Source organism: Folsomia candida, unplaced genomic scaffold, assembly GCF_002217175.1.
Source record: "Folsomia candida strain VU population unplaced genomic scaffold, ASM221717v1 Fcan01_Sc006, whole genome shotgun sequence".
Lineage (NCBI taxonomy): Eukaryota > Metazoa > Arthropoda > Collembola > Entomobryomorpha > Isotomidae > Folsomia > Folsomia candida.
Window position 1 is genome coordinate 4,137,298 of NW_019091198.1, and position 114,389 is coordinate 4,251,686.

General features: G+C 39.9%; 3 protein-coding genes across 18 annotated transcripts; 1 reads left to right on the forward strand and 2 right to left on the reverse strand.

Annotated features, from left to right (window-relative positions):
- Positions 1–5,301: 5,301 nt before the first annotated feature.
- Positions 5,302–59,325, reverse strand: LOC110851553 (ELAV-like protein 3). Of its 15 annotated transcripts, none has more exons than XM_035853362.1 (8): positions 58,709–59,325; positions 30,976–31,150; positions 30,451–30,872; positions 30,218–30,360; positions 21,337–21,496; positions 15,665–15,938; positions 12,344–12,388; positions 5,302–11,711 (listed from the first exon to the last, which is right to left on the reverse strand). In XM_035853362.1, the coding sequence occupies exons 3-8, from the start codon at positions 30,707–30,709 to the stop codon at positions 11,387–11,389; spliced, it is 1,206 nt and encodes a 401-aa protein (XP_035709255.1). In that variant the 5' UTR covers positions 30,710–30,872; positions 30,976–31,150; positions 58,709–59,325; the 3' UTR covers positions 5,302–11,386. The 15 variants fall into 15 exon arrangements, with proteins under 15 accessions (XP_035709255.1, XP_035709256.1, XP_035709263.1 ...); XM_035853363.1 differs by lacking the exon at positions 58,709–59,325 and adding an exon at positions 38,349–39,440; XM_035853370.1 differs by lacking the exon at positions 58,709–59,325 and adding an exon at positions 37,999–39,440 and having other exon boundaries at positions 15,692–15,938; positions 21,343–21,496; positions 30,218–30,321.
- A 6,726-nt stretch (positions 59,326–66,051) lies between these two features.
- On the forward strand, positions 66,052–111,556 carry LOC118436044. Its single transcript, XM_035853001.1, has 12 exons — positions 66,052–66,112; positions 81,466–81,588; positions 84,988–85,112; positions 86,986–87,080; positions 92,400–92,610; positions 102,990–103,125; positions 103,186–103,300; positions 103,365–103,476; positions 103,560–103,651; positions 108,037–108,147; positions 109,267–109,379; positions 109,448–111,556. The coding sequence occupies exons 1-12, from the start codon at positions 66,106–66,108 to the stop codon at positions 110,893–110,895; spliced, it is 2,688 nt and encodes an 895-aa protein (XP_035708894.1). The 5' UTR covers positions 66,052–66,105; the 3' UTR covers positions 110,896–111,556.
- LOC110851405 (ficolin-1-A) lies at positions 93,460–95,283 on the reverse strand. Of its 2 annotated transcripts, none has more exons than XM_022099172.2 (6): positions 95,039–95,283; positions 94,732–94,877; positions 94,411–94,668; positions 94,156–94,323; positions 93,946–94,079; positions 93,460–93,871 (listed from the first exon to the last, which is right to left on the reverse strand). In XM_022099172.2, the coding sequence occupies exons 1-6, from the start codon at positions 95,215–95,217 to the stop codon at positions 93,728–93,730; spliced, it is 1,029 nt and encodes a 342-aa protein (XP_021954864.1). In that variant the 5' UTR covers positions 95,218–95,283; the 3' UTR covers positions 93,460–93,727. The 2 variants fall into 2 exon arrangements, with proteins under 2 accessions (XP_021954864.1, XP_021954866.1); XM_022099174.2 differs by having other exon boundaries at positions 95,057–95,282.
- Positions 111,557–114,389: the final 2,833 nt, after the last annotated feature.

A 114,389-nucleotide genomic window follows, 5' to 3' on the forward strand; every position in this document is an offset into this window, starting at 1 on the left:
TCAAAATATTGTTACGAAAATAGTAGCTGAAAGTCGACAGTAAGGATGCAAAAATCTTAAAAATATCGGACATGACTTTCTACCCGTTATTATTTGTTGGTTAGTGAGCAGAACGAAATGATTTCTTCATCCCGCACTGGAAAACATGTTAAAAAGGCAGATCGCCATTAAACTCCAAAACCGCAAAATACGAGTGATTTCAATTCCACCGAGTGAGAGGGAGGAGGCAGCTGGGTGATATGACTCAAAACAGGCCGAGATACTAAAATCCGAACGTGAACAATTCATTTTCCAGACATATCAGCAGAATAAAGGCTGCATGGCGAGCTGTGGAGAATTCAGAAATCGTTTTGTCATTAGCAAGTCGACTCTACTTACTCGGAAACTAAACAACAAGAATTACGTTCAAGGGGCTCGATTCAAACTAACGCAAGAAGAAGGGCAGAAAACCAAACACGTATTTTATTCCCTCCCTTGATCCAACAAAACCAAAGTACATCTCCAGTTCAGCAAACCTGACCAGAAGGCGTAGGTGAAGTGTTCCTTCCATTAATTACTCTGCTATTCTGCTCAAGGGTTTCATCTTCCCTGAAATTTTCGTCTTAATTGAAAATAAACATACGAATTGGTGGGCAAAGGGCAACCAGTCGTGTTCTGTCGTAGCAGCATTTTTTTTCTACTTTAGCCCACTAACTTATTATCTAAATTTATCCCAAATTTATAGCCCGCATCGATTTTTCGCCGTGCAAATCGTGCTGGTCATGCCCACACTAATGGAAACAAATCGAGATGGGGTCATAATGCAGGGGACTAAACACCCAATGAAATGACAATCATAGTTCTGCCTTCTTACTCTCGAGTCCATGCAATTCCTTTAAGTTTCAACTCAACGCTTGGTTTGGCAATGGCCACCTGATACTTTGGAACTTGCCCTAATTTGCAGCAACAAAACCACGACCGGCTTGTCTGACAAAGTTTCTCTTCTCCAAGTTCCAAAGTTGAAATTCCTTTCTTTCACCAGGGTTGCTCAAATTGTTGTGATCATTTTACTGTAATTTGAGCCTCTCACTGTAAACGAAGATGCTGGTGACCATGAATCATGGGAGGTCCCGCAAATGTAACCACAAACAAAACTAACAAACTACTGAACTGTGAAGTAATTCAAATAAAACCAGAACTGTGAAGTTAACTGAATCAATACATATTAATCTACGGTATTAAAATGAAGTTTGCCTCTTAATGCATCGTTCTGTCCTCTGACGTAAACAATATGAGGCCAGACTGGACAAAATATGAGTTAGAGTACTTTCACTCTGTGTAATATTTGCATGAAATTTGCTTTAGTGCTTGACGTGTATATTTGCAGAAAGGATTGTATCAAGCATGGCAAATTGTGAAATAATTTGAGAATTTGCAAATTTTCGTTCCGTCAAAAGCCAGAAAATGCGAATTTATAAGTGCATGTCTACCATTCCACTGTTATTAGCATAAAATATGCTAGTTAAGTACCTTGTGCTTGTTAACAACCCTTGATTTTGTCGTCAACTAATTATACATTTAATTTGCATTAATTTAATAGTTCAGAGAAATTACAAAGAAAATCCGTCATCCTCATTTCTCCGTCATTGTCAGAGGAACAAAGTCAAAATGTGGAGTACGCAGTTGAAAAGTGAAAAGTGCAAGTGTTTCATATATTGGAAGCTATACTGTCACAGGCGTAGGCGATATCCACACATTTCAACGATTTAAAAGTTTGACTTGTTCGTAATTTGGGCAACTGGCAGGATTTGCTACTGTCTCGTCGGCCGTACAGGTTGTGTGCCAATCTCATCAAAAGTTCCAGCGGGGGTCCGTTTCTCCTTCCTTCAATTTTCCGGCTCCACTTTTCATCCCACTTCGACTTTCATTTCATCTGACTCCACAAAATACTGCTCCAATCTCACATTACCACCAATCACTACCACCACCACCTTCCAAGTCAACTTTCACCGGTCGTAGGTACAGGCAGCTCGCAAATAATGTGTCTCTTGCACCTCTGGACATAAGTATTGAGTCGTGATTGGCAAGAAGGTGTTGAGACCAGTTGTGTATTACGTGGATATAATACGCTGGCCAACGCTGAAAGAGCTGAAAGAACAACAACAAGGCCCCGTCATTCAGGGCAGCTCTCACTTTCCGCTGGAGCTAATCGATAATTAAATTAGTAGGCCTGAAGCCTATCCTTTCCGTCAGCTAAAGGTTTCTCAAATTTTATCTGACCTTTGATTTTCCATGCAATGCAAACATGCAAAGCTGGCTCAACGGAGGAGTGAATGTGAACATGAAAGCAGGTTCCTGCCCAAATAGCGAATGATTATATGAGTTTTGTTAAATGGATGGTTCTATTTTTGCACAAACAATCTCCCCAAAAGTAGCGGAGGGTATATACGTCGTCAAGTATGGCAGAGTCTAGAAAATCAGAGTGTTATTAGAGGACGAGAGCGCAATCAGGAACCAGACTCGCGATCAGTCAACCGAGCACATTCTTGTCACGATACTTTTAATCCGTCTGTTTAGTTGGCAAGTTTGGGGTAAAGTGGAGCATAAAACTTGCTCCTTTCACGTTCCGCATAGCTAAAAATTATAGACCTCTGCCTCTTATCCATGCATGATGAAGTATTTACGTGACAAGCGTCAAGTAATCAATGCACATGCAGTCAAATCGAGTGTCACATTTTGAACTGCAGAGGCGGAGGATGATCCGTAAAATTGTAATAATAATAATGATTTCAGGAATCTCGAGCACGTCATCGTCTGACGTTATCATTTTTCAAATGGTGGTATTTTGGCACACTGGCGGACATTTAGATAAACCTGCAAACATTAATTTCAATACAGATGAAGCACACCGAGTTCTGGTGCACTTTCGCAGGTGAGTGAAAGTACGTAAGCGAGATTTCTGTGCCAAAATGCCTCCGCCCAAGTGACAACACTCACATCGGGCTGTAAATTTATCTTCACCATTGACCCACATCCATGTACGGCACCTCCTTCCTTCATCCCACCAGCAGCCCCACGAGCAGCAAAAGTAGATGTACAGTCGTCTTTCATCTTCCTCTCTTGGGGCATATTTTGCTGATTTGTAGCTTGTTTTTTTAAATTGGATTTATGTATAAGCTTTCCTCCTGAATGGTTTGTATAATCCAAATTCTTTGGTCGGCGTGGTTAAATGAGCAGGGCTGAGAATAATTGAGCAATTCGCATCTAGTAAATTACTTACCTCGTTGTTTTCCACGAACCTCATCAATAAATGAATTTGCAGGGTTTTGCAATGTAAAAAATGGCAATATTCAACTCGCCGTTGTACATAAAAACTTAAAGAGCCAACAGTGTAGCTAATATCTCTTTTATTTTGGTTCCTTTTCCAGTAAAATTGTTGTGGAATGTACATATTTTGAACTAACGGTTTGACTTAAGTAATAGATTTTGTATGTATGTATTACAACAACAACACTCGCTAAATGTGTATACGGTTTATCATTTATCTACGACACATTGAATGTTTGCTTGTAAATATAGTAAGTAAATGACTCCAACAACAAAGTGTTCGACGGGGTGTAGTGCTATAATTTTACGAAGATTATATGTGTCCACCAACGCAATGAGTATTTAATTCACGTCAATTTCACGAGTCCACGATTTGGGCATGCTATTCATTCACTTGCTAAAAGTCTTTTGTCTTTCGTTCTCGAATAATAAATAAAATGCAAAATGAACGGAACTCAAAATATGAAAAGAAAAATAAGAGACACAACAGAAGGAAATTATTTTGACCAAAACAAGTATTATTATTATTCACTAGTATGAATATATATATATATAAATAAATATATATCGGTATATTTGGATGCTGAAAAAAATCATAAAATAATAAATTAAAAGTTTAATAGTGAAATAAAATAATAAAAATTACAAATCAAATTTTAATAACGATGTAAATATGTAGTAGCACTTTTAAAACAGCTTTCATTGGTTCAATGTATGTTCAAAGATTATGAATTAATTTTTAAAGTAATTAAAATGTATATGATTTAGAGATGTGTGTGACTTACACGTAATAAATAATTACCCATTAAGGATTAAAAGTTTTGCCCTAATTACGTACTTCTATCTATGCCTGTCTGTATGTAGATATTTCCTTTCGATATAAATATTTGTTTAATTTTTATGAAATGTGATAAAATTAAATTAGTTTTGAATCACCATAAAATTAAAATTAGTAAAGTATTCAAAAATTAATGCGAACAATACAAATTAAGTGAACGATTAAATTAGTAAGTTGTGAATACTGAAATCGAGGATTAAAAATTATCGTTATCACCATTTTAACTTGTTCTGCGAATTAAGATAGTTACAAATTTAGGACTGCTGCGTCATTCAATCCATATTTATGTATGTGCAGTTATCAATTTTAGAAGTAAGTAAATGTATTATTTTTAAGTACATACCTCGGATCTGTCGTCCTGATAAATAACATTTTTTTCTTACTCCATTGCACGTCATCACCGTTGCAGGAATTGTTTGAAGTGGCGTTAAATTAATTATCCCAAGTTAAAAGAAAGTCAAAAACAATTGGGTGTATGCAGCAGGGAACTGATACAAACTTTCAGTTGCCCAATCATTTTTTTGTCGCTGTTTCCCATTTCCTGTTAATTATGCGTCATTGACACAAAAGCCCTTTGGTCGTAAAAACGTTGTTTTCTTTATGCTACGTAATGTAATAGATATTAATATAACTTTTTTGTGGCTAATTTTAGTTCCCCTAAAAATCACACTGAAAATACATACTACCACTTAATACTCTTCATCAGACCAGTAAATAATCATCATGTTTCTGCCATCGCGCAAATAAGTATATGCATTTCAATCATTTCCTTGTGTGTGTTTGTGGGTTCTAAAAACTTTCTACTTTCACTTTATGCATGTATTTAGTAGTCAGTCAGAAACTTCACAAAATTTCCAACAGGATGATGAAATATGCCAGAGGGAAAATAATATGAGCAGTGCAAGAAGGAAATTTATGCTTCTCTTTTCATACCACAGTTTACGTAGAATCAGATTATTTTACCCACCACGAGATACATTATGCAAGCTCATGCAGATGCACACACGGGTAGAAAATTGGCCAATCTGCGCAACGAATTAATCGGTGAAGTAGAGGATTGTGCTAATAATCTAGATATGGATTATGTATGCTTCAATCCATCATCAGCATAGTAGAAAAAAGCACAAAAGCTCAATTAAAACCCACACAAAAACTTGTTAATTTTCACATTTTTTGATTTTAATGCCGTTAATTTTATAAATTACAATTTCAGATTTAGGTAAAAATCATGCTTTCTTTTATTGTAGCCTTAGCTTCATATCCCATCGATAGAGTCTCGTCTGTTTGTATTTGGTGATGGATTGTTTCACTCGGTTTGGAATTAGAAGATGATAAATTTATCATTGGGATAAAGCCTCATTTTTTAGAGAATATTATTCTTCTGTCTGTCATATTTTATTATTTGCCTGCAGATTTCTAACAAGGATTGAGTCCGACGCACTATTAAATCTATTTTAGCAGCAACAATTAGTAGTAAAAGGCCTACTCTGAATGGTGAAATTTAAATTGTTCTTTGAAAACAAGCACAAAGAGAACATGTCAACGATTTGTAGTTGAGTATACAATTATCAGCTAATATGTATGACTCCAATCTAGTCAAGTAAGTAATTCAAATTTACACCAAAAAGCGGCTCCTCAACAACAACAACAACTACAATCAACAAACTTATCGTTTTAATTAGCAAAATAGTAAACTATTATTTACTTCTAGGAAACTACCGCTGCGGAAAAACAGTAGCTTCGAATATCTGGAGAGTTTAGAAAAGGGAAGTTGTTTACGACTCACAAAAGTAAAGCTGGAAGGTAGCAACTCGGGGAATATGCTACGATCTATTAAGAATAATAGTTTGTAAACTCGTCGCCCAGACAAAGAAGAACATTTCTGAGGGAATTATTCGAATATATAACGACCGCAATAAGTAGTATTGCCACACATATACATAAATATAGAGTAGTAGTTCACTAGTAATGATAATATTAATAATGATTAATGAGTATAACCTGTGTGTCAATGTCCAGATCCAGAGGGTTTTTTTGAGACGAGGTAGGTTGAGTAGTACAGATGGATTATTTGTTATATTGAAAATGTGAAAACATGGAAATTAAATCGGAGTTGGTCGGGTGAGAAATAAGTAAAAACCACGCAAAAAATAAGTCAACACATAAACCAAGTTCAACAGATAGCAGTATTTTAATTCAATGACAGTGACGGATTAATTATAATTATAAAATCAAGAAATTAACAATCTGAAATTTCGTATTTAATAAATCAAACCAATATTAATAATTCCAATCAATCAAAGCACAAAGACAAATTTGAAATCAATAGTAACAACAAAGGTTAGATAACACACCAAAGAATCCGGAAAATAAATCCTTCATAAAATTGTTGGGTAATGAGAGATTAAAGCTAAACAGAGAGTGTATTTGTGACTATAATCAACACCAATTAATTAGATACGTAAGTAATTAATTACACCACTTAACAGCAAAAACTAATATGCCAACAATTGCGCACAATGGTTAAACACAGATCTACTCACAATAATGATAGGATAGGAGAGAAAAAGAGAGAGAGAGAGAGAGAGACGCTCACATATTAACAACTTTTTACGGAATCTAATGAGACATTATTTTTCCAGAGTTGTCCACGACCATGTTGTCTGTGTATTAAGTATGTTCTGCTTTTTTTAAACAATGGAGAGTCTGTCGTGTCAGTGTCATCATCCGATTGCATTTTTTTCGTCATATTTAAATACTACCAGAAAAGTGCTTGACTTTCTCAACATTTTTTTGTATGGTTAACTCTTAAACAAGAATTATTATTTTTTGAACCTAGCTAAAAGTGAAGTTATCATAAGTAATTAAATTGATGATATAATAATGTAACGAGACCTGACTCAAGAACTAACTAACTAAAGGGAGACGACATACATATACATTTAGTAACACGTGGCCTCTTCATATCCTTTTGACTTTCACTAACTCACTCTCCCACCTACTTTGTCTGCTTAGTAAAGTATGTATCCATTTGACCAACAACAGCGGCGTAAATATATCAATGTACTTGTATGCAACAACAACAACGCTACGAAGAAGAGACGCACACAGAGTTCAAATGTCCACATATGCATAATTTAAAAGAGAGAAAGAGAGAGAGAGAGAGAGGAACAACAACTTTTTGGAGGAGGAATGGAAATTGCTGAGAAATATTATACCTTGATTATGTAATCACTACTGACTGTGCGGCGTAAGTGTACGTAGATACGTAAGTAAGTGCATTATTACGGAGGAGAGAAAGAGGTGGAGAGAAATTGAAGAGCTCTACTCATTTTTTAATAATATAGCCACGGGGTAGACCAACTTTTGAGAATTCAGCAGCCATCATCATCACCATCTTTCAATTGGAAATATGTTTCCCACACACAGCAACGCAATCCAGTATTGAATATAACTTTTTGTGAAAAGTTTTTTTTTATGCTGTCAAATTTTTTTCTCGTGGATTTATATAATCGTCATTCACCTCTTCAAATAGATCTAAATTTACGATATTCTAAAAGTACTTCTCCTGTAATTTCTTATTTCTTGCAAAAATACAAATGCTAGCTGTTGGCAAAGAGTCTTTGTGAAACTTTTTTAGGAGATATTATTATATTCGTGTCCAGACCTGAACTACATTCATCATCTTCATCGTTACCCATGCACAACAACGGTCCTCGCCTATATTTAACCCCATCGCCCTTGAGTTTTGATTGCTCTTTTGCTATATAATTGCTGATTTTATAGAATCATATGTATGTACATTTCATATAAAATGTATCCCGGGCTGCTAAGTAAGTAGTTGCTTTAGTTGATTTTAATAATTTCCTCCTAATTTAATTAACTGCCTCGAAATGAGGTTGAATTTAAGTAAATAAGAACCCGATTTTTTTCTTATAGATTTTTTAACACCGAGCTGCATATACATATTTATGTAAGTAGTACGATTCTCAACAAGCACAACAATAATTTATACTTTGTATGTACGGCTATATGTAGAGCTGGAATCGGTAATTAGATTTATATTCTCTCTTTTTCAGTCTGTCATTTCAGGAGTCTGTCTGACGGCCGATTGATTACTGATTTTATATTTTTCAACAACTTTTGTCCTATGCCAGTGATTAGAAATTGAAGGTGGCTGTGGTACATTGTAACGGTTGTGGTGTGATGGTGCATGTTGTTGTTTTATGACAAATCATCCCAGTCATCATCATATTTTTGAAGTAATGAGTGAACGAATGTATGTACGAACGAACAAAGAAATGACAATCTCGCATCACTTCCCTGCAGGCATTTCTACACAATTATGTACATAAACAGTGTGTCTCATGTGATGGATAACTCCAATTTTTTGAAAGTATCCCTCTCATATTATTCGTCAACTTCCCCGCAGGAAAATGGAACCAATTTCCCCTCAGAGCAGCAGAGCGATATGTTTTAGTTGCAGTTAGGAGATCATATATCGAGTATCGTGGTTGCCTTTCACTGAATCACTTTGTTTTAAACTAATACTTTCTCTCTCTTGAAATTTAATAACACCGAGTCGTCACATTCTTGGAAAATAAATTGCAGAAAAAGTGGTGAGGTAAAACAGCTCTTTCGAGGAGTTTGTAATGTCCTGAGAGAGAGTTTTCAAAATAAGAGGAGGATTCAGAGAACATGTTTTTTTGGAAATAGAATGTCGCGAACCTGTGCATATACTGACTAGAATTTGCGTAATAGATTCTCATATCCTTCTTACCTGTGGTATCGAGGCTTAACATACATTAATCTGACTTACCTATATCAACGTTTAAAAGTAGTACTCGTACATAAGTATTAGTAGTAGACGTAGTAGTGGTACCTTCTTGGATCTAATTTCAGTTCAGATGATGCTCCTCAGGGTAATTGGTTCCATGCTCCGGATAAGCAACGCGTACGTGTACGTACACAAAGCATGCCTGTCGCATCATCCCGGTTTAGGACAATAATGTTTTGATTTGAAAATCAAAATGATGAAAATGTGACTCTGAGCCTGAGCTGTAAAATGCATATCGTGGTTGTCCAAGTTGTCATGTCATTTTTTAAATCCAGTTTGTGGTATTATTTTTGTTATGGGTGAATATGAAGCAATAAGACGATGACTGCACCCACAAATAAGTAAGACGGATGCAACAACACACGCACGCACAGAGGTTTAGAGGTTAAAAAGACAGACGCAACACTTTTGCTTGGGATGGGGAACAATAAATGAGAGGTGTGCTTGGTTACTACATAGGTAACGTGTTAATATATATAGCTATAGCTTTATTAAACTTAAGTTTGTGACTGTGTTAAGATATCAAGAAGGTAAATATTAATGGTAAACATCAACAATCAATCAACACCAAGACTCAAAGGTATAACACTGAAATACGAATATTACTAAATGACACTGAGAGACTGAGTGTGACTTGTTTCGTTAACTGTGACTGAGAGACTTTGCAACTAAAGCTATAAACACGAACAACTAACACTGCTCAATAACTTTCACGTTTTAGTATCCACTTATTACAATAAAAGTCAAAAATTTTAGCGACTCTTCTTCAATCCTCTCTCCGTCCCAGGTGGGAGAATAACAAGTTTATCTATTTCGTAGGACCAGCAGCAGCAGGAGCTTTGTATAAATTATGGTGTAATTTAATTGCATAATGCTTAATAATTATGCACATGATGTTAAAAGCAGCAAGAACAATATGCATGCCTTTGACGATGTACATACGACCATAAGAGTTATTTTGTCTTAAACTTTGCCCTGTCTGCTTTCCTTCCTCGTCGTCGTCTAAACTATTATTTTTGTGTGTGTAAGGATGAGCGGAGGAGGAGAGAGTTCGCAATTAATAAGGGTTAATCATAATGTACAAGAGAGTGAAGGATGGTGGTGACAACTCTCAGCAATCCCTTGTAAATAGCAGCAGATGATGATGGTCAATTAAGAAACTAGTCAAGAGGGTAACCTAATATGTATGATGACAAATAAACTAGATAACAGGGTGCGTATGTGCACCTCTGTGTGTGTAATAATAATGCAATAATTTAAGATAACCAACTTTAATAACAATTAAGTCAACACTATTATGAAGAAGAAGACTCCATATCCTCATATGGAGATAAACTAACTGACTCACGCGGACGAACCAACTATATTTATCGAAGAACTAATCCAGCAATTATTATTTCAACAAAACTGAAGCATATTAATTAAGTATCAAAGAGAGATGGAGAGTTTCGAATGTTTATCTTTTTTCTTTTCATTATTCCTTCGCTATCTGTCCCCTCGTTTTCTCAGAGAGAGAGAGAAAGTGAGAGGGGTGTGTTTTTTGTATGACGACGTGTCGACGAGGTTGTTTCGTGGTAGTAGATATACTTTTAGTATTTATGAGATGGTGCCAGTAGTTCAATCAATCAATATTCACCCATTTTCACCTCATTTTCATCCCATTTCATAAGAAATTGTCTCTTTCCATATCTCGTAAATCTTATCTAACTATAACCTGTAATAATTAATTCGAAACTACTAAATTGTAATCTGTTTAATGTCCAAAAACTTTAAAACTTTAAATGTTTTCAAAACTTGGAAATCTTAGCAATCTAAGTTGCTAAAACGTCTCAAGTTGTAACTAATAATATGTAATAAGTATGTAATAATTAATTAATTATGAAGTAACACTATAATATGAGTTGTAATTAATTAAGTAGTTTCTTTCTTTGTTTTGTTTAGTTTGTTTGGTGTCGGACTAGAATGATCTCTCTGACTCGAATTATGTTCTTTCCTGTTTGTGACTGAATAAAAACCTCGCAATATAATAACCGACCGACTGACCTCTTTTCAAATGACGGACACACAGTCTCCGCGTGCTAGTTTTTATAATAATGAATTTATGCTAATATGAAGTAATAAGTACTGTAGACATTAAAATATTACGTAAAAATCCCTCTGTCGCTCCTTCAACTCCAGACCAGGACCAGACGAATGAATATCAATCAAGTGATGACGGGGGTGGTTTTGTGGGAGGTTCGGTGGGCGTGGGGCAACGGGCTGAATGAGTAGGAGGAGTTGTAGTAGTGTAGCAGAAGTAACAACTGATAATGAGATGATAACTTTTGGTATTGTTTAGTATGTAGTGGTTGTTGTTTCATTGTTCTTGTTTTTTTCAGTATGTTGTTTTTTGGGAGAAAGTGAATTTACGCAGTTTTGGTCTTATTAGTCTTGAAAGAGACCTGAAGAACGCGGTTTCCAAGGGTGTACCCATTCAAGGATTGGATCGCCACTACTGCCTCGTCATAGTTGGTCATGGTCACGAAACCGAAGCCTTTGCACTTGTTCGTCTGTAAATCTCGAATCACTTTCACGCTCTGAACTGCGCCAAAGGGTCCAAACAACTGCCACAGCACGTTTTCTTCCGTTTCCGGTGCCAAGTTGTAGACAAATATGCACCAGCCCGCACCGTTCATTGCGTTTCCCGGAATGACTGTGTTGGCAAGCAGGTCACCTGCCAGCGGTGAGTACCTGTGGGGTTCAAAAATAAGGTCGAGACTTAAAACAACTTGATTCCCACATGTTTTCTATTGGACATTTAAGCCCTGCCGAGTTCTTGTTTTTTTGTGAGTGAAAAAAGACACACACAGTGTTTATACATATTTTGCACATTTGCAATTTTGCATAATTATTATTAATATTATCCTGAAACACACTTCTACTCACTACCGGTTGCATATGAATCTCATCCGTGCTTATTGTTGTGGGGTCTCTCCAATAATTACATCGTGTTATTATATACCCACCCACACCTGCAGATTGTGGTAAATCCAACCAAAGTCAACACGTACATTTATGCAGATTTGAGACATTTCCGTATATTTCTCCCTTTCAGTTATTCTTTGGCCGCGTCTCTCGACTTAAATTTAAGTAGTCAGCGAAAACATACCATACTAAAAAAAGAAAGCGAGTAATAATAACTGATATGTAACTAATTTTGAAAAAACCATGAGCAAATATTTGAACAGTAGAAAGGGAGAATAATAATAGAAAATAGGAAATGACCAAAATCAATACTTTATCATAAAAAGCCAAGGAAGGGTTGAGTGTTACTCAGGTTTGTACAAACAGGTGGGAAATAAACAGAAAGATTAGATACTGACCTCTGCAACCCTTTGTTTACGGCCATCATACTGGCCTTGCCAGTGCTAAAATCAAACAGAGAGAAAGCGAGGTAAGAACCGAAATTGGAACAATCAATAAGATGATAATAATAATAATAATAACAATAATAATAATAAGTAATAATAATCAGTCAATAAATACATATCCAAGAGCGGAGTCATTATAAAAAGTATTTAATTATGATAATAACAGATGCGTGGAAAATAAGTAAAGGTATCAAATTCATAAATTTGTAGCGCAGGCGATAAGAAGAGTACCCAAGCAGCCAAGCAAACATTTAGGCTTAAATATGTAGCATTGCAGACACGAATAATCAATTTTTTTTACAGAATCTGGCAATATAAAAAAAAATAAGAAAACGATGACAATGCTGTAAAGAATAAGTTGTAAGAATGAGGCAGCAAATAGGAAGGCTAAATGTAGAAAGAAGAGATTAGGACGACGAGCCATTACGATATAAAGGTGACAAAGCAACACTTCTGCGCTATGTGTCACTGATGAGGAAAATCACTAGTGTCAATTACCATGACACAAAAATGACAAAAGGTTGCTGATGCAGCAACCGATGGAGAAAGCACAAAATTTTCTCCTTGGTCACACACACACACACACAGGAAAGAAGGGAAACTACGCTAGTTTATACTCGTCTCGTCACGTCAATATCTCTCAAAGGTCGTCCTGTTTCCTAGTCTATTTCTCCTTTTTTGATTGAGCAAAAGGCTGCAGGCATTTTAGGCTTATATTCCTCCTCAGATTGAGTAAAGTCAGAGTAGAGATGCGAGACAAGGATTATTCTGTACGTATCACGACGACGACGATGTATGTGTGCCGACTAATTAGTTGTGACAACATCGAGTGCATGCAATTTCTTTTGACATTTTCGTCTCAATGTAGACACTTCCTAGACTACAATTAGTCTGTCCCCATATCAAAAGAGATACATGTCTAGGCATACTCACATATCAGATTTCTTAAGGTTGTAGTTAATTGAGAATGTCGCAAGTATATGCTTGTCACCAATTCATCAAATGATTCAAAGCCTTCAAATTCCACGAGTGGTGAGGGACGTGCGAGGGAAGAAAAATGTTTTGCTTTGTTCTTCCCATTATTGATGGATTGGGGGAAAGTGAAGCGTTAAAACAACTACAAATGTTGAGACGAGTTGAAAAATGTGCCTCAATCTGCCAAACATTTCTCTTTTATTTTCTATTTCTGGTGTTTGGAATGCCAAACAGATCGGATCCCTCTGTATTCACGGTGACAAGGAACGAAAATGCTGCATGCAGCATGCATACATATTCATGTACATGACCGTGTCTCGTTCCCCATCAAATAAAATTAACCTAAACTTGGGATTATAAGACACACTTTGGGATTTTACGTAGGCCCAAGATGATGAAGAACAGCATTGAGAAAGAAACCTTCTCGGTGGTGGTGCTGTGCTGAATTGGAGCTGAATGATTAATTTGGAATCCGTGGTGTGACAGATCTATGTATCACGAAAGGACAAGTGGTATACGAGACAGTAAAGGAGGAGACTCTTTTTCGTTCTATGTAAAAGAGGGCATGTTACGAGTAATGCAACTTCGCTGCTGCTCGGATTATCTGTTCATCTCTTGGGGAAATTATGCAAACCCTATTTACTGCAGTCTGGACCAATTATGGGGCCTAATTTGAACTCGAGAAGAAGAGTTGTATCCTCCGAGAAAAGAAACTATCTCACTTTGTTTAATACTGCAATTCTGGTAAATTATTTGTTGAGCTGAGGTTCTGAACTGTGAAATGAATGCCAGAATGAATTTAAATTCCAAATGATCACAATAAAGTTGAGCTTAACTGCCAGATAGATTTAAATCTGCCACATTCATCTGCCATTAAACTAAACTGGTTACCCGAATCAGTCTCCTCCGATATACGCGAAAGAGGTATACGTACATAACTCCCGATAAGTTTTATGTGTAGTCTCTTCGTGTCAGCACTCCATCGTTTTCTGCATTCGCCTCTTTTTTTGTCTGCCAGTCGTATATACACATATGCACATATAGGTATCCGCATAAGCAAAAAGCAACGAAATACATACATACATTCAACTTTGAATACACATTTTTGCAACTTTTTGCCCGAGTGAAGTAATGCAACCACGGTTGGCCACTTTTTGTGCCACTTATTTCAGGACAATTAACCACGTTACCTCACTGGAGATGACTCATTACTGCTTTGTTTTGAGGATAATTGAAGAATAATAAACCGAAGCAGAGGTATGAGAGTGATTTCAGATGGATGGATGGATGGATGGACGGTGCGTCGTTAAAAAATGGTACATAACAACTAATAATTAGTAATAATTGATAATAATATAATAATAAATGCAGAATAAATATAAAAAAGGCGGAGCTATTGTTGCCCCCAACTCAGTCAGTACAGAAAAATCGATACGAACGACTCTTTGCTTGACTCGTTTGGAGAAAGGCTCTTAAAAGATTTGAAGGAAGAAGAGAACGAGAAATTAAATAAGACAGGTAAGACGAGGAGGAGACCAAGCCATGAGAACTCACAGAGAAAGCAGGCGAGATGGATGACGGAGATCTCGAGTGAGTTGAAAGAAAGGAGAGGAAGAAGTAAAAGTAGGACCATGCGGCTGATGGGAGGAAAGTGGTCTACACTCATTACACAAGGGGACTCCTCAAGGTAAAGTTTAATTAAAGGAGGAGAAGAAACTCAAATTCAAAGTCAAAGTAATGAAGGGTGAAAAATTAGAAATTAGAAAAACTCATTACGGCTTTTCCAAGATATTATGTATAACCTCGCTCTCTTCTCGGGGAGGGCTCTCACAAATCACGTCCACTCACCCCGAGTAGTCTCCCCCGCAATCTGAATATCGTATTGTATTGGACTCGAGGAAGGAGAAAGTACAAGTAAGTAAGCAGGGCTTTAATAAGAGTAATAAGGGCGAGAAAGGAGCAAAAGGTTTTTTTTCAGCTCACAAATTAAAAGGAAACAAAAAATGATAACGAGACTCGTACAAATACTGTATGCCTGCCTGCCTGCCTGCCTGGTAGTGGTGGTGGTGGTTGTTGGCTGGTTGGTATTTCTACATATTTTTGTGCTACATACAACCACGATTAAAGAAAAGTGTGGAGGGAAGAGAGGTAAGGGAAAAAAGGATGACGATGAAGATGAGAGTCAAAATTTATAAAAAACGGAAATAATTTTTTTGCACATTATTTTTTTTGGGGGGGATTTTCATATTAAATTGTCGTTGATGGCACCAACTGAGATGAGCTGCAGCAGTAGCTCACCTGGAAAGTGGAGAAAGAGGAATGTACCGCAGTCGGCCTGTGGCGTGGTGAATGGGGCCGCCGAACCGTCGCGCCGCGGCAGCTGCAGCCTGCGGAGCCGCCAAGTACGCTGCCAGTGGGGGAAGCGCCTTTGTATTGTTGCTGGGGTTGTTTGCAAATTTGACCGTCACAGGTTCAGTTGACCCCTTTGGAATGGTTCCGTTCAGCTCCTGGATTGCTCGCTCGGCTTCCACGCGTTGGTCAAACCGGATGAAACCCACCCCTTTCGACAAACCTGGGTCAGAAAAAAATCATTAAGTTGCAACTCTCACTTGGTGGAGGGGAGTATAACATGGCCAATAAGTAGTTGGTCTTACATTATTTATTTTACTATCTTCCATCTTCCATAAATGATAAGATGGACAATTGATCCCCCCAAAGCAAACAAAGTGACACCACCACGGCACCGACCGACAAATGATTGGTACAATATGGGGAGAACAAAAAAATTAATTGGCATGCATTCTTCAAAAAGTTTATTATATAATCATAACACTAATTAATATATGTATGTATAAGAGTTTCAAGTTGTATGCAGAGTTGGGCGCGACGCTTTGCACTCTTTCCCTAATTAGTGCATTGTGCTGCTACATATGTATATGAACGCATAGGCGCTACCTATACGAATATAGGTAGTCATCGCCATTATCATTCTGAAGAATCGTTTGACTTTTGCAAATGAACACGACTGCAGACATGTTATCAGGAAACATCAGCGCATTCCTTTCCAAAGTTCTCACATCTCCCAGAGTTTCATCCACTGCTGCGTGGAACCTCAAGGAGAGAAGAAATGAGGTTGATTAGAATAAGGAAATTAGAATTAAACCCCAAAGTTTCAACTTTCCATGAAGTAACTACTCTTCCGCACCCATGAACTCAGTATGCCAAAGATAACTCTGGATTATTGAACTCCGCCGAAGGAACAGGATGGGTCCCGGCACGCAGAAAAGTTGCACTTTCTCCGCCACTCTGTGAAAATTATGTGACTTTTCATTGTCCATTCCCAAGCCATCTAACACGTCCCTTCCCTCTCCTCTCACCCTCACTGTCTTTCCCATCATCTCGTCGTCCTCCTCTCCTCCTCCCGGTGTGCCATCACTTTGGGTTACGAGAGAAAGCAAGGTGACACGTACTTTCTCCTCTGACACGTATTTATTAATTTATTTCTTTCCGTTCCATACCTTCAGTCGTCGTCCCCCTAATCCGCATGAGACGCTAGCAGCCCAAACCAATTTCAAACTTTGCATGCCTTCCCTACAACATGTCCTCCGGACGAACGCTGCAGACAGACGAGAGAGAGAAAAGAGAGACAAGGAAGAAATTGGGTATGGCCAAAACAAGGACGAAATGAAGGAAGAATCTGATATTTTTCATCTCGTAGATCACTTTCAGCTGGTCGTAAACAGTCAATCAAATCAGCGTTTGCATTTCTAGCTGACTCTTCTGTCTAGTCAGACACTGTAAATAAAAGATGGAAACAGGTGCTGGGTAGGTTGGGCGCTTGGGTGAATCCAATCCAACAAAGCAGAGGAGCAGCCTCATGTCAACTAGCCACCATCCGCCACATACTCAATATTTAGTGGCGAGTATTTGAAAGATTTAAGATTCAAAGGGAACAGACTTCAAAGCGGATTTCATTCAATATTGGAAGCTGAGTGGACATGGCTGCTCTTTCGCATCGACCGACTCATGTTTGACATGGAAGGTGTCCATGTCATCAGAATTTGACATCTTGCTCCACCAGGCAGCTTACCATCACCACCACCTCCACCACGCCACCGTGTGATTGTCTGTCTGTAAATGTCCGTCTCGGATTTCGATTTTGCCGATCTGCACTCCCACCGACAACGGACGTGATCTTCTTCGACACACACACACATACACACACATGGAACTGATCGCTCTGCCCAGAAATGAATCGATATCTTTAGCCGATCTCAACCATTCTTTGCATCAAATATCACAGCTAGCTCTTTTTCTTTCCAGCAGTGGAACATACTTCGTTAGTATGGCCAGTGGACCTTGTAACACTCCAAACTCCTCAAATACGTACGTACGTACGTATTATATGCTCACCACGATTGCTAGATGCTGCCCATTCCTTGGACGGATTTTGATTTTTTTGACCAGACCAGAGTTGTGCGGATTAGAGTCCACTTTCCCATATTCCAACACTATGACGTTCTCCCGAGGAGTCGAGGACACGAAGAACGTCTATCCAGCCAAGTCCTCATTTCCACCCACCCATCAAGCTACCACATCTTCTTGGCAATACTTGGCCTGGATTCTCTTTAGTTGGCGTCACTCTTTTTTTATTTTCTCTCATCTGGTCGTCGATGCAATTTCGCCCAACCGGGGATCTCGACGCTATGAGTGAAGGGATTGTGCAGTTGTTGTGCAATCTCAAAACTGTCTTCGAAAGAAACTACTCAATCAATGCAAATCTCCTTCGCCTTCTGCATTACACAAGGGAAAGTTTGTTGCAATTTTTATTTGCTTTCTCTCTCTCTCTCTTTTTCCCTGCTCCCTCCATTCTGCTCATCTGCTCGCTTTATTTATCTGCAAGAATTTCAGTTAAGCCCTATTTTGTTTCAGGCACGAGGCTGAATTTCCCATCTGATTAGGAGACCTACCTCCTCCCAATTTTCCCAGTAATTTAATCACTTTGCTCTTTTGTAAGGGGAAATAATCACGTAGTAAGTGCTTGCTTGGTGAATGTTTCAGTTGATAGGAATCTCGATTTGGGTCCAGTCCGACCCTCTCTGATATTTGGACAGATGGGGCAGCTACTATTCACTCGAGAGGAAGAATTTGATCGGATCTCCATGTTCTGTACTTGTGCACAGCATGTAACTCCAACAGTCATCATACAGAGAGACTTTCCGTCCGTACATATACGCGTGGTTGTTGATGGTGGTTATTAGACAGAAAAAGTTGAAGTACAGGACGTAAAGAAAATTCCAGAGGTTCCAGTGCTTTCTCCAGCTACCAGCATCACCCACTACGACTAATACTCTGCTGCTGCTGGCCATCGCTATATGGGCATCAGGATCACTCACTCACTTTCAAGTCGGATCCTTGGACGCTGTTTTTCTCCGTGTTTATCTCTTCTTCCTATGCCACCACGAATCCTATCCCTCCTCCTCCTCCTCCCTCCCATGTAACTTTTATAAGTTTTATTACATTCTGAACAACGTGGCCTAGCTTGTACATGCATATACGCGAATGGCAACATCCACGGCTCTCTCTTTCTCTCTCTCCTACTTTTGTTGAGTCCTCCTAAATCACCCACATTTGGCACAATTCCACCTCCGACTCCCCACTCGCTTCTTGAAACCTCTGGGTTTGCTGCCTTACTTCTCCCAACGACTAAACTGTATTTGTATATCTCTTTAAATGAGGCATGTTTCGTCCTCTTGTCCTCTAAAAAAGGTCCGGCGATACTCATTCACACACAACGCACTCTTCCTATCGCCAATAAATTACTCCACCAGCTCGGGTAGAATAATATGAGACGAGACGAATGTGCATGTGTGTTTGTGTAGGTGGTTGTCGTAGGAAGATGGTTTTCCTCTCTCTCTCAGACGGTAGGCTACCTGGTCGGATTTATCGTTCAGTTCTCGAGGGAAACTCTCTAAACAGTTTTCGACACGATCTCTGGTTGCTGCTTTCATTTACGACGACAAGATATCATCTGCCCATGTTATTTATGAATACTTTCTTCGCTATGGTTAACAGCCGTCGGTAGCTGTGTGTTACTCTCCTCCTGGCTCATGTTTGTATACGCTGGCATGAATACACTGCATTTTATTGCGGAACATGGCATTACATTTAGAATTGCATTTTGTTGGTATTAAATGCCACGCCACCCATCCGTTCCGTCTTCCCCGTCGACTTTTTGAGCGTTTCACTCAGAAATCGTTCAGCTACATATATCCACATGCGACGTGTACGAGTACGAGAAATGGAGAAGGGCAGGCAGGCGAAGCAGTCAAAAACCCAAATGTTTGCAATTCCTCTTACATTCGTTTCTGTCGTAGTTACCATTTTCTGTTTGCAATTTTATCCTGATGCATTTTTTACAATCACATGTTTTTGCTATAAAGTTTGATAAATTTTGTAGCTCAATCTCTTTAGATGGAAGGGAGCAACTGCTCCTGTGCTCGCTCGATTGCATGTGCACTTTGACAAAATAAGTAAATTGTTTGCCACTCAATGTGTAAATCTTTCCTTCCTATTCCTTTGAGAAGGAGAGCAATTTCGAGTTTAATTGGTGTACTGCATCCCAATCATAAGCCGTGATTATGTGGTAAGTGTTTGTTACCACAGTTGAAAGGCATCAATTTTATTTACTTTTCGCCAGTCGAATCATTCCTAAAAGCTCAAGTAAACGCTGTGTATCATGAAATTGGTCATAATAACGCACAAACTACTTGCCTATAAAATACACACATACACTGGGCAACTCGGCTGAATAAACAGAGTGCCACCAATTTACGGAGGGTATAAAGAAGGACCACGATGCAGAAACTCTTGACAACATCAGCAGCTATCAGACATAAAATTGTTTCGTGCCTATGCACCGTGTGACATTAGCAGTTTACATTTTCAGCTCGGAAAACATTGCAGTTTCGTTGTTTTTGCAAGTTTCTTCCTTTACGAAGCCGAAGAAGAGGGTGAGAGAAGAGAGAGAGGAAGCACTCCCATGCATAATGCTCACTCGTTTCAAATTGCTATTGAGCAATCCAGCGAAACGCAACTGTCACACAGTCACATTCCGTCATGCTAAAGTTGTCATCTCAACGTTAACTGACGACCGAACGAAAAACTACTAAAGTCATATTGTCCCTGATCTATTCTAGAAGTGATCATCTGCTTACGAACGGCGTCTTATTCGCCTTGTGGAGATATACATACGGCCGTATGCCCAGCAATGATGCCTCCTTCATTACACACGCGTAGCGAAAGAAATAAAACCCAGCAGGGTTATTCTGAACTCTGAACAAATATAAATAGCTAACTAACAGTATTATTATTATGCACTGGGAGCAGCTTTGAATGGTTTTTTGAACTCGTTGTATTTTATAATTGGAACGGGTGAGCATGGGGAATATAGAGTTTCATCCAAAGAAAACACGTTCCAAAATATGAAACAAAACAGTGATTTGTCGGTGTTAAATTTGCTGTGTATTTTTGAAAGTGTTGACACTTTGTATGCTTATGAGGTTTGGCCATATGTAGTTGAGGTGATTTTGATAAGTTGAGGCGCTTACTCGTACCCGTGATGTCATTTTATGCAATGGTTACAAAAATAAAATGAATACAAAAATAAAATGATTACATAAAATGATTGCATAGCATTGCCATAAATTCATAATTTACAGCTTTCACCGGCTAACTGCTTGGAACAGAAAATAAGGAAGAAATAAAAATGAAATTAAAGGATTGTCCACTTTTGCGACGCTTTGTCAGAGACAATCCTGTCTGGATTGATGAAAATGATGGATGTGATGTAGATTTCGAAGACAGCGACGATGAGTAAAAATGGTACGAGGAAGCGCGCTCAACTTATCTTTTTATATGTTTATCTTTACGGGGAAGGATGGTTTATTATATAATGAATAAAACTTAACTGTTACCCGTGATGTTATCGCAAAGAATTCTGGAGGTGATGATGCGTCCAAAGGGGTTGAATAGAGATTCCAATTCTTGCTGAGTCAAATTTTTGGGTAGCCCACTCACATATAAATTTGCTCCTTTTATCGCCTCACTACTCGGTCTCGCGTAGGAAACCTAGAAATTTACAAAAGTTGTAAATTAGTGACAAATTCAGAACATTCCAGGTTTGCTCTCATTATAAATTAATCAACAGAGGACTTTTGAATTTACGAGCAAACAAAGTATCTCCTGGTTCGCACCAGTGATCTCTTTGTCTTTCATCTCTCACAAATTCATCAAACCATTGGACAGCAAATGCTTAGTTGTTACCGCTCATGGTGCTCTGCTATGCGGCTATAATCAAGCGCTTTCAAAGCCGATTGTCTTGTCGTATTATTTTGTCCAAATCACAAATCAAACCACCTCGACAACCTCCCTCTCATCATCAACCAACATTACCTATTTACTACGTAGGGAAAGAACCAGGAAGGCTGCGAAATCTTTGAAATCCACTGTCGTCACATGCTCATAAGGAAGAATGCATATTTAGAATATGTAGAAATAGAATGCGAAGGTGGTTGGTTGGTTGGTTGGTTGGTGTGTAAATTTGTACATCATTTTACACAAAGCACAATATTTCAGAGTGCACGGAAGTGAATTGTGATTTGTGGATAAGAGAGAAGAACAAGAACCAAAAGCCACCACAGAAGAGCAGAAGCAGCAGAAGCAGTATAAAACAGTCAGCCAGTCAACCACGAAGTCGTCAGAGTCAGTCAACAAGACATAGTGAAAAGTAAATCCGAGATCCGAGGGCAAGCAAGACCAAACAAAAGTTGAGCCTTACTCTCTCTTATTATGGGAAAATAAAAGTGGATGGAAAATGGAATAAAAATAAACCTTGTGTATCTATCCTGTACATCCCGCAGTTCGTAGTATCGCCTATTTTGTATGACAATCCAAGAAATTCAGGCAGCAGAGGAGGAGAAGAAGAAGCATTGAAAGAATCCAATGGCTGCTGAGAATTCTCAAGAGTCATCATTCTCAAACAGTCTCTTCGACTCCAACAAATCCTCATTCAAACAACTCCCTTCTTCACTCAATCCCCCAATTTTTGAATTTTCACAATCCCCTTAAATCCTCTCAACTTTCACAATTTTTTGTTTCTCCACTCATCCGAGCTCTTACTTTCCCTCACTTTTCCTCTCCTAGAACAACTTGCTGCTGTTGCCAAGAAACGTGGTCACAACAGCAACAGCTCAAAATATTGAAAGCAATAATTAACCCTTTGCCTATGGACGGCGTATGTAGGTGCCAATCTCCTTATACGCACTCGTAGTATTTAGTTTTGTCGAGAAGGCTTAAAGGCACGAGGGGAAAATAAATCTTTAACGTGTCACCTCCCATCACACCACCCCTTTGCACATACATATCCTCGTTAATCACTGGTCTGCTCCAAACCAGTGGAGAAAGCTCGTGTGAATTTATATAGTCAAAATGTCGACTTTATTCCGTCTGTCATATTTGCACTCTGGCCTCAAGTGTTTTAGCACCGTCAATCTATGAGATTTCCTAAGGTGACAAAGAAGATGGAATAAAAAGTCACTTTTCCCCCAGTCAAGTCCCCCAATTTATTACAAGATCGAGTCCAATAAGATATAAAACGGAATATGCACTACTGCATAAGGCATGGTTTCAATTCCCTACATACATACATTTCTCCTATCTTCTATACTTTACTGTTTTAGTTATTGAACGAAATTGCGGAAGTTGAAGTTTTTTTCGTCTCTTTCGCCTCTCTCGTTTGGCGTCCATAAAAGAAAACAATTTTGTTCAGCCACTCATACAAATCCGGGCAGGAATAAAGCACGTTTAAATTCCAACTGTCGTTTGACAAGCTTAAGCCAGCCAATGTCAAATGAATAACGTCATTGGAAATTTTACTTGTCATTCACACAATTTGTGTGAACATTGCGCCGTTCCACCTTCTCATTCAGCTTGGAATCGTTCAGTTAGACACGCGTCTGACTAAAATAGAAAATGGGAAAAATACGACCCAAAAAGAAGAAGAAGAAGAACAGTCAATACAATACACACGCTACGACCTCACTTGCTCCTCTATGCGAGTACCCCACTCGGCCCGATTTGGTGTACAAAAGTAACTTTCTCTCGTGTTTTCCCCTCCGTCTGTTCGACTGACTGAATGGGTTTTAAGGTGAAAGTACATATGCCCCTGCAATACAGGAAGTTTACTGGAGAATAAATAAATTGATTCCAACTTATCCTTCTTGTGAAGCAAAGTAATGTTGGAAACTCCAGTAAAGTTTTCCGAATGTGTAGTCTAACTGTATCGAGTTAACAAAATTACACCAAATGTTTTCAAAGGAGCAAACACGTTGCGACATTTATGTCGCCTGTGTGACAAATAATAGTAAAGTTGAGATTCAAAAGAATGGGACGCACACATACATACATAAAAGATTTGGCCCCATTGTTTTTCTTAAGGATGAGACAAAATTTGATATTGTATTTACAAGGTGTAAATTGAGTAGAAGAATAAAGCGAGAAATAACTTAATGAAATTTCAAATCACACTTAAAAAAATGAGAAAAACTCGTTAACCGTGATCGAACAGAGATAGAGCCAGATGGCGAAAATTCAATTTCTGCTGCCTCAATACAGAAAGGATTTATTCCTACTTGTCTGAATATGTAAAAGAAATTCAAGGTCCCAAAGAGATCAATTTGAGAAAACTGAGATATCTAGAAAGTCATGGAGGAAAGATTTGCATAAAACAACTCGTTTCATTAATATTAGCTTGAACGTGGATTTGTTGAGAAACCGTGTCCAATATATGTACATACATACATCTCCGTTATAAAGACACACGTGTCGCGGCCTTTCTCTCACGAGAAGACACCCCTTGGCCAAGTTGAAGAGGCAGCCGTGTATTAAGTCTCATCGGGAAATAGACGTCGTTTCGATTGAAGGCGCAATAGTAGAATTTTCACTTGTGGATCTTGACTTATTACGACGCAGCGAGTGGAAGAAGAAGTGGAGACGAAAATAAGAGCTGCTTTCCTTCCAGAGAGCGTGGAGCGTGGAGATGAGAGAGGAAAGTCATGTACCGAAAGGTACGACATTTCCTTCGTCTAATGCATAATTAACATGATGCGAACTACGACTACGACTCTCTCCTTCGGAACAAAGAGAGAAAGAAAAGATGATAAAAAGTCGGCAAGCTGGTCGTATTTATGTCATCCTAGGAAAAGTCTTTCGTCTCTCTGCTCTTTCTTTATTACACAACTTACGTAAAGTGCGCTCACCCAAAAGTCTTTTCGTTTAAAAAAAATAATGCACTCGCTTCTTAAAACTTTTGACCTTTTAATTTCGTCTTTGTCTCACTCTAATTTTTTATATCGTAATAAATTATATTTATTTCGATATATTATTCATAGAGGGGAAAATGTACTTAAGGTTTTAGTGTGGTGATATTGAGTCCGGATAAGGTTTCATCTCTCTCTCTAGGTAGCAAAAAATGGTAAGAGTTGTCTTGTTCAATCGTTAGATCGAGTTCGATATATTTCATGTTTTATTGTACATTTGATTTGATGTTTCTTGTTTTTTCTGTGGTGGTCGTTGGCAGTAGTGCAATGGACGGTCGGTGGTGGTGTGACGGAAGAGTGAAAGGGAGCTACATCCACACTTCCTTCCATTACTTTCCCACCCAGCCAGCCAGCCAGCTACCCACCACCCACCCATCAAGAAAGCAGAAACCCAAGACCCAGGAGCAGAGACTGGCTCAAAAATCGGAAGGGAAAGTCAACCGGCTTCTGAGAGAGAAGCAGTGGTAATGGGATGGATGTTGGAGAGAATATGAAATACATAACTGTCTGCCCTCCTGTCACATATTTATCATGTGGGGTAAGTAATGGTACATTTTATATGCGGCATTATAATATGACCAGCCAGGAGGAGCGGTACGTATGAAAGTCTCCTCTCTCTCCGTGTGTGTGCTGTTTAACTTAACAACAGATTTATCGCAGTGGATCGGATGGCTGAGGAGAGAGGAAGGAGATCATTTCAGTCTCTTCTCTCTCTTTGCTCGTTCATTCTCATTTCCCCCATTATTGCATGCTTCGATTGCACGATGCGTCCGTACTTTGGCTCCTCCACACGCTTTTTATGGGATCAAGCTATACCAGAATGCCTCCGTCTGTTCACAACCGTCTTGGGGTCACGTGATGTCAAATACTTGAAAATATTGTGGTACATAAACGCTTCACGTCAAATCAGCAATTCCAAGTGCACATTACACTCTAATCTTCCCCGTTGTAACTATTGCTTGCGGAGAAATGTTTACCAACACGGTTTACTCTAAGCATTTGTCATCCCTTATCCGAAATCAGTGGCACGACAAATCAGTGAGCTGGAACGTAACAATATTGTTGGACGGCTTTGTCACAGTAAAATTTGGGGAATGCATGGTTCGACACGATGTAATTCTCTACTGCGAGAAATCTTTATTGCAAAAGGTGTTCGAGGAAGTGTAATATTGTGGAAATTTAGTGCGCAAAAAGAAATTCAGAATTGATAAGACTAAAAATATATCCTTCGTACGACGTTCGATAATTCGATTACGAATTATTCGATTCGAAGTATAAAGTATTAATACTACGCCCACGACAGTAACATTTTGCATTAACGAGTGAGAAAAGTTAACTCATTTTGTCAGCAGAGAAGAAGAACTTGCGTTGAACACAATGCGTTGATTTATTCGCATCGAAAAAGGACCAGCATAGAATCCACCATGACTTGAGACGTAGTAGAATAAATAAAGGAATAATGACGGTTGTGGCGTGAATGAGCTGAAGGCAGAATCATTTGTCCCAATGCAAAGCATCTCCCGAGAAAAAAAGAAGCAGTTGACACAACTCAACAAACTAACTCGACAAACCAGCCAGGGGCAATGTGAACAGAACTAGAAAGGCGACGATGACGACCCCCTTTTCATTTTTCCTGTCGGTTTTCCCACCCCACCATTACCAATCCCCCTTTGACAGAAACTTGCTTCGTATAGTTTGGTCGAGTTAAGAGGAGCACAATTTTGCCCCATTCTTGCTCCCTGACTTGGTAAACAATAGCAAATAGGGAATAGAAATCATGTCTTTTTTATCAAGCAAAAAAAATTGATTATTCATGCAATGTTTGCAACTGACAAATCCAAACAAGTTATAACTTTCTCTCCGCACGGAATTCCAATTCTTCGCGTGGCGCAATGCAGACAGAACAATTAAGTTTGGCTGAAAATTCGTAATTTCTCGTTATCTCTGCAACATTAGATAGACAAATTGCGGGCTGTGTTAGGTCTAATTGTCTCGGACTTGTTCAGCAAGTAGGCAATATTCACTTAAAAGGGTCCACCACCAAGAAGGACGCTTATCTCATTTCGGTGTTGTGCCCCATCACTCATTCACTTCCATCTATTATGTAACTCGCTGTACGTATGGCACACACAGAGCTTTGGCACGACATCCTTTATACCAAGGCGGCATGAAGCTATGGTATATTCAGCTATCTAATAAGTGTAGAATATTATTTGCCAGGAGGAAGACGGCGAGCAGTGAGGAAGAAAGAAAACAAAATAAAACTCGTCGTCCAGCCCTCCCGACTCTTTTTCGCGTGTTGTTCCCGTTATGTGAACTTAAGTGAGCGGTTGACAGTGGCAAATTAAACAAACATTCCTTTTTGCTACGCATCTCAAAAACTGCACTCTTTTGTCTGCTCCTACTTGGAGACAATAGTACATGTTCAATGGCGAAGAAGAATGCAATCGGGAGGAGGGTAACTAACTAAATACATGGAGCCCAACTTGTGTGAGGCGAATAACAATACTATGTGTCTCACGTTGCATACATATGCAGCACGGAATGAGCAATTAAGCTTAGTTTCGGTTTTTTAAAGTGTCAACCAGCCAGTAAATCCGTCCATGGTGGGGTAACGGAGGAAGGATGACGATGATATGTGTCAGATAAAGATAAAGAAGAAAGAGTGAGCGAGGTTGATTTGGCTCAGTTTTCACTCGGCTTTTTGAGAGAACAAAAGACGAGGAGGGAATGAGAGAAGACTTATTGTGTCCCATACATCTTCTCATTAGGAGCACAACTTATTTGTACTTGGGTTTGTGAGTTTTCTCACTCACAGCTACAGCTAATTTATTGCTTTGATCCGCCTAAAAACTTTTGCTGGGACGGGACAGACGACTCTGACGAGGACGAATATTTGTTGTGCTTTCTCTGCTCCACAGCCAAATTTTAAATCAATAATGTTCCCAGTTTTTTTTTTACAAAGTTTTCCAGATATTGGAGGCGAACTCGTACATAAGTATGAATAAGAGTGGGCTGTATTTGTTGTGGTGTGCATATAAGTAATAGCAGTTGACATTGTTGACGTGGACAAAGGCAATATGCAATAATTCTTGGCGACTTGAATTCTCCTCCTCCTCCTCCTCCTCGTCACTCAACTTTGGTGATGTATTTATATGTATGTACATATTTACGTACGTATGGTTGCGACTCTGTATGTGCAATAATAATATTCTTTTAATTGCAACCATGACATGGTAATAAATAAATATTATGCGATGCTCTATTTGATGATATGTTGTTCTTCTCGTGGGGAAGAGACTGGGAGAAAGCTGGATGAAAAGGAGCGAGCTAAATAAAATAAATCAATATCAATACCAAGTAACAGCCCACGCCAACGCTAAATAAAAGATGAAAAAATCCTCTCTGAAAAATATAGATTTCCAAAGGAGGCTGTTGCTACTCCCAGTTCTAAATTCTAGTTGGATGAGACATAGCGCTGAATCCAGGATTTATTCGCAGATTCTTCGCTCCAGACTAGGAAGTCATGAATCTTTCAACATTTCAACGTTTTAACATTGATCTGTATCGAAATCGAAGAATCTAATGGGAAACTGAGCGAAAGAAAAAGACGACAACTTCGCTTCGGTCCGTGGTCCGTACATACATGGAATGAGCACCTTCTTAAGAAGAGTGCATGCGAGAGTGGGTATCCATCTCCTCGTCAGTCCTGCGCTACTAACCAGCCGAACACGGCTTGTTCCTTGTATGTTTTTCGCTTTGTGAAAGCTGTGGAAACGCCAACAACAACGCCATCAGCGGTGGTTGGTGCCCCCGCGTAAGAAGGAATGCATTACATTGTATTGTTGTGCGAAATGTTTGTTTGTTGTTAACCTCTTTCTCTCTCTCTTTCTCTCTCTCTTTCTCTCTCTCTTTCTCTCTCTCTTTCTCTCTCTCTCTCTCCGAGACTGGAGGATGAAACAGTTGCACTTAAGTCAGAGATAAGTGAGGGGAGAATAAATGGGATGGATGAAGGGGCAAAAAATGCATCTGCTCCTTCGTCCTCAATTCCGGAATTTATCCAACAACACCATCACCACGACGAGTGCTTTGTAGATCTACTCGCTCGCCTAAAGTAAGAATATTGTATTGTGTCCCGTGCCTCCCAGTTTTCTGGTATGTTGTTGTGAGTGAAGAGAAGAAGACTGGTAAAAAAAGCGGAGAAAATTCTTGCTCCGTCTACACAATCCACCAAATTGTTCACAAACTCGAGCCAAAACACACTTGTTCCGAAAATTCATAATGTTTCCAGTTTTTTTAAGTTTAAGTTGTGTCCTGACTGTATGTATGTAACAATAAATGTGACAGAACTAATGTTTACTCTTATTACGTGTTTCCATTATTTTTATGAATCATTTTCATGAGTCCTTAATGTCACTTTTTGCGTGGGTGATTGGCAACGGTTTTTCCCATCAGTGGTGACTTTAAGTATTTAGATGGAGTGGAATATGTAGTGAAAACGTATAAAAATGCTAATAGGTACATGCATGTCTTAAGCGTATAGAACTTTTAGATGATGATTCATTCCCACAAATGTGCATTATAATCCTTATTAAAAGTTCGTTATTCTATCCAATGAATGCAAACAAGGGCATTAAGCTCTTAATGGGTGCAGTACCAGCACAAATTAGCGAATGACCTTTAACAATTCACACTCTGACAATCCCCAGCTGGGTTAAGTTTGGTTGACTCTCAACTGAGCAATTAAAAGAATATTAATGTCGCTACATGGAAGGAAACGGAATGCAGAATGTCGATTCTGCTTAGCACTCAGGCAGTTTTATGTATGTGAGTAAGTACACGGCATCTATTTCTAAATTTTTATAGGGACCGTTGCTCCTCCAGTCGAGTCGTTGTCAGTGTGGAGGAAAAGTAATGTTTGTCCGTTAATTCATACATGCCTATGGCTCGATCAGATCCATATTCAGTCATTACTACTACTACAATAGTACTTTTACCCGACTTTTCCTACGGCTAATCCCAAGCATGACATCAGCATGTTGGTGCTATTCAAACACATCGCCAATAATCGATAATTTTCCCCTTAAGGTAAATATTCGATGAAAGGGTGGAGAATTTAATGTTATGTAGCAGCTTAACTTAAATATTCACACTTCTTGAGGCCATTTGAAATTTTGTATTTGTGATTAGATACCTGAAACTGACAGGCTATGGTAATGTAGCTTCGGCAGTTTCGTTTGTTTAGCCGACATTAAATAATAACTCTGATGATGGCACTTGCAAGTAGTCAAGAAGCCACTCATTACCAGCCAATGATTTGATTATCCTGGTCTAGACTAACTGCGGAATAAGCGTAGGAAACTAAAATTCCGAAAGTACACGTTTGTACTAAAATGTAAAATTAAGGCTTTACGAGGACAAAAAACTGAGCAACTCGTATACGAGAAAAAAAGATGAAGCAAGAAAAACGAACCTTTATTGTCTTGTTTTGTAGTCGGAGGCCGTTCAGAGTGTTGATGGCTTTTTCAGCATCCTCTGCCCGATGATAATTGACAAATCCGTAGCCCAAACTTTGGCCTGAAACGATAGATGCATCTTGATTACTTCCGGAGTTATCTTAAAACAAAAAAAAATATTGGAGCAAAAGTGAAATAATCAAAACAAAACAATGTAATGAATGCTTTTAGGTTTGTATGTTTAACTTACCAGTGATCTTGTCTCGAATGAGTTTGCACGACTCGACCTCTCCAATTGAGGAGAAGAGGGATCGGATCTCTTCCTGTGTCATGGTTTGGGGCAGGTAGTTGACAATCAGGTTGGTCTTGCTCTCCTCCAGACCATTGTTACTCCCATTGTTGGGAGACCCTGCGGAACCCGACATGTTCATCCCGCAGCTTACATTGACCCCATGGATTGACCCATTTGCCTGAGGCGGTGTTGTCGTCACGTCCATCCCGTTCTGCATACTTTCACCCTCTTGCAGCTTAATTTTTGCTTCTTTTTCTAGTAACTGCTCACGCTCAACAAATTTGGAAATTTGGCGCAGGTCCAAAGTTCCACAACGTACGTAGGACAATCTCGTTTGTTTTCTTAAATATGATCAAGTATCTTTCTCGCTTTGTAGTAGTCTGCAAGGGAAAAAAAAGGGGAAATTAAGATAATAAGTTATTGTCCGCAACATTCAGGGCTCATTATTTTCATAAAATACGTTACATTCTACGTCTCACTCACCTTTCTTAAAGTATCTTCTTATCGTATTCTTCTTCTTCTGCGTACATAAATAAGACTTCTTCAAGTAGAAATCCTCTGGTTGCAAGTCCAGGCACAAGCACTCAAGATTTGGAGAAACCAAGCTGCGAACACCCGTTCAACTCAGGCTCATTTATAACCACGTCCACACTTAAATCTGAAAAGGATAAATACAATACTTCCGTTAATACTTTGGTGCACACAACGTTCATTCATTTTCGGTAGGATATTTCTCGCTTTTTTACAACAAAGAACCATTATGAGTGCAAATTCGGACCATCCATTTCTTAAAATAAAAGTTGATGCACCATTAATCATACCGTGTGCAGCAGTATTTACACGATAAATTTATTGTAAGCAACTTTTTAACAACAATTTGTGTTGTACGAGTGCATGTACACTTTCAAGTCAAGAAACCCAGCAGCAGCAGCAGCTTGTCGTCTTAAACCGTCCATACACATCGACCGACAAGAAGTGGTGGTCATAAACATTTCAACACGGCAATTGCTCGAGAAATGATTTAGTCTGTTCTTCCTATCTCCCGTTGATTACATAATTTAGCACTTTCCGATAGCGGAGAGGAGCCGAGCGTATGAGCGTGGTGATGATGTGACGAAGCCAAGAACAAGAGGGAGGAGGTAAGTAGTCAACTCACAGTCCTAAAATTAAATGTCTCATGAACGCAGGAAGTTGGATTTTCGTTCAAATTTTTAGCAACCAAAAGTGATTGCATCTTCTTACTTTATGAACTCTGCGAGCCTCTCTGCCACCATGAAGGAAGATGAAATGGCAGAATGGGGAAGTGAGGTTATAAGTTGGAGGATGATATTATTAGCATATAATTTATGGCTCTGTGCATTCATTTTAATAGGAAACAGGAGAGAATAAGTAAGTAAGTGGTGGAGTGGCAAAGTGGGGGCTGCTTGCAGAGCCAAGTAAAGAGGCAAATTATGCTGAATGACGACGTTAACGTTGGTGATCCACTACAGATCGCATCCGAGAATCAGCTCTCACAAAAGTTCACCAAGTAGAGAAACAACTTTCGTCGTCTTGAGTCATCAAGGATGCCATATCAAAAAGTGCAGTTTCACTACTCACACTTTCTCTGGATGTGTGTATAGATAAATCGCAACGGTTTGAGCATGTATCTTCCTTCCTCTCTCATTCTCACGATATGATGATATGCATTTCTAGGAGGCCTGAGTTTGAATGATGTACATATTTGTTTAAACCGAATCTGTCTCCCTTCACCATTTCCATCCATTCTAAAGTCATTTAACGCTACACAACCGAATTTCGGATTTCCTGCTGTACCAACGCCATTCCCCTCCTGTTCCACCACTGTCTATCCGGCTGTCTGTCCATGCATGCACCGAATATCTTTATTCATTCGATGTCTAATTTTGCAGATTGGATCGCCTCATCCGACCAATCTGTATCTCTCTCTTTCCAAAAGAGTTTTTCTTAGTCAGTCAGCGTCTCTACACATGTTTAGTCAAATCCCAACTGGATCAGATTTTAGATATTAATAGCTTTTGCTCTGATTTCTTACTTCTAAACTTGGATTTCTAATACTTGATTTATTAGCAAAAGTCGCATTTGTTTCCAATTCCTCCCTCTTCCCATTCCATTCCATAATTATATGCATGCAGATTCCCTCTGACACGCGCACTCATAAATAGCGACTACCACTATCTACTACCCTCGCCATATGTGCATAAATATGGTAAGACAGGTAAAAGCAGGAACAGTTATTAAAAAATAGCACACCTCCCAAATTTTTACTACGCCAATATTTTAAAACAATCCGACAGACGCGGGCTGTTTGTTGTTCCATGCATTAAACTCATCCGTCGCAAGTGCCGACTTAAGTATGTAGGTTGAGAAATTGCAATGAAATGCCACATCGTCTTGAAAAGTAGCCCTTTACTCAGTTTTGCAGGAATGAGGAGAGTAAAATAAAGTAAGCGGATGCGATGTGATGGTGGAATAAAATCTTCCGATGAAATTCCCTAAAGAGCGACTGACTTTTCGCAAAGATTGATGGAATCCAACGCAAAGAGGCTGGAAAACGGGGGCATTCTTCCCTCAAAGTAGCACTACTACTCACTGCTCCTCCTCGTAATGTAATGCACGGCAAGACAGCCAGGGAGAGGAAACAAGTACACGCCTGCTGTCTCGATCTACATCTATTATGCATAGGCTTTCTCCAGATTCACCCTTCGATCGGAAACAAGGAGGTAAAGAGTTAGTTGCTTTTGTTTCGGAGGAGGGATGAGAGGAAAGTGCGACCAGTGTGTGCATACGATTTATGACATGAAACGAAACTGGGCACAATTAAATTTATTAAATGCTGCTGCTCCTTCCCACTAAAGAATTCTGGACGTCAGCTTGGTCAGTTAGGGTAACGACTCGAGATGAACTTTTCATTAAATCTTTGTCCATTAGAGCCCTTTCATGGCCCCACTTTAAAAGGCTGATATTCTAACATTCCAAATGCAAACCTTCGTCTTTACAAATGCTATTTCAAATAATCACACAACATTTTTCCATGAAATCTAAGGTCACTTAAAAATTAGTTCAAGTTTGGCAATAAGTAAGTGATCCTAGTATGTTATACATACTTAGCGTGACCAAATCCTTCATTACTCTTAATATATGCTCTTTATGTGTTGAGGACGAGTTGAAGTCTGAATTATGCACGTAATAAAATAAAAGACGATTCCAGCAGCGTTTGAACGGTTTTTGAAGCGTAGCAAGATTCAGCAAAGTCGAATAAGTAAGTTATCCTAGCGGTGGTGATGGTGAAACTATTGTTCAACTACTAACATTAACGGTTAAATCCTCAATTTCGTTTCATCTCATCTCATTAAATGAAATTTAGAGTTGGAATGGATGATCGTCCAGAAACTTTGAAGATAGTAAAATATGTCTAAAATTGCTCCTCGCATTCACATTGGATTTCTCTCATCCTCACTTTTATCAATGATATTTAGATTGTAAAAAGGAATTTAGAAATCCTGCCCCAAAATGCCCAAAAGACCCGTTTCTTTCGCTTTGTGCCTCTGGCAGCCATCCCCACTGCTGAATTGTCATTATTATACATACAAGGGCTCTTGTTCCTGGTTCCTGCTCAGCCACCGAAATGGGGAAGAGAATGCCCATGAGATATAGACAACGAGCCATTCTGCGGGTACTGGGCTTCTACTCCCCGCTACGGGAGCTCATGGTCTTATCCATGATGATTATTTTAATTCCGCTTCAGTCCCAATTGTGTTGTAAAGGAGGAGCAGGGCAGTAAAATGCAGTGAAAAAGTGAATCACGTATGTGCACACTGTGATGAGTCCAAACCAGGACGAGCTACGGAGCAGCTATCTTATTCAGTAGAGCTATAATTGGTTGATTGGTACGACATGGTTGTGAACTTTTTCGAGAGGAAAGAGCAAGAACAATATGGGGACAACGTTGACCTAAAACCAGGACGAAAGCAAGATCCACTCTTAATGAAACGCACTTTATTACTTACTTGTAGTCTATGGTAGAGTATTACAGTCTTTGGAAAATCACAGTGTTGCAACAGCAAAACATGAGCGTAAATGTCTCAAAGAGGTATTTCTTCGTAATTTGTAGTAATTTCAGAAGTCTGACTAGATTTCATAACCAAATGCTTCCAAAAAAGAAAGGAATGAGTACGAAATGCAGGACTAGATTTATATTCTCCTCAACTCAAAGGAACTCAGCTGAAACGTGAACAGAAAAATTGTAAACTGGATAAACTGAGCAAACTGATCAAAATGAATGTAAACTTGAAATTGAGGAGAACTCGGGAATGTGACGACCAAGAGTAACGAAACACCAAACTAAACTGAAGCCTTTTATCAGGGCTTTAACATCATTTCCACCCTCCAGTCCGGGATCCGGGCTCGATCCATTCCAATATTTACCAATTATTTCATACAACCAAAAACCCACCACTGCTCCTGGCACTGGTGACGACGACCCTTGAGAGGGACTACACAGCCCTTGCTATACGATGTGTATAGTGGGAACAATGCGTATGTACATGGATCAAAACCACTCCGACCAACCCGAGTAGCCCTCCTACTCATTATGTTCTCAGAGCACAATGTGCAGTCGTTGTGGCTGTTCATGAATTCAGAAAGGAATTAAGTATGCCAACCTTATGAGTGAAAGTTATCATAAGAACTGCAATGTGAACATTTGCAGATAGTTTGCATATTTGCCAAAATTGCGACAAAAGTGTATACGTCACAGCTAACTTAAGTTCCTTCGAAATTGCAAAACGCACAAAATCCATGTACACCCCAAGCCCCGATATAAACCAACAACGGACAAATGCCTCCTCGTGGAAATAAGGCGACCGGGTAGTAGGAAGGACTTTGGGGTTCATGACATAACGAGAAGAGCCGCTGCCAATGCCCTCGCTCTCTCTCTCTTCCCATATTAATAATCCTGAATTCAAGGCATGCCCTTTAGAAGAGCAAGTACGAGAGTATAAGTGAGTTCATGTGTTATAAATTTATGTAGGGACGGATGAAAAATGGAAAATATCTGGCCATTGTCTACTTCATTTTTGATTGGGAATGTGTGAGCTACCCCATTTAAGTATGTACCATTTGCGACCAGATGGAAGAACACAAGGCGCAAACATAGTCATCCTTATTGCCCTACCCATGTCACCCACCTTCCACACTTTTCTCAATTCTTCACCGTCGAAAGAAATCTGCAATCTTCAATCACAAACTTTCCAAATTGTAGGACAAATTGTGAGACGTTGTAACAACTTTGTCTACCCACCCGCATCCTTGTTTTATGTTTTCACTCAACTCGAGAACTTTTGGACGTGGACAAATAAGTGGTGAATCGCGTCCTACAGAAGGAATTGTTTCGTCTACTTCGTGATGAGAATTTAAATGCAGGGAGAGGCGGCCAACATGCAGAGTGCTTCGTTACGATAGGACGACGACTACTTTTTCTCCGCTGGGCTCAGTCGCATTTCATTATTATTTTGGTGTACTGCGTGGAATTGAAAGTCATTGTGATGATAAGGGACATGGTTTCGAGGAACTGTGTGTAACTTAACGAGTTCGAGTAACAATCAAGAGACAAAATATACGGAAATATATGTGAATCGATGCTAAAAGTACCTATTGCAACTCCTTTTCTGTAGTTTTGGCCATTTAAATAATGAAATTGTTTAGTAACAAATACCCCCACGTAGTGTGGACACTGCGACTCGTACTCGAAACAAATGACGCATCAGAATTAAAACTTGATTTGTATCTCGGTCTAAATCTCATAATTCCTTATTTTTTATTCTCTGTCCGATAAAAGCGAAAGATTAAAGTGCAGTCGTGCCAGACAAGCAGACGGGCCTTTTTTAAAGGGGTCTCCTGCCTCCCAGCTTCCGTTCATTCAACCCAAACAGTCTCCAACCCTTCCTTCTTTCTCTCTCCTTGGGGAGACTCGTGCAGTAGTGGTGCTAAATCCGAGGGATAATAATAAAGGGTAAAATTCGAGTCTCCCATTAGCTCCGGTCCAGCTTAATTTTAAAACGGTGCGTCTACCTACGTACGTACGTACGGATAGCCATACATAATGCAGCGTGGAGAAAAAGCGAGCACGAATCGAGGTGATGGAGAAAGAAAGTGTTCATCACGAGTGGAATAGTGATGTAATAGATGATGTTGCAGAGGGAACATTATTAAGCTTCGCCTCGGTTTATTAGGAAACCCTTCACCCTTCAATTACCATCCAGCTACGTACACACATGATTTCATAGATTTGCTCCCTACACATTTTTTTACTCGCTTACTCCCGATTTCTCCACGCATCCATCCACCTTTTTGTTTCTCGATATGAGTGCGAGTATTAAACATCCAGTTGCAATACATCTGCTGCTTCTGCTGCTGGCGACTAGTTTATTGAAGACAAGACGATGTTGTATTACTTGGAAACTGCTTCACGCCGTTTCTCGTTTCATATTCTGTAGCTGTGCAACAAAATGTGTGGATCATGTGCAAAAAACTGGAGCATGAAGTCGACTGAGAAACTGCACCACCGAGAAAGAACGCATCATCATAGAAATATCTATCTATTCGTTGGATGGCTGGCAACGGGCAACCTTTGGGCAAGGAACAGCTGATGGAAACGACAGATGTGATGTAGGATGGATAACCATCCAACTCTGCTCTCTCTCCTTCTACACGTGCCTTCCTTTTCTAAACGGTTCAAACCTTTTAAACCTTTAACCATAACATCAGCACCAGAGCAGCAGAGTAACGTGGCTCACTAAAAACTCACCGTTACGTAAGCAAGCATGCTCCTGCTCTGAGCACAGCTTAACTAAACTGCATATCGCATAAAAGTGTAAACCATTATCTTCAACAAACTCTTATGGACTCATCTAACCGTGCACAAGATTCGACTCGTGTTCTCTCCAAAAGATGAAATGAATGCATATCGTCTGCATTCAAAGCTTGGGGAGATGATCGATATAAATATAAATATTCGCATCCTTCACCAACAACCGACATGATATGATGCAGGAGAGGAAAGTTTATGGTTCTTTGAGAGAATTCGGGTTTAGTTCTTCATTTGGTACCAAACCACACACCGCACCGGCAAGCAAGTAAGCAACGCCGTGTTTCACCCGACTCGCCAAATATCTCTCTCTTGCCATCACCATTCCCCCATCTTCAACTTCGGATACATAAACTTGAGCCTAAATATATCTGAACTGGTGGTGAATAGACATCAAACCATATCGGAGACGTGTTTAATAACCAATGCGCCCTCCTGTTTCTCAAATGCAACATTTTGAGACAAATAATAATCTCTAGAATTTCATGCGAGATCGTTTAAAATCCGATTAAATCATAAAAAGACTTGATCCTTCAAGTGTATGTACACATCGTCATCAAAGAAGTATAAAATTGCTGAAAGGTTGTCCTTAAAATTTACATATTTCCTCGCCCGCTTACCAACTTTAGTAAGATCCGAAAACCTTTGTGTATGTAGGGTTTGTATAGTCACTGAAAACTTCACTCTTCTTATCTCTGTTTTGTTTTGCTCACTTAAGATATCAAATTTCAAAGGTAAACTTGGAAGCTTATGAGCACAATTGGCAAAGACAATTGGCAGCTAAACAGAGTTCTTGGTTGGTTGGTTGAGTTGACAGTCAGTCAGTCAGAACTTGAGACTCGTTCACTGATTAGAATTTACTCAACCAGTCACTACTACCAAAAGACTGGATTTTGGTGGAGAGAAAGAGAAGAGCTTGTTTTGTTCTAGGGAATATTTTGAACAGTAAATTTCTCGAAAATTAATTCACCTGTTCAAACCACACATAGAATCAACTGGTAGGGTAATTCAAGAGCCTGTGAGTTGTTGTCAGAGTGTATGTATTTATATTTAGTTACAGCAAAGTAAACTAGTAGAGTTATGGATGGATTGGGGCGAGTTGACACTTGTTAACACTTGAACAACGGCTTGTTCACCTTAAAAACTGTCCGTCCGGCGGAGGAGAAAACTTTGTAGAAATTTTCCGGAACACTTTTAAAAAGTAGTTTAAAAAATGTATCACTTGCACTCTAGTCGTGTAATGTAATCTCCTACGGCGATGTTGGCTCCAGTTTCTCTCATAAACTATGAACGGGATGCGAATAAGTAATTACAGTGAGGAAAATTGTAGTAGCAGTAGTAGTAGCAAAGAGGTACAACGAATTTTGTTTCGCTTTTTTTTGTCAGTCTGTAAATGCCATGTGCCTTATTATTCTGTTGTTGAGGTTGTTTCTTATATAAAATTAGCAAATAACAATTCCCTTCATGTCAAACAACCAGCGCGTGCTGAGAGGATGATGTTGAGAAAACGCCGGCTTTCTTCTGCTTCTTCTCTACTTTCTTTCTTTACAGCTCCTCTGTTTCAAAACTTTGGCATTTCTCGTATCAACAATGAATGTGGTTATGGAACACGCAGTCAGAGCTGTTTTTTTGTCACTCTCTCGTATTTTAAAATTTTCCTTGCTTTTTGTGAAAATGGAAATATGAAATTTCTTCCGTCCAAATCTCTCTTTTTTGTATGCAAACTCGTCTGACTCTTTTGCCAAGAAGTTGAGATTTTCTGTATTTTTCTCAAGAGAGACTGGAATAGTTGGCGTGTGTTTATGTGTGTGTGTGTGGGAGTGGATATTATTGGTTGGTCTGGGTGGACTACAACGGAATGAATGAAGGAGGACAGAAGAGGAAGAGTGAATAAGTAGACGAGACTTAATCGGATGTGACCGATGGAACAGAAGTCACAACTCACAAGTACAAAGTACAAGTGCAAACTATAGAATTATAGTAAGAGGAGACTAAGAAAAAAGTGATAATTTCGCTCCACGGTCACCAGTCAGCACCACGGACTTCCCACTACTGAGCCCAGCTCCTCCGGTCCACCCGCTAATCTTCGCCCGACGCTGCACACGCTCACTCCGCCGCCACCGCCGCCGCTTCCTCCTTAAGACACAGACTCTCATGCCATGCTTACGTCCATCCATGCACCATGCCGAGCTGCTACCCGGGCATCACACCGACCCTCACCGACTCCAAAAACCTCCTTCAAGATTTCCCTTCTCACTCACAATTCGCAACTGAAACAAGGAGCATCATCCCCACACCAGCAGAACGCTGGCGATACCAGGAGTTTCTCTCTCCTTGGTGGTGGGTGGGCGGTCGAGTGACTTTTGGCGTTTACATACCTGACCCTTTGGGCCTTCAGCCGCCTTTCGAGGGGGGTGAAAGTGGGATAATTTGCACATTTTTTTTCAGACGGTCTGAATTGTAAATTTGCGAGACTATAAATCCCCCAGTTTGGCGAGTCTAAACTTTTGCAAAAATTTGTATGAAAAATCTATTGAATTCATACGAGATAAAGGAGAGAAAAGGAGAGAGATCAGATAGGCATGGATACATTTCCGGGTTTCTAGTTATCACACCTTTCAGCAATAATAATGAGAGTAGGAGAAGCGAGTACAATGCCAACTACATGGTTCTGATTATACCTTTTCTGTAGCAAACCGTGACGAAAAGAAAGTCATGAAAGGTGAGGATATGACTTTTTTCTCATCCGAGAGTTGTAACTTGTTCACAAGAAATCCTGTCTGTATTCATTCCAGTCAACGTGTAATAAGGGAGCGAGGGATCGCATCCCATTTGCTTAATTCGGAATATAGACAGGTAATAATGATAGGACGAAGAGTGCTGCGAGGTTGAATGAAGGCCAGAAAAACGGATTCGAATTTATTCCACACAAAGTTCGGCTCAAACCCTGCTCCCGATGTTCCTTGCTCATAACAAGCAATGCTATTCTTTAGAACTCTTTAGCATAATTCCATCATATTTAGCTACCGTTTCTCTCTAAGGAGCTTTCCCACAAAGGCTGAAGAGAAGGAGGAGGGAGAAGACGGAGAGAAAATAAGATAGCTACGCGGGACCACAAGACATTTCATCATTGGGCTCATTTCCCAGCCAAACTTTCTCTCCTACAGACTTGGCTCTTCTCATGCCAAGCAGATTTTCCCAGTCGTTGCATGGCCCACTGAGATTGGAGACTAAAATTTGAATGGGAATCACAGCCAAGTCAAGCTTAGGCAGAGACTCTGCGAGAAAACCAACGGGTATAGAACACTTATTAAGGAATTATTGAGCCTGCTGCATACATAACTCTACCCTTTCCGTGTTATGGCGAAACCTAACAAAATTTGGGACATGGTAGAGAGAGTCAAAAGTGAAAGTGAGAAGTATGGTCGTGATCACAATAATGTCATGTTGATGTTCTTCTTGTCCGAGTGAAAAGAAAGTCAACCAGAGATCTTGGCATCTTTAAATAAAATATTATCATACAATGCGACAAATGTTATCTGTTTTCCCCATCCTTTACAGAGTTCGACTTGAACCTTATCAATTTCATTCAATCATTCGCTCCAGACATCAAAGGCGCAGAATGTACAGATTAAATTCCCCGTTTGGCCCAAGTACAATAAGGACTGAGAAGAAGAAGGAGGTGAGGGCGACGAGAAGGGGAAACGCTGCTGCTGCTGCTGTTGCTTTGGAGGTTTTGCTCGTGGTAGCGGAAATGTCCATGTCTTTGTCGATAACAGACCAATGCAATATATATTCCGGCCGTTCCGTCGTCCCATCATAAGACAAGAACAGTCCATAAATCATGTAATTAAACACCAAGCTTGTGGTTTTCAGTCGGAGAAAATAAACGGATTGGAGATACAGCCTTCACAATTAGTCAGCCTGCTCCCATGCTACGTTCCTTACCTACGCATACATATATTATGATTTGTATCATCTGCGCGACCCCAACACTTGTGTACGTATTTACATTTTACCTTATAATAAATCATATATTTTTATACGTTGGACTTATTTACGCTTAACAAATTTGCGACGTGTTGTTCCGTATCCATACATATTTCAAAATACGGGAGCATTATTTGTCTTTACTGACAAACGACGGAGACAAAATCATTAAACAGTCGATGAATCATCCTCCTCCAGCAGCAGGAACTTATTAATCTGGTCTGTTCTTTCTCTCGCTTCTCCAGCAGAGCAAAATAATAATGGGCTAGTTTGTTATTATTTCGGTGAGTGGTGTATCGGAGTAGTCACACAGTGGGGACTGGTATATGAGGAAAGTGCAATGCAGCTGGAAGAGTGTAGAAGTGGTGGTGATGGAAGATTGGTTCTTTATTCCACTCCATCAATCATCATTCCATTTCAAATTTTCAATACCCACTTTGCCAAAAAATTCATCTCCTTCATCAACACTCTTCGTCACGGAGGCAGCCAAACCATGGCGTGCTCAACCGAGGCGTCATGCCCTGCTAGCGACCAACTTGCCTTTGTTTCTCCTCTTCATTCCACATTCCGAGGAGCCACCAATCTATCATCCGACTAATGCATCCCTCTCTCTCTCGCTGCTCATCAGCAGTGAACTTTAATTGTCTGAGTGTGCGTTTCTAGATTTGATGTTGTTTTTAATAATGACGCCTTTAATGCTGGATTTGCAATGCATTCTCCTCAGTCTTTTTGTACCGTAGATGCATGTGCATGTGCCTGCATGCCATCTCATCATGCGAATCACACCATTTCACATAACCAGAGCTATGAGCAGGGTAGTGTAATGTAAATGTCCTTTGTAATGTCAACACATTGCATAACAAGGTGGGAAACACATACTCATTTGAATATATGTGTTGCATGGATGTACATATGCAAAGGGGGGAGATGAGTTTTTGTGTAGAGAGTGAGCCGGAGAAGATAAGCCACTGTCATGCCAAGCCAAGAAGACCAAGAGATGTGTTCAGCACAAATATTTGTTCGTTGTTGGAAGAAATGTGTCTTCTGATGTTGCTTGTGTCATCGGAATGCAATAAGAATTTAGAAGATGGGCCAAAATTGGCACACGCGCTGACACTTTCCTTCTTTCTAAAGTGGATTGAACACTTTGTATTTAAACGCTGATGGTGGTTTCTCGTTAATATTAGTCGCTAAAATGTGTACCACACCGGTAATAAATAAATCCTGGGTTTTTTAATTGTGTCAACTTGTACAGATTGAAGATTGCATAAATTCCTGAGACAAATATGGGGAGAGAGAAATTGCATACACTTGCCCCCAACCAGTTTATTCTTGTTTGCACCTCTAATTTTATCTTGTCTACGGATTTTTAAACATATTGGCTTCTTTAGTGTATTTATTAGCACAATGCTCTCATAAATATGTGAATATGCCATGTCTAAGGATCTGTAGCCATGAAATTGCTCACTCGTTTAATGCTGCATTATCTTGCAGCATTAATATACACATGTACGCACGTAAGAATGGGGTGGTAATATTCAAGAGGGAAAATATAACTGTTATTGTGTGGAAACATGCGGCCGTCGAAGAAAGAAAGAAAGGATATGAAGACAGGTGTGAAATGTCTCGATTTGAGCAAAGAGGAAGATACTCACTCGCTATTTTCCAGTCTCTGATTATACGACCAATTTCCTCCCATCAAAAACAGTGTGAATTCGATTTCTCAATTCGTGACTTTTAATTTCCTCCCCTCACATCACTATCAGACATCACCAACAGACCAATACCTAATTATTCTTCCCATCGGAAAATACACACGATTCACAATAGTATCATCTCTCACATTTTATGGGCAGAGTACTTCGAAAAATGACCCGAATCTACCCAGCTCAGCAACAAAAAGAGTGAGGTTTTTCGTTCAGGAGAGGACATCAAGGGATTGGAATTTACTTTTAAAATATTCATATTTCGCAGGATTTGATTTTAAATTGGAGCCCGCACTCGGTTTTTCGAACGAAATCAAATGTCAAAAAGTGAAGCCCGTGTAAAAGTGGTTTTGCGGCCGTGTTGATGTGAGGGTGGGTGGTTGGGTTGGGGAGAAAGAATCATTTTGAGATGAAGGAAAGTTGTTGCCTTGTCTAAATAGCGTAATATTGCTGACAATGCGATGGTGTGAAGTGTAACCCCCCGATTTGGTTGAAATTTTGAAATTAAGTGGTCCATGTCAATACAACCAACGTTTCTTGAGGCAGTTTGTGCGATGGTCAGAATTTGGCAAAATATTTGAGGTCAAAGTTGAAAAACGGGCGGTTTTTACCAGGCGGAGGAAGCAAACTCAACTTCCATTCTCTTCCCGTGCCAAAAATTACACATTTTTCAACTTTACCCTCAAATATTTTGCCAAATTCTGACCATCGCACAAACCGCCTGAAGAAACGTTGGTTGTATTGACATGGACCACTTATTTTCAAAATTTCAACCAAATCGGAGGGTTACACTTTACACCATCGCATTGTGAGTCTTGAGAAGTGATATCATCCATCTCGCCGGCACAAGACGAAGAAAGAAATTGAAGGAGGATGTTCGTTCCTTCCTTGGTTCGTAGTGATGATGGTGGTTTTGGTTGATGGTGGAGAGAGTCCATTAGGTAAATTACTTTTTTAATCTCGCTACAACTCAAAACAGTCGTGCAGACCCCGAGAGTGAGAACAAATCAACCATCAATCTATCACCACACACACCACAGACAAGTGAGTCACAGGGAATAGTGCGGAACCAATGTGCACACAAACTTTCGCAAAAAATAAAAAATTCTTCCCCTTTTTTTAATATGTAAGAGAACATTTATCATTTAGTTTAGAGTTTTAAGATTTTACTATCCCCACATTTTGGAAAAAATATTTTGTGTCACACACATTTGATAATTACAATCTTTGTATATAATTGAATATGAGCTCTATTAATTGTATTGAATGTTTATAAAGAGATGTAAAAATTAGGAAATAATTTTCTATGCTGAAAGTATTAATTTGTTTATGCACGATATTTGTAGCAAACCATTCACTTTTACTTGTTCAACTCGACACAAAGGAGCATCCTTTCAATTTACTGATTCTCATGTTCCCAATTTCCATCCAATTCCAGGTAACCTTCCCCTTTTCACTCAAAAAGAAATCAATTGTTGGGAATAGGATGGCATATCCATAGCGGCGTTTAACCAGCGAATCCTTTGATCCAGTCTGATCCTCCATTTATTATTTGACTTTGTTTCGTCCTCGTGGACGAAATTTGTGTCAAATATTAATTCTATGGCATTGGTGAAACGGGTAAAAATCTACTTTCTCTGGTATCGCATGCAATACCGGTTGTAAAGAAAGATAAGATTGAATGGGTAAAGAAAGTCCGGATCCGGATGTGATAGAATGACTCCTTTCCCGTCGACGTTGGTACAAGTGCAATGTTACTTCCGCTGTGCCATACATTAAATAGTCAAGTGATAAATAGTAATACCTTTGTAGCAGCAGAGTGAATATATCGGTAGTTTTAGCCTCCTTCCGGGAATCTCCACCACAACGTGGAGATGAACATAGTCGTGCAATGAAATGAAATCCATACGATATAGAAATGCGGAGAGGAGGAGAGAGTACTCGTATTCCTTGGAGGAATGGCAATACAAGATGCACGCGCCTTCATTGTTTGCGGATTCAATGATGATCTCCAATATGAAGGCATGACTCAGCAAGTTGTGTAAGCAGACTTGTGTAAATTTTGAAGTGTTTCAAGGACCACCATCGACCTGACACTGACCTCCACTCAGTTATCCTGTATTGTCTTTCGATTCCCCATCTCCTGCTCTTTTGTGTTATCATGTTGGTGTGGTCGCTCTTTATCCTGACCACGTAACCTCCACTCAATTCGGAATTGAATGGCCCGGGATCTTCCGAGATTGGAGATTGAAGAAGAAGAAGAAGAGCGACTTGGAATGGAATTTCCGCACTCGAGGAAATGAACCGACAATAAGCCCCTCATCTCATCATCCCATCTCATCAAATCAGGCTGAGCCCACTCTATTCTATCCCATATTCTATCCTTTACTCGTCTCTTTCTCTCCCTGTCGCCCTGCACCAACAACGAAACCAAACAACGTCTTGGCTGGGGAAGAAGAAATTCCTCTTCTTATTTGTGATTGGGAAAGTGATCAAATCCAGATCTTCTGTAGCGTGCTGGCATCAATGTAATGCGACCGGGTTGGTTTGTTGGTGGTGTGCAAATCTCTTTGCACGCTTTCCCACTGTCACCTCTCCCATTCCGTTAAGCAAAACTTTCCCTCATCCTGATGAATGTGTGTGGAGTGGAATAATGCGATACTCCTGCAACCAATTTTTTCCTCCTCTCGATCCACAACCCCATTTTAAGATCTCGACCTTGCGGTACTTTTCAATAAATAAGAGTCTGGAATGGAATCAGGGAGATTGACAGAAAAAGTGGTGGTCGTGAATGCATCGCTATCAACCCTTTGGGAAAGGAAGGAGGAAACAGCGAGCGGTTTCCACATCATCGTTTCCAATTTAAAAAATAAAATCAGTACAAAGGCTTTTGCTGCGGTTGGTTTTTTTGAAGTGTAATTTCTACTCCTTGGTATAAACAATCTTTAGTCTTTTTTTCCTGCTAAGATTTAATACAAGTATCGCTTCCCCCACGTAAACATCAATATTTATAACAGAATACATTGAGATGATTATAGGCTGCAGCTTGTTTATAAATATCTATACCCCATGTTTTGCGCAGAGATAAATCCAAGGAGAAAAATTGTATATTGAAATTTCAATTTAATTTAGCTGAGGTTGCCGTCTGAAATTGAACTCTTACCTTTCTAAATTATTTTCGAATCCAATAAAAAAGTTGAGTTTACTCAAACGTGGTGGGTGGAGAAGGTGCACTAACTTACACGATGCTATTTTGAGAAAACACTGCGTACGTACGACGTACATCGTGCTCTTTGGTGAGTGCATACCTTTCGGATTAAATAACTGCTGCTGGGCTTTACGGTGGCGTCATATGCAAAATTGTAATATTACACTGTGATGTGATGGGAATATTCAATATGGAAATTCCCGGAAGCGTCTTTGATGTCTGATTCCTTCCTTCGTCAGGTTTGTTGGATTGGAATTCCTCAAAGCACTATGCATCAGACCCACAACGTCAACCTTTATTATTGCTCTAACAAAACTCACTCACTACTTTTGTGTGTAGCCTACTTTTACTATAATTCAACACTTCGTTTTAAAAGAGCTGCAGCAAAGTTTACGTTTTCCTTAATACCAAATTTAATATGTCCTTCTTAACATCTGATTGAGGAAGCACTAAGTAATGCACAAGAAGATTTCCAACCAACTCGGGCATCGCATCGCATCTGTGTAGTGAGCGTCCTTAATCAAATTAGGAGAGTTTCACCAGCCTCGTGTCCTGAGAAAATGATTGCCGAGATGCGAGACGACACACAAGTGCTCGAGCGACGGAGATATTTTTTTTACTTTCTCTCAACATGCAGCTGCTCCCTCGGCCAAAATAGGATACACAAACCGAGTTAGCTTGACCTGGTGAACCGGCAGCCATGCCCCTTTTAAAAAAGTTTTGTCGTGTTGTCCTTCTCGTTAATACTTTTGGAAGTGTTATCATCTTGCCGTATAAGGAAGTATACCGACCTGTGTGGACGGATGTAGCTGGACGTTTTTCTTAACCTAAATACTAAGTGTCTATCTAACTATGGGACCAATCAGCTCCGCAGTTAGCGCCGCAGTCAGCAGAAATATTTAGGAAGGACATCAAAGTTCATCAAGTATATGAATATGAAGTTGATAGTAAAAGGATCGATTTTATTTTAAAAGCTCCCGTCGAGCTGCTTCTGCTCATGAAATCGATGATTTAACTACTCAACTATTAATGGTTTTGTACCGCATGCTCGAAGCTATTGTTGCTACTGCACTCGTGTTTCTACTACTTTTTGTACATACGCCACACACACTCATACATATCACCACCAGCTAAATACGTACATATGTATGGATGACAAACTGCAAGGGCGAGCTTGTTGTTTACGTGTCTCGAATCGATAAGCGCTGGACTATCTCAGGATATGGTGGAAACTTGATACATTCGAGGCAGAAATTAGCAAGGAACTAAAAATATTTCATATTTTCTGCCTTGTTTTACTAAATGTTAACAACCATGTATGTGTCAATGCACCGAACGTAGGTTTTCCTAATGCGTATATTAGAAGAGTATGACACTGGATATAACTTACTTATGTTCATGGAGCAGAGTGAACCAATTTATTTTTTATGCTTTTAATCGACATTCGAATCACAAGTAGGCAGGCACCCACCCTTCCAGTCGGTAAGAGCAGCATTTACCCAATCGAAATTTTTTCTACTTCAACGATGTCACCTGGCTGGATGTGTAATAAATTAGGTGCATGCGCGCACCATATGCGATTAAGTTTCTGGGTATCTATTTTTTAATTGCATTCCCATGTAGTACCCAAGTGCATTTGTGAAGCGAGGAGTCAGATGCGTACAAAAAAATAAGAAAACTGGTAGTGCAATTGCATGGTATTGCATACGTAGAATGGCTCCGGTATTCATCCAAGTGCATGAACCGAACTGAAAGGCCCCGGCAGCAGTCACCCATTATTAGCTCGCCTGCCTGCCCGTCGTTGTCGATTAATAGCGAGCTTTTTGGTGATTTTTGTTTGTCTGCAGTCAGTGGACTAAATCATCACAAATATAATCACTTAATGCAGTTGGTGACTACTACAACATTTCGGTAATACCGGAGTGAGTAATCATTTCACCTCTGAATCAGTATGTAATTATGTATTTGGAAATTCCCCATAACTATATTTATCCTGCTCGTGTGCATTAAAGCCTCCCAAAAATAACTTAATATCATTTTTTAAATGTCTAAATCGAGTAGATATTTACTTGAGAAATTTTAAATCATATTATTCCTCAAACAATCTCGTGCAACGTTAACTATTAAAAATTTAAGGTATTCAACAGCGATTCCTGCCCAGTGATGGCTATCATCATGCCCTGCACATATGTACACATCGATTAAGTGTGTATGACTTTATCGCTTAGAAGGGTCTATTTCGTGAACAGTCACTCGTCAGCATATCAGAGTGTCGTGCCATTGAAATGTCGATGAACTTGCATGCCTTGCAACTAACTAACGCTTGCAGACTCGTCCCTTCGAAGTGAGGGGAGCACGAATGCCATGCAATTTTTCATAATGGGAGCCGTACCTTTGATTCAGGATGGGAAGGTATTCAGTAAAATTGCTTCGCATGCACGCAACCAGGGTCATGCCGACGGGATTCAACAAAGATTAAAAATTAAAATTCCGTTGGACTCGCAGCAGCAGCAGCAGGCCAGACCAAATGCCAGCCCTAAAAACCGAAAGGTGGATGGATGGTCGGAGAGAAAGAACTATAAAAAGATTTGATTGTGATGCATGCGAAATGTAAATCCGGTTTGGATGCAGCTGCCACTCGTCCTTTCATCTGTTTTGAAAATCGGACTGTTATAAAAATGTGTGTGTATCATATCTTTCAAATCTTTGTTGATAAAATCAACGCATGATTACACAAAGCCATTATTTTTCCACTCCTGCAATATCTGATTGCATGGTTGAAGCATATATTTAACTATGCAGTTTTGCTACTCGTAATGACTGAAGAATTTTGTTGACCATATTTTTCAAGATATAACACCAACAAAGCATTTAACTCTTCCACGCCACCGTTTCTTTCATCCTTTAGTTTGAAATAGTTGTAGTTTAAAATTGAATCCTTGTTGACTTTGACGGATGAGTTTAATTTTGTACGAAGGAATGAAAATGGAACTGAATTTCAATTTGTAGGGACTTTTAGAACATGGAACTTGACTCGACTCGCTGTGCTACCTGTCAGTGATTGCGAACATGATTTGATTGAGTTATCCAATGGCTACAAAGCGCAGTGGGAGGAGGAGGAGGAGGATTGAATGGTCAGTCATGATGATTGAACTGTGAGCTTCAAAATTTAATTGAATCCGACTGAATGGAGGCATAAAAGTGAAAAGTGTGGCCTGCTCTCGGACTGCAATGGACTTTCCGTGTTTTCAACATTTACAATTTTGAGCCGAGATTGATCATTCACATTGTGACTCTCAAGTAAATACATAAGTACAACGAAATCCTATATAATGCTCATCTGGGCGCTAATCCGTCTAAAAGCAATTCAAAGTTGTTTGGCAGGTTTATAACGATTTCTGATGTACTTGGATAATGGTCATTTAACTGCGCAGTATCAAATTTTAACCTCCAACTGGGTAATTTGATGATGGAAATGGCAATTTCGCCATGGGGGAAACTTTGTAGGCTTAGTTTCTAACGTTACTTTCAGTATTAATGGTTTTAATGCATATTTAAAAACAACATTTTAATAAGTCCACCCAAGTTTTGGCAACTCTCCATAATTAAAACCAATTAAATTTTAAATCTACCCGTCAAGTTGAAATTACGTCAAAACCTGACATAGTAAATTGATGCAAGTTGCCAAACTTTTAAAGAGCAGAGCGAACAAAATTTGCTAGACGGTGGAATTGACACCCTGAAAATACTCAACCCGAACATGACACCCTTTCATATTTACGCACCAAGTACATAGTTAGCATAGCCTTAAAAGTACGGATTGATACTGCATAACTGATTTGTTTGCGATCTGCTCTAGGATACAGAAGTAACATGCAGTTTGTTACGCGTTTGTTTATGGAAAGGTCTGTCTGTTTCTTATGCTCGTATTGCTTTGATGAAGCAGAGGGAGCAGAGGAAGGAAGTGAAATCTCTCAAAATCTGGAGTCAGGAAGTGCAAACAAACTCAATCAAGCCTAACCTCAAGTCTACATACAGGCGAATGCTTGTCTCGTCTTGCAATCCTGCCCAACTTTCACATCCCGTCACTGCACAGCTCCTCGCTCTCCGTTCGTATAATCAACACAAGTTTGGACGAAAATTGTTCAAATATTATGTACTTGGTAGTAAAAGTAGTAAAACAACAACTTTTCGCTCTTGTATTTTCACGAGGACGACGACCAAGTAAATCGAGGGCTGTTACATGTATCTACTTGGATTGACTAGGTCGGGCCATGTAATATTCACTCGTAGTAAGGATGCAGGGCAGGTGAGATAAAGCATAACACAAAGCGGCAGGGATATACATACGTGCAGAATAATCCTCGCTATTAACATCCTCGGAAGTAGTTTCGAAGTAACAAAGTAGTTTACGAGCTCATAAACGAACTGATTAGCTCTACATTTATTCGATAAAAGTGGCACATTTTTAACCTTTATCAAATCAAAATTGAGACCCCATCAAGTAGGAATTTACTACTTTCCCCCCGAAATAGGAACAGTAGAGAAGTCGACTCATATTTTATATTGCTTTTGCTTTATATCCCATCCGCCTGGTAAAAGAGGAAGAAAGTGTTGAGAAGAATGAATGTCTGAAGAGAAGCCAAGTCAACCAGGGCAAGATGCTCTCATGCAGGTTCGATCCCGTATAACAAACATCATAATATATACGAACTTACGTACGTAAATGCATATCAGTCTCTCTCTCTCTCTCTCAACTGCAAAGAAATGTATGCACCATAAAATTCACTTATGAAAGAAATAAATGAAGAGGAGAAGAGAGGGGCGCATAAAATAAAAATTGTGTAGAGTATAAGACAACATTTTCTGCATTATCTCACAGCCTGTGGTACCCGTTGCTTTATGTGCTCTTCCAGTAATGAAAAAGCAGAGTGGATTTATTTCCTGTGAAATTGAAAATGTGTGGTTTATGGGCCAACTGCCAACTGGAGGCGAAGATGTTATGTCTGACAACTGGTAATTGCACCTCACTTATTTTGACACTCTTCATTGTTCCATCACTTTTCTCCACTCCGCGGGATTACATGGCTCCTCTGCTGGATTGCGAACGTGTGCTCTCCACGCGCATTTTCACCAAGTTTACGGCACATATGCACATATGCCGTCATATTAATCATCTCATGGTGGAAAATCAAAGTACTCGTTCAGATCCAATTCGTACTTAAGCCTATTTTGGAATGGGCACTTGAACTTGTCAAGGATTTTAAAGTCAAATACTTAATATTTAAAGTGATACATGGTGGAATCCTGTGTTGACTCGGAAATAGAATAGTTTGCGCACTTATGAGAACCAAGTGTTTCCGTTTCCGTTCAACTCCCACGCTCTCGTTTTCGATTCTCCATTAAACGATTTCAAGAACGATGAGTGAACAGGAGCAGGATAAACATAATGAGACAAAGAGTAAAAGAGTCGGAGGAACAAACGAAATTTGACCAAAATTTGACCCGAATTCCGGATTATTCATCCTATTTAAACAGCAATACGTTTTGTGCAAGACAAGCTTACTTTGTTGTAATCTCAGCAACCTCATCCAATTACCAAGAGTGAATACCAACCCACCCCACCAGGAGAGATCCACACGATTGCAACCAATTACGCCAACCCCACACGATTGCCAAAAATCTCAACCCCACTGGATTACTGCTACCTATAATCTCGCACGATTGGAAAGCAACCTCGCTCAACCATACCGAATAATTGACAATCAATTCTAATTTGTCCAACCTTAAGCCTCCAGTCGTTTGATTATATTATGTAAAAGTACCTTCGTTGACCTGCGATTTTTTTCTCGTTATTTTTTGTTCTTAACGGAGATCCCAAGTTTAATTTACTACGTTGCTTAACTAAATAAGAGACATTGTCTGTGATAAGACGAGATTTGTTGACCAAAGAATCACCAGTAAGTTGGGACAAGATATCATGTTGACTATTTAAGAACAAATCTATTAATTGACTTTTGTCTTGTTTAATGGGAGATGGAACATGAAGAGGAGAATGAACAAGTCACTATACTGAATATGTTCAATTATTACGTAAATATGCTCCATATATTGTTGCATTAATACATCATCACAACGTACAAAGCATAATGCGACCTAATTAACGATCCAACTTATGACTATCATTTGTTTAATAAGGTTTTATGAACTTATTTTCCTGGCATTTCGCTATAATTGAAATAAGAAGCTGGGGGCGAGCGTTTTTAAAATTTGGTTGCAGAACGTTCATCTTTTCTGGTAGTTCTACGTACGTCTGTATATTTGGGAGAGAGAGTGAGTGCATACTTGGCTGGCCTCGGTTGGAGCAGGGTATTAAACAAGGAACCCATTAAGGATGAAAATGCAGAGGCTTCAGTAGGATTTGGCTAAATCCCTGTGCAATGTATCTTCTTTCGAGATTCGACAAGGACAACTGGAAGGAGGGAGCAGTCGTGGGATGCGATGGAGGAGCAGCAGATTCTGATTTTTTCAACATTTATCCCCATTTCCACTGATGGCGGCGTTGGCAGTGGAGTGAAATTATTTTCATTTTCTCCATGAACTCTTTTTATGTACATTGTGCCCTAAGTGTCGCATTACTTTACTATTTTTGGCAGTAATGTTCTTATCATCATCATCATCACCATCTCGTTAAAACACTGGCTTTCAAAATTGAAATGAACACTCTCAAGTAGTAATGTTTGCTTTGAAAGAGATTATAATTTGGCACGAAATGAAGTCAAAAATTGTCAATTTGATTCCTTTGATAAAATGTGAGGATAACGGAAAGCTGAAAACCAACACCAATGTACCACCAGCAGTGGAAGGATCCGAGCTATTAATTAATGAAATGTGTGGTCTGAGCTCCCTAATTACTAATCACTCTTTCCTTTTATTCCCAACCAACCAGCCAGGATCGTAGTCACTCGCCCGACTAAAAGTTTGTATCCGCCTCCCTCGTGACATCCGACTCGGTGTTTTCTTTAATTACTAAACTAATGCGAGTGAAATTAACTAATGCCAACTCAGCAGTTGACATGTTCGACCCAATATTCAAACACTGCCGTTCGCTTGGTAAGCAAAAGTTGGTGAGATTCTCGTGAAAAATATTATTCCCAATTTATCCCCTTCGAGTGTTTAGTGAGCAGATCGCATTGAAATTCACAATACAACGTGCTAGCATTTGGATATGTTTAAACAAAAATTGGCATCTCTGCACCAACCGAAGTAAATATTTTCCCTCAAACGCGACATTTTTCTTCCCACTTTCTCCTTCCCTCAGAAGAAGAAAAAAACTAGAGGACTCAGTTTTGGTCTCCAGCTTGCCAATTTATCCGTATTTCAAATTTCATCCGAGTGCGTCATCCCAGTTTTTCTGTGCCATTAATTCCCCTCGTTAGTGGCTGCTCGTGTGAATCCAGTTATTTAATAAAGTTGGCAAGAAAACAACCACCAGGGATGAATTAATGAATAAATGAACTTCCTCCTCTGCCAACCATCCACTCTCCCCACCCTTTCTCTCTCCTTTCACTCTCTCTCTCTCCACAAACACACACACAACAAACAATGTTCCTTTGTCGCCTGCATTCACAAACGAAGAGATGATAATATGGGCAGACAACATGATGCCAGATATGCATCCATCCATCCACCTGCGTACAGGTTGCTCCTATGCTTTACTATTGTTCAAACAATGCAAGATTATGGAGGATGGATGAATGTATCCTCTTAATAATAAATCGACATTGTTAGTAGCTTTCCCCTCTCAAATTTGGAAATTTACCAGATCAAAATTTAAATGCATGGGGGCTTTATAAATGGATCCATCCTCCAGCAGTAGTAACAGAGTAAACTGAAATATTGCAATCCTATTATTGTTATTATTATTATTTGGAGGAAGAGAAGAAGAAAGCTACTATCAGTTGGCCGTATTTAGTCTTGTTATTTGTCCCCACATTTTTTTTCCTAATAATGTTTTGATTAAATACCTACCCCAATCAACTCCCTCTCCCTCTCTGCCTTCCCCATAAGTAATGTCGTTATCTCTGCTCTTGGCCAATGGAGGAGAAAATACGGCTCTTGCAGAGAAAGTGATGACGACGCGAGGCAGTTGAGTTGATGAGATGATTCTGCTGCTGCTGCTGACATTTCCTCACGTACAAACACACACAAGTCTAACCTACCTTGAGCCTTTAGTCTGAATTTGCTCAATAGCATTTGTCATAGGGTTTACTCATTACAAACAAACCTCACTCGAAAATAACCTTCTTCCGATATATGTGCACGCAACACATGCACAGTTTCCTTTAGAGATAGCAAATAGATTCCCCTCGTCCTTTGGATCTGAAGGTTAGTTGGTCTCGTGGTTGGTTGGGTTGGTCTAGTGTGACGAGAAGGGAAATTTGGAGGAAATGTAATAAAATGAAGACCTGCTTCTCATTAGCTCCACTAGTCCAAAATGTTCATCATCTCGTAGGACATACGTATATACGTACTGTAAAAGGGAAGCTTTTTGTCTCTCTGTGTAGCAAGTTTTCTATCATTTCATCCACTTGGTACTGATACTATTTATTACTCAATGTATCACTTTTTGGATTCAGTTACCGGGTTCAAGTGGCTGCAAACTAAACTATTACGACATCGCTTTTAATTAGCGGTGACTGTCTGCAGTGTTGACGTTGAAGAAGCGTCCTAAACGCTCCAAAGTTTAAATTGCGTAAGGCCATACAACAACAACAAAGTGGAAAAGTAGTTCAATAAGTTGTTGAAAAGTTTTAGAAATGCTTTTAGCTCAAGCTTTATTCTTACTGAAGAATCACGAAATAACTGCTTGGTTTTTTTTTACTTCCTATAGTTGTGGAAACTATGCAGGTATGTATGCAAACTGTGAGTTAGCCAACCAAAATTCAACCGCTATACTACGCACACCGCCTTGTTTTTAATTTTTCATTTCATGAATTTATATAAGTACGACTAACCAAACTCGCTTTCTCGATTTTCACTTCCACTCGGACGAATTTATTCAAGCTTCAAACACTTTATTGTTACGTTCCGCTGGAAGGATAAATTTTTAATCTGCTTTGTCGAACCATGTTTATACTCGACATGGATTACGTGGAGAGAAAGTAGGTATGTGGATATGCGTATAAAATATGTGTTCATTGTGGATGTGGTGGATTATGTTGCCAAAATCAGGTGTATGTACTTATGTCTAATAATAACATGCTATCAGGATTACATCTGTTGCCCCCTTTCTTGTTTACTCTTCCAATTCAGCCTACAATTTAATAAATGTTTTCCGAATTCTGGGAAACTATATTATTTCCTTTCAATCCATCCAAAATACTGTTGATCTCAATCCATGCATGTCCAACTTGAGTGACGGTGGATATTTACAAAGACGTGTTTCAAACATTGACAGACAAAAAGAACTCTTGAATTTGAGTCGATCTACCTTCTCTTTGAAACTTCCATCAGAACTTCAATTCCGCCCTTCTTCCCCGATCGTTGTCGAATCTCCTCTGTTAAAAATTCAAGACTTGGGCTGGAATAAACAAAGGAACACGTCAGAAATAGGGACGGAGGAGGAAACAAAATAAAGTGTTTTGAAGTTTGAGTCAATGTGTGGAACAGGCAAGTGAAGCGTCACGAACAACCAAAGTCTCTTTTTATTTCGCGGAGTGCATCTTTTTCCATTTGGACAGAGTTACATATTCCTTTTCCACCAGATATGAAGGAAGAAGAAGGGACCAGCAGCCTTGGGTTGGCATCAGCCAACCTCTTATTCCTCACTGGGGCTCTCTTTCCCTCCGTTTTTGGATTACTTACATCATCTTGGAAACCATCTTCGTTTTCTGCTTCAAGAAACGGTTCACAAATTCCAGTTTCGGTTAGTTGTTTGTCATAAACAAATAGTAAATATATCCGTATCCCCTAAATTCGCCCCATATAACATATTTACAAAATACCCCACTTGTACATGAATACAGGTAAATACATGAATACGCTTCAGACATAATTGCCTCTAATTCTAGACCAATATTTGATTGTCAGAGAGGAGAAAGCTTTTACAAATTGTGTCACTGACCACTGTCATTGTCAGGGAATGAAAACATGTAAATGCAATAACAATTATTACTGCATACACTAAAGTTTACTCACTTGTCAGGAGTGGTTGTCTCGTAGGATGGAGGCCTAGTACACCGGCCGGAGGACCGACTTTTCCCATCCTTTCTCCTACACGTATACGTACGTACTTGCCGTACATAAAAAGCTACTTGGCTCAAACGAAGCCTGGTGGAAGGGAAGAAGAAGAATGGAAAGCAACTCTGCCATCGGTGGTGTGGGGATGGTTCGAGGAAATCGATCCGCCTCCAACAGCTCCTTTCCCACAAAACTATACACATACTGCTTGAATTTGGTGCACCACAGCAGCAGCACGACCACTTTTCTCCTATGGAATACATACCTCTAGCCCATCTGCGAGTCGTATTTATGCAACGCGAAAATTAAATATAGCGAGTAATCACATTAAAGTGTAAGAAATGCTTGGGTGCGCTAAAATGAGAAAAGTAAACTTGGTGATTAAATCTGCGTGGGAGTCTGTATCACTCGAGATTTCTCAAGTCATTCCCATTACATTATTGTGGAAGCAGCAACTGTTGGACAGAATTCGATTCAAGTTTTGGCCAGTGAGTATAATTGGAACGTGTAGGCTGAGTGGTCACCACCGCTCGGTGAGCTTGGGCCGACATGTAATTCTAAGTGAAGCGTGGGAAGCCAGATAGATATGTATGTATGAGCTCCACCTTACATACAGATACATCCATACATATGTACATACAAGGATGGGAAGCCGGTATATACATAGAACTGGGCAACACCATGGATGACTGAAGAAGCTACGCTTATATAGATGGCTACTTACATAAGCAAGTTTCTCGTCGGTCGTACGACCGGCAACTTAAAAAGCATGAGGATTGTCTCCCCATAGAGTTTTGTTTCCCCTTCCAGTTAGAGAGATTGGTATTTCATGGGGCAACACTCCTGACACGACACTACCACCATTTCGTCATCATTATCACCCACTGACTACTCATTCCGACAACATTCTTGACCACACATGCCTTTCCTTCCTTATTAAATTGTAGATTATCCCGAGACATTATTTTCTCTCTGGCCTCTCTTTCCCGACTCGTTTCTGAAGGAGCCACCTCCTGCCAATTATGTTAAGCCCTCAATAAATAAGTGACCACAAATATCTGAGACTGATCCCGAGTCTGGAGATAAATTAGGTTTCAAACCACCATGAGTAAGCATGTTTTGTGGTCAGGATCGAAGTAGTGGAGATGCTGTATTTACTGGTGGTGGTGGGTTTGCTGCTTCGCTTTCTCTTTAGCAGAGGAGGCGGAAGGAATGAACGGATTGACCGTATAAAGTACCACCATCGCTTTCAAATTCATACAGCCCAATGGTAAGCTCTTTAGGATTTGCTTTCTTTGCTTTAGGAGGATTTGGTCGGAGGGAGAATTGGAGCGGATGACTATTTATTGAGTGGGTAAAATGCCAATGCCAATTTCCAATGCCAGAACACCACCACCACCACTGCCACGTACGTACCTACCACCATACCATCATCCATGGTAATGCTGCACTAGACCATTCGAGAAAGTAGTAGTAGTAGTAGCAGCACTGCGAGAAAGTTCACATACAGAGAGTTATGCTTTTAGATTGAGAGAGAATAGTGGGATTTGGGCTGGTTGGTGGTGGTGGTGGAGCTGTGAATGAGTAAGGCAAACTCTGTATGCATGCATACATTTTATATAGTCGCATGACAAAGTAGGAGTCGAATGTATGGTGGTATATACGTCGTGGTGGTGGAGGAGAAGGTTAAAGTGAAGCGTTAACCCTTAATCCCAATACTTTCTACGAAACTCTCGGCTACTTCCAAATTTTCCTCAAGCACATAACTGCTATTTTCAAGTTTGGGATGTGTAATCATTGCATCAGATGATATAATGAGTGCTGGATATGAGTGGATGTGAAGAGAGAGAGGGAGAAAGCGTACTTTGTAATATGGAAAGTCAGCCTGGGGAATATTTTGTTTTTCCATATCGATTACAGGCCGAAAAGAATTTTATGTGGTGAATCGGTTTACTAAAAAATGAAAACTTGCCTTATTTCTTGCACAAAAACTGTTTAAGATTATAGTTCATGACATGTGTGCTGCTTTCATGACGTGTACAGTATAGATAATAATAAAAGTATTATGTACCGCTTTCACTTATGAATGCTTTGGTATAATTACATATTTAATGCACGTGGACCTGCTTAATTTGCTGGTTCTTTAAAATAGTGCAGAAATTAATACAAATTTGAACAGCTTACCTCTGAAGAGCGGGTAGATGTTACTTATTAGCCATATAAAAAAGCTGTCTTCAAACTCCCAGGTTGATATCAAAGTTCCAAAAATAGTTCAAGCTTATTATTCTCTCTTATTTTTCTGATTTGTATTTTTCGTCTTACAAAGTAGTAGCAGTATTTATGTATAGTTTCGTTATATATTTCATACACAAAAAACTCCAAAGTTTGTGCTTGATAAGAAACAAGATCCGTGGAGTTAAATTTAACTAAAACGACGAGGCTTTCTTGCCTGTGGTAAATCAACGCAGTTTGAAATTTGAAATTTAAATTGCGAATTTCAACGGTATAATTTAATCGTGTGTCTGTAAATTGCAACTTTACAGCGCGTGACTTTAATTTATCCTTTTGCAGAGAATGCCCAAGGGCCAAGGGCCTTAATAATTTTGTATATTTTTTTATTAACTGTGACGACTGTACCTTCGTTCGGTCAACGTTAAAAACGTTGTATAACAGAAGTGAAAGAGGAATTAATTGAATTGAAATAAGGATAAAAATATAGAAGAGCAACTTAATACGAAATTAGTGAATACCGAGCGACAACGACCCTCTACAAACGGATAAGAGAACACAACTAAAGTCGGGAAACAAAGCCTGAACTATAGTGCTGTCGATGGACTCAATCTGTCCTGCTGCTGCTGAATTCGGGGGAAAGTTGAATATTCCCAGGGCATCAAGCACACATTTTGCTCGAAAGTCTGGCCTATCTAACCACTACAATTTCGGTTTTCAGCCATCGCTTCTTTTTACGAGCTTTTTTACCTCACGCGACCAAATTCTAGACGGAGAAAGTAATGCGGACTTTTACATTTTCATGGAAAATAGGCCTCTGCTTAAAAAACAGTGCATTATTTTTGATCGAGTCTCATCTTCACATTGCATTTGGATAGCCTCTCACTACAAAATATTAATTTTCTACCGCATTTTCCTCAATACCGGCAAACCGTTCCACGACGGGGACTACTTGACAGTGCTAATTTTACCCCTGTGCAGTCAGTAAATTGTTACTTGTGTGTATTTGTGGGGGAAAAATGCAATTTTTGTTTCCACCGAGGTTAACCTAACTTTCTCCGGGTCTAGCTGAGGATGCGGAGGAGTGACGGGAAAAGCAGCCGTGAGCCGGTTTTCTCCGACTTGCGTGGAAATTCAGCTCGGAGGAGCCGGATACTGGAGAGAGAAAATGGGAGCGGAAAGTTCAAATTCCTTCGTCGCTCTTGGACCATGCTTTCTCCAGGGAGCAAATTAATGTGGGACGGTGGTGGTGTTTCTGCTGAGCACGCTATGCCGCCGCACGCTAGTATAAATATAGTAAAACCGGGGTTGTGCATGGATTTGAATACACCTGGAATTTGTTTCTTCTTTTCTGCCGCATTAAAATAAACAATACTTTCTCCAATCAAGGTTTTATGAGTGCCATTCCGTTTCCTGACAGACACATAACATTTGTAGTTTTTCAAAATTTTATTGACACAGAGAGAGAGAGAAGCAGGTAACATCTGGAGGACTAACTCGGTTTTATAGCTCATTCATTTTTGGCCTCTATGTTCAGCCGGAGTATCTCTACATAATATTTCTTCATTTGAGAGTGCACATATTTAGTCGCAGTAGCCGTAATGGAGAGAGGAGAGAAAAGTAAGCTGGTGTAGCGGTCGGTGGTGGTGGTGGTGGTGTGGAATTCTGGAAAATCGATACGCTTATCAAGCAGTACATCATTTCATATGATTACCTTCCCTTTCTCTTTTCTGTTGGGAAAACAAAGTCAAAAGTGCACTGCTGCTACTAATGCTAATATCTATCCAATCTGGGCTTTCTCTCTCCTTCGTCAGCCTGCATGTGTATGTATGAAGCAGGGAAATGTGTTCTGCTGCTCCTTTGATGTCTCATCTCGTGATACGTTTTCTTCTCTCCTCTTCGTCTTCTTCTTCTTCTTCTTCTTCCTTCTTTCTATGTGCATACGCTTAAAAGTTGAAAGGTGAACTTAATCCGGCTGCACGTACTTTTCCTCTCTCTTTCTCTCTCCTCTGTCACTAAACCTTCCTCCACTTACAAATTCTGCCTTTGTGTGTGCTCACATATCATCATCATCATCAATACGGAGGGAGCAAGGTACATGCATCTTGGGTTGAATCTACATCTTGGAAAATATATCATGCGTATGTATGTACTTTCTTCAAAGGATGGCTTAGCATTTATTAAAAAAACTTGTTAAATTAAGGGCAGCAAGGATGGAGAAGAAAGCCGTCTAATTGCATGAAAAAAACGCCAACATTCCACACCAGCTCTTCGAGACGAATTTATATTAAAAACGTTCGAATAAGTCCTTTGCGTATGATGGATAACGAATTTTTCTCTCGTCGATCCTGCTGCCTGAAGAAGTGAGGCTGGAAAGGAAGCACAATGCCAATACGAGAAATATTTTTATGCACGACAAATGGATTCCCTTGCCGGACAAAGGAAATTAATCGACTTGGAATTTGTGTGGAAAGAGAAAATCGACCAAACAGTGACAACTTTTCAGAATGGTAAAGTTGGTGACGACTAAAATCATAAATATTGTTGATTATTCTTTTTTATCCAGTTTCTTATCTGCCCATTTTTACATGGTGAATAAGTTGAGACTGGAAATATGTATGTATGCATAAAGTAGAAATATGTCTGAATAGATGACAGACTCGATTAGATTTTGTCCTATCTCGTTAATTTATTTACCAAAAGTCAAGGAAGGAATGTCGAATAATCACATTACGTACGTACACGTTTGTCAGTGGATATATTCATCAAGTTCTTTTAGCGAATTGGGCCTCGGAAAAAAACTTTCACACCACTCAAACCATTATTAATGTTCCCAGTTAGTAATAATTGTGATAAGTTTTTTCCTCGACTTCAATACATTAATCAATCATCATTACGTAGGAGTTTTTATAGGGCCGAGAAAGAAAGTGGTAGCATAACACACACAGTTTAGAGATTGGGTAACCTTTCATGCTATTATTTTTAAGATCAAAAGTAGAATAAAATGTAATTTTCTTTGCAACAGCCTTTATCACATTTCAGGTCTGAGAGAACGAGAATTGCTGCCTTCTGCGACGCTTTGATGAATATGCAGACGTATTGGCAGTGCTAAATTTATGCATTAGTGTGTCCAAAGGTGGAAATTAATCCAGATAATGCCAAACACGCAATTCTGATGTGATGCAATTATTACTGCTGCATGAAACCTGGGTTCGTGGATAATTTTGCATGGACAAGGACACGAAGAATGCCCAACCGTACTTCTCCCGCTCCCGTTGAGAAACTCAATCTATATTGATTAAATTAAACTTGTAATTTGATCCTTTGTAATCTTTCCCATTCTTGAAAGTCACATTTTGTGTTTCGGGTCGAGTTGGGGTTAAAGCTCATTAGGCCAACATAAATAAATCGGATCGGGTTTCTTAAGCTTATTTAGGTAGAGATCTTGTTAATAATGCCCACAGGTTTTTCTTTATGTAGGGCTGGACCTACAATTATACTACTTACACAAAGTTAGTTAACTAAGCTAATTGTAAAGTATTTGCTGTGTTAATTTATTTGTAAAGTTGTGTATTCTAACGGTAAATTAAACCAGAAACAATTAACGAAATATTTTAATAAAGAGCAGAGTCTGGATATATCATTAAATTAAATCAATTATTTAAGATGAAAGTAAATTAAGCTTTAATTACTGATTTTAAATTCTGGAACTACAAATTATTCATTTTATGCTGTCGAAACCTGACGCGTAATTACATAGATAGCATTATTTGCACTCTATGACCATCTTTAATCCAATTCAACCTGCCTCCAAATAACTTAGTTATTGTCTAACTTTAAAAATTCATAGTCCAGTCTCCCCATGACTGCATTATTCAGTGTCAACGAGAAAAGGTCGGCCAGACAAATTTCTATCCCACTGCGCCATGAAAACCACGAACCTCCACATAATCCATGTCATCTCCACAATTTCTCCCCTTTCGCAATTTTCCGTCCGGCCAGATAATTTCGCACGCGGTGTAGAAGCATCTCTCAAGCTTATTATTAAGGTGAGTGTGACATATTCGTCAGGCTGCAATCAAAACCTCTGTCGGATGTCAACGGGGGTGAAGACATTCAACAGTGTTCCGTCCACACGTGAATGAGAAAGGTCCCCTGTCGCGCTGCTCATCCAGTTGCTGCTTCTCTCCTACCGTTGCGGTGGGCAGGTGGCTGGCTGTGCAAAAACAGTAGTTGAAACTGGTGGAGGACAACCCATCATCAAACTGTCCTCCTCAAATCAAGCAAAATTTGCGCAACTAAGTTTCGAGATGAATCCGCTTCAAAGAGAATGTGTGCTTGTCTGGGGCTTGTACCTACATGTTGTATTTCTCGAATCCACGAGGAGGAGATTGGTTGGCTGAGGAAAACCTATTTCCCATAAAATATGACATTTATTAAAAATCCATAAGCTTGCGAAGCTTGCAGCGTTGAGACGTAAGGTCTAATCCAATTTCTAATAAATAGCAATTTGGATTTGTTTGTGAGAAAAGACACCTGATGCCATGCCATATCTGATGGTCTCGGTTATTGAGGTCATTTCTAACGGAGGAAATTTGTATCGTTTTTTATTTCCTACACAGAAGTCATTTCACTGTCTTGTCTTGTCTCGCATAAAAAATTGCTACCGATTCTTTTTCGAGTCATGACATGCATCATACACAAGGAATGAGGCGTACATGTTCAGTGTCATGCGTTCAAAAACCACGTGGTGCGATTGCGATTTGTTTCTTAAATAGTTTTGTTGTTTGAGGAAGGAAAATAAATGGCTTATGTGAGCGAATAATACATTATTTGGGACCTTATGCACATCAAATCGTGACCAAATTTAGTTTCACAAATGTGTGTGTAATATTGACGATAGGGATGAAAACAGTGGTGTCAATGATGACGACGATATTATGGATGGGGTTCACTAACAGCCGTTTGGAGGAATTGTAAGCCATACATATCCGTCCACACTATCGCCAAGAAATTGCGAATAAACTGTGGGGTGTAATTTCTTAAGGATGGAAAGACCCACCATCACCAACTACCTTTCGCCTGACGAGGATAGCATGCACGGCATGAACACACCCGAGGGACGATCGACTATTAAATGAATCCATCATCTTTTGACTTGACTTTCACTCCCTTATGACCACATATGTAGGTAGGTAGGTACGCCAAGGCATGTAAAAAGATGTTGATAGGAAGATAAATTATAATGTGAGCCATTAACCAGCAACCGACCGACGGGGTTAGGCGGCTGATTTTATCGGTGTCTCCCACATATATAGCATCACCATCATAACTCTATCTCGCACTTTCTCCCAGCGCGTTACACATTTGTTTCCTAGCTTCTTCTACTTCGCATTATGCAAAACTTCACGAGGCAAAATTTCGGATAAACTTTGTCTCCCTTCATCACCTGGTTTCTGTTTTCTTCCAACGTTCGCATTCGCCACGTGCTGATAACTGCTGGTGGTCAGCAAAGTCTAAAAAAATATGACTTTTTTATATGAAATTCCTCGTGTTCCCGTTGTGAATAAAAATAGTTTTAAAGTTTTTCTTCCTATATATAAACGCGATAAAAGTGTTTGTGAGATTGTGACAATTCTTCAAAGAGAACTAAGTTGAGGAAAGCCTTTAAAGTCGTATATTTCTATAAAATAATCTCATGGGGGTTGGTTCACATACGCGTACGAACGACCACCACGATTGAGGACGCAAGGAGAAAGTGAAGGACGGCTGACTTACACTTCTCTCTTTTGAGGTGGTAAGCGGTTGGTTGGTGTGGGTTGTTGAGTGACAAATCAACTGGTGCCTTATGGTAACTCGATTTGTAAGGGAAGAAGCCCTACAAGTCTTTGAGAGGTGAGACTCAAAGTGTGCTGCATAATGGTAAAACCACTCAAAAGGCTCAAAATCGCTTTCACCTCAAACGCAACAAACCCTGCCTATTTCTGTAATGTAGTTTCCTGCTCCGACGCCCACAAGGCCTCTCTCTGTTTGTGTAAACAAAGTTGAAAAGTGAAGAATTTAATAACGATTCGAAGGATAAGAACTCCTATTGATTTTGCTCCAGTGAATATTTAAAGAGGAAAGTGAGATGTTTATAAAGATCTGAGATTAACATATATTTATTTATGGGAAAAATAAAATATGTAGCTAGACTGGACCAGCCATATCTACATGCGTGCGTAGCTACACATGTGATGAACAGTCTGTCAGTGAAGAAACTCTAGATTTGTTCAGACTGTAAATAATAATAAAAATAGTGGAACGCACGTGTTGAAATGTCGCTATTTGAATTTGCAAGTATGTAAATAAGCAGAAAATAAATACGTGAATATTCCGTGTATCGCAAAATAAATATTTAGTATTATACGTTAGTTCGTGAAAACCTTAGTGTCACATTTTCATATCCGATATGAGGGATTCTTACAGAACTGTCCCCTCATATTCCAGATGCCCCTCTTGTATGGAAAACCTGTCAATATCCACCAAACGAATTGCCCACCTCGAATTTCACTTGGTACAAAAAGGCAAACTATTACTGACACCAACAATTTGACAGATCATCGCAGCCACATGTTTCGCTTGTCAGTAAGGAAAACATAACTTCCAACCACTTTCACTCCTTCAGTGTGGTTGACGGTGTGTCTAGCGTATTGCTCAATTTTGTGTGCGGCGTGTGTGTGGCGTCTCAATTTTGTCGTTGTTTCTCAACCACCTCAAGATTGACAACTCCAATTGATGTCTTTTCAACTTTTATTCGTGCTTGAATATTGGATATGACATTTTCTCCTACCCACACACAAAAACCCCGATTCACAAGGACAAGTGGGTTCCTAAAAGAATTTACAATCCCAGCCCAACTCAATTAATTGGAGACAACTGCTACTTACTGACGATTGGTGTTTGTCCGTGATTTAACGTAAATAATACTGACAGATTGAAATCTTGTGTGTGGCATGATTTGATTCATTTGGTGAGTCTTTCACTAGTCATTCTTCTTTAGAAAGAAGCTATTTTTTGTTTACTCGAGATTGATTTGTGCTAGTAAAACTAGAATCAAAGGCACCCCGATGACATTGGCAAACAAGGAATGAAATTCAATTACACAATATTTCCTTTGACAAATTTTGTTTTCACGGAACTTGGACAAGTTAATTTAAGTTTGGCTTATATTTTTTGACGATAGAGAAACTGCGACCAGGATCACTAATCTGATACAATGCCTTTTTTATGGGTTACAGTGTGTCTGATAAATTGTTCCCTGTGATGGTCGATTGTGATTTTGACACCACCGGGTCGCTGAATCTTATGCAATGTCAGGTAAGATAATATTGAAGTAATAGATCTCTGCTTACCTTCTACTAAATGACGCATCAACTGTAGACGATCTACATATTTGTGCATGTTTAGAGCTTTTAAACAGTAACTGGATTAAAGAGAAGAGTCAAGTGCCTAATGCCTATTTATCTTGGCAAGGTTTGTCATCATCCATACTGAAATGTCACAGCTGTGTGACTGACTTTGCATTTATGGCAGAATCAGAACTTGACAGGGCATCTCAAGTTTTGAGATGCAATTGATCTTGACTCGGATCTATCTCCAATCAGAGTTAATAAGGATGAAGGCTTGTAAAAGAGGGGAAACTGGCTGGATCTGCTTGCTTTATGCATCAGGCAGTCGGGAGAGAAAAAGCAACTCAACAGATAGCTCCCTTCCGGCGACATCTCATTCATTCTGAGATAATTACATGAGCGAGTGACAGCACGAGATACTGCTCCTGCTACTCCTGCATTTCCGTGTTTTGTAATTTCCATTTATTTTGTCCTCTTATCCGCCCATGATCTCGCTGGATGAGATAAGACAGTTGGCAATTTGGATATGGGGGAAGTGTCTGTCTCACTAACTCATTTCGCTCATGTTGCAAGTATTGTAGCTTCAAGCTACTGTTACCTTCCAAGTAACGCAACTCGCGTATCTAAAGTCGTGGCATGATGGCAGGGTGGATCATCCAGCGCTGGGAATAATATTAGCACGGTTTAGTACAAAATTTTAAATCTGATCCTATACACGCCACATTTGGCATGCTAGTTCATATATATTTATCGGGTATTCTAATCGCATGGAATTTATTGCATATCGGCAGAACAGAACGGGTCCAAATTTGTTCGGAAGCTTTCCCATCAATCCAAACAACCCAATCTGCCACAATAAAAAAAGCTATACTTTATGCGATGAACGAGGTCAATCCAAAGTATATAGTTTAATAATCGCGAATCTCACTGTACCCTTATGTCAAATTTTTGCATGTCTATGATGAAATTTCACACTAAACCCCGTGGAATTTAGATGCTCCATCATGCAACGACTTGTGCGGGAAGTGAGTTACTTGTAACAAACAGGTACACACACATAACCTCTTCCTCATCCGAGATTTTAGTATTTAACGGGTTGTAATACTCTCTTTTTGTGAGAGCGGTTGACTGATGAGTCGCCCATTGTTTCCTGATTCAGCTCCTAGTTTATTAGCAGGAGAGACGAATATGTGGTTTGTTTTGATGTGCGATGGCGTTCCTGTTGTGAGCCGTGCTAAATTTCTCCCACAAGAGCAGCAGCAGAATAGACGAGGGTTGTACAAATTGCTAATCAGAGTTACACATCGCATGGACGCGAACATGTAGGCTCAGCCCTTCCGAAAAGCCTAGGCAAGGTGTATACGTGGAAAGATGAGTAGTTAAGTTTTTATTAAACAACAACCGTTTTGATGAAGGTATGACATCAGGAGTCGTGAAGAGCACGTAATAAAGCCTGTGGTCAAAGAGAAAGTCGGACTGGGTGCGTGTGGTGCTTACTTGGTTGCAGCATCTGGCGAGAGTTCACACAACAGAACGACCGCATTGTCTCTGTTTGCATTCTTTCAGTCCCTCATACGAGGTATGCTAACAAAGCAGTTTGAACAAAAGGCAGACACGAGATCAGCCTAAAACAACTTTCATCCACATCAGAGAGAAATTGTCGGGTATGGAACGTATGCACATATGTGTGTACATATGGCTGAGTAATGGTAGGAATTTAGGAGAAAGCAAGCCCACCACCACGACCAAAACCGAAATATTATATAGCTCCATTCTCATTCCACAACTTTAAAATGGCCCCTGCTTCTGGCCTGGATGGAGGACGACAGGAGCAGCAGCAGGGAAGAGGGCGATGGAATGAGGGAAGCGAGAGAATTTCACATATCAAACAATTCATGTTGATAATGCCATTCAAAGGATTTCATCTCCGCAATTCTCATCCAACTCTCGTGGTAAACTATTTTGATATCTCGCGTATCATCTGCTTTTAGCTGGCATCACCAAAACCGTGTATTCATGGACTGTTCAACCCCCACGAGTGAACTTTGATGTTTAAATTTCACAGGAAATCCATTGTTGATTGAAGCAGAGCAGGCAATGAAATTTCGGTGTGTCATGTCATTTCAAAATTGTGTAGAGCACCGCAATTGTTCATCACTCCTTGTGCCATTAAATCCTGCGAGATATCCGACTCCCAAGTATTCCTAGGTGTTAGCGGAACGCTGTTATTGTTTGCAAAAGCTTTCATAAAAAGCCGAAGTTCGAATAATCGACTTAAAATATTAACACACATATCTGTGCAAATGTTTGAATTGTGTTTGGAACATTTACGCCAACTGTGTGTACAAAGTTTGAAAATTTTGTAAAAATTTACAAAATTGATAGATATCCTAGATGAACATGAAATAAAATATAGTAATCTAGATTTTTCCGGAGATTTTTTTAAAGGTTATGAACTTATTAACTACACACCGCTGCAAGTGTTATTTTCACCATTGTATATTAATGAATTCTGAAATTATGGGATATGCTTTGGGTTCTTGGTAATACGGAAATAGTGAAAATTTCTTCATGCTTATATTTACTGAAAGCATTCAAATGCCTGGATAAAAAAAATATAAATTGCTCCTTATACTAAATTCGTGATTTAGTTGACGAACTACATCCTGTTGTTTAATTTAGTTTGAAATTCTGTTGGTTATGAAATTGTATTTTTTATGGAAAATTTTACTATGCATGTAAAACTGTTTGTAAAAACTCAATTTAGCTCACACGTGAGCAGAATTTAATTGTGATCCGTCATAATCAAAGTCTTGAAAAGACCACAATTTTCCCCCTCCATGGATAAATCATATGATGCATTATTTCTTTAATTCTAGAAATGTCAAGACAGCAGCAGAAAAAACACCTGAGGGGGCATGTAGATTGATGGATGGCTTTAGTTTTAACAATTCTACAAACAACGGAGGCAAAGTCTACGCAATTTATCCACTCTGAATATGTATGAATATATCGTCGCTTTATGTTGACCAAACCTCGAGAGCGCTCTCCAAACAAACTTATTTGGTATTAGGTACGTGTGTTACACCCCGACACACAGGATTACGATTTAATCTAAAATTTTGAAAATTATTAGAAAAGAAAGTTATCAAACGAACTGGGCGCACGAGTCCATAATTAATATGCACGCTTGGGTGGGCGATAAAGATCTAAGACGACGTAAACTCCAAATATTAATACCACACTACATGCGTCCTTCTTTGTTTACGCATTTATATGCAAGGTGATTCTTGATTTTGATGAATGAGAGGTAAGGGGAAAAATAGGCCGAGATTATGGAGACTTTTGAGATTAATTCAGCTCGCACATAAATATTTTGTATTTACAGCTTGTGGGGTAGATCCTCGTTGGTCGAGTAAATACAATTATTTTACACGGAGAAATACAAACAACCAACAGTGCGTCAAAGTGGGAGCAAGCGAATCAAAATATCAATCACGAAATGGAGGGGAATTAATAACCAAGTAAAATAAAATTAGTTCCACTCCAAAAACAATACTTTAAGCCAGGGTCCAGACCGACAGGTCTCTGCTTTCTCCAATTTAACACTACAGGTCGATGGTCTTACCTGTATGATATCTTATGGGACGAGACACAGTTTTTCGCCCCGAAAATTTTCGGGACGGGACGACCCCGTTCCGATCAATCCGTCTCGAACTTGAATACTTTTCTCAAAATTCACTCACGTTATTGCCAAGGCTAACAATACTTTATATAAACCTTTCACATGCAGTAATCCGACTTCAATTTTCTTCTCAATATAGTCGTAGCTTGCACTTTAACCTTATCCAGGTATCGACATCATTAAATTTTGCAGGTATGTGACACGATAGCTGTTTGTTGATTTCTCCAACCGCTTCGAAATAAAAAGATAACAAAAATTAAATAAAAAAACTTCGGAATATTCCGTCCCGACCAATTATCGGGATGGGACAGCGAAATCCCATCCGAAATCCCAACCGTCCCGTCCCGTCCCGTGGAAAATCCTACTTACCTTCTAGTTCTCCATGTTATTACACATATTTTGTGTCACAAGCAGTTAACAGGGTTCCAAACTAATCCATCCATGATCCAGGCCCTTTTTGTTTCCATGCTTTGATTTTGCTAAATTGTGACCAGTTCGTTGTTTATGTCTTCCTAATACCTAGTTGAGTTCCTGTGTGGTGAGTAATCCTCGCCGAGCTTTATTTCCAGACTATGTTTTGAGATTAAATTCCGTCGAGCACATATTTACTCAGTAACAGGAGAAGTAGTGGAAGCGAATGGTGGACAAGCTTAGCTTATCTAATAAGCGTACCAGTCCCTGAGAAGAATTCGTTTGGCGAGTACGATACAATTTATGTGCAAACCCATGCAATTAGGGTACATATGATCAAGGCGGATTTTACAATATCAAGATTTTTTTATCTGGCCCATCGAGAATCTTATATAACATGTCTTACACAATCTTTGAAAGTGATTTCACCCTTGGAATGAATTTTGCATAATGAAAAAAGCGTTACATCACAACGCATTGTAAGTATATGCACCGTATTGTAGTACAATATGTATTAAGTATGGTTACGTCGTAACTGTGCAATCTTCTCCTTCGAGACATCGTCCTGTGTGCATATTAGTTTTTTCCTTTTGCACTACCAGAAAATGAATTTGAAACTCAAAATTGAGCGGAAGAAATTAATTAGTGCAATAACAATAAAAATTCAAATTGGAGCATGACATAAGTATCTATGTGATGCTACCCTATAAGACTGCGAAGATCAAATTAGTTCAGACGAGGAGAGCCTAGCATATAAAACATGAAGTACTTCCCCACTTCATTTTTATGTCATTGCACGCTAAAGCCTGACGAAGTCTGAAACGCACAAGTCTGATGATGATGATGATGAAACGTGTTTTTACCAAGTTCAGTTTACAACATCGTAATATTTCCAATCTCTATGATTTCTACTCCGAATCAGATTCTCGGACCTTCATTAAATCCCACTTCATGCTTAAATCCTCGTAACAGTGAATGAATTTGCAATGGAGAGTGAAAGCAGGATGGCAGGTTAAGGCCTTCTGGATCTACAAAACTTTGAATGTTTCCGTTTTATGTGTCTACTTCTGAACATTTATTTCCTCTTGTCGAACGGGAATGAGACAAGGAGAGTGGACATGATTCTCTCTCCGCCGTGTTCTTCGTGCTAAAAAATATATAACGTCGCCTCAATAACCACCTCCTTGCCGTAATTCGTAATGTCGTCGTCGTCGTACGTATTTTGGTTGGTGCTACCCGATACTCAATCCGACATCAAATTCCGTCCGGAAAAACACACCATTGCCTTCAGCTTTAATAAAAAGTTTGTTGTTATTTGTGAACTCGGACGGACAACAGCTCTCATTACTGTTTGACACAAAATGAATGATGGTTCTGACCAAATATTACTTCACATAAAACTCACGCTCCCAATAATTGGGTTCACTTTCATTGGGAGGTGAAGACAAGGAAAGCACTAAATTCCAATGAGCAGTGAGGGGGATCAGTTACGTGTGTGTGTGTTTGTGTGTGTGTGTGAGTGTGTGCGGTTGATGGGGCTAGATAAAAATTTGTAATGTAAAATAATGTCAAGTTCGGAATAGTAAAAAGTTCATGGGCACGTCGGTCGGTGGTTCGTCATCACGAGAGGACATAAGCTAAAAGGGGGAGAGATTGCGAGTGAGTGAGAGGAAAACGAATGGATGGATGAACTACGACGTGGTGGCGGTGAAAGTGGATGAGTTTAATGACACTTGAAATTAATGGGAAACAAGACGAGAGTTTTTTATGGATTCCTTCCACTCAGCACCTCAGTCGAAATGATGATCTTTGACGGAGTAGCAGAAGTACTGGTGGTCATCTTCTTCTTCTTCTTCTTCACGTACGTGTGTCTCGGTAATAAATTGACTCTCATCTTCATCTCTGCTCGCAAAAAGATTCACTTTCGGAATAACTAAGAACCTGCTCTCAAAGAAAGCTTATTGTCGGTAAGTGTCCATTGCCGATAAGCACTTGATTTTGGCAGTTCTTGAGATGATGCGCGGGATGATGATTTCTCTCGCTGCAACTCTCGATTTGTGACATAATCTCGTAACTCTGATATTTTCTGAAGTGAGTGAAGATTACTCGTTACTAGGACTGGTAGATGAAGATGTAAAATATATGGATGTATAACACAAGTAGTTGGAATACCATACCAGTTTTTATAGGATGGATATTCCGTATCATTATATGAACTGTTACATACTTGACTGAATTGTTATAAACTATGTAGAGGAGTATGGAAATTGCGTAATAAATCGTTTATGTATACGTTCATATTTATTTGCAGAGTTACGTCATATGTTCAATCAGTATAGCATTAAATACTTTTTCTTGCCAATAAATTAAAAGTAGTGACTATTTTTACTAATTAAGACACCATCTCGTTAAGAATGAAGTAGAAGAAGTCTTTTTAAATGGTACAAAAATCAAGCAAATTCTTTTTATTGCCCAGTCTTGAAATAAATTTTGTCAACGTCACCTATAATTCCACACTAATGCGTGTCCAACTCAGCTTGGAGATAGATTCATCGTCAAGGTTAGTGGAAGGGGGAGACTTGCGCCAATATTTTATCGCCCGAGTTCACTAAACAGTTTCGAGTTGAATTTAATGACCCAAAGTGTCTTTAATAAATATATGGAGAAGGAAGGAAGGAAAGACGACGAGGAAGGAAGCAAATATCCACCACGCTCATTTAAAGCCATGCCAGACAAGGGACAACACTTTCCCTTTCTTTCACCGACTCTGTCCGTTGAATTGTCCTGTTTTCTTCCTCTCTCTCTCCGTCCCATCCATTCCTTCCGCCTGCTGTTGGAATGTTGTTCGGCTTGAGAAGGAGGAACAAAATACGGATTTGAACTCAAAGTCTGGAGCTCCTTCTCGTAATTTTCGTCGTCATCGTTCAAGCTAAGTATCTGGCTGGACTTTACTTAATTCCATGCATCTTAAGTCGTTGAAAGAGTAAAGAACGATTCAGATTAACGTTCGCTGTCTCCAAATAAAGATCTTGTTGCAATAGTTACGCTTCAAATAAGCGAACTTATTGGGTGTATATCATGGTATGTATGTATTTAGTGCTAGGCATGCCAACTTTATCTCCGCCTACGAATTCCCCGTCTGGATAAGTACACTATTTATTTCTTAGCAGAATTTAGACCGCAAAGATTACACATCTTTTAATATGTTTGACTCTTCTGCTCCTCTAAATTAGCACATTATCATTAAGTTGTTTGATTGAATTGTGTAATGGAGCCAGAGATCAGGGAAGAAATATGAAGCAAACTTTTTCTCTTGCTTGTATGATTTGTGTGATTTATGAGCATGTTTCAGAGCCGCGTTTAAAATCCGAATTTAGAAGGAAAGTTTGGAGAAGAGAGACGACGAACGACTAAAGAGAAATATCTTTATGGTCCATTCTTGTGGCAAATGAATCTTCAAAATGAGACAAAGGCACTTTACTCGGAGAAAGGGAGATAGCAGTCAAATAAGAAATTGCCACTGTCTACATGGTGCCCATTTCCAGCTGCCTAATGGCAACTGGGAGAGGAGATCAGTGACATTTTTTAATGGAATAAGAGCAATCACAAAGCAATGAATGCTGACAAAACCCAACTGGACGATGCGATGGAATTGTAATAGCAATTTGAAAATTATGATGAGATAAAATCGAAATTACAGCTTTGTAAGAGGACAATTTCACATTTTTTGAGGGGAAAGATATGTTGTCTGTTAGAGCAGCTCGGACGATAACTTTGGAACAGGTAGTTCCGGAGAAAGCCCACTTTTTAGGGAGAAGGCTTATTGCTTCGCATGGTTGTATCGTATGGTTTTGGAGTCGGGATCTGCCACCACGACCAATACTTTAGAAAATGGTTACTACTGTTACGTTAGTGCTTCTCGTTTCTTGCCTCATCTGCTTTCACCACCCATGAGAGGAAATCAGAGACATTGTAACTTGAAGTTGGAAAACGTGTTCGTCTTCCACCATTGTGATGTGGCCTGGCTGGTTGGCTGGTTGCAGTGGCCGCGGAAGGCGTGGGGACATCTGGGGACATTAACATTGTAGGATAGGGGATGGAGGGGTTCATATAACATGGGCAAATCATGAGAACATCGAATAACCGTGGGGACATTGTCCATCTGTCCCCTCAAGCTTCTGCAGCCCTGGTTGGTTGTAGTGGCACTAGCGGTGGTGACGATATACGAAATTGTGAATGATTTCAATGGTACGAGGAATGAAGAAGAAAACAGACCAAGAAGGAGAAACGAGGAAAAGGACCAAGAAAAGCAGTCGGAGCAGCAGCGTGTGGGATCCAGCATCATGAACTAATATCCATCATGCTCGATAGCATAGCTTCACTTGGCCCTGCTGATATCCGAGTTAAGTGAACGGGTGGAGATAATGCGCCATTTGAATGCACTGCGGATGATAATGGGAGAGGGGACTTCGACACAGGAGACGACGACGGTGGAGCGTAGAGTTCCACTCAAGATTTAACGACAACGACACGGGAATTCAAATTCGAAATCACTCCTTCCACTCCTCCTCCTCCTCATTCCTGTATTCCTCGTTGAGGATTGACGAGGCCGAGCAGCTTATTTCTTCCAGGATTCCCTAGGTTTGATACGCAACTCACTTTTTCAACGTGGGTGAAATGCTACGCAGAGAAACAAATCAAAATTAAAAATTTACAATGGGAACGAAACGTCATCACCATTTTTGGGATAAAAATGAGATTCGTAGAATTTCAGTTGAACCCAAGAAAGTGATGACATGGCATTGATGGCAATCTCAATATGCTCAAAGTCGTTAAGGACTGAGTGGCTTTTGCGTACAGTATGTTTTGCACATCACATCTGCATATATGCATGTGAAGAGCTATCTCATTTATACCAATGCTAAATTAATTCGTAATGTGTGCTCATTCGAAATCAGTAGGACGCAACCCCAGTGACTGGCACCGAGGATATCAGAATAACCTTTATTGTATAACATTTGCCTTTTCTAATCGTACCAAATACAGGATTTCACCAATTCATCATGCAGCATTTAAGAGGATGACTTACTATTTATGTTCATAATGTCTTATGCAGTGCAGAAATAAATATCAGCGCACCTATCCATTTTGCAAACGAGCGCATTGTGGGTTTCAGTGTTCACAAGCATTTCATTCTCACTCAGGGGAAAGAAGTGGTGAACATTATTTACTCTGACCATGTAACCTGGTGGTTACCTGGATACCTTTCTTTGTGCCTTGCTCACCTGTCTGTGCAGACTTTGATTAAACAAGTCAAACCCTCCTCGTTGAGTTTTCTTTCTTTCTTGGTGGGCTTGAGTGTTCGATACTTGAGGTACTTTCACTCACTGCTGCGAACGAAATGCGAGGAAAATTTCCATCCAAACAGTATCACTTTCTCCGAGGCTGGGAGCTGATGACTTTTCAGTGGATGGTCCTACTCGACACTTTTGTTTGTAGCCTCATCTGAAGACCCATGTACTACATCACACTTTCACCTCAATTCTTCATATGTGAAGTAACTCGAGTGAATGTATGGTCGCAGGCAAACAATAAAAATCAATGCAGTTAGTTTTGTACTAATACCAATACTGAGCTGAGGCTTTGTACAATAGTCAGTCTTCACTTGGCAGGCTCAGTTTTCACGCTTCCTCTCCAGTGATTCACACAACTTGGAATTCTATCTCTCATCTAAAAGCCAGACAAGTGTTGATTTAAAAAATGCAAGTTTGAAATTCTGCACAACATTGTTAAATAAATAGCGCAATAAACGTATTTATAGATGAGGAGGGGCATAAAGTCAGTGAGTGGAAGGCGCTCTCTCTCCCCCATTCCTTATTCTCTAAGAGATTCGAGAGAATTTATGTTCCAGCGAGAAGCATAGTTACGTCATAACGCGATAAGTACGCTGGGCAGTCGTCCAACAATTGAACAAAGAGACAAAGAAATATCTTCCATTCTTTTGCCAGATATTAAAATTTCTTGTATTTTGGCCACCTTCAACAACAACTCGCAGCTCCTTCGACGACCCTGTTCCAAAAAAAATCTTTTATCGTAAAATGGCAGCTTGTGATTGTTTGGTCTGCAGAGTTTGAAACCATCGTTTAAAGTCTGACGACGGCGACGACGACGGCGAGGCTTGACGTTGTTGTAATACGCATTTGGACGACATATGGACTAATAATAAAATGGCTGCGGAAGTTTTGAGTTGACAAGCAGCAAAGTTGTATAAAAAAACGGCGGCCAGCGTTGGTTGAGTAACTAGTGCAACGGAAAGTGGGTCAAGAGACGGGCAAAATAATAATAATTTATAAAGGAGAGCATCATGGAGATGGAACCATGGGATCCGTTGGATCACCCAGCTCGCATTGAAGTCCGACGACAAGGTGTGTTTGTTATGAATTCTGAAGCATATCAAAGAATATCATGTATCATCCGACAAGTATTTATTTATTTATTTGTGTCCCCAATTCCTTGATCTGTGGTAGGATGAAGACTAACGTCATATTTTTGCCTAACTATGATAAGCTTCTTAGCTAATCATTAGTCTCCCTCCCAACCTAATTTACGACGCGAAAGAATATTATAAATGTTATGGTATTATGCTTCCCGCAAGTTGGGGATGAACTTGGAAAGCATGAAAACCATCCGTCAATTGGATTCCTTTTTGCAATTTGAATAATGAACTGATATTGATGAGGGAGCTCAAGTTTCACATTAATTTTGAGTCTTGTTAGAGCTTAACGCTTTACCCCCAGAGGAGAGAATTCAGTACAGAATTTCTTGAGATAGATACTTTGAGTGAGAGCGGAATTACATGCTCAAGGTAGGCCATTAAAGAGGAAGAAGACCCAAGGGCCGTCATATCGGCGGTGTGGACGATGCCTGCCTGGCTCCCCCACACCATTTAATCTTCTAAATATGCTTCATCTTATTCAAAATTCAACAGCTTCTCACAATTTCTCGCATCAAGAGCAGCAAATCCTCTGGCTCTCGTCTTCTCGCCCGTTTTCACTTCCTACCCTCTCATTCCACACCATAAGCAACACCTGAACCTGAGAATCATCATTCAAAAAATTCACATGTACGTACGCAGCAGAGACACACATGCTGCTCAAGTCCCCCTGCTCTCCATTTGGGTAATAAGCACATCACATTGTCCTGAATTTATATTCATGTATTATGACTGGATATTCCCGTGGTGTTGCTGGAATAATGAGACGCGGGTTGCTCTTCCTTCTTGGTCAATCGATGGAAGGGCTAAATAAATATATCTGAAAGTCAAAATTTTGTAATTGGGCTGAAAACACGTCCGCTGAAAAAAGTTTGGAAAAAGAATTTGAAATAGTGTGAACATAGATAAGCCCTTTTTGAGTGGGTAGGTAGGCAGATAAGAGCGTAGGAGGAGGTGGAGGAGGCTTGGATATAAAAATAGTACGCTGGATGAGTGCGTCGTGCAAAGCGATTTGAAGCCGCTCCCTAAACAACTCTAGAATTTTCCACTCTGTTGCCTCCACCAAGCAAATTCCATTTTAACTCCTTCTTCTGCCCTCTTGTTGTTGTGTGCTGGTCTCCTCAATCGACATGGAGAGGAGGAGGAGGGAAGAGATAGAACCATTCATTGAGGCGAGATTGATGAGATTACAGCAGCCAGAATCCACCAAAGCGGAAAGGGATTAGTGAAAACTACAACCTTCAATCTACCTGCCGACAAAGTGTCCTTCGCGCCACACATTTCACGCTCGCTCGCAGCCCTCCGCACGACGACGACACTTCCGCTTACTTTCCCAGCCAACTAACCAACTTTCTCCAGATCGTATCTGGGTACGTAGCAGAGCTCTCTCGAGCAGCAGGAGTAGTAGTTTATCGGTAAAGTTCATATTTCCAGAGTGTGGAATGAGTCCTCATTAATTGCATTTGAATCACAAAATAAGTCGATTATGGAAGAGGTACAAAGTTGCTGATTTCCCACTTGATTTGAACAATTGCGAATTGAGCAACACATAATATACATACGCACTCGAGCTGTGTCGTGAGAGAGCAGCTTTAGACGCTCGACACGCCACTCTGGAAAGAAAATAATATTATTTGCATGTGTAGAAGTAGACTTGGCTCGGTTACTTCCTCCTGCACCGGAGATGATTGTCTTCTTTCTCGGCAATTCCAAAATTTTAAAACTCTTTGGTCTCTTCTACAATTTTAAATCTTGTTACTTGGCCAGTCGCAAGACATTTGCTCGAGAAGAGAAGTACAAAAGTGGATGGAGACGACGACGACGAAATGAAACAAGGAAGCACATCCTTCTTTCTCCTAGGCCTTGGGAACTTTTGAAACGGATAGTCCAGTCCAAATGGATGTCTCGTGTTTCAAATTTTAATCCGACTAACTGATGCACCAGTACCGAATCATCCGTTCCCTTGTTTCCTCTTCTTTTGTTTCCTCTGTTAATGTTCTCTTTTCTCCCGTGTCTCCTCGCCGACTGTGTTATGCAATTTCATCAACCTGCATGGACTGCCCCTCAAGATTAGATGATCATGATGGTTCAGACCAGACCACACTGTTCTACCAGTTCTCAAATCATGATCAACTGGCGGAATTCATTTGAGGCCGGATGGGTTGGTGGTAATTGCCGAGCAGCACGTGCACATTGTTTCCAACTTTGTCTTTTGAAGAAAGGCTCGTAGTGCTTTCTTCTTCCTCTTCCTCCTCCGTTCTATATTGAGTGAGGTTCCAGTTAATTCTCGAGTATCGTGGAAAAGCACACGACTCCCGGAATTGGCGAAATGAGTGGGAAGACGACGACATATACTTATAAGTATGTTGCCCATATAGGCATAGATTGGTTCGGATGTTGTTGCATTTGTCTCTTTCGAGGACAAGTATTTCTGACAAAAAGCGTGAATTGCCATTGACATGAATTGCTTTCGAAATTTGTTGAAAACGTTCATGTTCAATTTGAATTTTGTAGAGAGTTTGGAGATAAAAACAATTTAAAATGTGTTACAGCTAAGCACGCGGAAAGTGCATGATGTTCAGAGGAAGGAGGATATATTAAAATGTTTGAGTTTCTTTCATATGGGGAAAGTTATTCGATAAAGTGTTGAGTGTTGGTGCTAGTTGGGTTTGTACCGTGGATGGAAGGACGACGATGAGATGAGGATGCATTAAACAGCTCTCTGCATTTTCATGTTGAGTGGGTGGCGAAGGATCCTCCAGTCGTAGTGAAATGTTAAATATTGCCGAAAGTGAGTAGGAATTTATTAGTATCCTGGGTGTCGTTGATTCCACCAGCACAAAACCACTACCAAGTCACCTCCAATTTTGTTCCGCTTCTTCATTTGCAGCAGCTCATTTTTGAACTTGTCGTTCTCCAAGGAATTGGAATCTTTTCTGAAGCGGAACGAGTTTATTTTATACGCGATACCATTTCAGCATCAGCATTAACAGGCCGACTTTCTCCGTCCGTGAGACTCACATCGCGAAGAAATGAGACGCACAGAAAGGAAATGGTTAATGTGTCTCGTACAATGTATTCCAAACCAATCTTTGCATTACTTTATCGTCTCCAATTCTGTGTCATGCTGAAATAATTGGACAAACGCCATGAATGAGTCGTAGAATTAATTTTCGTATCTAGAACAAAAGAATTAATCGAGCTGATTTCATTCCCTTGATTTCTCTCTTCATAAATAATGAGCCATATACTCGTTGTTTTATTTTCTTCATTCGCCAACCCACACCACTATCATGTGCAACATCACGTCGACATAATGGTGGTGGTGCAATTTGGCGAAACCTTGTGCTGGGGTTTGTCTGTAAAATAACAAAATCTGCGTAAGAGTCTGATCAGAGCACTCGAACTATGAGCATAAAAAGGCCATCTCTCACTCAAACCCTTCACTATCACTTATTCAAAATGGGAAAATACTCATCCAATAAAATTATAAAAAGTATGCTTAATCGGAATTGGAACAGAAATACTAACGAAAATCAAAGAACCCCGAAAAGATAAAAAGCGTTGAACTCAAGTGACTTTTCAGGAAATACAGAAACTATACTATTTAAATTTATAATACATATTGTGATGTAAAAGCCTATAAAATTTCGTCACACCGATCACACAGTTGTTGACTAATGAGTTTCGTATTAATAGAAGCCTATGTAGCTCATTTCATTGTTTCATCCTCAAACTTAAGCCTGTTGTGAGTGATGTATTTCAAGTTCTGGAAGTTGTGATATTAATTTCTTCGAATTCTGGCTTCATCCCATCAACAAGAATGGGTACAGTGTCGTTCATATAATTTTGTCATGTATACGAGTATTCATATCTCTGCAGCATCAAATTAAGCAGTGTTGTCGTATTTGCTAAGAAGACCATAATGTTTAATCGCAACATTTTATGTACTCTAATTCGCTACTTGCCAATTATGTAGTCATTGTTTATTCATAAACACAGAGTTTAGCAAGACAAACTTATTGCACAGTATACTGCACAAAGTTTATGAAAGCCCCAGAATACAACTAACTATTGCACTTGACTGGTGTAGATATACATACTTGGCTTCGGCCGACCTTTGGTCTTTATTTCCACCCAGAAATGTACATGTCTTTCCTGGTATACATGCGGAATTGAATTTGTATAAATTCAAAAGCACATTACCCCCAGCGAGCAAGAGAGAGAGAGAAGGAAGACAATGGGCAATAGTTCAATGGAGAATTTAGTAGGCGAATTTGGACGGTGGTGGTGGAGTTGGCAGTGCCAAGCAAAGAGATGAATTACGAGCGTGCCCAAATGGGCTGGAGAAAGTCTTGATAAATCATTCGCCGCCAGAGGAAACCAAAATGAATTTGAACGCTATTGACAACAACGCTTATGGACGTTGAACCACTTTCTCCTCCAGTTTATAAATCACGGGATCAGTTCGCTGAGCGAGAAACAGTGCTTGAGGGTCTGCTTCAAATTCACGCAAAACGGGTTTTAACACTTCCCCATTGTAATTCCTTCCTTATAGCTCAATCATCCTGATGCTGCAATGATTAACTCCGAGTTCACCGAATTCTTTCTCACCCGCTTCTTCTTTAAGGGCTCAAGAAACACACTATTTCCAACATGGGCACATTCTCATTCGATACTTTGTCACTTATTGAAAACTAAATTTGATAAAGTGTGCTTGGCTTAATTGCAGAGAGTGACGACAGTGATGCAGAAGGAGGGCTTGGCAACGTGACAAGGGTAGTCTTAAGGCCACCGGGTCACAGTGGGAAGGCAAAACGGGGTCATCTCTGCTTCGACGCTTCGTACGAAGGGGGTAAGTGCAAATGAGTGATGATTCTGATACAAATATTTGCATGCAAGCAGTTTATTCCATATTTTCAAGTATTTTTTGAGTGTAAGAGTCTTCAGTTCTGTATGTTTAAACCGCAGTTTGCTAAATAGAAGAGAAAGTTGGGCAAGAGGTATGAACTATCATTTGGAGTGTGCCAGAAGTGCAATGTCTTACACGCCAAGCTGCCACTGGACAAGTTGACTTAGCGAAATTCAACATTTCCAAACTTGAGAGGAACTCAGAAATACAAATCACAATTTTTAGTGACTTTCTGAATCAGAGTAACTTAACTTGAATGAGAGTTTTAAAGAGTTTCCGGTGTTTCTCTCCATCCCATTTCTTTCGGGTATTAAATAATAAAACAGCGTGGACTGCATTCATAAGCAAGAAGCTTAACGTTGCATTCGATTGAAATGTTCAACTTTGTTAACGTGTACATATGCAACATACGTATTTCGATGAAAGTAGCGCACATTTCCACTTCTTCATGACGGTTATTTTGTACTATTAAACTGTAAAACTAATTGTCTAAATGTGCAAACTTTGGGCTGTTTAAATTATTCATTTATTTAAAGCAGTGTATGTGTGTGTAGACCAAATATGAATGTGTGCAAAAATTATTAGAGACTCGTAGTCTACAAATACTAACAACTACGTAAATTGATGTGATTTACAAAGGCCTTGGTAGTTAATCCTAGCTATAATTTCACATAAAATAATTCTGCTAAACTTTGGAAATTACTCTATATCGCAATGGCTTAATGTCATGCATTTTATATAAACCGTTAGCTCCTATACCATTATTTACACTGCTACAAGAATGCACTATAAATTTACTCGAGCGACAGTTTTGCTAATATAATATTTAAAAGCACACGAGCATATGTATGCAAATACCCGGATATTCGTTAGACAAAACACCCAACAAATTTTTCAGGAATATCCAAATATTTAGTTTTGCACCGGCTTTAGTAAAATAAAGAATATTTCATCGTTTATCTGTAAGATTTTCAATGTACCTACCTCTAATTTAAAAAACAATGAAAACGAATGCACGTGATTTAAAAATATTCCACTGCTGAGAATTATATATGTGGGCACACACTCAGAAACATTGCTGTCATATTTTGGCAGATAAGGCGTAAAATATTGTATATGGTATTCCATACATAAAGTCCTACGACCACCGTCAACCACTTAGTACTCAATTGTGAAAAATGTTTGGTGTTCACTGTTCTGCTGCCTGCGTCAGTTGAGAGCAGACACGTATATTAGACAGATGAAATGAATTTCTTCATACATCCCAAAATAAACGAGCAGAATTTTCCCCAAATTCTCAAAGACAGGAGCCCAGCAGGATTCCAACTTCTATTATTTCATCAGCCCAAGATGGACAAAAACTCAAGAACTCATCTCAATACAAGACCTCCTCCGTCCGTGGAGAGATCCAGCCACCAGGGTTCACTTTCCCCTCGCTTTTACGCAACACGGACAGAAAAATGATTACATGACGAGGCGGAAGGCGGAAGAAAGTTTAGTCAGTCTTTTTCCTCCCCACGATATATTCACGTGTGGAGGTGTTTCGAACCGAATTTTTCTAATGACACGATGCGAATAGCACGACGCACCCTGCAGGATTGGGAGGTTTGTGCTAAGCTAAAGTGGTGGACGGCGACGACGACGACGACGACGACGACAGACGAAGAGAGTTGTGCTTGATTCTTTTTGTGGAGAACAAGGGTATTTATGTACTCTGCTATTTACTGCTTTCTCCTTCATTTCGTTGCATTGGTTAAGGCACAAGTCTGATTTCCTTCGGTCTGGCTCTGACATCCCATTGTCATCCTTCATTCTTCATTGTTCACTTGCTTGTCTAAAATACTCCAATTCTCCAATGGAGAAAAACCAAGCCAAGAAAACACCCTCCGTCGTCTCTCTCTCTCCCCTTTTGTCTCTTCAACTTCAGTCTTGCCTCGTGATATGCTCAGCCTATGTTTGTACGTAGGCAGAAATTTTAAGCCATGTTATATTCAATTATAGGCACGCTGTTCTTGTATCCAACTTGCCAAAGTTGCAGGCACGACGAGCTATAGTTTTATCCCAATTTCGTGATTAGGTTGTTATCACGTACAAACTTTTACGTAGATTTGCGCCACGAGAAAGTAGACAGGGTTGGACTTTCGGTCTGATTGTGGAGGGATCAAATCAACCAGTAGATGATTTAGTGGCAAGAACTCAGAGCGAGACAGTTGAACCACAATGATAAGCTTGTTACTTAATTATCTATAAATTAACCAATCTGATAATGGAGTATTGATGTAACGGATGGATCAGGCTGTACTGGTTTAGGTTCTGTCTCACTTTATCATGCTTTCTTATGTAGCTATGCAATAAAATTCATGTGCTAAATGGAGCAATGATAAAAGTCTAAGATTTCGCTAAAAAATGGCATTTTAAATTGCGCATACCGCTATTAGCAATAAATTCGTGCATCTGAACGAGCGAGTTCTGCGTACCCCAAGTTGGCCGTGACACAGCGTGTCCTCTACTGAAATGATATTAGTTTGGAGGAAAATCCCACTAATTTGAAAACATGCAGTTTCAGCTAATTAATGCCAACATTGCCACCCATTCATTCTCTTTCGGCCTCTCCTTGCGGTTCGTACAAACTTTATATTAGCGAAGGAAGATTCGGATTTTGGGTATCTGACTTTGGATAGATTTGCATTAGTCGGTGGGAATCCCAATCTGCCACGATTACACTGTTTCCCTCATCCATCCGCTTTTAGTACAATTCAAGGAGACATTGCATGGAATAGGTTACCTACTGAATTAAAGGAAACACAAAACTTCAAACTTTTTAAAACAAATCTTAAAACCTTGTTCTTAAATTATGATTATGAATTTATCTCTACTTTATTATCCTAAAATATATGTACATATAATTTTAATTCTGCTCTTTATGACTAAGTCACAATTATAAATTATATTATTATCACTCGAATTCTTATACATGTGACAAACATTTGTGTAAAACTTTTTTGTGTTAGCCGTCAAGCGTAACAAGATTTTTGTAAATCAAGCTTGATGTGAATAAATCAAATCAAATCAAAAAACATTTTTGGTCGACCGACAAATTAGAAATTGTTTCATACATCAGCAATAATGGCCAGTCGTTTAAAACGGGACACATTTTGAGCTTAGAGTGACTTGAACAAATGTTAATTTTCCATGTGACTGAGCCCCTTTTGCGAGATGAGGAAATTTATGAACTACATGAACTCTGGCAGTTCGTTGGCATTGGTGCGACATAATTGGCTCCAGATGGTATAATTCATATCATGATGAATGCTAAACGTACATAATTGTTTAAAATTCCAGGAAATCTGGGACGTGTGGATTTTATCTCCGAGTACGAGTACGATCTATTCATTCGACCAGACACTTGCAATCCTCGATACCGACTATGGTTCAACTTTGTCGTGGACAACGTCCGAGCTGACCAGGTATACGAAATAAATATTAACCTGAGACGACACCAGGTTGACGTTAATACGAACATTTTGAAACTCTTTGTTTGCTTGTCAAATTAATGCCTAATCATTAAAGTACACACACACGTCAGCGAAATCATGAGCTAAATAAGGCTGAACAGGAGCATCTCTCTTGTTACTTTGTAGAAACCGAAGGCTTTGAAAGATTGACATGTGGCTTCAATGCCGAGGATTAATTCGTTAAACCTGCACGATTAAAGCTAATCCTACACGATTGAGAAAATATAATCCATGGCCTCCAAATAATTAACACGAATTGTTTAGAAGGAGTCGTCTCCAATCCCGCATTTCTCACGACTGTTGCTACGACGTTTGACAATAACTCATCCGACAACTTACAGACTTAAAAAGTCGCCGAAATATGGAATGGCCCAGGATTAGAGTTCTTGAATTTAAGCAAGAGTAATGAAAACATTGGGACTCCGACTGCATGTACAGTTGCCTCAGAAGAGGAGATTTATGCTCGAAATGACAAAATATTTGAAGGGATTGAGAGTGAGATTTAGAAAAAAAGGGCTAAGCGAGAAGGTTATCATTCCGTGTAGATTTCCACTTGAATGGGTCTCGGACAGTGAGAAATGTCCCAATTTTCTCTCCCAGCCTAACCTATCCTTCGCGACCGGATGGTCATATCTCACTACACTGCTTTTCTGGCATAGAGAAAGAAAGTGAGACTTATCATCGACTCCACTGCCGCTGCTCACACTCTCGGTGATGACCTCTTGGAAGACTCTTCTTGCACTTGATAAGTAAAAAGTTTCTCCAAATTTGGGACGTGGACGAGCACCGAGGAGAGTGAGACTTATTAGCCATCATGAGGTTAATCAGAGAATTTTGTGTTAAGAAACCCTGTTCAACACTCGACCAACATCATCATATCGTGTCACACATCACTTGTTTTTTCCCAGTCCTCAACTTTTCGTGGTGTGGGATTTGATTCGAGATAGAATAAAAGTTGAGTCCCTCACATCGCATGTCATAAAGCCATAGCTTAACCTTCCTCAGATCCCATCTACTCACCTTGATGACATACCTCGTCTTATCTTTTGCCCGAATCATTATGTAGCGCACACTCCGACTCATATGCACAAGGAGGCGGAGGATAATGTTGTTTGCGGTCAACTAGATTTATTGGCAAGGAGCGTTGCACTGAATAAAGTGCCGTTTTACGATCTATGCCACGAGATGCGGTGGTGAAAGCAAATTCCTGTGCATGGAAATAACTAGACTTCATTTATTTTGTTAATGTCGACCTAAAAATATGAGTGTTATGCATATCTAATTTTTTTAAAACTATTCCTCGTCAACAATAAGGTTTAAGTATTCACACAGCGTAAGACTGCAACTATGTAGCTACTCATTGGGTATATTCACTCGGAAAGTCTAAAAACAACTCGCAACTCATTATTCAAGGGAAATAGTGAAATTAAACTAAAAACATGACAAGTAAATTTCTACCAAATAAATCAAGGAAAACTTTTGTCTTTTAATTCCGTCGTGATATTTCAGTTTGCATCACTATAATGATCTTTCAGGTAAGAAAGGTTAAAAAGTTGATAACAATTATAACACTGGTTGACATAGCACAGTTTGGAGTAGCAAATTCAGACACATCAAATTTTGATGTACACATATGAAAAAATATATAGGGGAAGAATTATACATTTATTGTGTTAGACGTACATGGATTTTTAAGATAAAAATGTGCTTATATAATAATGACATTATTTTGTTGTCTTAACCCTGTTGATTTATTTCCTTAATTTCAAGTGCGAAAAGCCCTTGGACGGTGATGTAAAGATCTTTTTGTTTTATACGTCCACAGAGAGTGATCTTCAATCTGGTGAACCTTTGCAAAATCAAGACGTTGTTTCGAGATGGGATGACTCCGCTGGTGAAGACCTCTAGTCGTCCCAAATGGTAATAAATAACACCAAGTGATATCTCCTGTAGTCTAATGGGCTCTTCCTCCGCTGTCATCTACACAGAGCACGTATTCAAGCAGAATGTCAATGTGCATTATCTACCAGATAAGCGCAAACGAAGTCCGGAATGACGAATGGTGGAGAGAAAGTGGTGATGATAAAGTGAAAATGACGCCAGAGACAAGTCCAAGTGTGGGCTCAATGCAAATGCAGGAAGGAAACGCATATTTTCCTCTTTTTTATTTATAATATCCTCCATTTTCTTCTGGAAAAATGAGGATTTAAAAAAATGGATGACGTCTAAAAATAAAAATTTCTTACTTATTATTTATTGTTCGCTTTAAAATCTGGGAAGATATTTTCTAGAACTATGGATTACGTAAAAACCGTCTCAATGTCAAATTGATTGAACGGGACAGCTATGACCTTTGAAGATGAACGTGATTGGCTTTCCCAAAGACATTTTTATGTAAGCCTTATCATCCCTCTCATCGAATTTTAATGGCAATGTGACCAAATATTTTGTTTCGTGGAATCCTTTATCCAGACCAATTTTCTAGAGCTGGTCGTTATTGTGGAAAATCCCATTATTTCGTTGACGTTGGCAGAGCAATTTTGTATATAAGATATTAATTTGCTAATAGTTTTACTCGAAAACAAGAATGCAATATACGTGCCTGGCGAAGGGTCTTATTTAACATTGTCTTTTGTGGAATACGTTACCGACCCGACCGGTTAATAAGTCAGACAGATGAGACATTTCTCTTCGGCAGAGCCTATTTGGTAAATCATGCTGTAAATTAATTCTGACAGTGCCAACCGCCAGCAGAGCTCCATGTGGAAGACAAACAAGATAAGACAATTAGCGAACAAGTGGACGACAGGTTACAGTCAGCTAGAACATTACTTGGTCAGTTAATTCGCTCTGTCTGCACAACAGTCAGTCAGTAGTGGTTGCCCACTTACTGTGTGGATAAGTATCTTACTCTTGTACTTATCTTCCTAGAAATAAGATATTCGTCTCTTGCTCAAATTAATTTTGACGCACTAGTTTCTCAGATAGTTTCTCGGTAGAATGGTCGAATACTTGTTCTGAGAACTGTTTTTTTCCTGTTTGCACAAAGTGGTCAGAGGGAAGGAATCACTGCTGAACTTGAAGTAGCAAACTATTTTTTTAATTTTTCCTAGTGGGAAAGTTTCTTTCCGTATAATCTGATTTGGCTGGATACATGAAGTGATATCTTTGGTGAAAGTAAACTACTGGTGATTCTTGGGCCAAGTCATTGTCAGTGTGGTAATAGTAGTCAGTCACAGGAATCCATCTCCCCTTGTCTGGCATCATCACGGGTCTTGTTAGAATATTGTTTCTGCCTGCGAGACGGCACGGTCTGAAACAATGCCTTGTTTTATATGCTGGACATGAAATTCAGTCCTACTGTCCGTCTTATTTACCAACATGTCTCTCTCAGAGTAAGAAGCAGAAAATTAGGGAGTACCTCCCAACAGGCGAACTTCCACCATCTTCCTCCTCTCCTCTGCTTCCCATCCTTGTACAGAGGTTGGTTAGAGTGAGAATTCTTGTATTGTAGTTATAGAGCGGTTTTAGTTCGGTGGTGTCGGAAGTGAGTGAAAGTTGGAGAAAGTTGTGCTGGGGTTGGAGAAATTCTTTTTTGTTTGGACTCTAATGAGAAATAAATTGGAAGAGGCGTTTTCCGCGCACAAAAAGTTTGTTCTGTACTTGGACACTTATTTGGACCATTAGACCAAACAATATACCGAGACCGGGAGCAGCAGTGGTGGCCTCGACCAACCACCACTGCTGTACGACTGCATTGTTCATATTATCCTCTCTCCCCCCATACACAACACAACAACAATGAGATTAAATTGGATGAGATATGAAATTTCTTTATTTGTTTGCAAAATAATGCTTAAATCATCTCGCAATCTTTACCAAATGCCAAAATTCTTATGCATTCAGTTTTTTCTCATTTAAAGTTTTTTTTCATACATAGAGAAAAGGAAGATGTGCCCCACTTTGAACAAGAAGTTAGAGTTTTGAACAAGATTACGATAAAGTGTGTTGAACTTGAAGACTTTTCCGGAAATATATTCTTTCGTTTTCATGAAGTGTTCTCGTTTCCAGCGTTCCATGTACCATTTCAATTTCAAGCAAAGCTTTAAAGTGTTGGGCCATCAAGTTAAATTGTCTTTAGAAAGCGAAATTACAACTAAATTCAGAGCTGTTCCATAATAATAAGGCAAAAGCGGCAATGACGATGCGGCCACTTATTTGAGAGCGTCGCAGAAGCCAAAACCCGTAGGTATGTGTTTACAGAGGTATGTAGCACCAGAGTGGTTTGTGTACTTGTACTTTATGTTTATGTTAGTGGGAGTTTAGAATCTGAAATTCGAATGCGAATGTGGATTATAAATTTTACGCGCGGTGTAAATAACTTCAAGAATGTGGCAACACACACTGCTTTTCAGGAATTGCAATTTGTAATCTGGGATGGTGAAGCATTAACGTGTGGAATAGGCGACTACATAAAATAAGCAAGAAAAGGCAGACTTAAAGGACTTACGGTACACTGAAAATTTGTGGCAATTACATTCTCATTGTCACACTCGTAGTTATACTTTCACTAACACTAAATTTGTGGTGGGGGAACTTCAACCACAAATTTTCAGCTCGTGAGGAAGAGAAACTTGGTTGGTCGGGAGAAAACGAAGTCTGGCTGTCTCGTAATTAATGAGGAGAAGAAAGTTGTTCTAAAACAAACAAGTCTTCTTGCTGCTGCTGCTTGGCTTTTGAATTCCACAGCAAAAATCTTGGAGAAAGTAGAAAAAACAGCGAATTATGTCTGTCTTCTTTGTGGCAAATTTATGGGGAAATAAGGTCACTCCCGTCACCCTGTAACTATGCACATAATGGTTCCATATCTACCACATCATGAATGTAAGATACCTCCCAATCTTAAATATTTAAATTGTAAGGAGAGCGAAGAAGAGATGGAGCGAAATTTTAATTTGTCATGAAGAGTTCAACAGATTTCTTTTCGTGGTTAAAACTTTTCCCAGAGATAAACTGTTATCCAAAGTTGGCATAAATAAGGGTTTCTATTAATCTTATCGTCTAGAGTAACATCAACATGTCACATGTCATGTTGGAGGAGTACAAAGCCAAATGTGGAAGCAACTAATCATTTGCCTTCCGCTCAAGTCGGATCTTATATGATGAACGCAAAGTATGCTCGTCGCTGCTCACTCAGAGTCGGTCGTCGGTCGTCGCTTCCTTATTTCGCTCCTTGCATGAAATGCCACTGATTTGTTGAATGTTGCGGATAAGGTTTGTTGCGGAGGAGTTGAGGCAGCAGTAGGGGCATAAAGGGAGTAATTAATCTTTGTGAGTGACAGAAGTTGTTTTGCTTTAGCGATGTGTTTGGGCTCCAGATTTCTCTCTCTCTCTCTGTCCTCTCCTCTCAGGGGATGGACCCTCAGGCTTGATCCCAAACCTAGAGAAATATCCACTTTTGACTCTTGATATGATATCCCATTTCACGGTTCAAGTCAGACACAAGGAGTCGGGATGCAAAAAAAAATATCCATTACCATTCGCCATTTAGTCAGTGAAATTCAAAACAGCTCTCCCACTTTATTTTTTGTTCAAATATTCAAAGTAATCAGAAGTCATGCAGTCAGTCAGTCAGGCTTTCCTCCAGTTTTTGCTATTGTTGTCTATTCCGTGGGTGGGTGCGAGTCGTGTATGGGAACTTATTGTGTATGTATGTATGCATGCATGCATGTGTGATGTGGGGGCTGTGTGCCTTCTCTCCGGGATACGAATGATTGATTTGAACTAACAATTTTTCATGTCTATTTTAAATTTAAATTTGACATGCTTTAAAATATGGCTTGAATTTTAATGGAAAGTTATTTATTTATTCGTGCCCTGAAACAACGCAGAATTTCTCCAATTTGTTGTCTTAAATAACATTTTTATTTTACTTTAGGTGCGATAGTAAAAGATCCTCCTCACCGGCGTTGTCTTTTCGAGTTTTCAGAGAAATTGGAATATATTCACACATCCGACTCGCTCACTTATTCCCATCCAACTTCATGTGTGCACGATTCCTGTATCGCATTTCCAATCTCGCTACTTTGCCTGGGTTCTTGCGCCTTTTGTTTATTTTACTTGGATCTTTGATATTTGGAGATAGGAGGAAACAAGAAAGTGATACAATGCAGAGTGGTTCAACTTTCTCTCCAATTTGGATGTGCATAAGTTGTTAAATGAAATGCAACAGCAGCAGCAGCAGCAACAGAGGCGTCTGACTGGGAGACGGAATGGTAGAGTTGATTTGAAATGTCAGAAGAAGCGGAAGAGCTAGAGATTTATGTTTGCTAAGCAATGAACAGAATAAAATCCCGACTCAAATTGTCTCCTAAAAATCCAACAAACTTGAACCCAAGTCTGAAATGTGGGGGAAGGGTGGTGGAAAGCAAACATTATGCCGTTACGAGTCGGGACATTCAACAAAGATGATGTTGCTCAGCTAAGAGAGAGAAGAAGGGTCAGAGAAATGCTTTCACCGCTGTCTCCAATTCAACACCCGACCGCCAGCCAGACCAAATTGGGTAATAATCTTGACAGAATTTGCGGACAGAAGGAGGAATAGTTTGCGTGTGAAGAAAAGATTTCAAAACACACACAATTCATGGGATATTCCACACATTCTCATCAATGCAGATATTTCGAATGCGAATCTTTGATTTGTTGTTTAAGACTATGAGCAGCATAAATATGGCGAGTCGTTTGCCTCTTTTCTGAGTTTTGCTTTCTGCAATGCGGAGGAGGAACGCAGCTCTCGCCCATGTTGCACATATTTATCGTATTTTATACTCGAGGAGTCAGATAAATATTTCTTGTTTTCTATGTATGAGGAAAATTTATAAATTTCATATTCCCATCTGAACTTTTCTAAATATGTCGTAACTTTATCGGCAATGCGATATAAGTTGGGATGACTTTTCACACCCGAAAGAATACAGAAACTCGATATAAAAATATAAAATAAAAATATTTATGCGTGAGTCTGAACCATAGCTTAATTTACTAATAACAATCAAACAAATGTCTTATGAATTTCCGACTCATTTTTCTCATTGTTGTTGTCCTAAAGTCCTTTCTGACTTACATTCATGTTCTTTTGTTTGACAGCGGTGAGGGGTGATTTTGGCTGATGTGAGATGACAGCTGGAGAAATCGTACAGCATTCTCGGTGCTTTCTTAAGAACGAATCTTTATTCACAGGCAGCGACTTCCAGGCAAGTACGTGTACTACCACAAGTCCCCAGAGCATCGGAACCACTACATTTTGTCATTTGCTTTCGCCTTTGACCGGGAAGAGGACGTGTACCAATTCGCTTTCAGTTTCCCGTACTCGTACTCTCGCTGCCAGGCCCACCTCGAACTCCTGGAACAGTTTCCTCATTTCAAGAGAGAGACCATTGGGGCCTCTCTAGTAAGTCACACGTTCTCCACCAATTTTACCACCATCTTATTTCCTTGGCAAAATTGTGAAAACGTCACTCTCAATGCAACCCATGTTCATAAACGAATACACCGTATTGTCAAAACTGGATATGACTGTTTTGGGTAAAAATTTGAACCCAAATTCAGTTCTAGGTAAGTAAGCATTGGGTGCAGAGTGGGGAGGGAGAAAGCCAACTATTTTGAGTACGGAGATCCTTCCTCTTTCTTACTAATCATCGCCACGACGATTACTTGACACCTTTTCTCCCTCAAAGGAGGAGGAAGTCAGATGAAAGACGAAGGCGGAAGGAGGAGGAAGGTGTATTATGTGTTTGATTTATTTGCCACATCATCAAATGTGCCAACTGCCTCAATAAAAATTAGTCATTAACATATCCACGGTTCATTTAGTTTCCTCCATTCCATTCCAAGTTCATTTATTCTTTATTTAGTCACTCGGCTTGAAGAGAAAATTGGCAGGCAGTCAAAAGTCCAATCCAAACTTCAATTTAATTCCAAATTTCCAAGTGGTTTTTATGGAACTGGCAGAAAGAGAGAGAGAGAGATTGAGGTGGTGAACACTTCTCTGGGTGCGTAATGCATAATGGGGGATATTCGGAGCTAAGAGAGTTTTTCTTTATGTATGTGCTTCTGGAGGAAGGGCTGCTAATGACAGAGAGGAGAAGCACTTTCGCACACAAGCCTTGTGCTGCGGTGGGCAGACTGACTGGTCCATAACAGGAGAAAGCGGAGAAGAAAATGATGTTCTCACGAAAACTTTCATCGCCAAGTCAATTACAAGTTTCATTCATTCTAATCAGGAGTTGTTACGCGAGTCTAAAAGGCTGGTGAATTTTGACAGCTGTCATTTTATTGTTAGCACAAGTATACAACAAATCGGCAAGATGAGTAATGAAGAAGTTTCATTTAAAAATCAAACATGGTAGCAGTTCATTAAATACAATACAATTAGGAGGTTCAAGAATTTGATAATTCTCTCATGACCCCAGAAATAAACAATTGGAAGGGACGATGATAGTTAATGAGATAGCAGTATGTAGTAATAATAATAATGGTGATTGAGGTTGTTGAAGGGAACAACAGACTTAAGCTGGAGGGCACTTTGGTCTAATTTTCATCTCAGCCATCTTGATAGCGGGGGCAGTGTATCCGCTAAGAAGTTTGCTGTAGCGCCAGGTCATGCCATCAACATCGGTCGCCTTGTCCTTCAGCTCGGCGTTGAGGTTCACCTGGAAGAGATATTTGACAGTTTAGAAAATAGTGCTCACACTTTTATGTTATATAATTCCAATTGGGAACTTACATAAGCACACCAACCCTTTGAGGCCTTGTTGACAAACCACCATCCACTCTTTGTCTCGGTTGCGCATTTGTCGGCAGTGTCCCTGTCCGGAGTGTTGAAGACGAGGCCATCATGCTTCTTTTCGAATATGTCGCCTAGCAGTTTCAGAGATGAGAAATTGGTGGGCAATAGATTCACGAAGGGATAAAATAAAGACGTTTTTGCACATACCAGCTTGTCCCGTGGTGAATCCTGTCAAGTGGAGTCTGTAGTTGTCAGATTCTGGTCCAAGAGTGAAGTTGCTGTAGGTGGCAGATTTTACCGTGTCGTCAAAATAGGTGAGGGTAACATACAGTTCGTTAGTACACCTCGCACCCATCGCTACGATAGCGTCGTTGCCTGGAAAATTTGATTTTAATAAGGATTTTACAAAATATTGCACAAACCTATTAATTTATTGTGGCTTCACAAAAATTAATTACTCACCTAACCAGTAGTCATTCAAAACGTTTCCAAACCCAACTTTGTACTCTCTCCAGTTTTTGTTGAATTTTTCGGCACTTGACCGAGTAATAGTTCCATAGCCTCGTCGTTGGAATACGGTCCAGCCTCCTCCAGCCGTGTCCATGTCGCACCACACCTGCTTCGGTCCGTCGAGTACTTTTCCGGTGGGCCAAATGGTGTACATTCCTGTCTTGGTGTCCGCACCCTTCGTGGCTTTAGCCTTGTGTTCAGCACAGCTCTCTAAATAACATTCAAAGAAAATGTGACCCTAAAATTATTGCTATTACAGAACAGAATGCATACCGATATATGAGACGCCTTCAGTGCCTCCGATCGGGGTCAGCTTTGCCTTCAGGACGACATCTCGAATTACCGTGACTAGAGCGTTGTAAACCGTTACCGCATTCTCAATGGTTTTCTCATCTGCCAAACTTGCTGCGCTTCCAGATCTGTCAAATAAAACTATGTTCACTCACAAATTTCAAAACCTTCAAATAAAATTTAAATTTATAATTCATTTTTTTTATGTCCGGGTAACCAGGCAGTTTTAAAATTGCAATCAAATCTAAATGTTTCTCAGACTTGTTCATTTTCTCATTGAGTAAAGTACCGAACAACGTCAGCATACCGCACGGGGAGGATATGTGGACTTGTTCCACTTCCAGTGCTACCCAAACTGCTAGAGCTCCCAGTTCGCGTCGGCTGTTTTGGAACTTGACCAATGCTGGCGAGCGTCCCTTGAATGGTGAGCAGCCCCAATAAGACCGTCTTCACGGTGAAGCCTAACATTTTGAAGAAATATTCGCAACAAAAGCTTGCAACTTTCTTTGGCAGAATAAATTAGAAAACTGGTCTTGCTCTGGAGCCAGCGTTTCATTTTATAGTTGCACATGAGCTTAAATTAGTTATGAAGTGCTAATTAAAAATTTTATTAGTCAGAGTCTGCCATAGATTGGCATGTTTTTCACTGCACGTGCAACATCCGTTCTGTGCAAAATTCGCGTATCTCAAAAGAGTAGGAGAGGATTATGCAATGTGAGATGATACGCCTGTTTTTCTGCAAGAACAAAAACATCTCAATCCTTTTGTTTTATATAATACACGATATTTCCAGTGGTCTAGTCATTTTTATCATTTATGTAACTTGGACCAATTAGAGTCCAAAAGTGGACCATTTAACGGAAGTTATGAAACAGTAGCAGACTCGTCCAGTGACATACTCTGATTAGCAGTGCACTCGTTTATTAATAATGATTGTTTGTTATTGAGAAGTTGTTTTTCCTAAGTGGTTTACATAAGGGTTAAAAAGATTCCAGCGAGTGAGTGTCAACTAATAAACCACATTAATAATTATAGCAGGATGCGATTATCATTGACATTGGTTTTCTGCTGTGGTTTAGGGGCCGTCTAAAATTCAAGCATTATTACCGTCTAGCAACAAGATAAGGAGGATCATCTAGCTTACATAACGTTGCAAATGACCTCATTACAATTCAGAAGATTAGGTCATTACAATGTCATTTGGAAAAAAATTATCATCTGTTGATATTTCACAAAAAATGAGAATAGATCACACATTTTACGCTGCTGGGTATCATGGCAGCATCAATATTGGTGAAAAAAGACATGAAAATGCTTCTGAAAAATAAAACTTGAGTAAGATTACTACTCCTCTGCCAACCTACAAGAGTTGGTGGTGGCTGGTTAAACGATAAAAAACGTTGACGGCCGGAGATGCCGGTGAGCTTTATTCATCCTGTCTGATCCCTTCCTTCCTGCTGCAGATGTAATAAAAGTGGGAGCAGCAGCTCCTTTCAAAGAAAAGGACAAAAGGTGGGTTAAAGATGTAACATCTAGATTCAAGATCAACATTGTCTTCGTCCTCACAGGAGCGCACATTGGTGATCTTCCGGAACAACTCCTTTCCCAAAACCACCACATACCATGTGACCAAACAACGCCCAACTTACCAACGCCAAGAATACACGAGTAAAAAGAGCTTGCAAGACGATAAATACTATAAAAATGGTACAGTTCCACACTTGGCATTAATATGTTTTTAGGGGGCGAGGAAAGCATAAAGATTTCAGACCAAGCAACGCACACTACTTGATGAATGTCTCCCCCACAACTTTTTTTTTCTTTGAGAATGGGGAACACCTGTAAAATCTCTGATGCAATCCATCACTCCGTAACTACTTACTACCGGTGCTTCAGCCTTCCGGCTCTTTTCATTTCTTTTCTCCCTACACATTCCTCTACACAAACAGACAACCTCCACCCTTCTTATTTCGCCCTCTCTCTCTCTTTCCCTCTGAGATGTGAAACACCTAATTCAACCTGATATGAAACTCAATGACACGAGCTGGACAACTGATTACCTTCCTCATCCTCATCCTCCGTATTTTTTCAGAGGGGTCTCAACCAGCGAGAACTACTTACGTATCTACTTGGATAGAAGCCTCTTCCAAACGTATGTGAATGCCCGAGTGGAGACGGATTATTCGAAATATTTTGAGTATTGTGACGATAAGTAAGACGAAGCAACTGTTTACGAGTAAACTTCTCTGGGCAACCAACAACTAGATTTTCCGAGAGAAATCTACTACGGATGATGGAAGTTGCAGGATGAATCTCTAAAAAGGTCCCGTGGTGTAGCGAGCCAGCAGCGTGGGCTAACTCCCCTTGGACACTGGGGATTTAACTTTCTCCAACCTCACCAACGGATACAGATAGCCAAGGGAAAGTTTAATGTGGAATGGAACTTACTTTTACTAGTCGTACGCGAAAAGTAGGAGGAAATAAGCGTGTGAACATTAAGTAGCTGGTGGAATTTCTTCGTTCATCGTTCCTATTGCTGCTACCACTGTTCCTGGTGGCGGTAGTAGTGGTGGGCTCCTTGTCCATTTCAAGTTTCTACATAAGACGAGCAGTGGTAGCGAATTCTTTTCATCCTGCTCCTCCTTCTCATCTCATTTCCTTCAAAAGGATGTTAACTTTAGTGCAAGAAAGGATAAACTACTTGAAGAAGAAGATTCTCAAGGAGACGAATTGATACAACTAAATACTTACTATTTTGGACATGGAAAGAACATGAGGATGATTAATCCAGAGTTGTTTGCATTTCACCTTAAATTGAAATTACCTCGTCAATATATGTATCTTGTAACTTTAAAAGGTCGACTAATACAAGTTCCACTCCATCCATTAGCTGAGGTAATCATCTAAAAACCTTTAATTAGTTAGTCTTCATCAATAGAACGAAGACTTGAAAAACCTTGCTCAATTCGAGCTACTTTTCGGATTTAAACTTTCAAAAGCCAAGCCTGAGAAACGTTTCTTTTATAGAAAAAAGTAAATTAAAATATGTAGCAAACGTCTAAATGCGATCCTCCTTCTGTTCAAAAGGTTTGAAATCTTTCCACGAAAATAATAATGAGTGAGATTTCGACTGGATCCACTCTGCATCAATGTGAGTGAACTAACGACAAGCAGGGTTAATTTATCGTTTTCAAATTCCAATCTCTCTTCCTCAGTAGGAAAAGTGGTGCATATTGACTTCTTTTTCTTATCCAGCAGCACGGCAGTTCCAGTTTGGTTTTGGAGTGAAAACCCTTTTACTCATGTAACACGGGAGCAAGTAGGGTTTCAAGTTAGCGAGGAGAGTGGAGCGGAGAGGAGAATGTCTGGAATATTTTTTTTTCAAGAACTCTTATTTCGCCTCCATCTCACATTTCACGAATCCAAAAACATCTGCTGCTCCTTTCTCCGATTAAAGTGCTTCGATCTAAAAGTAAAGTAAGGGGGACTTATTGGCGTAATAATAATAATATCTCTTTCTCTCTCTGTGCTCCTCGGAATGCATCCTCCATTTCATGCCTCGACTAAAACAAATGTTGTATCAAGGTATGAAATGCAGAAGGAGGAATGGCTGTCAGTTTTTAAGCAGGGAAACACAGTTTTGTAGTTCAGAGACGAGTATTGTATTATTTAAGATTTGGAGATCTGTGTGGTTGAAGGCATTCATAATAATTGTGTCGGAATTTCCATTTTGTTGTCGGTATTCTATTCGTATAACATACTTTTTACTGGGTTGATTTTAATGTAAATTTTGTAATTCATTCAATTCTTTTCATCTTCTTTTATCGTATCTTGAGATATTTCTGACTATGGCTAGCACAATCGTAATTAATTATACTCTCATAAATCTCAATGTGCGAAGTGATTTTTGTATGTTTAGATTATAATTAATTAAGAATTTCATTTATATACGAGTTCAGCTCGAGTTAATAACAGTGCTCAGAAAGTCTCATTCTGAATTGGTAAAGTGCTTCCCATCCCATTATTGAAGGTTTCATTCTATCTCTGAACCTCTGACCTATCACAAAGTTGTAGGAAGGCGGGGAAGCAGTTAAAGCCAGGACTAGTAAATTGTGCATTGTTGGTAATTCTGAAATGAGATCTTTCATTTCATTTAATGATTTAATGCCATTTCCTTCCGTCCTTGTCTCTCTGTCTCTGGAAAGGAATTCCAAGAAGCGCTTTCTCCGACGACTCGTACATACTCCTTCTTCCTCCTCCACATTCACAACCGTTCAGAAAGAAAGGCGAGTTGAGCACTCGCCAGCCAGCCATAATCAAGACATCAAGGCCGATCTGCTGCTTCGTCTGCTAACTGAACGATCCAAATGTTAAGAAGCTCACTGAGAACGAAATACACCATGATGCACTCTTATTACTCGGTCCAATTCAATCCGAATTTTCTCCACTTGTGCTCATAGCCGTGTAATTTAAATCCAATTTGGATTCCTTACACAACGTTTTACTGGGAGGCAATTTCAAAACGTTTTGTCTAATTAGGCCTGCTTTCCCTTGATGAACTTTCTCTCTCTCTCTCTGCCGACTACTACTCTGGGAAGATTAATTTTCAACACTTCATCAATCGCCGACTCTTCAAATTCTGTTGGATGTAGACAGACGAGTAGGAAAAACTTGCACTGCATGCAAACTTTATTAAAATCTTAGCAATGCCCAGATAATGTGCGAACTTGGACTATTATTCCACAAATGGGTTTTCTCCGTCCTGAAATATACAAACCTATACATACGGATATTTGTCGACTTGCTGCATTAATATTGTCGAGCGAAGCAAACCTGACAGCAATTTGTGCACTTGTTCGACTAAAGTAAAGTATTGGGGAAAGCTAGAGCAGCACTCTTTCCTATGTCTCGTCTCGTACATGTTCTTTTTGGAGTTGGAGGAATGTCGCTTAAATTTTTGAATGTGGTGGAAAGCAATAAATGAAAGCCACAAACAAAGTTTAGCGTCGCCTGGTTCAACTATTTATTTGTTTTTGCTGTTATCTTAGTTAAGCTACTGGTTTAGTTTGTCTGGGAACAACAATTGTAGAAAATTTCATCGGTTGAAATTGCTCTATTTTTGCTCATATCTTAACAGTACCCGGTCTGCTATAGGAAAAGGAAGGACATTCTGTGCCACATTTTTCTGTACAGTCAGTCACATTTTGTTTCTATATTACATCGTTACGCAAGAATGCCACTTGTTCAAATTAATGACTATCCAAAGAAGGCAAAAAATTGGGAAATGGATTTTGCTCCAGTAGATGTGATGCTATGAACTTTCTAGTTTGTATTTTCTGGAAAAGCACTTGAACCGGAAAAGAAGAATAATATTAAATACTCTTTTTTTGTTTCATTATGTTACATAACATGATATTATTTCTTGTGCTGGAGTTTTTGTTGGTATTAATGAATTCGTTCCAGTTGGCTTTTCTGTACTTGAGAATGTCCTATACACCACGCATTTGGTCTGTCTGGAGACAAAAATTTAGGAATTTCTTGCCCAAAACTTGAGGACATGAAGTTTGCTGGTGACATTTGGGCAGTTTATTAATAATGTGTCCTTCCTTTATTTTCTTCAGGTTCGATCAAGTGCATGAAAATGCTCATGATTGCAAATAAATTGCCTCATCTAATCTCAGAATTCTATGAAGCCTATCTCCGATTCCGATGCGCCTAGTTTTTGTTATTCTGTCGAAATATTCGTTTCTAGTTTTTAATGAATAAGACGAAGAGAAGAAGACGTAGGAAAAGGGTGCCGTAGTAGACGTCCAATGTTTGCATGACATTTTCCACCGCCGCTGATTTCACACATTTCTTTCTCCTCCCCACTCTTCTTCTGTCTGCCGTTGAGCGCTGAATGTTGTGAAAGCTGGGGTGTCATAAATTTTGGGATTTTGGCAAACGAAGTTTCCCAAGTGCTGAATCCCTTGTTGACTTTTGTTCGCATTCTCCTATTGCCCGCATTCAACGGGGAACCAGCAATGTTGCCTCAAACAAACCACACACACAGCAGACTTCCCCCTTGGCACCATACTATCCACCCACCCCATTTGGACTATATCGCGTTCTGCAATAATTGCGTTCCTCTCCACTTCGTCCTAATGTCGCAACGACCATTCACTTCCGCGAATATCGTCTACAATGTGATATCTAATGTTGAATGTAATTGCGAAGGAATGTTTGCTCTGCTGGTTGGATCTCGGCTCCTTTTTCTGGACGAGAAGTTCCTTTCAGATCTTCAAAATTTTGAACCCGTCCCAATCCTGAGACAATGTAGCTCCTCCGGTTTCCATTGAGGTCCCATTTTAGTCCAGATTATTTATGGACATTCTCCATTTCATCTTCTTCTTGCGATCCTCTGTGTATGTAACTTCCAGCCACCCAACCATCGCATTTCCTTTGATAGCACATTGCGTCACTTTAGCAATTCCTCCGCAAATGGATGCACGTTTAAGAAGGCACGTACAATTATCGTCTAAAGGCTCGCTGCTGATTTAGAATCACCTAAAATCACTTTACTCTGGCAACATGGGCTCTACGTACGTAAGTCCGTATAGTCGTGGTATGTGGGGCGGAATAAATAATAGGGACGCACAAGATGTGTAGATTTTGTAATATGAATTTGAGTATCATTCCCATCAGAAAAAATATGATATCGATGATCAATGGCTATTGAAAAACGGTTGGTGTCTCCCGAGACCAGGCAGCAGGCAGGACGAGGGCTAAAATAATATGAAAAATGGCCCCAGTCTGACTTGACCAGTGGTGCGGTGTCATGTTCCGCTATGCAATATGTCCGTTTACTTCTTCTTCTCTGGTGGCGATATCAGTTCATTTCAATACTTTCTCCATCCGCTACAATCCGCTTTGTCATAAATTCGCTACATAGTCATCGTCGGAGTTTTGGACTCCTTATCTCATCCACATTCACCTTCTCCTCTCTCCCTCACACATTTTCACTCCTGAATGCAAATGGTATAAAACTTAAGGCGAGTATAGGTAGCCGTTGAAATATATAATATTAAAAAATCAGGGCACTTACACTTCTCCCAAATTTTTTGGCGCATTTCTCCAGCAAAGTTTCCACTGCGGGACATTCTTTCACTTACTTTCCGACTTTGAGCCCAGCCCAATCTGATTATTTATTGCAAGTGACAAAGAAGAAGAAGAAGAAAGTCAAGTTGAAAATGGGGCGTTTTCGAGCTCTGCATTATATTATATGGTGCTGGTGGCAGTAAGAGGAGCAGCAGCGGAGGAGGACGTATACCCCAGCACCATACAGTTGGATTACGTATTGTTTCTCATCCTCTGAGGAAAGCAAAGAAAAATATCCCCATTCCCACTTTCTCTAAAGAATTCAAAGGGAGTGGGAATGAGGGAAAACAGCCTACTCAATTGATTGTTTTATTCCTATTTCTGCCTCTTGTGCCATTCCTACATTTTTGGGGGTGAATTCAATCCTCCTCTCTGTCGACCGTCCTGGTTTCATCTTCTCGCCATAATATTCAAACTTGTTCCCATCTTGGCGAGAACAAGGAGAAGAAGAAGAAGAAGCAGCTTTCTCTCACTCTGTGTCTCTTTCCGTGTGGTGGGTGAAGGATATGTTGGAATTCGTAAGGAGACGACCGACGAGAGAGGCTAAAATATGTTAGTGAGGAAAAATACAAAGGAAGGGGAGATAACAATATTTCATTTTCTCCACCTATGACTTTTGATCCTGTGAGAGAATGTTGGTGGAGGACATAAAGAGCGTCAAATATCTGAGGAGAAAAAGTGGCTTCTTAACCTGATGCATAATAAGAGAAGAAGATGAAGAAGAAGAAGACGGAGGGAGAAAGTGTATGCGGTTGGTTGGGGAGCGTGTGGTATTCATGCTACGAAATTCACTCTCCGTGATACTTTACTTACTTAACTTTTGTCACTCTCCTCCTCGTTCGCTTAAACATACAAGTCGTCGGCGGGATGAGGGTGTGTAGAACAAAAAACCACCCATGACAACCTCCTCCTTTGTGTTTGGGAGGTGAGATAAAAACTTTACAACGGCAAAATCTCTCCCTGGTGAAAGCATCCGTCAATATGAGAGATTATTAAACTAGTTGATAGTACGAGAGAGAAATATCAAGTGAAAGTAGGGATGATGATTCAATATGTTGTCAAGTTAGGCAAGCACTTAGCTGGAAAAATTGTGATATTTTCAGCAAAATCGAAAACTGGACATCATCACGATAACTAACCTGCCACCGAGTGGACTTGTGGGGGGAAAACGACCAAAAATGGTGGTCATCCTGGCCCGAATCAATCCAGGAGAGACGCCCACGTCCTACATTGCTCAGGGTGGGTGGACCCTAATCTAATCATGTCTAAATTCCACTAACCTTTCAACTCAAAATTTAGGCTTAATGGACTTCATGGTCAGCAGCCACCCACTCGCAGGGGCACTCCGGGACCACACAATCATAAAAATTGTGCCAATGATTAATCCTGACGGGTCATATTTGGGAAATTATCGGTAACCTTGCGAAAATAAAATCAATGGCGAGTGCAAGAACTCAATATTGCGGTAATTCTTGCAGGACTTCGCTGATGGGTTATGATCTCAATCGACATTGGAATCAAGTCTCTCCTTGGTCACATCCCACGCTTCATACGATAAAAAACGTTCTGATCGACTTGGATGCAAGCAAGGTGAAATTTTCCACATTTCTCGAAAATATTTGCATCGACGAGCGAAGATCAATGGATATTAATTTATTTTTTTAATATCACAGACCATCGACCTCGACATGGTAATTGACCTTCACGCCCACGCCAGTCTCATGGGCTGTTTCATTTATGGCAATGCCTATGACGATGTTTACAGGTAGGAATTTAGTGCATAAATATGTACATAAGTTATACACTCAATTACGATTTAATACTCGAACGACAAAATATTAGGGAAAAAATCATACAAAAATCTTGTTCGTCACTAGATACGAATATGAATGATCAGTGGACCCTGAATTATAAAGCGCATCAGTAAAAAAAAAATACGCAACTAAAATCAAAATAAAGTTTTCCTTCAGTTCAGTTCAGACAATTCCATCTGATGGGTTTTCGCATCACTTGCATTTCGATAGTAAAAATCAGTAAAAATCACTCTTGTACTGCAATCATTTTTTAGTTTGAATATCAATCTTGATGGAACTTCGATTAAATCGACAAGAAAATATATTTGAGTAGAACAAAGATTTAAAATGTTTGCAAAGGACTCGAATGGAGAGAATAATTCAACAACAGCATTATTTTACAGAGTGCAAGAAGACAGAGTTCGAGGGCAGAGGAGAGATGTACCCAGCTCGAAATCCTTTCAGTTCAATTTTATATATTTTCCAACTCGAGGCGACTCCAGCTTTATTGTGTCGGTGTTCGCATCGTTGAATAAAAGCTTGCTTCACAAAGTCGGACCCCATGTCCATCACCATCACTTGTGAATTGGTTGGAGAAAGCATTGAAGCGGAAGAAAAAGAAAGCCAGAGTTGCATGAGATCAGTTCAGAGTTCACTCAGGAGCTTACACTCTCAGGCTTCCCAACTATTTTCCCAGATTCTGGTTTGTTTTTTACAATTTGGAATACAGTGGTAGGGTTGGGGCCGAGATTGAGGGAGCAGGACCAGCGTTTTGATCTTCCATCAACCATTGGCGTTGGTGGACGTTCAAACTGGTCCCCAATTACTGAGGTGGGTGGCGACGGAACAATTTCAATTTTGTTGAATACTTTCCACTTGTCGGGTTTCTCCCGAGATGCGGGTGCGGGTCTCGAGCTGGTTGACTGACACAATAAATGTACATCGCATTTCAATAGCTTTGTTGGACTTTTAGACAGTGCTGTGCCAAGAGAGTTGAATTTAGATGGTTTGGTTTGGTTGGCAATTTTCTGCGTGGTCGAATCAGTGAATTGGCTCCTTCCTTTCATAGTCCACTCCATTACAACACACCGCAATATCCAGCTCACTTTCGCCGACTCTCTCCAATGCTGAGGGTGCTGGTGCTGGTGGTGGTGGTGGATGGGTAGATGGAGAGTTGGTTGGTTGGATTCGAGAGAAAGCAGTGAAAAACGCATCCGTATTTGTATATGTGTCGTGTCATTCAAGTCAAGTCAAGTGAGGAGCTCGCTTCTCCAGGGGAGATTCATAAATCAAACGTAGAGTTACTGATAGAAAATGGAATTGCATATTTAAACTTTCATGCTTTCTCCGTGTCTTTACAATGAATAATGGTCAACACGGGAGAGTGGGTTTTGTGGCTGACACTCGGTAAATGCAGTGATGGCAGCAAATGGTCGTGTCTCTCTCATTCAAAAGGCGCCTACAGCAGGAGCATGACAGTCTCGTGACTGTGAGGAAGTCATTATTTGTGGGTGTGGCATTTGACAGTGTGGTTTCTTCGTCTTCCTTCTTCTCCAAGTAATAATATAATGAGGAGATGGAGATGTAAAGAAATTATTTGCTCCGTGTACCTGTTGCTGCTTGCTTTCACTAATCCCACCACCGTCTATTCTATCGAGATGCTACTTACCAACTCCTCGTCAGGTCTCATTGCACTGCTAATCGGAGTGCGTGATGATATTCATCTCTGGAATATACACACATCCATGGCACAGTCTCCCATTGGGCCTTTGAATTTTTAAGCATATTTATGTATACACTAGCGTATAGCCCGGCCAAGGCCGGATTCTAGAGTTCCAGTGGGGGGTGTGCCCAAAGCGAAAAATCCGTCATACTATATTTTAAATAATTCCCAGTGGAGACTTTGTCATACTACATACATACATCAGACTGAGGGTTTGCCCAAGTCATACTGCATTTTAATTAACCTGGTCACAGTAAAATTTGATTCCCCCCTGTGGGAGTAGTTGAATAGCTAATTACTTAAATTCCCGTCGCGTGGGAGTAACTGCATAGCTAACTATTTAAATTCCCACGCTTCACGCTCCCGTTAAGTTCCATAAACCCCGTTAACTTCTACAATTAACGCCAAGCTATTGACGGATTCGGATTCAGCGTCAAAAATACATTCGAATTGATATGCGACATCACGAATAAGCCAGATTTGGACACCACGGTCACGGCGAGGTCACGGGGGCCTCGCAGGTCAAAACCATTGACGGCGTTGGATTCAGCGTCAAAAATACATTCGAATTGACATGCCACTCGCTGTGGGTAGAGTTTCTCAAACTAAAATAATTAATTAATAGTGTTTATCACGATCACTTATCATGATAACCACTATTGATGAGTGATGTATGTATGTGGGGTGTACATGTTCATGTATTCATTTATTCATGCAGTGCAGTGCAGTGCATGCAGTGGTTGCTCCGCTTCCTTCTTTGTCTACTGTATGGGGCAATTTGCATTGCGAAGACGGACCCAGGGACCCAGGGATCATACTAACACTTTATTAGAGTAGATGTGTTGGACACTTAAAAAGTTTACATCCATGCATCCTATAAATTTCAAGAGTTTTTTCTCTTGTTGTTGTACAAGTGTGTGGTTGCTTTACCAGGAATTGGATTACGTATAGTTGGCGAGTAAGAAAAAAGTAAATGGTTTTTATTGCCTTGTCTGGCTACTTGAAAATCAAAATCTCAAAATCTGCCCTTGGGATCCATTCACTCGGTTTATTCTAGACGAGTCTGCCCGCTTGTTTCATGCAATGTAAAGCGTTTCTCGGCTTGATGTCTTGAATCCCCAATACACCAGTCAATCCGATCTTTCTCTATCCCACAAAATCCAAACAAATTCGGGGATCCAATCCTTAAGCGAAACATGCGTTGCAAATAAGCACCTCCACCATTTCATCTCGAGAGGAGGATGGACTCTCTTCCAAAACTACTCGACTTCAACGAAGCAAAGTTTCGTATTTTTCTCTGCCTGGCACTCCTTCAAAGACACGTCCAAATTAGAAAGCGGCTTTTATTACAGGGGCGAGATTCAGTATTTACGGCAAAATGCAAAGTGTTGTTTCACAAGAGGGTTGGCAATATCAGTGATGAGTTTGCTGAGGTGAGGCAACTTTTACCCTATTACGAGAACCTGCCAGCCCTCGCTATGAGGAAATGCTTCAGGAGAATTGTGATGATGATGAGCAGCGCTTTCTCCACTCATTTATTTATGCGTTCTTCGTTGTTTTGCGGTGGAGGAGGATGCTGGATACCACCGTTTTGAAGCTGGTTGTACATATGCAAGTGTGTACACATAAGACGATGAACATGGTTTGGGTTTAAATTGCCCAGTGACGTTGAGTCATGTGGGGATTTATTAAATCTACTAATTGGCCGAATTCAGTGGGGATTGACTCCACTTGTCAAATCCAGCCAAATCATGTTGTTGTGCATTTGCTTTGTGTGAAATTCAAATACTTATCTTCCTTTGTTTCGGTCGGAATGTAGTTTGCATTTATTACTTCTTTCTCCTCCGCCTCTCTTCCCATCCACCTCGTCCCCTTCGGAGGCATCATCCACCATGCACACCACACCACCAACTTTGTGTGTATACTTGATTCTCCTAATACAAACTAGCAACCCTTCATTCATTCTGCTTCTTGGTGGTCGTTGCATAATTCATTATCTTTTTACTGTTGTCTGAGTATGAATGCATGTATGCGTTGTGAAGGGTGGCCTGGCTCAAGAGCCAGACCAGCGGAATGAATGAATAAATTAATGGTAGAATCGGTTATCAAGAGTATCTCCACGAACTTCAAGTTATAAAATCACGTCAAATCAACTGCGACATTCGGGTTGGTACCGTCGCCCATGATTTGTTCTCTTCCAACATGATACAAGTTGTAAATACCCGAGTTGTTGCCTTTCTGTTGACGATGGTGCTCGTACTTAAGGTACCATCGCGTATCTTTGGTTTGCGGTGTTTTCCAGAGTAAAATTAAACATCCTCGCCTATGATGTATGTGTGTAGGTAGGTAGGTAGACACGTAGAGGCACGGATATGTCCAGTAATACCGCGTGGGAGCATTTGTGCGATATAAATTAACCTGGATTTATTGGGCTTTAGATCAAAATCAATTTTATGTCAAATTGTTAAAATTAGGATCACTATTCTGATCTGTGCGGGTTGACTAGTTTTCATTAACTTTAAATATTTAAACTCAATATTCTTATTTTTGTCCTTGTAATAATTAAACGGCAATAGTTACACATAATGTCGTCGTATTTTGATAAATGACTTATCTTTATTTGAATTTGTGTAGATTTGAAAGGCACATTTTATTCCCGAAACTGCTCGCCCATAACGCGGAAGACTACAATCCTTCACACACAATGTACAACAGGGATCCAAACAAGGCTGGAACTGCGAGACGGTAATATCGCTTCTTTTCAATGCACTTATATAAATTAACAAAAAAAAATAATGCATCAAACCTTACACATTCAAAAATAGTGTCTAGCCATGTACAAAAATCGGAATAAGAAATCCCAAGGCGGCATCAGAATAGTAGTTACTTAGCAAATACATATGTAGAACTTCTCATAAATTTAATATCCAAGTGGAACTCGAGGAAGCTAATTTATATGCGTCTTGTAACGTATCCTAACTCAATTCCTCTTCACACTTTCTCTGCATCGCCATTTTCCCCACAAATCTCACACCGCAACTGTGCACACACACGTGAAAAACTCTTTTCATACGAATCGAATTATGTCTAGAGTTCAACAGAACATAATTTCATTTATGTGGAACAGATATGCATGCAAAGATTTGCGAGGACAGCGTAAATTACTGACGGAGCGAATAGAAGCAAATATTTTGCACGTGTTTTTTACGACGTCAATTTCGCCCTTGTCATACGTATTAAAATTTTCGGTGTAAATTTAACCAATGGAAAAGTATCTTCATCATCATCAAGGTTGTATCAACTGTAGTGAAAATAAGGATTAAACCAGCAAGGAAAGCTCTCTCTCTCTCGGTGATCCTTTTTCAAGGACAGTATCGGATTACGTGCGGTTGGGTGTAACAAAAGAATCTGGTGGGTTGTAATCGCACGTTCTTCCTTGTTGCGTCTCTTTCTCGCGGAATTTCATCCTCGTGGTGGCTGGCGAACTCAATTAGTTCAAAGTCAGAAACTTTTATGACAAATGTCAAGGGTTAGCTTTGCAATTACTGTGTTAGTTACGACGACTTGTAAGTGAACCTTCATGCAGGCGTGATAGGAATTTTGACTAAAAAATAAGAAGGAACCCAAGTTTTATTCGTCAGAAATTGCAATAAGAAAAAGAAGCTAAATAAGATTACCCTCGGCTACCAAATGCTACACGAATGCTCATGTGTAGAAGACGGGCTGTGCTTTTAGTGAATTGTGCTATACCCGTATAATTCCGTATATCTAGGTGCCATTAGAGGTGCCATTTAATTGCAGTGGGCTTTTTTATGTAACAACCGGACATACTGTGTAATTATTTCAAACTGTTCCTTGTTTCAGGCATTTGTGCGAAATACTCCGAAATACTGTGAACGTCTACACCATGGAGGTTTCATACTTTGGCTACACACAAGCTTTGTCCAACGCAATCATAACTTATAATGAAGATGGATGTAAGCGTTTTTTCTTTCAAAATGGACTTGCAAAAGTATTTTCTTTACGCAGATTTTTTTTCCTACAGATTTAAGACTTGGCCGGAACTTGGCAAGAACTTTCTTTGAGTACTATAAAGCCACTGGGATCATTCCACAGACAGTGTTATCCGCCACAGCAGCAACAGCACCGGGGGATGACAACAACGACCGAGGAGGAGGGCACAAGAACAGCATGCGAGGAGGAAAAAGCCGACCAAGAGCAAGATCTAGGACGAAGGGGAAATCCCGGGATAAATCTCACACCAGGTCGCCATCTAATCCTAAAGACGGAATTGCAGGAGCCATCCCAGCTAACACTAATGTTAATGACAACGACAATGAGGACGACGAAGGGGAGAACGAGATGGACAAGACGGTGGTAAAACTGCCCCAATTAACGAAAGAAATTGCACGACATTCGGACTCTTCGGATATCGACAGTTCCGACGAGGAGCAGGTGAAAGTCAGGGCGACGAAAAATGGGACTATTTTCCAGCAACAATACATCAGACGGAGGTCGTCCACGGCTAATCCCCTCCTCCAAACAACCAGGTCTCGTACGGATACTAATGGAGACAATGTCACTAATGTGTCCAATAATCATAATGGAAAAGGCCATACTGGGAAAAGTCACCAACCCACGGGGCGACCAGTTCAACTTCTCAACCTCTCCGAGACTTCTCCCCAACGGGGTCCGCTCTCCTTTACGTCTCAACCTAATGAAGTTGAAGTGAAGAAGGCTGCTTATCAAACTTTCGACTTCAGCATTTTAAAAGAGCACCGTCATCACGGGCATGTATCCAGGGAACTGCCTGGCCATAACGGTGCATCTGCTGTATCCACCACCACCACCACGAGGCATAAAGTGCGACGTTTCACGCACAAGCGTCCCGATGAGACGGAAAACACAAGAAAAATCGGCGGAGGTGGAATAATTGGGAGAAGAAAGGGACGGGTGCGAGAAAGTCGTCGTCGGGAAGTGCAATCCGAGACGGAAACAGAGTCCCCTTGTTTGACAATAATTGATTTCAACATGTTAATCCGTAAAGCGTTGGAGGGCCGGGGAAGTTATGGTGGTGGGAAAGGGAGGGATGGCGGATGGCGGGGTTGGTCATCTGGTCATCGGTTGCGAGACCGAAGGGAGATCAGTGGTCATGCCACGGACGGCGGTGGTGGTGGACCTTCGATCATGTTATCAGGGAGACGAAGGAACAATGTGAGACGACGAAGAGCGATCCTGCTTCGAGGAACGGTAACAGATTGCTCCCCATGGGAGGAGGATGACGAGGACGCTGCTGCTGCTGTTGGCACGTTATCATCCGACTCCAGTGATGATGATGTCCTCTCCCCTCACGCTGCCTCATCCTTGAAGGGAAACCTCACAAGACGCGACTTTAATTTGAATAAGAAGGGAAACAGAAGACGAGTGGGGAGGCGGAAGAGATCTCCGGCAACTCCAACCCTTTCTCCATCTCCAATATTTCTTCCGCAATAATTCTTGTTCTCCCTCCTACTGTCGTCGCTTCGTCTGCTATTAACACTTTGCATTCTACACAGAAGAAAGTGAGCCAAGTGGGTATGAATCTGAATTTTAGGCAGGGTCCCAATTTTTTCTCCTGCCTCCTCCACTTTACCAAAACTTGTAATAAAAACCATGAGTCATTTCTTTTCCAAAATGGAATTGTTCAACAAGAAGAATTCTCTCTCTCTCTCTTTGTGTGTACTTATCGTTAGAACGAGTCAGGGGTCAAATGAATTTAATTTCAGCAAAAGCGTGAACAAGTCTGTTACCGAACCTCTTTCTTGCCAAGTACAAGTTTTGATAAATTATGGTGCTTTCTTGTGGAAAGAACGGAACACAACGACGGCGAGGAGCGAGAGGTCCCACTGATACACACCACGCTTGAAGATGCACACAATGTCCTACATTTTCACACATATTTGCATTTTGCATAAGAAAAAGAACCACAATTTATAGATGTTCAATTCAAGTGACAGCACTGATATTCCAAATATGCAGCAGCAAATCGCTGCAAAAAAGAAGCAAAAATAAAATCATCTAAAAATAAAATCTGCAAAGTGTTAGAATGGGCAAACGAAGTGTATTGTGTTTAACTCCGTTTAAAGAAAATAAAATAGTGCACTTTTCCATCCTATTTTATTTTAGACAAGTTTTTCTTCAAATTAATAAACCTCCCACACACATATGTAAATACATACACACATGTTGTTCCATACCGATGGTCCCTCCCACGCATTGTATTTTTGCTCACTATGTATGCTCTTCATCTTCATCTTCATTCATTGTTCGGTTAGCAAAGTGTTTTTGCCAATTCAATTTACAAAATCATAAAAGGAGTAAAAGCAAAGTAAACTCTTTACGTAAGTCCTCACTCGCCTTCTAAGTATTCTTCCTTGGGAGAAGGAAAGCTAAAAAGTTTTCCCCATCACAGGTGAATCACGTCCCAATGTATGTCATATTAGCGGAGAAGACGAAAGGTCGCACACAAAGTTGGAGCTGAGAAGGTCCACCAGTACGTAGCCTGACATGTTCAATCTCAATCCGATTAGGACAACAATAAGTCGGAGCGAATGTCATGTACTTACTCGCAGCAACCCGGACGGGGAGGACGTACAGTGGTTTTCAGGGGTCAATCACATTACAATCCAGACAAAGAATATGTATGTATCTTCGTGTGATTGGGGTGGTGAGCACACGTTTTTCTGTAATCCCTGGAAAAGAGCTTACTTTCAGTACATGCATACACACCGTGTTAACTACCATTATCATTTTATCAGTATATGGATCCCGATATACGTACGGAGACTGTGTCGCACAACCAGCAGTTAATTTCCCAGTTAAAATTCTAGCCCCGACGAAAATAACTTTAAATCCATCAGACAGAGATATCGAAGGCCTGTAATTAACGAATTCAATTAACGTTCATCTTCTTTGTTCCACCTTTTCATTAGGGCATCGCGTGATGCATGATATTTCTTGAACAAGATCAAAATACGAATCAAATTCGGTATGTTTTCTTGCATTCTTCTTGCGAAGGAGGAATATAATACGTTTGGCGTGTTAAGGCTGCTCCTCCAGCCAGGATCGTAATTAAATGGCGCAGACCGAAGAATGCAAAGTATACGAGCACCGCAACCCAAAGAAAGAACTAAATATGTAGAACCTCACACGCACAGCCGTTGAGACAGAAGGGGAGAGAAAGTGAGAGTCTTGGCTTTCTCTCAAAATGATTTATATTCTCAAATTTCTTCAGCTCGATTGGCGCACTGACCAAAAAGGCAAGATCAATCTTCATTTTTGTTTCATACTGTATTTGGACATAAATTAAGAGTTTGGAATTTTCCATTCTTCCAAGATGAGTTTTTCGAGTGCTTTGCTCAACAAGCAAGAAATTAACAGCGGGATAAAAACATGATGATCATTATTATCGTGAATTAGGTTCCATACTTTCACTCCACGAAATTGGTTTTCCATTCACATCACGACAGACACGAATCGTACTCCACACTGCAGCACTCCACGCCATACGCCGTTCTGCTAACTCCAAGTCCGTATTATTAAGCTCCGACGACGTATATGCGTGTCTACGTACCTAGAAATATAGCAGCGAGAAAGACTCCTTCATTCATTGTGGATCAAGGCATGCTTAAATATCCGAGTTCATTGCAGTCTTTTCGGTAGAATGAAGTTTTGGATCTCGGCTCATCATATTCTGCCACGATATAAATCCACGAGTTTTTTCACAGAAGTAAATGAAGCTCTGGCCCTGATTTTCGTCAGTTCTAGGCGATGCACTGATGAACAGAATAAGACGTTCTCCCAATCCTCTAAAACTGGGAAGCTTGTTCCGCATACATAGGCACATAAGTACATGGGATAGGTATCCATCCATCTTTCCTGCTTTTTACTCAATCCAGGATAAAGATTTCAAGATTTTCAGACGACTTTCTCGATTTCAAATTTGGACGGACAAAGGAGTAGAATAGTAAGATTATGCAAATTTACTTCCTAAAGGTTTTGGACGTGAAAGTATTCCCTTCTTCTAATAATATACCCGTATTATGTACGTAAGTACGGAGGGGATAAACCATCTGGACGGCCATAGACCGTAGAAAATGCTACTCTCTGATCTGACATTTCTTTTTTAGAGGAGGGTCAAAGCCGATAATCTAGATCAGAGACAACATGCATGGACGGCGACAGTTGTGAATTCGATTTCTTGAGATGAATGCCACGCCATCGTAGCATGTACAGTGCGTGGCGTGCCGTCGTCCAAGTTCTGACAAGACTATCAACACGGACGGAATACCGACCACGTTTCTGCGTAGGTACGTCCGTCTTGAACCCTTGAACCCTTGAGCAAGTTTCACAGTAAACTCTTCTTCTTAAGTCACACATTCTTTTCAAACTCAAGCGGTTTAAGCTCACCTATGAGTCAAGAAGTAAAAGTCGACAAAAAAGTGTGAAAATATGCCAAGGAAGGGTGTTAACGGAACGATATTTAAACAGTTAAGTTACATAAATACACATTTTCTTCATTTGACAGAGAGTGATGACTTGGATAAGTTTAGATAACTTTATATTCGGTTATTGTGGAATCCCCCAATGTGAATTTGGACAAGCCCTCAAATAGCGTCAGGGCACTTCACATAACGACCGGACACACTGTACATAAGATTCGTCATCATTAAATGCTGAAAACTAACTGGCAAAATAAGTATGTATGTAAGATGCGACACGTCTCATAATAATTTTACGACCCTCACAAACATATGTAACTGCATTGCATAGGGGATCAAATAGCACGAGACATGTTTGCCAGCTACAAAACAAGGACAAAATTACCTATTCAGCGATTTGACCCCACACAAACCGTATTTTCATTCCAGAGTGAAACGACTTGCACTTCCTCCCGCCCTAGATACACACGGACTGTCGATAATTTATTATTATTTATTACAAGCAAT

What these genes read in the sequence shown, in the direction of transcription:
- LOC110851553 (XM_035853362.1), bottom strand. Translation starts at nt 30,709, where the DNA reads ATGCAGAACGGGATGGACGTGACGACAACACCGCCTCAGGCAAATGGG. An exon ending in TACAAAACAAGACAATAAAG is followed by an intron (nt 21,497 to 30,217) that starts GTTCGTTTTTCT and finishes GTAAATTTCTAG; the next exon opens with GTTTCCTACGCGAGACCGAG. An exon ending in GTAAACAAAGGGTTGCAGAG is followed by an intron (nt 11,712 to 12,343) that starts GTCAGTATCTAA and finishes TGAACCCCACAG; the next exon opens with GTACTCACCGCTGGCAGGTG.
- LOC118436044 (XM_035853001.1), top strand. An exon ending in AGACCATTGGGGCCTCTCTA is followed by an intron (nt 92,611 to 102,989) that starts GTAAGTCACACG and finishes TGATATTTTCAG; the next exon opens with CAAAATCGAAAACTGGACAT. An exon ending in TCGACTTGGATGCAAGCAAG is followed by an intron (nt 103,477 to 103,559) that starts GTGAAATTTTCC and finishes TTAATATCACAG; the next exon opens with ACCATCGACCTCGACATGGT.
- LOC110851405 (XM_022099172.2), bottom strand. Translation starts at nt 95,217, where the DNA reads ATGTTAGGCTTCACCGTGAAGACGGTCTTATTGGGGCTGCTCACCATT. An exon ending in CGGTATGCTGACGTTGTTCG is followed by an intron (nt 94,878 to 95,038) that starts GTACTTTACTCA and finishes TTTATTTGACAG; the next exon opens with ATCTGGAAGCGCAGCAAGTT. An exon ending in TTTGAATGACTACTGGTTAG is followed by an intron (nt 94,324 to 94,410) that starts GTGAGTAATTAA and finishes CAAATTTTCCAG; the next exon opens with GCAACGACGCTATCGTAGCG.